The 131,977-nt window shown below is 35.6% G+C and overlaps 6 protein-coding genes and 2 long non-coding RNA genes across 8 annotated transcripts; 7 read left to right on the forward strand and 1 right to left on the reverse strand.

Moving 5' to 3' along the window:
* The first annotated feature begins 17,527 nt into the window (after nucleotides 1–17,527).
* LOC135157099 (tolloid-like protein 2) lies at nucleotides 17,528–18,583 on the forward strand. Its single transcript, XM_064111608.1, has 2 exons — nucleotides 17,528–17,918; nucleotides 18,564–18,583. Exons 1-2 carry the CDS (start codon nucleotides 17,528–17,530, stop codon nucleotides 18,581–18,583), a joined length of 411 nt encoding a protein of 136 aa, XP_063967678.1.
* A 9,145-nt stretch (nucleotides 18,584–27,728) lies between these two features.
* Nucleotides 27,729–30,386, forward strand: LOC135157020 (uncharacterized). Its single transcript, XR_010296101.1, has 3 exons — nucleotides 27,729–27,813; nucleotides 29,057–29,201; nucleotides 30,102–30,386. It is a non-coding gene; the product is annotated as an uncharacterized LOC135157020 (long non-coding RNA).
* Nucleotides 30,387–31,358: 972 nt separating this feature from the next.
* On the forward strand, nucleotides 31,359–63,644 carry LOC135157100 (uncharacterized). Its single transcript, XM_064111609.1, has 21 exons — nucleotides 31,359–31,491; nucleotides 32,198–32,385; nucleotides 32,777–32,969; nucleotides 33,547–33,957; nucleotides 34,476–34,688; nucleotides 35,141–35,225; nucleotides 36,195–36,358; nucleotides 37,008–37,046; nucleotides 37,619–37,744; nucleotides 38,394–38,501; nucleotides 43,959–44,075; nucleotides 44,796–44,915; nucleotides 46,044–46,196; nucleotides 46,752–46,868; nucleotides 49,338–49,457; nucleotides 57,086–57,110; nucleotides 59,233–59,355; nucleotides 59,874–59,945; nucleotides 60,926–60,997; nucleotides 61,514–61,585; nucleotides 63,560–63,644. The coding sequence occupies exons 2-21, from the start codon at nucleotides 32,347–32,349 to the stop codon at nucleotides 63,642–63,644; spliced, it is 2,454 nt and encodes an 817-aa protein (XP_063967679.1). The 5' UTR covers nucleotides 31,359–31,491; nucleotides 32,198–32,346.
* Nucleotides 63,645–64,200: 556 nt separating this feature from the next.
* LOC135157061 (G-protein coupled receptor GRL101-like) lies at nucleotides 64,201–69,269 on the forward strand. Its single transcript, XM_064111527.1, has 4 exons — nucleotides 64,201–65,098; nucleotides 65,801–65,939; nucleotides 66,518–66,741; nucleotides 67,453–69,269. The coding sequence occupies exons 1-4, from the start codon at nucleotides 64,292–64,294 to the stop codon at nucleotides 67,606–67,608; spliced, it is 1,326 nt and encodes a 441-aa protein (XP_063967597.1). The 5' UTR covers nucleotides 64,201–64,291; the 3' UTR covers nucleotides 67,609–69,269.
* Nucleotides 69,270–91,436: 22,167 nt separating this feature from the next.
* Nucleotides 91,437–96,419, forward strand: LOC135157101 (cubilin-like). The gene is made up of 5 exons (XM_064111610.1): nucleotides 91,437–91,827; nucleotides 93,000–93,177; nucleotides 94,295–94,485; nucleotides 94,923–95,270; nucleotides 96,136–96,419. Exons 1-5 carry the CDS (start codon nucleotides 91,437–91,439, stop codon nucleotides 96,417–96,419), a joined length of 1,392 nt encoding a protein of 463 aa, XP_063967680.1.
* Nucleotides 96,420–103,958: 7,539 nt separating this feature from the next.
* Nucleotides 103,959–107,503, reverse strand: LOC129258263 (uncharacterized). Its single transcript, XR_010296114.1, has 3 exons — nucleotides 107,415–107,503; nucleotides 104,918–105,021; nucleotides 103,959–104,343 (listed from the first exon to the last, which is right to left on the reverse strand). It is a non-coding gene; the product is annotated as an uncharacterized LOC129258263 (long non-coding RNA).
* Nucleotides 107,504–110,122: 2,619 nt separating this feature from the next.
* LOC135157102 (tolloid-like protein 1) lies at nucleotides 110,123–116,850 on the forward strand. Its single transcript, XM_064111611.1, has 8 exons — nucleotides 110,123–110,242; nucleotides 111,488–111,632; nucleotides 112,513–112,811; nucleotides 113,471–113,609; nucleotides 114,315–114,502; nucleotides 114,897–115,089; nucleotides 115,668–116,078; nucleotides 116,597–116,850. The coding sequence occupies exons 1-8, from the start codon at nucleotides 110,123–110,125 to the stop codon at nucleotides 116,848–116,850; spliced, it is 1,749 nt and encodes a 582-aa protein (XP_063967681.1).
* A 416-nt stretch (nucleotides 116,851–117,266) lies between these two features.
* On the forward strand, nucleotides 117,267–120,703 carry LOC129283461 (low-density lipoprotein receptor-like). The gene is made up of 5 exons (XM_064111035.1): nucleotides 117,267–117,347; nucleotides 118,354–118,517; nucleotides 119,117–119,155; nucleotides 119,746–119,871; nucleotides 120,522–120,703. Exons 1-5 carry the CDS (start codon nucleotides 117,316–117,318, stop codon nucleotides 120,659–120,661), a joined length of 501 nt encoding a protein of 166 aa, XP_063967105.1. The 5' UTR covers nucleotides 117,267–117,315; the 3' UTR covers nucleotides 120,662–120,703.
* The last annotated feature ends 11,274 nt before the right edge of the window (nucleotides 120,704–131,977 follow it).

Raw genomic sequence — 131,977 nt, forward strand, 5'->3', positions numbered from 1 at the left:
AATAACACACCCAGCACCCTTAAGAAAATGTTTCCCAGGGCCATGTTGTCCACGCCCATGTTTGGTCTCCCCTCACCTCATTTGGTCTATCCCATTTCGTCTACAACCAATTCGTGATCTAACAATTTGTTCAAATTGCCATTTAACGTTTAACTCATTTACCATTATCACTTACCATTAAATTTTGTCTACTCAGGCTATAACAAGTCTAATATTTACACCACAACATCTCTACTGGAAAGAACACAGTGTGTTCACATAGTGGACTGTGTGAAAATATTATTCACACTGTTAAAATGCTCAAATTCAACAGTGTGAAGATATTTCCATACTGTGGGCACTTCGGCAGTGTGACTGCATGTTAACAGCGTGGTAACATGGACGACGATGTGAATAGTTATTCACACTTTTAAAATGCTCAAATTTCACAGTGTGAGTGTGATTTCACATTGTGTTCCACACTGTGAACACACTGTGGCACACACTGAAGGACACTTATTTTTTGTTCAGTACACTCTAAATGCAAACGCGCTAATCTGGTCCTTATATCACACTCCTCTCAGAGTGAGACGAGGGGCCGGTCGTTTTGGAGTGGGATTTACATCTTTTGAGAGTGAATTTACCTCTTTTTGGAGTGAAAATATCTAAAGATATACACTGTTCACTCCGGGAGGAGCTATAATGCACTCTCAAAAAATGCAAATCCCACTCCAAAATGACTAGTCCCTCGTCTCACTCTGAGAGGAGTGTAATTAGGGACCAGATTAGCTATTTTACATTTAGAGTGAAGGGACGATTAGATGAACTGTTATAAATCAAATGTTATTTAAAGGTCAAGTCCACCCCAGGAAAATGCTGACTTAAATAAAAGTGCTGAAAATTCGGAAAATCGGATGTAAAATAAGAAAGTTATGACATTTCAAAGTTTCGCTTATTTTTCACAAAACAGTGATATGCACGACTAGGTAAGTCAGTCGATGATGTCCATCACTCACTATTTTTTTTTTTTTTTATTGTTTGAATTATACAATATTTCATTTTTTTTTAGATTTGACAATAAGGACCAACTTGACTGATCGAACCATAGAGTATTAAACAATACTAATTCCACATGTTCAGGGAGGAATTAATCGTTGTATCACTTGACAATGAGGAGAAATTAGAATATTTCATATAATAAAATACAAAAGAAATAGTGAGTGGATGACGTCATATTCTCCTCATTTGCATTCCAGCCAGGATGTGCATATAACTGTTTTGTGAAATTAAACGAACATTTAAAATGTCATAACTTTCGTATTTTACATCCGATTTTGATGAAATTTTCAGTGTTATGCTTGTTGGATTTTTATCTTTTTATTCAAATCAACTTATTGTTGGGGTGGACTTGTCCTTTAAAAGGGGAGCAAAAATAATTACGAGACGAAGGGGAGATCGAACCATCTTGGCAATAGACAGATGGATATTAATACCACTTGTGGCCCTGACTCATATACCACATTGTGGTCACACTGTGGGACATAGTGCGTAACCATCGTGACACTGTTTAATTTGACCACTCTAACAGCGTGATTAACATATTCACATACTGGTAGTCCATTTTGTAAACGCACTGTGAACACTCAAACTATATGTTAATCCACAGTGTGGAGGTGTCATCACACTGTGAATCTGATCATTTAAACTGTGTGAATCGCAACTTCACTTAGTCCGCTATTTGAACGGTTTATTTCCAGGTGGTCTAATGCCAATTCGTCCAATGAACAACTCGTCTACTATCATCAGGTCTACTATCCGCATGGTCTAATTGCCATTTTGTCCACTCACCATTTCGTCTAATAACCAGTTTGTCCAATATCCAATTAGTCCATATACCATTCGGTCTAATTGGACTGAGTGTTAATTGTGCGAAATGACTAAAATAAAATGGGTTTTAGACCAACTGATTATGAGACGAAATGGTCATAGACGAACTGGTGATTAGACGAAGTGATAATTGGACCAAATGGCTGTTAGACGAAATGTTGATGGACGGAATGGCCTTAGACTAATTAAATGAAGGTAGACCATGTGGTGAGTGGACGAGTTGGCAGTAGACGAATCGGCAATTTGCTATTTGAACACACCGTGAACGTTCACACTTATAGAAGTATCCACAGTTTGGAATTGTTTCCACACTGTCACATTTGAGCATTTTAACAGTGTAAATCACAATAGTCCACTATGTATACACACTGTGGACACACTGTGACATTGTCTTCTTTCCAGTAGGTCAGCAAGTAGTGTAAGGGAGACCAAACGGAATTATACATGCAGGATGATGAAAAAATTGAATTACTAAACCAGATGGCATCCAGTGTGCTAAAAAGTTTATAAACCCCACCAGAAAAATGCACTTCACACGGAGGGTTGAATGTAGACAACAACGCTACAATGTCCGGCGAAAACATGGCAGAATTTGAACACCTTTACAAATGTTCCTTTCCTGGTGGGGTAACGGGGTTCACTAACTTTTTAGCACCACTTAAGATACAGTTAAGAAATTCAGATTCAGAAATGTCGAATTTCGACTTAATTTGAGAATTGCAAAGCTACTTTTGAAACAGTTTCAACCTGTGGCCATTTTTCATCTGATGTGAAAGACCCTCAGTTACAATTTAAAATGTGCAATTTCTTAATTTCTTTCTTCATGGTTTTGAAGTGTCATGTTCATTCAAACTTAAATAAATACCTCACAAAATTTGCATCAAATAGTTTGCAACTAGACACTCTTTCTTAATGAAATGAATAATGATATACTATTCGTAAACTATTTGAAAATGTCTGGCCCATCACGCCACTGATTCTAATACCACGATGGTAGTTTACAGATGAAGCAACTCGCACGGGTGAATGTGCATCTCACGTCGTTCCAACCATCACTTCGCGTGCTCACTATCTCACTGCAGTCTTCGCGCCCAATATTATCAGACTGGCCCGGGATCCAATTGGTGTATCCAACGTCCATGCCGTCTACCCAAACATGGCTGCCATCTAACGTGGCATCGTAAAGTCCAATCCACATGTACCTGCTTCCCTGTGAGAGAGAGGGTAAGAAAGGGCAGAAGAAAGATGAACAACTACGTACCCACTACACTAAGAAAAATAGGTTCAACTTGGCACCTTTAAGGGTGCATACCAGAATGATGTCACAGTGGGAGCACGTTTAAGCTAGGCGCTAGTGCAACTTTGTATACCTTTCTGGAGAGGTACAACTTTGCACCAATCTGAAAATTGTGCAAATTAGCACCTATATGGTGCAGAATTGCACCCCGAAGGTGCGGTCGCGAGTGAAAGGTGCAACTATATGCTCGGTCTGCACCAGTGCATCTTTTCCCGCTAAGTTGAACCTTTCTTGCACCCCGGGGGGGGGGGGGCAGTCAAATGTGTTGCTGTACACACGCGGTCTTGCACCCGTTTTTCTTAGTGTGTTAGGGTGTTGGATCCTCTTAATTTACAACGTAGGCCTATGTACACACTGTAAAAAGTGAAGTGCTAATTTAGCACTTACAGTGCTTGTATAGTGACTGCACCACGAGTGCTGATTTACTAATTCAAACTTTTGACAGTGCAGGATGTATTTACCCAGGATAATTTTTACCTATTAATACTTAATTGAATACAAAAAAAAAATAATTTGATAACTGAAAGTGGAAAAGCGAGATGAAATAGCTGGTTTGGAATACTACATAATAGAAAATGGAAGAGAGAGAGAGAGAGAGGTAACAAATTTTACTAATGGTCTATCAATCAAGTCCATTGCAGTCCTGACTCTAAATCATTGAAATATATACAGTAGGTCCCAAAAATGGGATATGATTCAAAAGTTGATAACTAATTCTCAGATTATATCTTGGTGCAAGATTATATCTCAGTGCAAAAATTTTAAAGAAAATTAATGTTTAATTGTGACAGTTAAGTGTCATTCTATGTTTATCTTCATGTAGTATTTTTTATACTATAAGTGTTTTTTACTACACTGACATTTTTACTTACCATGAGATTTTGTGTTTTATGATCATTGTTATTGGCGTTGTGTTTCACTATGTTTTAGTGATCCAGCCTCGCATGTTTTTTCTAAACCTTCGTGGAAAACCACAATTTTTTGTAATATTTCAATGTTTTATTGCGATGTTACCTTGTATAATGCTTGTCATCTTATTTGCGATATTAAATTTGAATTAAAATGAACTGAATTGAGAGAGAGAGGGGAGGAGAGAGTGAGATTGACCATAATATGTGCGCACGCGTATGTGTGTGTGGGTTGGTGGGCGTGTATGTGGTGCCCTTAGAGGTGTATGTGTGTGTGTGTGGAATTATGGAAAACTCAATTGTGCCCCCCCCCCTTTGAGGAGTGATTTCAACAACCCCACTGAAAAAAAAAATCGTTCCCAGGTGCTCTCCGGCATCCTGAACATATAGGGCCTCTTTATCATCATGTTAGAAATCGAATTAACGCTATTCTTACACTCAAGGACATTCTTTTACATAAAGATCGAGGTACTGTTTATTATGTTTTGCATTTCACATGCAGCTTGCATTATACAAGTAGCTTATGTCAGGAATTTAAAAGTAGACTTTGCTTTGTCGATGAGCAGTAGATGACTTTGATTTAAAATGAAATGTACGAAAAGTCATATCGCTCATTCTGTACTCAAAATAAAACAGCAACAGTGTGAATTACAGACCTGGGAATTGTGAAGTTCATATTTTGCACATTGTACGGATATATGCCTATAATGCAGCAGTGCCAGTGGACAAGATTAGGCTGCACTGACATCTATGTAGTTAATTAAAGGTAAAAAAATATATTGATCAATAATAGCAGGCCGCATCCTTCTGTTGCGTCAATGTCATGGCCATGAATATGACGCAAATATTGTATTAAAAAAAAAACGCAAACAACTTTCACTGGAAAAAATGGGGTGACATGATTCAGTTGGTGTTTCTAGAGACCATACCACGATGTATTAAAAATTACACCCTAGAAATTGAACATACATGTAACATCACAGGGTGTAAATGTAACAACCAAAGGTGTTGCTAAAATAAATATCTCTGGTGTTCACAAACACTGTATAAATTTAACACTGGAGTCAAATAACTGATGATGATGTTGATGATGATGGTGATGATAAAGACGATACTACTACTACTACTGCTACAGCTCGATCCTGCTACTACTACTACCACTACTATTACTACTTCTACTACTACTACTACTACTACTACTACTACTACTACTACTACTATTAGGCCTATACTACTACTACTACTACCATGAAAGTGCCGCATGGCAACTGCACCAGTCGATAACAATATCCCATTCACACATACATGTAACAATATTTTTATCAACCTGACTTGTAACGTTAACCAGAATTAAACTCAGATAATTGATCGGCAAAGAACTGTAAAAAAAATCATATGGAGCGAGTGAATACGATTTGAATTTCCATGGTCTTTTTATGAAGAAAAAAAAAATCATTAATTGATATATGTACGAGTGTAGTTATTAGTAACAGGAGAGTCTGCGCATGCGTCAAACGCCTCTAAGCGTGTATAAGAGGAAGATATTTTTTCTCTCAACTTTCTCGGAATTACAAATTCATTTCTGGATTCGACGGTGAAATGTACCTGCCACTGGCCTCGGAGTAGCAACGAGTATCATTCCGTTATTTTTTATTTTGCAAATTTCTGCATGATCATTGTTTAGAATGTAAGAAATTCCTCTTGACATTAATCGTCAGCTCGGATCCACGATGTCTCTTCTTTTTCGAATATCCACTTTCATCTTCATATCTGCATTATCTCCGTATAATGTTTTTTGCAGTATTAGTGAGTATATCCCTTTTTATGACAAAAATATCCGAATCAGTTTATTTAACCTATCCGTTATATGAATGTAAGAATTTAAAATTTGAGAATCGTCACCTACAAAATGTATAGAGATGCTATGTAGAATTGAATTTTCGTCTCTTCTGTCCAAAGCGTACAGGGAATAATTTCCCCTATTCAAAAAGTCTTTAATCTATCAGCGTATATTTGGAAACATGATATTTTGTGTTGGTATTTAAATATTTATTAATAACCATGATAATTTGATTGCATTACATTTAGTGTGAGATAAGATAAATTAAGCATACTTGAATATATAGTGATAAATTTGAAAACTTCTTCCATTATGTAAGCTTCGCCCCCAATGATTGGTGAAAATCATACTTCAAAATTGCCTCATTTTAATGTTTGTCAGTAGCTGCATGATGTCCCAAATGCGGATGGTTAGTAAATAAATAAAACACCTCGGCATTTAGAAGGAGGCCTGGTAAAAATTGCAGATGCAAAAGTGGCAGAGGCAAACATGGCTGCATTAAAAAAAAGGCAGAGGCAAAAATGGCAGAGACAAATATGGCTGATCTTTAAAAGGCAGAGTCAAATACATTTTGGCAGAGGTAAAACTGGCAGAGGTGAAAATGGCAGACCTTACACTCACATACAAACAAATTTTCATGGCAAACTCTTGAGTACATGTATAATAGGTAAATCCCTAGAAAAATAGGGTACCTAAATATTTTTGTTTGAAAAATAAAATAAATAATATGAAGGAATCTTTTATGTCTGAGTGCCTGGACATGCCGGAGGGTTCATATCATTTGAATTATAGATATAAAGTTACCCCTGCCGTGTTGACACTGAACATTTTCAAGTAAAATTAGAAAATCTGCGGAGCTATTATACCATGGTAAAAATGCTTCATGTTCAAAATGCCTCATTATTTTCTTATAATAGTTTAACTTATTTACTATAGATTTTTCAGGATTTGTAAGGAAAGCTCACCTGGAAAAGAAAAATCAGAAGCAGGCAGTACCTTTCTATGGGGACAAAGTAGCTCCTAAGTGAGTTCGTAAGAAAGCAAACAAAACTAACAGCTGTTTTGCCATTAAAAAAACATATCTTGACTTCTTTATGTTTTCATTTTTTAATTTATTGGTTATATGGAAAAATAATAAGTAATGTTGAAGAGGTAGAAAATCGGGACACATGTCGATGGCAGTCGCTTTAATTCGCATTAGAATAAATAAACTGCTTCAGATCCTGGTCGATAATCAAATCTTAGGAAATCGGAATAATCGCACATTATTTTCATCCACCTGCTCGATAATATTGGAAAAAGAGGACAAAATAGATTCTCATATCCCATTCGATAAAATACAATGCGCCATTCATGTTGTTCTACACAGCCCGTCTATTGTTAAAATTGAAGAAAGGGATAGTCTAATTATTATTCTGCTCAGGGAAGTTGGGCGATTGTAAGCCGCCACATCACATCGTTATCGATATCCGTTTGACTCATCAAAACTATATAAAACGAGCCTTTACTTTTTTATTTTTAAACAATTGGAATATTCAAAGCCCATACTGCTTTGTTGGGCGATTATTTTTTTTCTCACTTCCCCATCAATATCATAGCATGTTAATTACATAGTGATAAAGGCTGCCATGTATCATTATAGCAATAATTATACTATAATCAAAATTGCTTCTAGCAGATAAGCATGTATATGAAATTCACAATTAAGTCATTACAACACTACACCCGGTGTCCTGTTTTACGTAACAGTATGAGTTGTTATCTACGGAAGATATGAAAATACCAATAGCTCAGTTATGGTTAATATTACTTTGGATTCGTCCAATTGATAAAAAGCAAAACAAAAAAATAATAATGGTGTTAAAATCATTTGACAGATAGTTACATGGTGTATAGAATATTAATACATAGTTATACATATTATACTTATTTCTTTGGTAATGTCATATTGTACACATTGTACATTCATTTGTATTGATTTGTATGGTTATCCTTATATATGTGTAATGATTTCCTATGTTGATAAATGAAGTTTAGTCGAGATGGAAATAATTCAAACTTGGAATTTGAATAGTTGTAAGATGACATTTGTGTCAAAATTCCTACAATAAGGGGCAGGGGCATTTCTGAAGAAAAAAAATAAAACGAAGAATAAGGAAGAGAAGAGGAAGAAGGAGGTGGAGGACAGAGAGAAGAAGAAGAGAATAATAATAATATATTGAAGAAGACAAGAAGAAAAGGAAGAACAAGAAAAAGAGGAAACAATAATAAGAAGTAGTAACAGTAGAATTAGGAGGTGAAGGAGCAGAAGAAGAAAAAAAAAGAAGAAGAAGAAGAAATATGAATAAATTAAGAAGAAGAAACTGAAAATAAAAATAATTTGAATGAAATTACTTTCAAAACATGTAATTTTAAAGGAAGACTTCCTTCATCAAGTTTGGCAAAAATACTTTGCCACCGAAGCAAAATAATGCATTTAATATACCAAATAAAAACGAATATGTGTGTAAAATTAATAAAAAGTGAGACCGAGTTCCATCCGAGTACTTAAAAAAAATGCTTGCCCGAAAAACTGAATATTACGGGGAATAAATTTCTGAACACCGCAATTGATAGATGGCATCAATATCGTAGGCCTTGAAATCATACGAACACAGGCATGTAAACTAATAAATCATTACATGACTATGCACTGTGTGAAAATCAAGGGCGGAAATCTCACCCCAAATGTAGGGGGGACCAGAGGTGGAAAATTTGGAAAGTAAAAAAAAAAGGTTATCACCCCAAATGTAAGGTCATTTCGACTAAAATAAATTTGACAAGCAAAAAAAAAAGGTTACCACCCCAGGTCATCTCGTCCAAAATACATGTTTTATTTTAATTTTGAATGATGAATTTCTTTCCGTCATAAAAGACCAAAAATAGTAGGGGACATTTGATATTGTGCCCCCTACTATTTTGGGTAAGGGGGCGCGTCTCCCCGGTTCCCCTGGGATTTCCGCCCATGGTGAACATAAATAAGGTTATTAGAACACGGCAATTACATATCTTGTCTGTGTATTGAGAAGCATTCCAATATCTATGTCAGTTCAGATACTACATAAATTGGCCTTTCACACAGTTAAACGACCACTCTCTAAAGCACACCGCACACGCACTTACACACTTTTCTCCAACATTTTTGAAAAGTTGATAAAGAGGATATCGGCCGATGATTACCAAGTTCGAGTTTATCACCTTTTGTATTAAAGGTATAATTGTGCTAATTTCATAGTGTTGGGAAATTTACCATGCGTCAATGACATATTAAATATGTGGACCAGTGGCTATACAATAAATGGAATGATGGATTTCAATATAACATTATTAATTCCATCATAGCCAAAACTTTTTTTGTTTTCTAAATCAATTACAAAATCAATGACTTCTTGCTTGTTCGTAGAAGGAGGGAGATGGAGTTAGGATTGAAAGGGCCTAAAAAATCGATATAGCTTTTCGTAGATGGAGGAATATTTTGAGCAAGATTGTCGCCAATCGAGCAAAAGTAGTTATTGAAAATGTTTGCTATATCGTTGGAGTCTTCGACAATTTCATCATTAAATCTAACTTTCTGTACCTCAGATACTTTACTACTCATATTCATCGCTTGTTTGATTTAATACTTTCCAAGTATTTTGCATGTCGTGTTTAAATATTTTCAAACGGTTAACAAAAAGGTTTTTCTTTTTTTCTAAGCGAATAATTCTAGTCAATGAATTTATACAAGATGTATATTTTACTTTCAATGTCTCTTGTAACTCAGTCACAGTTCCTCTATGGCGGCCGTATGGCGAATCGAAAACAGCCGTTTTATTCATTTTTATTTAAACCACCGATATGCAGCTGGTACAAAAAAAATAAATGTTAAAACGGCTGTTTCGACTCGCCGTATGGCCACCGTAGGGGAAATGTGACTAAGGTATTGCTTTGTATTTATAAAATAGATAATTCTTTCGATTAATCGAGCGTTAAATAGACTTGGAGATCCACGGGAGCTTGGGATTTTTTCATGAATTCTTTTAAAGTTTTTGTTTCGGCATATTAATGTCTAACTTATTGTTTAAAATGTATCAAAGGTGTCATATGCGCTATCGGCGTCTTCATTATTATTTGGATGACCAATCAGTATTATCAAGGTTAATTCCAATTCGCGTCAAACTCTCAGCATTGACCTTCTATTTATAATTTAAGAAAGAAAAATTGTTATTAGTATGTAGATTGACCCAGCGTCAACGGGTAATTAATTGCAATGGATAATGATCAGTAGTGTCTGAAAGTATGATATATTTATCAGAATGTGGAATAACATTTTAAAAAAATATTGTCAATTGAGGTAGCAGATTGACTAGTAACACGCGTTGGTTTAAAACAACTGGCAAGCAAGAGGCAGATAAAATTAAATAGATTGGACAAATACTGTAAGGATTCTTGCACGTTTGTGCTGGGAGATCTGTAAACAATACCAGCAATTATATTCTCATGACCAACAAGCATGATTTCAATAAAGAGATATTCGACAACATTGTTATGAAGGAAATTTCGTCTAAAATGTTTAAGTTTAAAGATTCGTTGATATAAAAAGCCACTCTACCACCCGATCTATCTTGCCTGTATTTTGTTGATGAATTATATTCTCCTGACCAACAAGCATGATTTCAATAAAGAGGTATTCGACAACATTGTTATGAAGGAAATTTCGTCTAAAATGTTTAAGTTTAAAGATTCGTTGATATAAAAAACCACTCTACCACCCGATCTATCTTGCTTGTATTTTGTTGATGAACTCATAATCATATCGAACGGGTAGGTTAGAATCATGATAATTAAGCCAAGTTTCCGTGAGGCCGATCAAAGAGAAAGGGTTAGACATGGGGGTATCTATAAGTGAAAGAAAGTCATCAAAATGCCTATTTAATTTTCTGATATTCAAATTATGAATGGAAAATGCATTGTTTTGAAAATATTTCGAAATATTAGAAAGTTGGTTAATAATAATATAGTTGGTAATGCTACGTCAACCAAAATCAAATTCCAAATTTGCGGATGAAATGTTTTTGGTATTCGTGATCAGATTATAATTTGCCGAGGTTTGAGATGTATGATCACTATAAATATGTGTATGTAAGAAAAAAAAATTGTCGTCACTAAGCCCTTGGAATGGTAAGGACTGCCTATTGCATGAGTTAGACAAAATCATTTTCTCATCGTTGAAATTGGCGATGAAGAGAAAACCGAAAAGGGGTAGAACTTGCGCGACCAAGAAGATATGATAGGAGAAGAAGGAAAATATGGTATCTAGATGCTTATTCAGAGAGAGAGAGAGAGAGAGAGAGAGAGAGAGGGGGGGGGTATGGAAACCAAACAAGAATAAAAGGTGATTGAGAATATAAAAAACTGAATGGAGAAAAATGACACATGATGATGAAAGAAAAGGATAAGAAAAAGAATCTCTACTGGCGTAAATAACTTAAAGCAATCGAGTCGAGATGCAGGTATGTCATTGAGCATAAATCACCACTTGGGCTAAGAATAACATAGGTATTTAGGGAAATTCGGATAAGAAGAAACAACATTCATGAAGAAATCGAATTCAGAGTCAATGTTATTAGGAATATATTAGCATATGCGAGTATTACAATCGAATGTTGAATTGCTGAGTAAAATTCCAGACTCTTTCAAAAGCAAGCATGTACAACGACATCAAAGGCGTCTTTATACACCAAAAAATAATAATACCAAATCGAATTTGCATTTGCTAAGAATACATGTCGACGGGTGATGTAATGAAAAAACATAGACAAATAAAACCGTCCATGATTTAAGTTCAATTGATTTAAACAACTTCAACAAGTTTGACTTTAGGCCTGTATTAAATGAACCACCCTTGCAATGTATTCAAGTTTATGCAAATTTGGCTAATGGCAATAAGTAAGCAATTATATATATATATATATATATATATATATATATATACATCCCCAAAAATGCATTACAGGCATAGCTATAGAATCCACATCATGGGCAGCGGGTGCCGAATTACCGACAAATAAAATAAAATCACCCGACCTAGCAACAGCCATTAAACACAACCAAGAGATGAATATAGTGAATTATCAAAACATGTCGATCAGACATTCTAATAAAAGATCTTCAAGGTGTATGTTAAAAAAGAGAGATCGAAATTTGAAAATATACATGAAAAAGGAAGAACTCCACTTTCCCTAAAATTATGAATACAAGACATTTTATTGTGGTGCGTTTAGTACAACAATATCAGACATACATGTATACCGAAACATTGCCAATTAATAAACTATAATGTAAACATAAAATGTATGATCGATGAAATGAAGTAGGGACATCCCAAGGTGACCAGGAACACTCCCTTACAAAGGTCAAGTCCACTCCAGAAAAATGTTGATTTGAATAGAGAAAAATCAAACTAGCATAACGCTGAAAATTTCTTAAAAATCGGATGAAAAATAATGAAGTTTCGCTTATTCTAAAGTTTCGCTTATTTTTCACAAAACAGTGGTATGAACAACTTATAGACATGCAAATGAGACAGATGATGATGTCACTCACTATTTCTTATGTTTTTATTGTTTGAATTATACAATATTTCATTTTTTACTAATTTGACAATAAGAACCAACTTGACTGAACCAAATAATATTAAACAATGCTAATGCCACATGTTCAGGGAGGAATTGGTCGTTTTTTTACTTGATAATAAAGAGAAAATTAGAATATTTCATGTTTCATACAATAAGAAAAAAGAAATAGTGAGTGGATGACGTCATCAGTCTCTTCACCTGTTTACCAACCAGGATGTGCATATTACTGTTTTGTGAAACTGAGCGAAACTTTAAAATGTCATAATTTTCTTATTTTACATCCGATTTTGATGAAATTATCAGTGTTATGTTTGTTGGATTTTTCTCTCTTTATGTAAATCAACTATTTGTCGGGGTGGACTTGTCCTTAAAAGGCATTGGATTATAGGTTATTATATACTTTATGAACAAGTATAAGCCTACATGAATGTATTTAACAGAGATCATGATAAACCTTCATGAAGCGCGGTCATAATTTGTCATCCAAAAATGGTTTAAATACATATCTACTCATGATACTATTGGTCATCTAAAAAAAATGTTAAGATCAAATACAGTTATTTTTTTTTTTTAGTGAAATGAGAAAAGATTTTGAAGCAAGTTGAAGTAAGTGAAAAATTAAATATCTGGAGCAAATTTGTGTCACAGTGTAGAAAAATACACAAACCTGTTCTGCACTGAAAGTGGGAAAGTGATGTCAATTATCGAGAAACGTTGTCATGTTAATAATAAAACATGTCAAACCATGTATACATTACGTCTATCATTGCTCACCCAAGGAAAACATATCCATACTAATATCAGCAAAAAGCTTACACAACAAAACTGTATCCAAGCATTTTTTTTTGTCTAATCATTAATTAATTAATTAATTAATATAATGTGTAACCTTGAATATCTAAGCTCGTATCTATAGACAGGTATATAGATTGCTCTCAAAACATACCAATTATCATATAGCATGTCTAATCAATCTATATTGGTCGCCTAAGGAGGAAAAAAACATATCCGCGTGACTTCTCTTGATGACCCAAGAGATTATCTATCTATTTACGTGTGTTATTGTTCATGATCACCAAAGAAAAACATGCGAACTAATATGCTTTTTAGAATCTGCACCAACCAGCATAAAGTTCATTTACATGGACCTATCGCATGTTAAAACATGCGTTACGACGAGAACATGACCATAATGTCTGTAATCATGTGTATTACGGAAGATCCAATAAAAATATATTCGTGACCAATGACATTTTATACCTTGATAAAATAGGAATTGAAAGGAAATTTTGGAAGAAATAAACGTGAGAGCTGGGCATATATTTTTTCCCAAACGTGTTAAATACATGGATATAGCAAATTATTCAATGCACATTGTCCTACACTAAAATGAGAGAGTGCAGCTAAAATGTTTTTTGTAGACAAAGACAAACTAAATTTTATTTGAAAACCAGTTCAGCTTAAAAGAACAATGGCATTACTTTAGATTGCATTTGCGAAGGTAAAAAATTGGATCGAGGGAATGCGCATTATTCTGTCACATTCATAAGTCAAGAATTAAGGCTAATGAAATAACGGAGTGATCTATTCAGTGCTCTCTTGCTGGTTTGTAGATGGATTGACCCCATCTATGCGAATCCTCGTAGAAAGCTGCTTTTCTTTTCTTATCTTGTACGCGATTGACGCCAGACGGCCACGTTCTCGTTTCATTTCTGGGGGGAAATCCATGCGAATCGTAATGCGATCGTAACGATTGGTAGGTACGTATACTTGCGGCGGTTAAAGATTCTGTTGAGGTTGTTGCAGGGCTTGTTGACCAGGTTGGTGATCGGTATCCGCAGGCACTGTAGGGCGTTTGCTGTGGTTTTTTTTAAGGATTCCAGCAGGCGATTACGATCTCCCATGAAGGCAAACTGTACTATAATCGGGCGTGGCGGAGGCGTTGTCCCAACGGACTTGCCTTGCTTAGAGCCTGGGAGGCGAATAGGCGTTGATGCAAATAGTTTGATAATATTTATAGTCGGAAAATATAAATCATCACATGACTAAATCAGTGTGCTTTATATTCAGTTTTTATTTTGTTTCATTTCATTTCCAATACGTAATATAACTTCAACAAATAAAGTAATGAAATAATATATTACATGGGTAGATTTCTTTACATTTTTTGTCTTGTAAGTTTTTTTTTTTTTTTTATATTTCGTTTTTTAGACATAGATTTATAAAGCGAATGGTCAACTGCCTGTTTCTCTTGTAACAGTGCTCTTAAGAAATATGAAATCCTGAGTATTGTTTCGGACAGACCCATATCAATTTGTGATAACTTGTACATCCACTTTTCTTTTTACACATTACTTGCCCTTTCGCCTCCAATCCAGCTTTGCCTTAATTTTTCATGCAAACTCAAAAGTCGGGGAAAGGGTTATTTATATAAAGCGTAAAAATAAAAAGAGAGTGTTTAAATCAATGAAAGACAAATAGCAAAGTATGCAGGGAAACTTGGTCTACAGATCAATCCAGTTCGCTGATATAAGGTAGAAAATCGACGAAAAGAAAAATCTGTTTTTCTGTAGGAGGGCAGAGGACAAACACAATTTCCACTGTGAAGAAATCGGTGGACACGTCCCACTGGGAACTGCAGACCAGCACGGGATGAGCGAGTCTTATGCCTTGGTTCGGGCATTTCCACTCTTTCCTCGAGAGAGAACGGGCCGGCTGATTAAGAATTCTGAAAACTTATCTAATATTCATTGAAAATGTAACTAGTAAACAAGGAAAACTGGCAAAATTCGCCTGTCTGTTTCTGGCCCCCAAACGCAATTTACTTCGGGAGGAAGAAACGACTAAAAAGGATTTCGGCAGCTTCTCCAACCTGAAAACTGAATAGAAGATAATTCAATGTAAATTGTCTAAAGCAATATAGTTTCAATGGAAAAAAATGAATACTGATGGATGTCTATAAATGTTTCTTGAAGCCTTCAAGATATTAAAGTACTTTACCGCTTCTTCTCCATTGACCAATGCTTCACAAAATAACTTAGAGAAAGTAAATACGCAAGGCATACAATAAATCTTGAAATAATATTGTAAAAAGTCATCAAATAATAGTTATACAAAATAAGTTAATAATTTTGTGAAATAGCAAATCCATTAAATTCATTTAATATTCGTCGGCGATTCCCCGTCGTGTTATATCCTGTCATTCAATATTACGAAAAATTCTTCAAAGAAACTTTAACTATTACATTATCAAACTATTTGAAAAAGAACTAATGCCCAAGAAATGAAAGGAATGACGCACAAAATGTTACAAGGAAAAAAAAAATGGACGCTTTCATCTTTCTTTCTCATACAGATAAATGACTTGTTTTTATAAAAAAAAAAGAAATTTCGCGAAAATGTAAAAATCTTGGGAACACAAATAGTAGTATTTCTGCAGCCATTATTATCCTGACGTGATCCAAAAAGCTAGTTACCAAAAGTGACTCTGAATGACAGCCTTCATTTTCTTCTCACAGACGAAGGCCTAATGAGGATGGTGTTGTGAGGCAAAAAGAAAAAATCAAAGTCAAAATATCTCTTATGTCAAGTCAATACGTGAGTCAAGCGTAAGACATCCTATTCACGCAAACTCTTCTTTTATGCCTGCCAGGAAGGAAGAAGCAGTAATAAGCAAATTTTTATATTCTATCCTTTTTTTCTGGTTTAATCATTAATTTTATGTTTTCATATTTTACTAGAATATTAATTTGCTATTGGACGTTTCTATCTAAAATATCTGTATACTTTCATTGTTGAAGTAGACTTATGTTTTCATTAAATATTTCACTGTTTGTGTTTATATATTATGTTTTTACTCTGCAAATCTTTCTCAATTCAGCCACTGGCTGCGATGAAATGATAATAAAACCTTCAATTTAATTCAATTCAGGAATTCAATATGCATATTCAAACCTTTTCAATTTGGTTAGATTTCACATCATTATAATATTGTAATACAACCATCCAGCGTATTTTGCCTGAAAGAAAAAAAAAAGAAACACATACAAAATACCTTACTCAACCTTTATTCTGCATTTTAAAAACTGGTATCAAACACGTCGTATTTCTTATAGATTTCAAAGACGCCAAAGGTTGTACCGTATACAATAATACTTAATTTAATCGGGTCATCATTTTTGCAGACATCGAGACTTAAACCTCAATATGCCGGTATTTTTTCAATTCCGGAATGAATTTTGAAAGAAAACAGTTGTCTATCTGGCAACAATGGGAGCAATCAATGGGTTACTTAACCCAAAGTAAAGCGTGAACTGCTGTAAATCTTATTACAGACAGGAGGGAAATTGCCGTATTGGCGCCGCCTTGAACCCTAGCCTAATACGTTTTATATTGATTTCTTGGCGTAGTTCATACAAAAAAGTACCATAGGAATAAAATGAATGAGATTCAATTTCATATTTCGTCTTTCGACGATCAATTTCATATATCTTCATATTTTCAAAGTTCTGCGAATTGCATAATAGGAAAGATCAGTAAATAGACACATTTCAATTAGTGTATTCCCTAGCCAATTATTGGTTGAAAGCCGAAACTAAATCGGCATCTCATCTAATAAATGTCAGAAAAAGTGAACTACATAATTGATGTTCTTGGGGGACAATTTAATAAAGCTATAAATGTATAATGATTTTCCCCTTTTTGTGTTTTACTTGTAGATTCACATTAATTTGTTTTATTTTGAGATCGTGTAATTGTATGTACATGCAATTGATTTCTATGTATGCACGGGAGTTCTGAATAGGGGCCATTGACTGAAGTACGTACGTACATATACGTACTACAGACCAAGACACACATTATTTTGTAAATTTCTTCATTATTTACCTTTACTTGGCTACGACTGCTGCAACAGGCAAATCTGTTACCTACAAATATTTCAATACAGATAAAACAATCAATGCACAGCTCATGCCATTTTAATGTCTTTACGTTTGTCTCAGGTAAAAGAATCGTGGACATCGATGTGCCAGTCAACGGGTCTGTGAACATCACATCCCCAGACTACCCAGACAACTATACCACAAACATCCGTCTAACATGGATGATCAGCGTTGCAGAGGGCCAAAGCGTAGTCTTGTTTTTCAGCCATTTTGACCTGGAACCAGCCTACGACTACATCAAGATCGGTTTCGGAAATGTTTCAGGACTCGAAGAGACTCGGTTGATCACAGTCTCTGGGGTTTCACTTCCGTCGGATATCAATACCCGGCATCGGACAGCATGGGTGGAATTTGTATCCGATTCCGCTTTCGGTTTTTCCGGATTCTCAATTGAAGTTACTGGCAAAGGTATTTTGAAAAAAATATAACATTAACTATACAGGAATAACTGTCTTTTTTTTGGCAGATTTATTTAACAATTTCTTACTTTCCCTGTGTAGGCCCTAGCCGACATAGTTCAGCGGAACTAACAATTTTATAGACTAAAGCTTTTGGTCTAAAAATTAACCTTCTATTCTAACCATAAAAAACAATTGCTTTATAAAATTATAATTTTGCTGTTTCAGCACTCGTGAAATGCATGTTCCGGTAGATTGCGACTGAAACAACTGAGAAATTATAATTAGGGTTTACAAACCTGGATCGGCTGAATAACCTTCAAAATCGTGTAAAATCATTGTGCTTTCGATTGACTTCCATTTCCAAGAAGAACGATCATGAAAATTATGTACGATGAACGAAACACAACGGTAGTTTGATCAGCGGGCAGGACGTCAAGGAGAAATTATTCCAACCTGTCCGATTTTTTTAAGTTACCATAGAAATTCATCACACCTATGCCTGCGAATCCGCTAGAAAGTACACATTCATCATTGTCATATCATTCTTCAATGGCTTCCGAGATTTCATGAAACACACTGACTTTTTTTTTCATTTGGATAATGTGCGGGGGCTTTCTAACTGACCCATTCTTCATCTTATCTTTTCCCTCAGCATGTTCTGACCATTCTTAAGTCACACTTTATTCGAATGAATATCTTATTTTGTTTGCCGTCCTGACCAACTGCGTTTGGTGAATATTGCATTCCACTTTCGTGGCTTTTCATAATGTTATGTTTTAATACTATAATTCACCTTTATAAATCCTAACAAAGACTTTCATTGATATGAATGTGTAGTGGGTCGGATGAAACGGAGGTTGGGAGATTTAATCAACGGTTCTGAGCTGTAAGGAATAGCTTATATAGCTAGAAAATATCATTTATAATTTATTCAGAATATTAGGAATCTTCCTTTGATTGGTGAAGAGTAGGTAAATCACGTGATGGAACATAGTGTCACCCATTAATCTGAGAAGTGTACAACTTTATTCAACTTACCTTTTTGTTGGGATAGACTTGACCTTTTATCTATTTCCCATTTCTATTTCTCCTTTACTATACACTCGACAATGTTTTAACCAATTGGAACTGAAACATGACCTTTTCTCCATTTTCATCTCTTCTAGTGGAGATGGTAGATTTTCTTCCCGAAGAAATACGGAATCAAACAGATGGACGTTTGTTTTTACAATCACCCAACTACCCAGACAATTATTTACCCAATACTCTGGTTTCCTATGTCATCGAAGCGCCAGAAGATTATTACATTCTCGTCCGTGTGTTGACACTTGATACTCAAAGGGGGTAAGTATTTTATATATTACAGGAATAGGAATAGATGAGATAAAATTTATTTAATCATAATAATAAAAGTCGGATTCATAAAGCGCCTTTGTCTGAGGATACAAAGTGCTGCTATTATTACCCAGACTTTAGCTGCGTTGCCTATACATGTATAGGCGCTCAAGTATTCGAGGAATTCCTTCCTACCGCGGGTACTCATTCACATCACCTAGGCTGAGTGCAGCATAATGTCTTGCTGAAGGAAATCACTCCATGGCTGGGAATCGAACCCACGTCCCTCAGACGAAAAGACGAGAGTCATAACCACTAGACCACGACGTCCCAACATTCAGTATTTGGAACTTTCAATACCCATGTAACTGGACATTGTGATGTTCTTTAAATTTTATTTCGGCATTGCTGAAATCAGCGATTGTGTCGAAACCTACATCGTACACAAATATCAACCAATTCAAAGTTAATTACTTATATTCCGCTTTCCCTTCTTACAGATAGTTATTATTCTTAGAATACTCAAAATTACGGAGTCACAAATGGGAGAGTGTACATTGATCTTAAGGAACTAATCATGACTAGTTGACGAAAGAGTTGCAATTAAATACAACTCCGAAATTCAATCACAATTTGATTTCTGATCAATCAAAGCTCGCATATGAGACTTGTATCTGATTTCTTTAGTTGTGTCTAAACCATACCGTTTATCCATTGGGTTCATAGTTAGCCTATAGGCCTATATTAATATGATAGTCAATGACAGGACTATTTGACCTTCTAACTACAATTTGATATATACAATATTTGATTTTAGTGTACTGTTAGGTGTTATTTGGTGACTTCGGAATGTTAAGTAATGGCACACACCTGAAACATGACCTCAAGTCACCAAACGTCAATAACTTGAGGTGATATTAATGTTAATTAATGTAAATGAATATAAGAATTGCGCCTATTTATGTTTTATACTCTTAATTCATAATCCCAAAGCAACTTCTTTTCGCCTCGTATGAATGCTTTTTGTTGTTCTAAAATATAATCAGTTAATGGCACAAACGTCTTTGAATTTAAATATCTATTCAGCATTCTGTAATAATATTGCTTTTCGATTAAAATTATGAAGGTTCGACATCCTATACATTGGCGAGGGGAAGGAGGTAGGTCGACGGGATACGATCCGGGAGACGCTGACCGGAGATAAACGACACATAACAGCTTACCATGAGTCTGAAACAAGATGGCTCTGGATATTGTTTGTCAGTGACTACACCAATGTTCTCTCGGGATACACCATGCAGATATCATTCGTCACACGTAATTAGTTGTCTTTGTTTATATTGTGTATAATTTCCTATGTATAATGATATGTTGATATTCTAGGCCTCTGATTGGATAAAGCGCAGGCGTGCGCATGCCTGCTGGGCGAAATTTTTATCGTATACAATGTATGAACGCAGTGATCGCACATGTTTTGAATGCCTGGTACATGTATTCATTTCCCATTTTTGTTCTGTTTAGTAACTGTGCTTAGTTATTCAAAATTGCAAAGTGCAATGGAATAAAATGCATATAGCATTTACATTTATTTGAATGCAGGATATAAGAGCAATGTCGATTAATTGCCTTGCTCACGGACTTTCAAAATTAATGTCTAGTCAGACGGTATCATAATGGTACTTCGATATTTTCCAATCATGACAAACTGTGTTTTCTTTTTATAGCTAATTATCGATTATCACTGGACGAACCGATGCTCTTTCATCCTCCCATTGTTTACACATCCACCTGGAGATTTTTCTTATCAGCCAACTGGACCTTCGAGGGACCCAAGGACTCCGTCTTCAGAATTCGATTCATTGACATGAACTTCCACGTGGGGCTGCAGTACTTTGTGGTTGAAATCGGCTTGAATTTCTTCGATCTGGAGGCCTTCAGGTTCTCAATAAGCGGCCACGAAGAGCCCCTGGACATGATATCAGATTCCCACCGAATGACTATTATAGTTGCTAGTTATACCGATGCGGTGAACGGTAGTATTTTGGCTGAGGTCACGGCTATTCCTAAACCTGGTAATATATATATTTTTCAATTCAAATGGAAATGGACAGAACATTACTACTTCTACTACTACTACTACTACTATTACTACTACTAATATACAACTATACTACTAGGTTATATTTAGAATACATTATTCAATTCAAAGATAATTACTGTAATTACCTTCCGTTATTCAGTTTCAAATTATGACTCATATCAACGATTTTTCTTAAATTTTACCAGCTCTAATACATGTATTTATGTGAACTATTATAAATTATCTATGAATATATATATAATATCATACATATATCAATTATGATTTTATGAAACTTTGTAAACACTTGTTTTTCAGCCATTGGCTGTCGCATGTGTATTGTTGTTACTGAAATAAATAAACCATGAATATACTACTACTACTACTACTACTACTACTACTACTACTACTACTACTACTAAAACTGCTACTAATAGTAGTAGCAGTAGTAGTAGTACTAGTAGTAATGACATTTTTATATAATAACGACCTGTAAAGGCTTTTGCTACGCCTCACGGACATAATATTAACATATAAATCTGAAACTGTGGAAATAGGTTAATTCTAACCTTAAACGTCAACAACATTAATTAATTATGGATGACCAATCTACAAGAAATGAATAGCTTGGTTAAAACCTTTGCCTTAAGTGGGTTTTGAAGAGTTTACGGTTATTGTTTCTATTCTCGTATGTTTCATAAAAATGTTGATTAAACGTATATATTAATGCAGGATTCGTATTATTGCTATTTCAGAGAACATTGCTCCCCTCTTCGTACCGGCCGAAGAATCGGTGATCCTCACCTCCTCGCATTACCCTCATTCGTACCCTAACAACTATCAACAAGTCTGGCACGTTGCAGCTCCAAAGGGCTACGTCATCCGCAACCGCTTTCTGGATTGTGATATGCCTTATGACAACGATGGCCTTTCAGTGGGAATTGGTCTTTTTTACTATCAAGGTAATGGCAATAACATAGGCCCGTATTCTGAACTCGGGTGTAAATTCTGTGGTTCAACTACGAAGAGGCAATTGTGACATAAATCTCTAGAGCAGTAGGTGTACATGTTGAATTGTTAGCTCATCAGATACCTTAATATCTAATACCTGTCAGACCTGTAGGGAATATTAACTGAAATGATATGTACTTTCTTCTCCATTAATACACGAGGAAAGAGCACAATTAACATAATAATGATATTGATGATAATAATAATGATTATAATAATAACGTGTTATCTTATATTTTTCCTTGTCCTGTCATACCCGGCGAATGGAATCAGTAAATCAACCACCCAATTAACCCATTAAGAGAATTGCGGAAGGGGTCTCTTGTGATTGATAATAAAAAAAAATAAATAATGAACGTTAGATTCAGGTAGAAATGCCAATTAAAAAAATTCAAGCGATTCATGAGAGTGTATGGTGTGGCAGATTGATATTACTTTAATGAAGGTATATGTTTATAATAATTGTCGATCTACATAATATACTTATATGTTCCATTTTTTAAAATCATTGTTGAGGATAAATTTAAGTGTCTTTTATCTCATTTAATATTCCTTTTCACATATTACTTTAAAACATGATATATCTTGTGTCTTTTTTAATTGAATATACTAGCATCATGTAATAAACATTCACTTTACTACTCCACATTATAACGCTTTTGATAGGTATAAAACCATCAGAGAAAAGCCTGAATATCTAGGCGCCACGGGATGGAGATGCCCTTTGATACCGAATCTGATACCAATAATGTAAAATGCTTTGACTTGATCATACATGGATGTAATACAATTTATTAGCAAAAGATGTTTTTTAATCACTATTTGATAGCACGTTGCCTGGGAACATATTTAGCTTTTTTTAACATTGGTACAGAATCAATAAATTACTGACATACCAAAGTGTAAGGCCATATTGATATGATAGCATTATTTTTTTTCATTTATCATCTGCAACAAACAAACAAAATAATAATACTAAAAAAAATTACAGATTATAACCAAATATATTGATGGGGAGCACCGAGCGTTGCACCCTTTTTATTCATTAGGGATCAGAAAGATGAATAAATAGTTTTATTGTAATGGATCGCGTGTTTAACATAGATTTAAAGAATAGATCACAGATTGAGGTCTAATTAAAAAGAATTGAAGTACAAACCTTTTATCAGACCAATCACGTTAAGTTACTTTTCCTTCCTGTCTTTCCCACCGAATTTCAAATGCTCACTTTAATTAGTAAGGAGTGGTCTGGCACCCTATAGAATTTATTATATCCTACATAGATTGAATCTTGTATAGTGATTGGTTCAAGTAGCATCATGTGACCGAATATATTTCAACTATGATGTTGCGTGACGTCAGACCTCGATATATTTTTCGCTATACCAATATTCTGACGTCACTATTTCAGAAAACGGGATATTTAGCTAAACTCTCGGGCGCACCGGCCAGCGAGCTCTCTCTCCCGGGCAAGTCCCGAGATGCGTCGGCGCAGGCACTCATCTGCGTTCCGCTGAGCGCGGTGGCTCGGAGAAAAGTAGGTAATTCAAGGCAAGTAACCGGACTTTGCAAGCTAAGCGCATAGATTTTGGTTATAAATTATTAAAAGTATGATATTAAACAAATATATCAGGCGTTTAATTCGAAAGCATAGTGGGAATTATTAATCCTCGGTTGGACTGGCAAAACTACGAAATTTCCCTCGGGGCTTCGCCCCTCGGGAAAAATAGTAATTGCCAGACCAACCTCGGATAAATAATTCCACTATACTTTCTCAAAGCCTGATATATTTGTTTACTATATATGTCTGATGGCACTTGCATGGATGAGTGAGTATGTGGGTGTATGTGTGTACGGGTGTATGTAAGTTTGTGTGGGGTGTACATAGGGGTGTATTCATAGGTTGTGCGTTTCTGCAAGCGCGTGTGTGTGATTTGAATACCTCTGGATGCTAATGAAATATATGGGATGTATATTATATCCTTTGCTACATGATTGTTTATGCACCCCTTTGTATACCATAATACTTCTACATCTACCGAAGATCCATATCAATTTATCATAGAGGAGGTGTGCGGGTGTGTGCTAGGGTGTGTGTGCGTGTAAAGATTTTGAGTGTGTGTGTGTGTTTTAAGAACCTTTTCAAGTGTGTGAAAGGGATGCTTTTGTGTGGGGGAGGATGTGTGTGTATGTGTGAGAGAGAGATATATATATAGAGGATGTTTGTGTATGTGCATTAAAAACCTTTTTTATTATAATGAATAATATGGTTTTTATACATCTATTAGTGCACATCCGTTCTCAATCCACATATCTCGCACAAACGTGCATTTATATACCATACTACTTCTATTAAAGATCCATGTCATTTTCCAATAATGTTTGTGAGCAGCGGGTGGGATGTGTGTGTGTGTGTGTGTGTGCGTTTGTACCTTCAATCTCTTTGATGTTAATAACTAAACATTCATAAATCCCCTGGAACCTATCCGTTAGCATGTGAGCCCTTGTACACCATACTACTTCTACATCTAACACAAATCCTCTCATTTAAAAAAAAAAAGTATTTGTGTGTCTGTAAGTGTGGGGTGGTTATGTGTGTGTGTGTTGCCGTGCTTCCGGATGCTAATTAAATATATGTATTTATACATTCCTTAGTACACGTACATATCCAATTTCAACTCATTAAAATGCACACACGTAAACATGCATATGATATACTACCTTTAATACATTTACCATAGATCCCTGCCATTTTACATTAGTGTTTGTGTGTGTATGTACGTTGGGTACTTGTGCTCGTTGATGCTAACGAATAATAAGCAAAAGTAATAGTATCCCCTCTTTTCAAGGTCACGGTTTCAATCATGTAAAGACAATACTTATCTCGCTAGATGTCACCTCTTTGTTTCTGAAGGTGGTACCGGTTTAGGAGGATGGAGTGGTCGAACTTCATCAGGTACTCTTCCAGTCTTTACGAGTACCATCAATGCCATGTATGTGACCTTCGGAACCGATCCAAGTGATTCGGGACGAGGGTTTAAGATGGAACTGACAGCTATAACAAGTAAGTACTACACACATGAACCCAAAGTTTAAGTACAAGTCTAAGTCACGGTTCAATAAGGCTATGATGACTTTATATAAAAGTAAGTATAAATATAGATACGAATATAAATATAAGTACATGTACAAGTTCAAGTATGATTTAAGCGAGAATATTAAGCATAATGCGTTTAGTAGTATTTTAGGATTAAGGTTTAGGTTTATTGTATAATTCAGATAAGATTTAATGTATTAGTTATTGAATATATTTTGTAAAGCGCATAGAGAGTCTTCTGACTATTATGCGCTATATAAATTTCAAATATTATTATTATTATTATTTTAGGAATAAGTACATGTATAGATAAAAGTTAAAACCCATGTATAAACACGTATAAAAATAAGGGGGAAAATATGATTAAAATTTATAGATAATACACTCTAAAAACATTGGGTAAAAATGCTCCATGAGGGTGATTATGTGTCCAACCAACATTAGGCATTTATTTTGGGTATTTTTATTAATCCAGTGTGATGAAAATTTTGCACATTCTTAAGTAATTGCTGCTTATTTTAACCTTACTGGGCAATATGCTTCCCGCATTGGGTAAAATACTGCCCCAAATTGGTTGGACTGGTTAATTCAAACTATTTTCAATTCAACTGTGGAAAAAGAATTGTCCATAAAATTAGAATATACATTTTTCTCTTTTTTCCCCTTTTCAAAAAAAAATAAATAAAGAACCAATTATTTTGGAAGAGCCCGACGTCTACACGTTGACCTCTCCAAACTACCCCATGCCGTATGAGAACAACGCCTTCATCCTCTGGCATATAACGGTTCCTTCGGGTTTTGGCGTTCTTCTCCGTTTCATCGAGTTCGACCTCGTCGACGAGGGCGACATCCTCGTCGTAGGTAATGGGGCATTTCCCAACGACACAGACAGTGTCGTCCAGGCGATCAACGGTCGTGCCGTACCGTCCGATTTCACGGTCTGGTCTGAGAGAGCATGGATTCGGTTTACCACTGATGGGAATGGAATCGCAGATGGATTTAAGCTTGAGCTGCGAACCGCCCTGGGAGATGGTGAGTACGGCGTCATCAGCAAAATAATAAAGAATTTTGAAAATTAAATTTTTAATCTACCTTATATAGACACTTCTAATTTTCTGTCAGGCGCCTGTTGCATGAGATTTGGCGGAATTAAAGGCAAAAGAACATAGAAATCAGAATGCTCAAATCAGGTTTTGGTAGGACATGAAATGAAGTTAGGAGGTAAAAGTGTTTGGGTGAAAATGTTTTCCATTCTGTTGTCCTGCTTGAGCCCGAATGCGTTTTTTTTATGTTACGGAAAATTTACTAAATATCATTTTTCTTCTTCTTCTTTTTGTTATTCTTCTTTTTCTTCTTCCTCTTCTTCTTCTTTTCTTTTTTCTTCTCCTTTTTTTTTTCTTCTTTTTCTTTTTCTTCCTCTTTTTTTTTTCTTCTTCTTCTTTCGGGTCACTACCTAAGTCCTGCCCATGCAGTGGAGGGTACAAGATCTAGCTTTGGGGTTGGAAATATTGCATTGCTCTGGGAGGAGAGGGCAGACCAAGAAGTGTTGCACCGTCTGGTCCTCGTACATACCGTACATTATGGCACGCTCTTATCGATTCTTTAATTGAATTTCTTTTAAAATCACTTTGATGAAACCAAATCTCGTCAGCATTCGCAAACATATTGCCTTAATCATGTTAAAACAGGACATTGTCTGATACCCATGGGTCTTGAAGGTGGTTGGATTGATGATTCTAGTCTAACTGCGTCATCTCAGAAAGACAACCAACATGGTCCTAGCCAAGCTAGGTTACATGGACTGACATCTTGGATACCTGACCCTGATAAAAGCGATTCGATACTCCAGGTATGCACCTTTGTCTAAAACCTAAATGATTCATGAAACATTTAAGTTAAGAATGAAGATTAAGCAAGTAGATGAGATTGTATATTACTCTATATTTCGAGGTTAAGAGTTCGTTTCCAATCGTCGCTTATATAGTTCTCACCGGATAAAGAGGTCAGAGTAAATCGGGGTCATCATAATAGTATGCATTGTGATTCTTTAAAAATAGTACCTATCGCTATCCCCAGGAAAGACGAAAATTAATTTCCAAATTAAAATTATTTAATAAAATTTTAAAATACATAATCAAAACAAAAAAAGGCTAATATTTCCATCTAATCGATATCTGTATTCTTCATCTTTAAAATCCACCATCATTTAAAAACACAGGTGTATAAGTCTATTGTTTATCTCTTGCGTTTCGTACTTGCATGCAGGTAACATTTGGCCAAGCATCCTACATCACAGGGCTTCTTATCCAGGGTGGACCGGAGAGCCAGGGAACTTGGATCTCATCTCTCATTGTCGGATTCGATGACCTAACCGAAATCGTAATATACATATATATATATATATATATTTTTTTTTTTTTCCAATTAATTTTCCTTCATTTCTGCGTAATGCATACATGTTGTCTATCCTTTTTTGTAATTGCGTAACGCGGAATGCCCGGTATGGTCTCTCTGAGTAAATGTGGGGGTGGATTCGAAAGAAGTGAAAAAGAAATATTCAGCCATAGTAAAACACCAGTACAAATATATCGATATCTGAACAAAAAAGTTTATTGAACCTCAGGAAACGATGCAACCAAAACAAATTAATAACTTTGTCCTATATTCAATTGCTTATTTTATAAATAGAAACAAATGAGTTGATTTATTAAAATCCCACAATAGTTACAGGGAAGACACCTCTTTTCAATGATTATACACATTATGTGGCGTTCATGCTAACAACATACGACCTTCGTTGTCAGTTAATATGATTATGGAATATACGCGCCCCACGTACGTCAATATTCTCTAGGATTTTCATTTATACATTCAGCCCTTCGCTAATACAGAGTTCTCTTCAATCCATGTCAGAAAAGCTAACAATGTTTCCGATACAGATTTTATCATGATTATTGTTCATTTCTATATTTTACTGTTTAAATGATGTGCAATGGTTATTCAATGTTATTAATCGTTTTATTCCATAATTTTCTATGACTATAAACTAGATTGTATGTTGTGCGTTTGCTTGTGAGAATAAAGAAAATCATGCGGGGAGAAGGGGGGGGGGGTGGCAAGCTTCTCCTTTTCAATATTTTAGTTACCTCTCTCTCATCAGTTGCAATCACAATGACGTAAGGGAAAACACCGACAAATATTTCTAAAAGTATGGAGTATTGGAAATTATAAAGAACTCCTTTTCAATTTTTTAGTTACCTCTCTTTCATCTTTTGCAATCATAATGTCGTAAGGGAAAACACCGACAAATATTTCGTAAGGTATTGAGTATTGCAAATTATAAAGAGTCAAACTGTTTTTGTATTCTTAGTGGGAGTAATACTCTGCTTTACTCGATATTTCTAAAGAAATATGACCATCCCTGTCTTTTCCGTGAAATCTCCCACTGTCAGATTTGTCCTCGAATTTTCACTACGATTCTTTGGCTTTAATGATTGTGCAAAAGTGCGTGCAATATTCCTCCATTTATAGTCCTATTCATCAATAACCATTGTGTCGACCGATTATGCTTAATAATATTTTAATGGTACATTAATGATAAAATCTTGAATTAACTCCTCAGAGACGTCAAAAGGAGTGGAATCCGAGAGACATTTCAATGGTTCTATTTAATCGTCCTCGTTTAAGTGAATACTTAAGAATTCAACCTGTCTCAAAGAGCCCAGAACTGATCTCTCTTCGCTTGGAAGTACTTGGTTGCAAGAATGGTAAATGAAGTTTAATTATCAATACTGCTTTTTGCGATTAATGACACCAACCCACTTTCTTCACAATGACTTGAAAAATGATTTTCAATTCATTGATGTGTTCTTATGAAATATTTTGTTAATCTGTTCAGAAACCAAACATTCATGAAGCACATAGGACATTTTATTGAGTCATCAAGCAATGTATTAGATTGCATATTTCATAGGCATTTCATTAAAAGTTCTTGAAATAAGTTAAATGTGCCATCATGAAGGAAGAGCTTTGGTGTGGATTAAAAATACAATCTCACAAAAAAAGAGAAATCTACTTCATGCAGAAGAGTAATGTTCAAGTAAATAAAAAAAAAAAAATAACAGACTTCAAAATCTTAGTGAGTAGAGTCACCGTTACTAGTTTTAAAACAAATTATACAGCATGTACAATGTGATATAAATACTGCTTCGGAATTCAATAAAAAAAAACTAGACTGATAAAGAAACGAAAAATTTCAGAAATTGCTTTATTTTAAAAGAATAAATATTTGGGGCAAAATAATTATTTTCAAAGTTCCGATGATTCAAGTAAAGAAACTGCAGGCTGTCATACACGAGTCAATTACATAATCATTTCGCTGTAATTCTGACTACTCTATTTCACTCATCTCTTTAATTATGTTTATCAAGAAAAAAAAATCGCTAAATATTAAGTATTTCACAAGAACATCTTTGACTTTCAAATATATGTTTCAAAGTGCAAAAATGGAAGCACATCTAACCATTTCTAATAAAGTTCTCAACAGCGATATTTTTGTTTTAGATATGAGATTCTATTTATGTTTAACATGAATGATTATATACAATTTGACATATACCATGTTTATTGACGATGGAATTGCGAACAATATTGTGAAATCTTTACAGACTGCCATTTTGATTTGGGCGTGTCATCTGGACACCTACCATCCTCCAATATCCGGGTCCCATACCGTTTCAACCAATCAGGAGTTCAGAGCGACGACGTCAGAATGAAACCATCCAATCACTACCCGCCAAATGAATGGCTAGGTCAATTACCCGAGGACGATGAAAACTTTATCGAAGTGATTTTCCAAGAAGACGTTTTGGTCCGTAACGCTATTATCCAACAGTGCAATGGATCTAGAATCATATTATTCAGTGTTGATGCTTTCCAAGGCAATGTCACAATTTCGGCCGATTTTGTAAGTTTAAGATTATTTTTGTTCATTGTATCGCCAAAAACCTGTTTTTCAATGATTCTGGTGATTCATTCAAATCAGTTTTATTGTTATACCTCGTTCCTACTTTCGCGACTCGCCCCACGATTGAAACGGTGATCTTAATCGTCGTGATCCTATCAGATCGTATCAGATCAGTGGTGGCAATTGTACTGATCGCAGAAAAAATTGAATGGTTCAAAAATTCTCAGGATCAGCTATGGAAGGCGAATCGTGGCACTCGTAACGGCTCGCACGACAGTGTGAACGAGGTATATAATACAATACAACAGGCAAAAGGAATTTCAGGTCTATTTCATACAATTTCTCTAAATCTACAAGCTTCATTCTTAAAATATTTTTTCTTAAAAGTTCAAGCTTAAGAATGGCCGTATCAAATTAATGAAATGACACCATCCAGCTTGAACATCTAGCGTTCTGTATACGTGAAATCAGCTTAAAACATGAATAATTCAGTAGTGCTAAGGACCTGTTGTTCAAAAGGAAAGACTCAACAAAAGAATGCGTAATCGAAATGTCCCTTAGATCTTTTGCTATTTTCCCTTTCACAAGTTTCCTTTATCAAATGAAGGAAAGACTCAACAAAAGAATGCGTAATCGAAATGTCTCTTAGATCTTTTGCTATTTTCCCTTTCACAATTTTCCTTTTATCAAATGACCATTCAAAAGCCCCCCCCCCCAAAAAAAAAAAAGAGAGAAAAATATACCAGCAGAATACCATCTTATGAAAACCCCGAACATTCCAAAGATATTAATCACAAATTTTAACATTCATTTTACAAAATACTACATTTGTAATCCCTAATGTTCCTTAAGCCTAATAAGAAAGGAAATGTCTTCTCCCTCCAATTCATTAGATTTTTTTAACATTTAAAACAAAACGTCCACTCAATATCTCACCTTTTTTTTACCCTAGGATATTTCGGACTGTTTTTCTTCAGCCTGTAAAGTCTCGACAAGATGGACTGAAAGTGCCGACCAATATAAGATCATCCCAACGAGATGGGAAGGGGAAATATGCTTTCGATTTGAACTTCTCGGATGTACTAGCGTAGGTAAGCTTGTTACCTGGGACCCGTTACATAAGGAGTAATAACGGTTTCAAAAATGCAATTTGTATTTTTATTGCTCGAAATTAATTCTGAAATAGAAAAAAACATCTTGAAATTCTTTCCCATTGGTACAGCTACTGTGGTAAAAGGGGCTCCGCAGCCCCGTCCGCAGCCAATCAAGACCGGTTTTTCTACGGTATATGGAAGTCGTTATGGCAAAGTTGCAATGGCTGTAACTCTTTATAAAAACGGACCAATGAATTAAGTGTTCTTTTCATCACCTAATTAGGAGGGTAATATTTTTGTCAGGGGTTGTATGATAAGATTTAATGAATGAAAGATTTGATTTATCAATGGCTATGTACCAGGTGATTTATTCATTTTATTATATTTAATGCTTACATAGTTATCCTGGTTATCGTTCCATTATTAATGGAAATAATACTATCCAGAAGTTTCCTAGTTTACCTCGATATACTTACCATGTTCACTTTGCAATCTTTCCCCTTGATTGATTTATAGGGATATATGTGCTTTGTCATGAAGGGCGATTGACAATATATTTTCTATGTTCTTGAATCCTTCGTGTGTCGTGGAAGTGAAAGCCTCCTATTCTGTATTTACGTACGTGTAATTTATTTCTTATTCTATATTCCTATTTTAATCGGACACGAAACAACATTTCGTATCAATTGATTAATATTTGCAGACTGTTCCACCTCGTATTGTAATCTTGGTAATCATGGCAAAGGGAGCTGTTCGTCGGGTTCCCTCTCGAAGAGTGCTCAGGAATTCACTGGAAATCTCTCCATATCACTTCCTCCTCGCGCACAGTGCCAGGCCAATATCACCGCACCAATGGATGCCTATGTCTCTTTCATCTTTGATGGCTTTGACGTAAGTACCAATCGAATGAATTATGCCATGCATGCATTTGGTATAAGGCGGGAAAATGAATCCATAAACGAGTTCACATCATGGACTTGTTGCGCTGTTCAGGATGCAAATGAAAGTGATAGAGTACTCCAGAGTGCCCCCTGCCTCCTAACATAGTTTGACGACCCCAGCCTTTCAAGAATGTTTGGACTGTTGGTTTTTGAAACGTTGATAATGACTTTTTATGACTTGTTTTAGTTTTAGTTGTCAGACGAGATTTTCCAGTTCCGGCACTGCTGCAAAGTTTAGAAAAACTATAATACATGTATGGACAGTATATCAACAAACCAAATAAATTTTAATTGATTTTTTTTAATAACAAGTTAATTGTGATTATTTATGGTATCTCTAGAACGTGAAAGATATCAATAAAATCTCAGACGGGGTTCTGATATTACATGACCCGGAAACACAATCAAAGACAAACTTTGACCTCGCCCAGGTTCCTCCGGTTGACATTTCCACCTCGTCTCATCTCAACCTGAAAATTCTATCAGGTCTCTTGACCGCTACATCAGATGTCATTGCTTCTTTTGGGTATGTAGGTAAGTTTGTAATGCTACGGATATTTTTTTCACTCTAATCAATTGTTGCCATATATAAGTCAAAAATAAACATTCCAAAGGCGCGGAATCATCAAAACAAATGAAGTCTGTGTGAAACTGTCAAACAGAGAGTCGTTAAGTTCTGGGGAGCGTTTCATCAACATTTATGTCTGATAAATTGTCAGATCTGACATCTTTCCTAGATTTTGTTTGGCTGAGAGGCACTTTTACTATGGTAACTGTCGGATAAAGCAGGAATTGTCGGATGGAACGTCCGACAATTCCTTTCATGAAACGCTTCCCTGAAGTGCTCCAGATTGTTAAAGTTAGTTTTGCAAAGAGATCATAGGCGAGAGTTTTATAGTCTAGACGAGATGCAGTATGCCCCTTAAAATTAGTTATAAGCGAAAACTATTGGATTATTTCAAGATTACTTTTGGGGCAAAATAATTTGGACATAATAATGATGGCATACATCAATTTGAATATGGAAAGTCATTAAAAGGTGTGGTCTCTTTTTTAGACGATCAGGGTCGTCAGAACTCACTCCCTTGGTCCTATGCTCTTTATCTTGCAGATAAACCAGGCTGCAAGGGAAAAGAAACTGACACTGTCCACTCATGCACAGAGAGCACTGGTCTTTTCTTCTCACCAAACTACTTCGACCTGTACCCTCCAAACCTCGACCGTTCCTGGGAGATCAGTACTCGGCCTTGGTCTCAAATCATCCTCCGTTTTATCGAATTCGTCGTCGCTTCCCTCGATGAGCGGTGCCAAGAGGATTTTGTGGTTGTCACTGACGTATCGAATTCGGCAATCATCGGGCGCTTCTGCAGTCAGGCACCTCCGTCGGGCGACTACATGTCTTCTTTAAACAGGATGCGTCTTTCTTTTCACTCTGATGGCATTGAAGGTGGCGCGGGATTCTTGGCAGAATATGATACAGGGCATCTGATACCTGATGTGTTCTCGGCATCTAATTTTACCAGTAAGTACTAAATGCATTCATGGTATGAAATGTAGGTATACGTTATGTGTTAATTGTCTTAATGAAACAAATGTAATGTAACCACAGTTAAAGACTTACAAACTTTATGAATAGATGTGTCATCCTAAAAAAGGAAAACAATGTGTTTTCAGCAAAAGTCTTTTAACAAGTTCTTCAATCTTTCTTTGGAAAAAAAGTTGTGTATCCTTAACACATCAAATAGTGTTCGTCCATAGACGAGAGAGTCCAATAAAAGTTACAGGTGTGTATTTATTTATGGCTGACAACATTGCTCTACTTATATTGTGCATGTTGTAGGATTTCAGAAAACATTTCAACCAAACGTTCCGACACAATATCTGGACCAATTATAGCCGAGGCAAACTAAAGCATGCTTGTGTAAGACTAGCCTAGATTTCGGCGTAACATCGTCTACTAGGTACCAGTGACAATTACAAGGTAATGTTAACATGACGTGGTTGATATTGAGTTCTCATTTTTTACGATTATAATATCAGATGAAACTTGTCAGACGGGTTGGGACTACTTCCGGCGATCCTGCTATAAGCTCTTTGTCAGCTCTGTCGTCATAACATGGAACGAGGCAGAGGCAGAATGTGAAACCATAGAGGACGCACACTTGATCAGTATTCACGATAAGGATGAGATGACGATGCTGCACTATATGATCTCAACTCAATGGCAGACTGTAGATACAAAGACGTACATAGGCAAGTTTGATTATTTCTGAAAAATACCAATCTGGGCTAACAGTCCACGTTTCCACAGAACGTGTTAGTCAATTTTGTTGTGACCTTGAATTATATCAAGTTTTCTGTTTCGTAAAAAGTGACCATTACAGTAACTTCCATTTTGGCGACTACCATTGTTATGGGGCCCAGACATGCCAGTAGTAATTCAAGAATAAGGTTTCCATGTTTCTCACTTTTATCTCACAATACCTAGGGATTTCGCAAGTTATTTTTAGTTCTCTAAACCATTTCTGCTTATACTAAACAATAGCCCTCAAAAGGGTATCATTATACATATTGGATATCTTACTGGTTTGAATTGGTACGAAAAGAGTTATGCTGTGCCATACGATAGACTAATAATAAACACACATTTTAACCAACAGTCTTGCTTATAATCACACTTTCTTCTGTATTAATCTTTGACACAGGCCTCGGACATAGGGACCAAAGAGGAGTATTCAAATGGACTGATGAAACACCCATGTCTTATACTAATTGGTATATTCCCCAATAGTAAGTTCTTATCATAAATTGAACGCTCATGAAGTAAAATAATTACCAGATATAAGCACTGTTTCATTATTTGGACCATTATTGTACACACATGCACGCACACACGCGGTATAGTGCAAAAACACCAACACACCTATACATATACGCAATAAACAAATAAATATCTATTTACCAAAGAAATTGATTTTTTTTTCATTCGGCAGTAAATGTCATTATGTTTAAATTTCACATAGTTTTAATGCTGACATTTATTATAACTTATTTGTTTCAATACGGTTAAAAAAACAGCCGACATGGCTGTTTTTCAGCAAGTCCTTATTAAAAAGATTCACAATAATATATAAAAACAATAAAACATATTTATACCTTTATGAATAATGATAATATTTCATTACACGCAAACATATACATATATCCACACACACACACATTGCCTCCCACGCAATATACACACACATAAAATACAGCGTATCAATGTGCTTAAAACACCATGCATGGAAAATACGTTTGATATGCCTCTGATAAGTGAAGACAGATTTAATTAGATTTAAGTACTTAAGTACTTATGTATCATGTGTGAGGGTGTGGGTGAGTGGGTGGATGTGGTTGTGAGCGTATTTTTATTGTGATGTAACATGTTCAAGCACGTGATCTTGTCACGTTTTTCATATTTTAGGGGACCGTTTAGCAAGATTTTTAACTTCCATTTTAGTCTCCAATTTCATCATCAGATTACATCTTAATTGTTTCATGTTACTTTGTAAAAATACTTGAATTGAACTGAACTTAAACTGAACATGCGATCCAAAAGTTAATCACGCGGTTAGACATAGTTTGCTCTAGTAATCAGTCAAGAGTCAAGACAAAGGTTTCCTCACCTTTCTGTGTTGTCTTTCGCCGAGTTGAGTGGAAGAAATACACAATTTGTAGACAAATTACCCAATCTTATGACATTTTTACTATATGAAGCAATGGAGAAGGAGAAAAACAACCAGACGGCGGAATGTTAGAAGCATGTACAATGCTAGTCTTTGATCCAGCCACATCGACGGATCTTTCGACAGATCTTTGGCATGATGTTGCCTGTGCTTCTCCTGAAACGAGGCAGTTTGTTTGCAAAACCCAAGCTACAGGTAGGTTTTGCTTTTTGTTGGTTAAGCAATATGAAATTAAATACCATGTCGCCGTATCGATTATAACAATGTATTAGTTATAACAAACTCTTTGTGTAATTATTATCCTTTTCATATTGGAAAGGATGCACAAGATGAAAATATTTCATATATTTATGTATATTGGTAATAACATTGTTTTGTGAGAAGTGATATTTGTTTGATAAAGTCAATGGCGACAATAGTCAAATTTGACTAATCGCCACTCAAACCAACACAACAAGAAGATTATTCTTTTCAGTTATTACTTAACTTCAAGTATTGCTCAAGCGGTGATAATTTGTTACCATATTGATACTTTTCATATGAATTAGAAAAACACAGTTATATTTTCAGGAAGATCCCACATAGCTGTAGGCATATTTTTATTTGTTTTATCGAATTTCCATGTATGTTTTTAAAAATTGGCAATCTGAATAAAAAAAAAAAAACTTAGTCATCGAAATAAAAGATTGAATGCATAAAACGCATGCGGCGCTGCATGGGGGCAGGAATGATAGCTCCTATGTTTTTTTCTTTGAATAATATTCCACTTCTAACTTCATACTCCATACTCAACACTTGCTTCTCAATTCAATTCATCCATTTCTGTTTGTATTCATTTCTAAAGGTTCGCAGTGGAATTTAACAGTTCATATCTACAAGCCAGGTAAACTGATGTTTTGAGCACGATAATATCTAAATTACGTTGTATTATCGTCTATAATAGATCATATCGGAAAAGGAATTGTGCGTTTGTATAAAATTTGACTAGAAATGTTGAATTTTTGCATTATTGGTTAAAGCATCTTTCGGATAAAGTTATGAAACGCAATTTGGACAGAATTCATCTTAAAAAGTAGCACATTTTGAAAAAGACGGGTTTTTTCAATAAAAACACCAAATTCAATGGTTTTAGTCGTGTCATTATTTTCGTTGATCGTAGAAGAAAATGGTGTAAAATTTACCATTTCACTTTGTATGGGACACCCGATCAACCCTTTAGTTTATCCTGAACATGTGATATCCCTTGTGATATACATCTTCTTATACTTCTCTGTTGATATTGTTATTGAGGTTTATGTTTCTTTTTTCCCCTCTGTCTTATAATACCCATTTATTTTCATAAGCAATTACATGATACATTTCTAGATCCAAATATCTACATTTTTCTACCACCCTACGGTATCTAAAACACTCAAGAAATATTTAAAATGTTCATTACATCTTTCTGATACTCAGATTCTATTGGACAATGCGATCCCGGACTATTCCATTGTAGCTCAGGGGAGTGCATACGTGACGTCTTTATATGTGATGGTGCCAAAGATTGCAAAGACTTCAGCGACGAAAATGACTGCTTTGCAGGTATGACTGGTTTGGTCATTTCAATCATTTTATCAAATCAGATTAAAAAACATATCAAGATCTTGAAACGGTTGCAGAAAAACTGATGGACAATGTAACCTCTGATGGTTTCAGTTACGTGGTCCGAGGTATTTGCTGATGCCGCACAAACAAAGTAGTGAAATAATGCAGAATTGATAGAGGGTAAAAACATTGGCGAGTGAGCAAAAAAGATATAGACATTAAGAAAATAAATTATGTAATATATTTTTTTCATAGATTTGATTTAAATTGCTCTCTTGATGAGAGTGAACTTGTAATCTAGCAACAATAAATGACCAAAAGCGGTCGGATCCTAATGCAAATTCAATGAAAACTATATTATAATAGACACTCAAAATAGATTAGTTAATAAATTATGCATTTTCTTTTATCTATTTCACATTAGTTGTGATAAAAAAACACGAAAATTACAATTATTTATTCGTATATTTAAAAAACGTGTTTGGCGGATAAAGTCATATTTTACACACTACCTAAAAACGAGATGAAATCAGGATATTGATGACGGTAACAGCGAATGGCTGAAATATAAAGTTCTTGGACAACTGTTCAGAATTGAATATTAATGTTATTATTTCGCATATTTCTTCCATTCGTCTATAACCAGGTTGCGATGAAAACCAATATGAATGTAACGATGAGTCATGTATATCGATTTCGTTTGTCTGTGACACCATTTCTGATTGTAAGGATAATTCGGATGAAATTAATTGCGGTAAGTACACTTCTACTTTTACAGTCAAAGGAGATGAAAATTGAAATCGTCACTTTTATTGTCATCATAATTGTGAGAATTGATTGTCAATATTTTGTGATACCATTAACCATTCTACCATTAACATAAAGACATTAAAAACTTGTCACTTCTCTCTGTTTAAGTTACTTCTTTATGTTTGTTAAAGTAAAAGCAAACTGTACTTCTAACGGATATATATATTGGCAAAAAGAAGCTGCTGAAAACTGCTTATCTAATAAAAGAGAGCCAAAGGAGTAAATTAGAAAGTCAAAAGGGGCCTAAGCTTTTGATCCTAGCAGAATCTTCGTCGGAGGCAAAATGACAAACATATAAAGTGGAACAACCATAATATAGACCACAGACAAGCTACAGCAACACTAGAAACAAGGAGACAAAAGGGGCATTAGTGAGTAGAGAAGACCAATCAGGTTGGTGAAGGGGATGAAAGAAAAGGAGTAGGCAGACACAAAGGGAAGTTAGCGTAAGTAAGGCCAATGAAAGACCTCAAGCCAAGAGGGATTAAGATAATGAGGCAGGCAACATCAAACAGGATCTGGAACAAAACAGTGATAGAGGGTATGAGGAAGAGATGAATAACAAGATAATTAGTGAGAGGTGGGTCAAACAGGTTACAAAGAAAGGCATAATAAACTGGTCCATAAGAGTGGGGAAAAAGGAAAAGAATGGGGAACAACTGATAATGTGCAAAAGACATGTAAGTATATATGATAAAGCATTAAACAAACTAAGAGAAGGTAAGTGTAAATATGTATCTATAAATAATATGTATATCATTATATCCAAAAAAGAAATGTATATGAAAAAATATATAAATATACATATGGTGTAACTGATATTGTAATCCGCTAGGTGTGAGGGGGAAAAAACATAAGACTATATAGTAGGAAAAAAAAAGTCTGTATATGTGAAAAAGAGGAAGCAAATTGCCCAAAAAGGTAAAAGCAAATATAGAAGCTGAGGTTGTATGAGAGAGGGGGTGTATTATGAAGAAACCATAGTATACATGTAAATAAGCAAAATGATAATTTGGTAAATGTAAAAGAGGTGAGTGGAGAAAAAAAATTATATAATATAAAATATATAATAATTATTATATTGCCTGAATAAGGAAGGAAAAATTGGAGCTGAGCTTGTATGAGATTTGGGAGGAAAGTACAGGAAGAAACTATAATGTAACTATTCAAAAGAGCTTAGGGGAAAAATTATATGTATATATAAATTAAAAGTGGATAGGAAAGAATAATCAGTCGTTCCCCTCTTAGATGTTCAGGCCATGAGGTTGGGTGGTGGGAAGTCGTCTCATCCAGAACTTCTCTCTGCTAGTACGGACTGAGTCAGGACGGGTACCTAAAGATTCGATGCACTGTAGCATCATGTCAGTGATGGAGTGGTTGGGGAGGTTAAAATGGCGGCCAACTGGAGTGTCCAGCTTTGCTGTGTTGACGGTGGATCTGTGCCCGTAAAATCGTTTCTTGAGTGTGGTCTTGGTTTCCCCTATGTATTGTACCCTACAAACTCTGCAAGTGATGAGATATACAACATTAGTGGTAGTGCATGTGATGTTGCCCTTGATTTGGTGAGACAGGCTGGTAGAGTTGCTGGTGAAAGTGTCGCCCTCGTGAATGTGTATTTCACATATGATGCACCTGTTGCTGGTGCATTTGAAGGTGCCATGCTGTATGGGAGAAGAATGGTTAGTGAGGAAGGGCACTTCAGCACGAACAATGAGGTCCCTGAGATTCGGTGGGCGTCGGTATGCTAGAAGGGGAGTATCGGGAACGGCCTGTTGGAGACGATCAGAAGTGTTTTAAATGTGGTGGTTATCACACAGGATTTTGCGGAGAGGGGGTAGATTGGGATGGAAGGTGGTCACAAGCAGTATTCTGTCGGTAGTCTCCTTGTCACTTTTTTGTTTGAGAACTTCAGATCTGGGGAGAGAACGAACTTTGTTAATTGCCAGTTGGACTGCCCTGGCCCCGTGGCCCCTGGCACAGAGATGTTTCTGCAAATTCCTGGCATGGAAGGAAAAATCAGGGTCCTCGGAGCAGATACGGCGAAGTCTGAGGGCTTGACTGTAAGCGATGCCGGTTTTGCAGTGACGGGGGTGGCAGCTGGATGAGTGGAGGTACTGGTGGGTATCTGAGGGTTTAGTGTATAGGGTAGTGGTGATACCGTTAGGCTTTTTCTGGACTGTGACATCAAGGAAGTGGGTTTCCTGTTGGGAGAAATCAGAAGTGAATATGATGGTCCTGTGGAAGGAATTGATGTGGTCAATGAATGTATGGAGGCTATCTTCCTCCCTGGTCCAGATGAAGAAAATATCGTCTATGTAACGCCACCAAATCCATGGGCGACAGGGGGCTGAATCTAACATCTGCTGTTCCAGCTTGGTCATGAAGAGACAGGCGAATGAAGGAGCCATCCGGGTGCCCATTGCTGTACCGAATATCTGTAGGTAGCGCTTGCCCATGAATGTGAAGTTTTTTTTTGTTAGTACATGAGACATCAGAGATTTGATATCGGATATGGGGGGACTGGAATAGCCACTGGCGGCCAAGGCTTCACGTGATGCATGGATACCTTCGTCGTGGGGAATGCTGGTGTACAGTGAAGAAACATCGAAAGTGCCGATGATCGCAGTCTCGGGTATCTGGTCCTTGATGTCATTTAGTTTCCTGAGAAAGTCTGGAGTGTCGTGGATGTAAGAGGGTGCACGTGAGACAAGGAGTTTAATGTGGTAATCAACAAAAAGGGAGATGTTCTCTGTTGGGGAACCATTTCCTGAGAGGATGGGTCGACCGGGGTTGCCAGGTTTGTGGATCTTGGGGCGGAGATAGAAGCGGGCAGATTTAGCATTAGTAGGGGAAAGAAATTTGTGGGCCTTCTCGGAGAGATGCTTGTGTTCTTTCATGTCATTCAGTGTCGATTGGATCTGTAGGGAGAAATTACAAGTAGGGTCAGAATCGAGGAGTGCATAGTGAGATCTATTATTGAGATGTTTCATGGCTTCATCGATGTACCGCTGGCGGTCCATAACGACGACGGCTGATCCTTTGTCTGCACGCTTGATGATGATGTCGGACCTGTTTTTGAGTGATGAGAGAGCCTGGCGTTCTACTCGAGGAAGGTTGTCATGTGCTCTGGTTTCGAGGGTATCTGTGGAGCAAACTTGGGATGAGACAGCTTGAATGTAAGTTTCAAGGGAAGGAACTCTATTCTTGGGTGGAGTCCATGTGCTTTTCCGGTAGAAGGGCTCGGGATCAGAAGGGGGTTCATCTAAAAAGAACTCTTTGAGACGTATCCTGCGATAGAATGTAGAGAGGTCTTGGCTGAGAGCTATCTGTTCAACTTCTGGTGGCGTTGGGCAAAACTTGAGACCTTTAGAGAGAAGAGAGGTTTCTGCTTGGGAGAGAGGGGAGGATGAGAGATTAACAACCAAATGGGGGGATGCATCATTGTCGTTGGTATGTCGTCTAAGTCTGTTCGACCGTTTTCGCTTCTTTGTGAGGTTGCCTATTTTCTTGTTCCTGCGTTCAGTGAGGAGAGACCTGTGTTTAGAGAGATCAGATTCAATTTCATCATACTGAAGCCACTGGGTTTCGGTACAGCAAGAACGTAGTACGTCTTCCAGGCTACTGGTGTCAGCTGAAAAAGAATCAAGAGAAGCAATACACTGTTCAGAGAGGATGTTAATTAGTCGAACTGAAGCTCCATGTAAGGTCTGGTTCCATCGTTTGCGAAGTTCAGGTGTGAGCGTACCGAGACCAGGAGTGCAATGAAGTTGGAGGCCTGTGGGTATAATGCGATTGAGGGAATAAATCTATAATTGTCTTGGTGAAAAGAGGTCTTGAGGGCCCTCAGCTTGATCTTCCTGAGCTGGTGAAAAAAAGATAGATGGTTAGTCATGGTATAAAAGAGACCTAGAATAAAAAAAGTGTAAACCAAAGAAAATGGATATTCATAACAAATCAAAATATAAAGAATGAGAAAAGTCAAGTAGATTTGAACTGGACCTAAAACAGAATGATAATAAGAATACACAGAGTTAATTAGATCAAGCTGAAAGAGACCTAGAATAAAAAAAGTGTAAAACAAAGAAAAGAAAGAAAGAAAAGAAAATGGATATTCAAAACAAATCAAAATATAAAGAATGAGAAAAGTCAAGTAGATTTGAACTGGACCTAAAACAGAATGATAATAAGAATACACAAAGTCAATTAAATCAAGCTGAAAGAGACCTAGAATTAAAAAAAAGGTGTAAAACAAAGAAAATTGATATTATTATTTGATTTATGTTTAATCATATATCACAGTTGTGTAGACGTTGCAAGGGAACTTTTGTTTCATTGACGAACGACGGATTCAAGAACATAGAAAATGTATTATCAAATTGCCTTCATGACAAAGCACAACCAAGAGGTCTTTGTCGAACATTGGTAAATTAATACAGCAGTTTCGTCCTAGACTCTGGACTAATGATAATATCTGCAATTTTCCGTCAGCTACGAAACTTAGGACAAAGCTGCTGTTCCTGTTCGATGAAGGCCTCCCAGCTGTCTTTGTCATTTGACGCGCATCATCAATATGTTCTTAAATCCGTTGCAGTTGCAAAAACTTCCCATTTTTATGGTAACTTTACCGTCCAATCTTATAAAAGGGGGTTCTTAGAGGGTTCTACACTCTTGTCTTGTATTGGAAAGCTTCACATGTTCCCTAAAACAGCGCATCTCAACCAATGGACCGCGAAGCTGTATCAGGTGGGTCGCAACAAGCTCCAGAAGGAGAAAAAATAGGGGAAAACTATAGTATATTTCACAGAATTGTCCGAACATGTTATGCTCGATCGGTCTACGTGGGTCAAACAAATCAAACTTTGATGAGAACCTCAGGTGTGTGCATATTGTGTATGTAGTTAATTGTCGCCCATTTACCGGTCATTTGCGAATGCATATTAGTTCTCAATCTGTTTGTTTCGAATGTGCTTCACATTTTTTGTTCAAATTTCACGAAACATTTTTTCAACAAAATGGACGTTTTCTTCAAATTTTGGTAGGTGGGCCTCGACAAAAATCTGAGAGTCAAAGTGGCCCTCGATTGAAAAAAAAAAGGTTGAGAAGCGCTGGCTGCCCTAAAAGGGTCTCAATGACTTTAAATAGCCACTTTTGACCGTTTTCATGTTCTTTATAAGACCATTTAAATTTCTTGAACACATTAAGAACCTTTTTGACAACCCGTTTGCTCGAGAGTTCCAAATACGCGACAAAAACGTTCAAATTAACACCTTTTTTTATAAGAGTGTACCACATTGTCAACCTTCATGTAACGGAGCACTGAAATAAAAGCTAAATAAAACTGGATAAAGGAATTATTTCATTGCTAACGCGATAGGTTAATGTTGATTCGTACCTTATCCAGTGTATCCGCGGTGTTCGGAGTCGGAGTTTACATGTGACAGCGGTCAATGCATAGACTCTCTCCAGAGATGTGATTTTATTCCTCATTGCTACGACTCTTCGGATGAGGTTGAATGTGGTAAGTAACTTTGAGAAACATGTTTTAAGTAGATTAACAGGGGGCCGTTTCATGAAGCTGTTCGTAAGTTAAGAGCAACTTTAAGAACGACTGGTGAACCAACGCGCTAAACCATCGCCAATTCAATATACCATTTCCCACAAGAAAAGATCACCAGTCGTTCTTAAAGTCGTTCTTAACTTACGAACGGCTCTATGAAACACCCACCTGGTTCGATTTCCTTGTCCTATCCAGAAAGTAAACTTGACTTTAACTATGAAAAGCAAGGAGCGCCATTATCTGTTATCAAGAGGGGGAATACTAGTGTTTATTTAGAAGAAAAATAAGCATTGAAGGCGATCGAAATAAAATATTTCATTTAAGTGTTTATTCCATAGATTTTCTTCTATAAACTGAAAACCCCCAAATAATTGTATTTCTCATTTCCAGTCTTATATACAATAGGCCTACCACTTTCTAAAATATTTATCATGCCTGTCCCCCCACAATTTTTAAAACAGAGAGATCTCATTTTCTTTCTCTATGTGTGTGTGTGTGGGTGTGTGCGTGTGTTGTCGCTGTTTCTGTATATTTTAATGCTCCTCGTAGCTATTTGTATTTCCATGTACTTACCAAATAGTTAACTTATAAGGCATTTTTCTTGTCGTTTTTTAAACAATTTTGTTCATTGTTCCTTTTAGAAAACTTGACCAATTTGTGATTATTATTATTTGGCAATAGTTCTGGAGCTATCATCGTCAGCATTCCAATGTTTTGATGGGTCTTTGTTTCCAAGCAAAGTTAACTGTGATGGAATGGTCGATTGCATCGGCAAAACAATAGAGGATGAAGATCGATGTGGTAAGATGGCGCAGATCAGAATTTGGCTAATTATTCGAATATTTTTATGAAGGCAGCTTTGAATCAATTTCCTGCAAAATTGATTTCCAACAGATTTCCCGAAATAAAACAAAATTGTAAATTCTATCTTTCTGCAAGGATAGCTATGATTTCAATATATATAAATATATATATATAAATGTGTAAAGTTATACATGTACAACAACTTTGGCAACTCTTTTATTTAAATATTGTAAAGAAATGGATGAAGAGAACAATGGTAGGCGTAGCTTAAATCAAGGTTCCCCAGAGCTATCTACCCTTTGGAAAAATTGGTGATGCCGAAAAATGTCTCTGCCGGGAATCGAACCCGGGCCCCCAGCTTTGAACGCTGGTGCCTTAACCACTAGACCACAGAGACGGGTTAGTGGCTAGGGCGACCCCGATCCGATTGACCGTCAGATAGACAGATTTTCGACACTATACCAATTATAATTTCCTTTGTCGGGTGAAGGTGGGTTTCGAACAAAGACAAGCCGCCATGCTTCAGCTGGATCAAAGCTATTGCTTTGATACAGTACACGTATGGGAGAACGTATACAAATGTGTAAAGTTATACATGTACAACAGCTTTGGCTACTCTTTTATTTAAATATTGTAAAGAAATGGATGAAGAGAACAATGGTAGGCGTAGCTTAAATCAAGGTTCCCCAGAGCTATCTACCCTTTGGAAAAATTGGTGATGCCGAAAAAATGTATCTGCCGGGAATCGAACCCGGGCCCCCAGCTTTGAACACCGTTGCCTTATATATATATATATATATATATATATATATATATATAATTGTTATTGTGTTCTTGTAATTCATTCCAAATAGTGTTCATTGAACTAATTTTGTCATCGCGATGATAGTAATATTCCATAAGGATTATAAGCCGCAGGATTTGGTTTGAAATATCTAGGATTACATTAACTGAGTCACAGAGAGAGATAGAGAACAAGAGATCATTGAGCAATACATCATGGCAATGCGTGATCAACTTATTCATGTTAATGAACAGGTTTCGAAGCTTTTGCACGCATTTTAGGTGAAAGATGTCGCTGAATATTCCGTATACTTTCCTCCTTATTCTTTTTATTAAATGTAGGTTACCTCAATCATGATTTTGCTTGTGACTATGAGACTGAACTTACTTGTGATAATGGCGCATGCGCACCACTGGCCTCTATCTGTATGTATGAACTCGATGAAGTTGGTTTCCTCAATAGCTGCCGTGACGTCACAAATTTGAAAGAATGTGGTAAGAAATTCGATTTTTCAGGAGGGGGGGGGGGGTGGCGGGGAGAGACTAAATGCGAAATTTGAGATTTTTTTACTCAGTATTTTGAGAATTCCTTGCAGCTTTTCCGGAAACTCTCCGTTTTCCATATTAACTTAATGTTAACATTGGTTTAATAATAAATGAATAATGAATACATGTTCATCGCTTTTTCGTGGATTCTTTAATTATAAGATTGTCTCAATCATCATTTATTTTTGCTCCTTTTCTATTCTTGTTTTATCGCTACTCTAGCAATAAAACAAAGCTGCGAATCCGTAGCTTCAAAGTAATAAATAACTAAATAAGGCAACATGTGTTTGAGAGCACGCGAATTTGTTCCATTAAAGATAATGCAAGTAACGTTAGGGAGAATGCTTTATAACATCTCAGCCTATTGTTCGAATTCCCCTTAGCAAATAATCCTTTCGCTCTAACAAAATGTCGTAACGGGTAAACCTATTCATATTAGTGGAATCAGTCCTATCGTCATGATCGTAAGAAAAAAATGTTTATGTATGTTTTTTTATATCCTAGAGAATCACACTTGTCCATCTTGGACAATGAAGTGTCCAGACTCTTACTGTATTCCTCTAAGATACCGATGTGATGGGAAGTTGGATTGCCCAACAGGGTCTGATGAACAAGATTGTGGTATGACCTTCTTAATTATTGTTGCCATTGTAAATTTCTATTATTATCATCATTACTTTTATCATTATTATTATTATTATGTTTGATTTCATAAAATTTATTTTGTTATAATAATAATGACAATAATGATATATTACTACCGTTATTATTATAATTATCATTATTATTATTATTATTATTATTACTAGCAGAGCCCATGGAAATTCCACGGGTTTTGGGGGTGTGATTAAGTTAAATAGAATTTGTTGTAGATCGACAGGTGTACATTCAAGATATGGAAAGAAATAAACATTTGAATTTTTAAAGAGAACATTTTAGAAGGGTGCGAAATTTATTATATTGTGCCAAAATTAATTGGCGAAAATCGCCCGGTGCGAAAGTGCATTTCAGTTGTGACAGAATGCCAAAATCTCATTTCACGTTCAATTTAAATTCTACACATGATTCAAATCCAAGTTTAAAAAGTATTTGGTTTTGGAGGATTTACATTAACCCTTTTATATGATTGATTAAAGGTAATAGTGAGAAAGTAAAATGTGATCAAGAGTTTAGGATTTTGGTTAATAAAAGAAATACAGATAAGAGAATTAAATGCTATTGAAGTTGGACGAATATGATATTTAGTTAAAGTTTAAAAAATATTGCCCCTCATTTTAACTATAAAAAGGAAAGTTTAAAAATAATTGGTTTTGGAGGATTTACATTAACCCTTTTTAGTTCAACGTATTTCATTGCATTAGCTGATATTCATTTTATCGCCCCCGCCTGTTATTTTTGTTATTTTTTTTTACTGTTTTTTATTTATATTGGTCCCAAAAAGTAAAGAAGGAAGAAAACATTTAAAAATACGCAAGTTTATTTTTTTTCATTTATTTTTTTTGTCCCCTTTATCACTAAAAAAAAGGATTAAAGAAAGAAAATAATAAGGAAGTATAATGGAAAGGAAGGACGAACGAAAAGAAAGAAGAAGTGAAAGGTAAAGAAAGGATAAATAAAAGGGAAAAAAGAACAAAGTGAAAGGAGTCAAAGGGAAAAAAATGTAAAATAAAAAGAAAAAGAAAAAGTATAAAAGCAATGGGGAAAAAACAAAGAAGCCGTAGTTGCGATATGGACTGAAGTTAGCGATCATAATGATGTGAACCTGCCGCGCGGACACACAGGCGGCTCGGCGCAAACTGTCCCATCCTTCGCGAGGCAGGTTCACATTATTATGATCGCTAACTTTAGTCCATTTCGCAACTACGGCGAAGGCGAAGTCCAACTGAGAATTCAAACGAAGGCTGAAATTGAGGTTATGGATTGATTAGACATTTGGGAATAAAATTATTATATTGTGCCAAAATTAATCGGCGAAAATCGCCCGGTGCAAAAGTGCATTTCAGTTGTGACAGAATGCCAAAATCTCATTTCATGTTCACTTTAAATTCTACACATGATTCAAATCAAAGATCTCGCCATGTTTTTTGTTTAGCGAGTGTCATACTGACACACAGTTTACTCTACGGAGCGGTAGATATATTCTTATACGTACCGCTCTCGTCAACTGTACATTTCTGTGTAAATTCACGGAAGTTGACTCCTTTATAAATGCACATTGAATAACTGATGCAGTCAATGCAATCTTACCTTACTTTTTACGTCTTCTTACTTCTTGCTTTGTACACGTTACTTCTTGTTAAGCACTGTTCACATCAGTAAACACGTACATGAAACTCCTCTTTTTCACGATCGAAAGAGCCAACAAATCTCCGGTTCTACCCACGCCAATACCGAAATCATATCACGTATACCCGGCCGCTGGCCGCGTGGCTGACCAATCAGAACGCGGCGTTCGGAGCGAGGCGACCCACGTGACGCGTCTGTCGTCTGTAATGGTTGAATGTCGGGATACAACACGCAAGTCTACGGCGATTTTTGGTGGAAGAATCGGACGACGCTTCGTCGTGCGATGTCGTGATGGGCTGCGAGTGCGGCGAGTCCGTGAAGAGTGAAAGGCCCGACACGCGGTGCGATTTTGAAGGCCGGGCGCGGCGGATCCTGGGAAGAGATACGGTTCAACCGATCACCCCCCCCCCCTTCGGGCTAATAGTAAAGTAAAGACTGCCATCCAGATCGCCAAGGAAGGAAATAGCAATATAGTTTAATCGCCTTCTTTTTGTTAAGCCTACCATATCTATTTTTCATCGGGTTATTTCAAATGGAACCAGAATTTCTTAGGGCAGGGGCCTCTATTTTTTCTATTATAACCCCCCCCCCCTTCACAAAATTTGTGACTTTCCCGTCGGTTTTTTTTCAGGGGGAGGGAAGGGCGTAGATAATCACTGCTGTCACACTCCATCCCTTGACGGGAGGGGGGGGGGCAGAAAATTACATATTTATTCCCTTTCTTCCTCCATGGATGCACCAATGCTCCTTCCTCCTAAGAATTTGAATATGCTTAGTTTTTAATATTGTCTTATTTCGCATTAGATACTTATGAATGTCCACCTGGTTCTTACCGTTGCCATGGTAGCACAGTTTGTATCAGTCCTGATCATGTATGTGATGACGTAATACACTGTCCTGGTCATGATGATGAAATATTCTGTGGTAAGTAGATAAAATATTTCATTTTTCATTCCTATATTTGAATTAACCTCACATAAGTACATACCAAAATTTATGTAGAGTATGTAGTGTTTAGGTTCAAGTTTTACCTTAATGACAAAATGGGATCATTGCAGTGCAACCATAGAGGAGAGGATTCGCTTAAAATTCGCTTCATATACTAATAGGCATAATAATCAATTCAATTCAATTCAATTCATTTATTAACCATATAAAAATATTTAAATACAATGTAAAATAACATAATACATGTATATAAATGCATAAATGTGACAAAACATACAAAAAATAAATATACAACAAATAAATATAATTTATACATTCATGTAAAAGAAAAATCAACATATGGTAAGAGGCAACCAAAAAGATTAAAATCTTGTTAGACAGTTGCCCCTTTACAGGTATTCAAATAATCATTAATAATCATAACGTAATCATTATATATTCATACATCAAACACAGAATCACCCACACCCAACACACATCCATGACCCATTGCACTCAAACAAAGGAGAGAGAGAGAGAAAGGGAGGAGGAGGGTACATGTATGTTTAGAAAAGGGAAAGGGAATCAAGATGAATAACCACTAATTAATTGTCTTTTAAGTAAAATTTTAAATGAGGAGGCAGTTGAACAAGAACGAATTATAGGATCTACCTTGTTATAAATTCTAGGTCCTGCATGTTTAAAAGAATTATGAATTTGATTATTAGAGGTCAGTGGAAGATGAAAATGAGAAGCTGAACGAGTATTATACTGGTGAAAATCATTATTATAATTGAAAAAATTCATTATGTTTACAGGTGCCATTTCCTGTTTAATATAATACATAAAAACTGCAACTTTAAATTCATAAATATGATAAATATTTAGTGTTTTTAATTCAAAGAAGAGGGGGGCAGATGATGCATAATAGGAAGATTTAGTACAGATACGTAAGGCTTTTTTCTGCAATTTATGAAAGGGTTCTAATTGATTTTTTCCTATGTTTCCCCAAGTAATATTACAATAATAGACAAAAGGAAGTACAAGTGAGTTGTACAACATAGATAATTGTTTTTCGGGTAAAATATAACGTAATTTACTGATGATACCAACATTCTTGGAAATCTTATTAAGTAAATTCATGCGATGGTCTCGAAAAGAAAGTTGATCATCCAGTAAAACTCCAAGGAATTTTACTGACTTTGAAACGTTCAAATATAAATTATTCATTTTTACTTTGACTTTGTGGTGAGGAGACTTAATATTTGATTTGGAGAAATACAAAATACATGTTTTATCATAATTGATTGCCAACTTATTGGAATCAAACCAGTCGATAAGTTTGCGGAGTTCTTCACTTGTCTTACCATGCTTACGCTGGAGTATATCAAAATCTTGGTGTGAAGAGACAATGTTGGTATCATCAGCAAACAAAATGAAATGGAAAAATGATGAAACATTACATATATCATTGACATATAACATAAAAAGCAGGGGGCCGAAGACGGACCCCTGCGGAATTCCGCATTCCACATTTGAAAAAGATGAGTTATTATTATTAAAGGTTGTGTATTGTTTCCTATTCAATAAATAACTATGAAACCACTGAAGGGCTACACCACGAATTCCAAAGTATGGCAATTTATATAAAATAATGTTATGGTCAATCAAGTCAAATGCTTTTGACAAATCAAGAAAGATACCGAATGAATATAAATTATTATGAATATTAGGTAATAGGATATCATGCAATTCAATCAAAGCATGTTCACAAGAATGATTAGACCTGAAACCATATTGAGCATTGGTTAATAAATAATTCTTACATATATGATTAATTATACGATTGTACATAATTTTTTCTAGTATTTTTTAAAAACAGGGCAATAAGGTAATTGGTCTATAATTAGAGAAAAGGTGCTTGTCACCTTTCTAGTATATTGGGACTATTTTACAAATTTTCATATTATTTGGCACAGAGCCAGTGCACATAGATAAATTAACAATATGGACTAAAGGAAAAACAATTGAGTGAATGATATTCTTTATAAGATGCATGTTTACACCATCAAATCCTGTACTTTTTGAATTTTTCATTTTTTTAACAATGTTAATAATTTATGTTTCACATGTTGGATACACAAAAATTGAGTTATTACAATATCTATTGAGGTAAGAACTGAAATGACTTTTCGGTGATTGATCTAGTTTAGACTGTGCAAAAGAAGCAATACTTGAAAAATAGTTGTTGAATTCTTCAGCAATATCACTATCACTTTCTATTTTAACATCATTTTTCATAAAATATGTGGGAAATCTGTCTTGTTTAGTTCTCCCTATTAAGTCATTAATAATTTGCCAAACTTTTGAAAGATTATTTTTATTTATTTGTAATAAGTCATAATAGTAGTTTTTGCGAGCATTTTTCAATACACCATTCAGTACATTCCTGTACTTTTTAAATTTGTTAAAAGATTTATCACTCTGTGTTTTGCAGTATGCTTTGTAAAGCCTGTTCTTTTTATTGATACATTTTAATAAAGAGAAAGTGATCCATGATTTTCTTGGTGAAGATTTCTTTTTACAATCATTCCTTGAACATGCATTACAAACAATATTATTAAGCTTATTTACAAAATGATCATAAGCATGGTCAACATTGTCAAATAAAGTAAAATCAGACCAATCTTGATGAGTTAACTTTTTTTTATAGCATCAATAATAGCAGAATTAAAACATATTCTTTCTCTATCAACATCTGTATTTCTCTTCTCTTTCAGAGTATTATAAGTAATAGAAAAAATTGGCAAGTGATCGGTTGTGTCATTATAAAATATACCTGAATTTATACTTTTACTGCAGACATTTGTAAATATATTATCTATAAGTGTTGTTGGTGATTTACTTATACGTGTAGGTTTATCAATCAATGGTCAAAAAGATCTATTATATAAAATATTTACAAAGTCATTGACTTGATTCACAATTGAATAATTTAATAGGTTGATATTGAAATCCCCCATTATATAAATGTCTTTACTTTCTTTCCCTAGCTTATGTAAACAAGAATCAATTTCACAATTAAAGTCGTCAACACTAGAGTGGGGATCTCTATATATAACAGCAACAATGATATTTCTTTTGTTTTGCATACAAATTTCAAGAAAGAGTGATTCACAAATTGCATTTGATAAACATAGGTCTTTTCTTACAGACACATTGAAATAATTTTTTTATAAACATTGCAACACCACCACCTCTACATTTCATCCTATCACTATGAAAAAAAGTGTAACCTTATAAATTAAATAATGAAACAGGGGTATTGTTGTGAATCCATGTTTCACTAAATCCATATACACCGAATTTTTGGTCTAATTGACAGATAAAATCATGAATAGAATCAAAATTGTTATACAGACTACGTGAGTTGAAGTGCAGTAAGTTAAACATGTTACTGTCTTGAAACTCTGGGTCTGCATTAAATTCATTTGGCAACCAATATTTATTACAGACATCAAATAGATTAGAGTTCCTATCAGGATCAATGTCATTAATAACATCATCATGGTCATCATATATGGAATCATCTTGAAGTAATTGGTTAGGTAAAGAATGGAAAACTTGATCAGGTTTAAACAAATTATTCAACTCTAAGTTAGAGAGAGATGAAAAGGGAAAATTGAAGTCATGCATCATCAACAGGCACACACACCACCAACAGACACACAATGAAAACAGGGATATTAATCAGCACACATGTAAACAAGAAATAAACAAAATACAATGTGTTAAAAATAATCGTAATTATTATTATCATTTAATATCATCCTTCCACTGTTGATATTTATATCACTATCATGAGAAAAATTAGTAGTGGCTTAAGAAGTGGAAGTGGTATTAGTTGTAGTAGTAGTAGTAGTAGTAGTAATAGTAGTAGTAGTAGTAGTAGTAGTAGTAGTAGTAGTAGTACAGTGCCAGGCCGCAGGAAACGTCACGCCCGAGCACGCAAATACCCTAGGGGGCTTTCGCGTCTAACCGAGGGTATTCAAGGGGAGCAGACTAGGGCGTTTAGCCGCGCCCGCAGTTTCCTGCGTGCTCTATAATATTGGCCGTGCCCGCACTTATCCTAGGGAAACCCTTGGATACGTACCATGCATTATGTTTATATGTGCATGTACTTTGGTTATCTCGTGATAGACCATTATGTTTTTAAACTAGCGTGATCGGAATCTATTGTAGATTAATTTTTTTTATTTTAGATGTTATTTGTTTTCTTTTCTTTCATTTTTTAAGTTACGTTTTCCCTTTTTAATTATTTTCCCTTGTTCCTTCTTTCCATTTCTTCCTTCTTTGCTTCCTTCCTGTTTTCTTCTGTCTTTATTTCTTTCAAATAATGAAGGAATTCTTTTTCTTTCTTTCTCTTTTCCTCCATTTTTCTTACTTTTCTATTTTCTCTCCTTATGTTTTTTCTTTCACACATTTATTCATCTTCCCTTCCTTTATTTTAATTCTTTCTTTCTTTATTCATTTCAAGTAATGACGGAAACCGTTATCTGTCTTTTATTCTTTCTTTCATCCTTTTATTCAAACTTTTTTCCTTTTAATTTTTCCTTATTTTTTCTTTCCTCTCAATTCATTTCTTGTTTCCTCATTTTTTTCTCTTTTCTTTTTTCCGCTCACCCTCCCTTCCCCTTTCTTAATATATTACGTTAACAAGTCTAACATTGTGTAGCTTTTTTGTTTATTTTTTGGCCTGGCTCGGTCGATCCGATGGTACATAGTGCTTTGTCGATTGTCCCGTATTTAATTTTGTGAAATCTGGTCACCCTGGCTGGAACATCGAATTTATTATTTTTCATTTACCGCAATGAATCTAATCAATTAATTTAATTTGATGCATTAGGTAAACTTTTTTTCTTACGCCTTACGTGGGAGACATACATGTATCATACAAACTTGTTTTAAAAAATAGGACACAATTGTGATTTAATGTCATGGAGATCAATTCTCTATCTTTTGGGATAAGTTTTTTTTTCCATACGTACCCATTCCTCTCCCTTCAGCGTGAACTATACACATAATCCCATCTCCTTATGAACAGTGTAAGAACTAGAAAACATTTGAAACATTCTTCCTTGAGTTTTAACGGGGTGCACAGGGTGGAATTAGGAAAGAAGAAAGAAAGGCATATCAACAACAACAAAAAAAGAAAGAATTAAAATAGATAAAAGACATTAATAAGCAGACTTGATTTTTTTGGTACATCAAAATTGACAAGTTATTAACAGAGTGAATGTTAACAAACATTAATGACAAACTTAAAATAAAACAGAATTATGAATATCAAGGGCATTTGCAAATTCTCATTATGTTAAAACAAACGTGCGGTCAATATTGGGATCGTCAATTCGTTGACATGGTTGATAAAACCCTAATAAAGGGAATGAAAGGTACGTTGAAAACGAATACTAGTATGACCAAGATCATACAAAGTAGACGTGCAAAAAGCGAACACCAGCAAAACTGGTTGTGCTCATCGATTTGTTATTTGGTTCTTTTGTTATTGTCAACAGTCTGGTAGAGTCTTGCTCCCCACCCACACCTTTTATCTCCTTTGATCACATCCGCTTCCCAATTTATGACAGGATGTTCATAAAAATGGGGGGGGGGGAATAATTTGTTGATGCGTTAGCAACAATAAATGAGGATATTCTTTTCATTTCGGTTCAAATCGGGTCTCTAAAACCCTCACCCTATAAAAGTATAAATTTACCTCAATGTAACAGATGGAACAGATTTATCTTTTTGATAAAACATCTGATCACATTACCTGCTCTCTATTGCGGTTTTTAAGTTACATTGGTAGATATTCGAATTGGGAAGAGATGAAAGTGGTGGAAATAATAAAAGAGAAGCATGAAGAGGGGTTCCAGCTTCATGATGAGAACAACGCATATATTTCGCGCAATTTTATACAAAATTATAGATGGGATTAAAACGAATAATAATATCCCTGATACACCTACATGATGATAATAACACGAATAATTGACGTCGAAGTAAATATTAAACTATCATATTTACGAACTGCAGTTTTATATTGATAGATTAGTCGGACATCAATTAAAGTTATAAACATTTTTTTTTCAGTAAAGCAAAATTTTTCTTTGAAATATATTTTGTTATATGAATTGGAAATGATAATACCAAGTCACAACTTGGTATAATACAGAATTCAGCGTTATATGGCAGCTAAAAATAATAATACATGATATTTGTAAAGCGCACTTTCCATCTTGATTGGATGCTCAATGCGCTTCAGAGCAAAGCAACAAAAGCTATTTACATAATGTAACTATTTAATTTTTTAAGCACATTTAGCTTCAATGTTTAAACACATACCCAAGTAAAAGTATGTTTTCGAAAGCTACTATGACGTGGTGTGTGGAATGGGTACTTAACGAGTTAATTATTACTTGCCGACAAAGCAAGAATGGAGCTATACAAACCATTCTTTTCTTTTGTTAAGAGTTTTGGTGGGCGCTCACGCAAACGCTAACTATCAAACCTAACAATTCTTTTCGGGGAACAAAGGAGTTAGTCAAGCCAAGTTAGAGAATGAAAGCCCCGTCCCGGTTCACCTCTATATAGTCGAAAATCCTTTTAATCATCACGCGTGAGCATTACTGAGTAAAACAAGTTTCATAATTAAGTACTGCAGAACTATAAGGTATCCATATTACCATGAAACAATAAGCCCCCTCTTTTTTCTCTTTCTCCCCTTTCCCCTTCTTTTCTTCGCTCCCTTCTCCTTCTCTCACTTTTTCTATTTTCCTTCTCATTTTTTTCCATCCCTTCCTTTTTGCCTTTTTCTTTCATTTTTCTTTCTTCTTTCTTGAATGAGCGGATGTTAATTCGGGACACGTTTTTAATTGATGCAACGAGAGCAGGAAATTGTGAGCATGGTGAGAGAAAATAATTACAAGATTGAGCGCAAGAATGTTCAATACTTGTCATCAGCGTAAAAATGGGCAGATGCGAATTACTAAAGTATTTTCTGACATGAAAAACTGGACAATTTCCCAAATTTTTCTTCCCGCTTTCTCTCTTTTCCTCTACTTTTTCTAAAGTCCCACTTCTTTTATCCCCTGTACTTCTTACCTTTTCTTGCACCCTTCCTTCTCTTCCCTCCTCCGCTTTTTTTACTCCATTTTATTATGTCTCCCTTCTTCATTTTATTTAATTTTCCCCTCCTTATCCTTCTCTCTTTATCATTCTGTCCTTCTTCCTTTTCTTCCTTTGTCTCTTCTTCTCCCCTTCGATTTTCAATCTATTTTCCTTTTCTCCTTTTCCCTCTTTTCTTTCTGTCTCACCTTCCCTTTTTTCATCCCCTCTGTTTTCTTCTCCATTTCACCTTTTCCTTATATTTCTTTTCTTTTCCCCCTCTCCTTCTTTCTTCTCTTCGCACCCCCCCCCTCTATTTTCTCTTTCTCCCCCTTTCCCCTTCTCTCACTTTTTCTATTTCTCTTATCTCTTTCGTTCTCGTCTTCAATCCATCCCTTCCTTTTCGCATTTTCTTTCATTTTTGCTTTCTTCTTCTCCCTTTTATCTGCATCTCGTAGATCTGCGCCTGAAGGGCATTTCAGGGTATATAAAAAAGGATGACCATGCAGGAAAAGAAGAGAAAATAGTTCTAGGACGACCTCCGGAATGTAGGGTCAACATCGACAAATACCTGCTCCTTTGTCAGAAACTCATTTACGATCACGACTAACCATGTCAGTGAATGAAATAACGGACACCACGGGAAGAATATTCATAGGAAAGGACCAATTAAGCTGGTGCCAGTGTGTAATCGAACACAATAAGTCATTCGGTGAAAAGCCTAAAATCCCAGTTATCAACCCAAAACTTTGTAATTTTCATAACAGATTTTATCTACGATAAATGATCGAAAACTTATGCTTGATATGAGATAAAAATCACATGAAGTCTTGAACGAATGTGTCAAATCAGACCTCATCTTTCGACCAAGAATGCACGGCCGAACATCCTAGGGAAACACCCTAAGATAGACGCGGGCGCTCCCCTAGGACACTCATGTCCTAGGGGAGCGGACGCGGGCGTCTTCCCTCGTCCGCTCCCCTCAAATGTCCACTACGGGCTACCGCGTTCGCCCTAGGGAGCACTGTGACGTTTCCCGCGGCCGGCACTTTATAGTAGTAGAACTAGTGGTAGCTGTAGTGGGAATTGAAAAAGTAGAAGTAGTAGTAGAAGTAGAACTAGTAGTAGTAGTAGTAGTAGTAGTAGTAGTAATAGTAGTAATAATAGTAGTAGAAGAAGAAGTAATGTTATACCCATTTCGTGTATTTAAGTTATTGATTTTGAACAAAGAATTCTTTACCCTTTTTTCCATATCACATAGCTGGATGCTCCGAAGGATGCTCATGTACCGGTCTTTCCTTTACCTGTCACGTCGGAACATTACAATTTACATCCCTTCCGAGGAACCTCCGCAAACTGTAAAGAGCTATTTTCAACGAACGTAGAGGGTGTCAAAGTGGTGTTGCTGCCCTCTACGTTAATTGGCTATTATTCTAATATTTTACAATGCTACAGTCATACTAATTACCAACAAAACCAAATTGAAATCGACCAATGTTACAACATTGGAAATAACATTAAGGCTTTGGTCGGTGTGAGGTTTGTCTTGCCGTGTGTGACTGTTTTACTTTGGTATAGAATGTACACTCTAAAAAACCAATCAGTCAAAAATGACTAGTCAATAGGGTCAGCTGGGTACATTGGCGGCGGAGGCCAAAAATTTTAGGGGGGACCACAAAAAAAAGTTATCAACCAAAAATTTTAGGGGGGACGCAGAAAAAAAAATTGACAAGCAAAAAAAAAAAAAAAAAAAGGTTATCAACAAAAAATTTAGGGGGGACCTTCCCCCACCTAAAATTTAGGGGGGGGGACATGTCCCTCCCGCTTCCGCCGCCTATGGCTGGGTACAACTGTTATTCTATAGTCATATCTGACTATTTTCTAGTTGTATTTTACTAGAACAATTATTTCTGACTAGAATATAGGTCAGAAATGTGACGACATATTAGTTGCACCTAGCTGACTACTGGTCTAGTCAATTTGATTGATTTGTTTTAAGAATGAGATACAGTAAAACTTTTCTATTAAGGCCACCCAGTTAAGGAAAAAAAGAAAAAGGTGCCCCTTTATAATGGACCTTTACAGACAGGTTTTATTACACATAATCATTTCAGAGGGTAGTAATTGTCAGTGCCCACTAAAAACCGGTCCACTTTAGACAGGTGGCTGCAGAGGTTTGATTGTACGTGTAAAAGGGGCAATTTTTATTTTATTTTATGGTTTTGAGTATACCGTCACTAGTTAACACGGTGGAATCTCTTTTAAAATGTCTACACACACGTTGTTTTATTCACAATCAATTAATTAGTACCTGCAAGTCACTACCAGCATCTAACAAAACATTTATAACTTCTTTATATTTAGGCTAATTTTGATATTACTTTTCGAACAAAATTCCTGTGTTTCATCTTTTTGAAAGGTGTTCTTACGAATCAAAATGTGAGTATTAGAATAATTATTATCTATCGATAAACAGTCATTTTACCTCAACCTATTATTCTTACGCTGTGCTTGCCATTTTAGACATAATTATATTGCAACCCTTTTTCCAAAAGTTCTTGTTTATTCACCTTTCTTTTATTTACATAATTTTGAACTCATGTAGGTCGCTTGGTTGTGTAAATGAAATCGCATGTGTAAGTGGAGATAAAATGGTTGCCTCGGAAATGAATACAACCGATGAACGCACTACAATCGTACCATCTTCGTTACCGTTCCTTATTGAACTGTAAGTTGATCAACAGTTCTAACTAATATCAATACGGAATGCAACTTGGGATCATACTCCTACTTTATCTAATAGTACTACTACTTGCGTATAAATGGGGACTGAGGGAACTGGACCCACAAAAGTTCCACGACCAGGAATAGACGAAATGAAAGCCGGGCAAAGGATAAGGGATGAACTTTAATATTAATATTCAAACATTACGTCAGAATCTATTAAAATATTTTTTTTTTGAAAGCCAGATATTTTGCTCGCCCGCTATTTATACTCGCTTCGCCTTCCCAAAATATTTACATCTCCCGAGGGAGTTCCTACTTCCTTTAAATTGTAAAATACATTTAAACGTCAAATTGTAACACAACGCGACCAGTGTATTTGCTTGCAATATCATTAATCAGATTGAAATACTTTGTCAATTTCTGCGAATAAAGAGAATCATTCATGCCAATTAAATTTTTCAGGATCTATTTTTCACAATGTTTTACTAAAGTTCTTCCTTTCCTATTGTCCTTATACAGATCTCTTAAAAATTCAAGAATTTCAGATATTGCAAAAGGATCATTTTCAGAAAGTTCAAACGTCTTGTATTTGTAAGTATGCCAACTACTATATGGGCATTCATGTTACAAGTCAGATCTTGCCACTTGATATTGGCGCTTTATAATCATTAGTATGAATGAAAATATTCATTAAAAAAAATAAAATCTAGTGGATCTCACTTGTTTCGGTCTCTCAACAGAGTGATTGAATGAGTTACTTTACATTTATGATTATTGATTTGCTGCATAGTGTTCACTCTTTGTTTATACTTATTTTTCAATTCCTTATTGCATTTCCATTAAACATAAAATAAAGTAAAGAAAGTAAGTAAATCACATACAAATTAAAGGACTTACTTTTTTTTAGAAAAGGCATGCAGTATAACCAAAAGTTTATGGAAATATTCCTTCGAAACAGAGATACCAGATATCGTTCGATTTTTGTGAAAATAAACAATAGGGAGTTTTCGCTTCCAAGATGCAAGAAAACAGTAAATGCATACAAAATGCACGTCAACTGACAGCTGGGAGGTCTTTGTGAATGGTGAACTGAAACAGCAGATTCGTATTGTTGCTAAAAAAAAATTCCAAATATGCCGCTCTCATTTACCGATTTCCGACAAAAACATCTTGGTTGTTAATTGTCAGCATGTAGGCTGTTCACGAATCCGCCGTTCACCGTGGAAGCTAAAAACTACTTAATGTCTAGCTACTGATTGATAATAATTCCAACAACTCAGAAACCTTACAACAACCAACCTTTTCGTTTGAAATCAACCAAACCAAATATCCATCCAACTTAATGGATTTTACTCGAAGCTACTGATATAAATTTGGTGTACTTAATTCCATGCAAGTAAAATTTCTATAATAATTTTTTTTAGGTAACCAAGTCAAATTTCAACCATGATACATGTACTTCATTTAACGATACCAACATCAAATGTTAGTCAAAATTATTTGTTATCGATATCCCCGGAATAAAACATTTAATTTTAATTTACTTTGATTCTGTTTTTATTTATTGTCAGGGATCTTGCTTTTAATAACATTCATGCATTACACCTCGGCGTATTTGGAGGATTACAACGATTAGTTACTCTGTAAGTTTCCTTCAATCTTACTTCAAATCATACTTGATTGTCTGCCAAATCATGCTAGTGATTGTGTATGTATTTTTGAATTTTATTATACTTTATCATGCGAATTTATAAACCTAAGATTTCCAGCTATATACTTAATATTGCGTAAAATCCAAATGATGTCACTGTTAAACTCTGATCCATAATACTATCCCATTACTCAAACAGCAAGGAAAACATTGCAACAAATTTTATTAAATATATGCCATCTTTATCCGGGCAAGTCTCATTTTGATATGTAATTTTTATTTCCAAAAAGGTGGTAATTCCTTTTTTGGTGAAACCTGAAGTTCACGCGTTAACATGACTTTAGACAAGTAATCATCACATAAGAACGAATACGACGGCCGGCTCTGTATTAGTTTCCATATTAAAAAATCAAAGACATCTTAAATAAATTATTGTAAAAATTATACATCAAATTTTCTTTTTAATAACAGATTTTAATTGAATTCTCCATTTTTTTTTTTTTTTCAGGAATCTTTCTAACAACCCTTTGCAGATGATTGAAATGGGAACCTTTGATAATCTTTCAACCCTTCTAGAGTTGTAAGCATTTTTTATCACACAATGTAGAAGTAAGGAAGATTGCCTAAATATGTTATGGTGACTTGAATGTACGTGAGAGAGTGTGTGCGAGGGTATGCATGGGTGTGTGTATGGTGGTGGGACATGAGGCTGGTTCTTTAAGCTTGATAAGGAAAAGATCTTGGTCATATCATTTGGATTGTAATTCAAGTGTTGACCATTTGTGTGTGTATGTGTGTTTGTGTGTCAGAGAGTGAGAACGTGTGGGTGCCTATTTGTGTGGGTGTGTGTGTGCGTTGTATGCGTGTATGTGCGGAAGGGAGGGGTGGGTGTCAATTTACCAGTTTTTTAAAGAGATGAGGTGTCACTGTATTGATTTTGAACGTGTGTGTGTGTGTGAGAGTGGACGCACGTGTGTGCGTGGGAACCATGACAAATGCCTACTTTAAAATCTTAATTTATAAATTTATTTGTTCTTCATATTTGCATGTAGGCAAAATGATTTATGTACAAGAAATGTTTGTAAAAGTCCAACTGCAAAGAAAGGTCGGGTATTTGTCCTAATTGTTTTAATTATTATTAGGCCTTCTCTTCCCTCGGAGACTGTGTCCTTAACTTTCAAGATTAATATCACTGATTTTCGTTTTTGCTGTCGGCATGAAAATTGTTTAAAAAGTAATTTATGTTTCAATTTGCGAATCAAATAACACATTTAAGAAGGGCATGTGCATTTTTTTAGGGGGTATTCAGAAATTATGTAAATATTCATATATTTGAATATTCACGAACCTGATAAAAATAATGAAATAATAATGGAAAGTTGCCACCACAAGTATAACCTACTTCTTTGCTAGAGGTATGGGGAAAATCTATATAAACTTAAACGACGCATGGCGCGTTTTCCTTTGACAAGAAATGTATTCAAACTGTGTTGTACTCGACCAACGTTAGGTGAGTGGGTTCCTCACAGGTTTAATTCCTTGAATGCACTGAGCGCTGCTGATATTATTGGCAGCTCGAGCTAAAACGGGGTATCAATATTTACCGAATTGTATGTTACAAGATAAGAAATTAATATTTCTAGATCTACTCACCAACACCCGTTCCGGATATGATCCAAAATAAGAACTTGTTTTTACAAATTTAGAAAAGGCTCGTTGAAAGTTCGGAGCAAATATCCTCCGTATAACCGAGCGAAGGGGTCGGTGAGGGTGCGACGGATCGCGACAAGAGCTCTAGTTGAACCGCGGATGATGCCGGTTATCACTGCGAATGTGAAGTCCAAAGTTATTGCACAAATCACATCAATAAGATAAAACTTGTATCGTTGTTTCGTCCGCGAAAAAGAACAAAATGAAGATTATCTATGGTATACAGTAAACAAATAAAGTGGTCCACAGGGAGGCCCCCAGACGTTAAATCCAAAGTAGAAACGTAAAGGTGTAAATCCAAATATATATAAGAAATCCGAGTAAATCCAAAGGTGGTTCAAGTATAACCACGAGGTTGGGCGACTTTCTCCTATGTGCGACTACGAAGTTGACTCCTCGAGATCACAGGAAGACATGAGGCTGAAACATTTTCTAGTGTAAATGTTCTAGATCAAGCAACGCCTTGTAATAAAATGATTGGTTAAACAAAAGTTTGCTAACCACAAACCAAAGCTGCCATTCGTCAGTAGCTTGTAAACAAAACCTTGATTAGTTGTTCAGAAAATCGACAAGGCGTGAAAGCTTTGGAATGCGCGTACATGTAAATTACCACAAAGCAGGAAATGTCTGTACGCTTGAAAATATGCGAACACGTTAAAGATGAATGCACATTACAAAAATGTAATTCTGCGCGATATATGAAAACTGCGAAGTTCCTACAAAATTGGTTTTGTGCATCTGGCAAAATGCGCTATATAAATAAAATTAAAATATTAATGGTTTTTTAAGCTCATAACCCTATGAATAAGTTTTTAAATAATTATGTTGATTTTCTTCTTTTCAGGGATATTCGAAGCACGTTAATATTTGAAGCAGATGACGCCAGTTTGAGTGCGTTCTCTGGCTTACACAACATAGAGACGCTGTAAGTCTAAACACTTTAACATAAGCCAATGCATGCATATATGACACATTATTAATACAAAATGGAATAAAATGTATTGAAAGTAGGAATGCAGCAGGTAGTCCCAGATGATCTATTCAGTTTAAGAAAAAATATGCGAATTGGAGTTAAATTGTTAGATATTCTTTCTGTCCTAGTTTGGATGGAAACTCATCCCAAAGTTCAATTGGTAGTCTCCTTTGTGATCACGCCAAATATTTTCTAGCCTATGCAGAAAAAAAGACGGGAAGCCAAGTGGAATTTGACGTACTATTACTTTGACAGGGAAAAATGCTTTAATGGGAGGCTGAAATGGAACAACTAGAAATGTTAGGGGTGAAAGATGTTTAAATATATTTTATGAGGCTCAAACAATATAAACATTTGTCAGTTTGATCGCATTATTTGGTTTTAAATCTTATGCATGCATTGTGTTGTTACTTGACTTTCGACTTTCAAACAAAAATCCAGAGAACAGATGAATATTGTTAATATGAAGTTGAAAAATGCAATGGATATTTTTGTAACTTACGCAGGTATGCTGACAAATATCTTCTGTGCTGCCTGGCTGGATTAGGGGATTCCCCCAACTGCAATGCACCACGTGACCAGTTTTCATCTTGCGAAGATCTCATGGCGAACAACATCCTTCGAATCTTCATCTGGATTCTCGGAACCAGTGCTTTCATTGGCAACATCCTCGTCATTGGCTACAGACTGGTCAATTCCGGATGGGGGCGATATACGACAGTTCAATCCAGTCTGATCACGAACCTAGCCGTCTCGGACTTCTTGATGGGTCTGTACATGATTACCATAGCGTCAGCCGATGTCTACTACCATGGCGAATATGCTGCCCATGCTGATGACTGGCAGAGTAGTGTCCTCTGCAAGCTTGCTGGAATCACTTCCGTTGTTTCCAGCGAGGCTTCGGTGTTTCTGATCATGGTCATCAGCGTGGATAGGTGTTTTCACGTGGTGCTGCCTTTCAAACCCGAATTCCACCTTTCGGTCCGCGGTACCCGGGTGGTCGGACTGGTTATCTGGGTAACTGCAGCCTTTCTCGGTATTCTCCCAACTCTTATCCCGTCTTTCGTCGAGGGTCAGTTCTATGGTCAATCCGGCGTCTGTCTGGCTTTGCCGTTGACTGTGGATCGTCCTGCAGGATGGCATTACTCCATCTCCTTGTTCATCGGTCTCAACTTTGCCGCGTTCCTGGTGACTCTCATAAGTTACATAGCCATCTATTGCACATTCCAGCTGTCGAAGCAGCGTATAGCCGGGATGAAGAACACGTCAAAGGAGGATATGCGATTGGCTGAAAACCTAAAGTTGGCATCTAAGATGGCGCTGGTTGTTGGTACAGATCTGGTCTGTTGGTTACCGATCATCATCATGGGCTTGATGTCCGCGAGTGGAACTTTGACCATTTCTGCGCAGGTGAGTAGACCTTAGTTCTGGGCCCTGTTTCACAAAACTAGTTATGAAATATTTGCAATAACAGTTAAAAGCTACTGAAATCCTTCAATCTGATTGGCTGATTATAAATTTGTTATAGAAATTGTGCATTTGTTATTATAATAAGTATTTTTTAAACGGAACCCTGATCAGATCATCAGAGGCAAATAACATAACGGAAATGAACGTTATCGTCAATACATAAAAAATAGGTAGACCTATCTATTGACAAGGGGTGTATGCAAGAGTGTTATTCAGTATGACAGTGTTTTAACTGATTGGGGTATATTTACTTTACATGTATATGCAAGAGTATTATTCAATATGACAATCTTTTAACTGATTGGTGTACATAGACTTTTCAGGTGTATGCAATAGTGTTATTCAGTTTTACATTCTTTGAACTGATTGGTGTATATTTACTTGACAGGCATAATATTGTTATTGAGTATGTCAGTCTTTTAGATGATTGGAGTATGCTTACTTTTCAGGTATACGCGGGAGATTAACTAGTATTCAATACGACAGTCTTTTACTGATAGGTGGAAAATTGCAAGCGTTATTCAATATGGCAGTCTTTTATCCATTTGGTGTAAATATATATATATATATATATTCAGGTATATGCGAAAGTGTTATTAAAGATTACACTCTTTTAAACTGATTGGTGTATCTGCTTTACAGGTATATGCATGGACAGCAGTGTTCGTGCTCCCAGTCAATTCATCCCTCAATCCATACCTCTACACCCTCGCATCAATACGCCAAAGGAGACGTAAGTCCGCGGCTAGTCGAAGTATGAAATATGAAGACAAGACCATGGGTAAGTACGACCCCCCACTCTCTCTCTCTGTCTTTCTCTCTTCCCCTCTCTCTTTCTCTTTCTCTCTACAGACGTTCACTTATTACCATTGGGGAGTTTTCGCAACCACGACGCAATAGAAAATCTATTGTCAAAAAGCCTCTCATGACAAAGCCGTTTTTGTCGAAATCAGTGCATCAAAACAGCAGTTTCCTCCGAGATTCTGTACAAATGACAAAGTTGCAATTTCTCGTCAGCTCCGAAACTTACAATGATTGGCTATCACCTATTTCTTGACAAACACCTCTCAGCTGTTCATTGTGTTTTGACAGGCATTTTCAATAGATTTTCTGTGTTGTAGAATCCGTCTCCGTCGAAATTGCGAAAACTCACTATTCTTCCTTTAGCCTTATGCTAAAGTAGGCCTACGTCACACGGACGAACTGGACTCCTAACCGACCAAAGCTGTTACGTTATTTCGATTGGCATAATCTTTCGGTTTAGATTCGGTTTCTTTGGTGCGACTGTTCAGCCAGTTCTCATCCAGGATTTGCTCTCACACTTAATACTATATTCAATGGTTCATCGCTCTTTTACAGAAGGTAGTATCTTTGACGACACCACAATCATATCTGCATTCACGTCCTTGCCCGACCCTTCACCAGAACGGCTTGGGGAATGGATGAAACTTAACAGACGCCCTCTCGGACGCTTAGAAGCCAATGCAATTCAACGTGACGTCACAAAAGCAGTGGAAAGATTGAAGGAATCGGGGCTGTGGAATGACGTCACACTCAACATGAACCGAATTGCAGTCCAAACAGTCAGTTATATTTTAATTATTTCTTATTCATTTTCCCCCAATTTATTAATTTCTGTACATGTTACAGTGAGGTATTATCACTCGATGACTAATATTTGTTGTATTTTCATTTCGAAATGAAAATTCCACACAATTTATCTTTTGGCTGCTATGAGCTTTTTTAAAAAAAAAAAAATCATTTTCAAATCAAATGAATAGGGCCTGTCGGGAACTGGCTGAAAATCTCCACGGGTAATTTTAAGATAAATAAATACTAGGAATATACCAATTTATGCATTTTGAAAAATTTCATTGATGTGCACAAAATCTGCACATTTTTAGAAATGAAATGTTTAGAATTATTCAAACTTACATTGATTTTTACATTAATAAATCTTTATAAATCTGGTCGTGCTATGCACCCCTTTTCTCTTTTTTTCGTCAATCAATGCTAAAGATCAAGTAACTGATTTAACGGGGGATTCATGTTTATTTTGTAAAGATAATTCGCAGAACACATCAATGTGTTTTTTTTCTTTTTGTACACCAGAATTACAACAGCTTCACCTCTTGGTCCCGGTATCAAGACTCGACAAAAAGATCAGTAGTAATAATGAAAGTTATTCACTCGTATTCTATTACAAAGAAAAAAGTATATATATTTCATTCTTGTTAACCAAGTATAAATTTGATTTTGATTTTTAAAAATATCGTTTTTACCCCTTTCCTTAGGATAGTGGTGGAAAAATCGTACACGCCTTTATTGTGCTCGACTCACCTTTGACCTTTCTTGAATCACGTGATGATGATCAGGTGACCAACTTGAGCAATGACGAAAACACCGACATCGTCCTCAATATGATTGCGCGGGTAAATACACCAAAATGAAATTGAATACGATTATGTATATGAAAAAAAATATCATAATTTTGAAGAGATTCTTTCCTATATTCAGTCGCTGCAACTTGGTGAAGATTCAAATTTCATTTGTAACATGTGTGTAAGATTTTATTTCACTTTGCCTCAAACAAATCAATGTAGAAATGAGAAAAAAAAAATACTTGTAACTAAGTGAATATGTAATCAACTGAAAATGAAAGAAAGAAACAACAAATTTCTAAGTAGATGTGCTGCAAATTTATTCCATTGTGTTAAAAATTCAATTTAAATAAATATTTAGGAAGACATGATTTATTTATTTTAATCTAGTCATCTATTTTGCACTGTACTATTTCTATGGAATCGATAATGCATCAGGGTCACCTTAATATTTCATGACAATGTATTGAAACATAAAATTGAAAAAGGTCATTCTGGAACGATAGTTTGGTTTATTTTCAGTATGATCCATTAAGCATATACTTATTATGACCAAGGGTTTTTACATAAAACCCGAGAGAATATTTAACAAAGGAAATAATTATTTAAGAAAAAAATGGGTTTTGAATGAGTATTTTGAGAGCTCCCCGGTGATTTCGCAATTGCAAGGGGGTGGATTCAAGAACACAGTGAATATATTAAAAATGCCCTTCAAATGACAAAGAACAGCTGGGAGGTCTTTGTCGAAAATCGGTGAACCGGAACAGCAGTTTCGTTTCTGAGCTGACGAAAAATTGCAACTATGCCGTTTGTCCAGAATCTAGGAATGAATTTCTGTGTAGATTCATCAATTTTCGACAAAGACTTCTTGGTTGTTCATTATCATGAAGGGCGTTCGACAATAGATTTTCTTTGTTCTTGAATCCAACGTGCATCGTGGAAGCGTAAACACCTTAGGATATGAAAGAGCGACGAACAGTTATTTCAAGAAAGATGTTAAATGATTGGTAATGCTAACAATTTGGCATTTTAGTGAACAGACCCGATTGTGAAAATTCTAATTTTGTTTTTTTGCCGCACAACATGTAGAGATAAATCAATCAAAAAGATATTAATGGTAGTCAAAATGGTATGATGTGGTTTATTTTTACAGTAAATATGAATCGTGATGTAGATAAAAATCACTTTAGATTAAGTATAGACTCGATATTACACCTTGCACAAAGATCTTAAAGCGTAATATTGAACTAATCTAAGTTTACTATAATCATGTAAATGAATATTTGAGATTCTTGTACATTCTTTGGGTCATCGATTAATCTTTGATTTAATTTAATTTTTCATTATGGCAAAGGGTTACTGGTAAACCCAACTATAATATTAAGCCAACAAAAATAATGACATATAAAATGGCCAAAGTACGCTTCGAATCAAACCACAGAATAAAGTGAAGATAGAGGATATTAGAATTTCAGGATATGTTTCCTTTATACCATAGACTGTAAAACAAAAAGACAGACTTACTTCATTCGCCTAAAGAACATTGAGATTGGATAGAAAGTCATCAACTATAGGTTTTGAGAGGATTATTGTATAATTATTGTTATTTAACAAAAAAAAGAGACATTTTAATTATTTCTGCTCTAAATAAGAGAATGTGAACTAATTATCAAACTTTAGGGCCGCTACTGCACTGTGCAATAAGTCTGTATTAAATACCAATAAAATGTAAGCAAATACTTTGCATTCATTATTGTGTGTTTTCCCTCTGTTTCCTTGTTTGGGGCGCTGCAAGAAACTTGCGATCAGTTGCAAGTTTACTTGAAATTAATTGCGAACTGCCTCTCGAAACAAGCAGTGTAATCTGATTTGCTACCGTTACAATTGATTGCAAATATTTCCTTGCGACACCCCCCCCCCCCCCTTAGACTGTTCATGTGTTTTTATTTTAGAAAAATGAATTAATACCTGATCGAAACCTTGTCTACTATATGGCGATGTTCACCAGGGCCATTGGAACGATATTTTACTGGGGGTGCTGATGTAAAAAAAAAAAAAAAAAAAGGTTTCACTACAGAATGAAGGTCAAATTGGACACGAGAAATTTGAAAAAAAAAGAAACAAAACAAACATTAAAAAATGTTCTATTACAAAATGAAGGTCATTTTGGTTACAGTTTTCCACTTTTTTACACATCTTTGAGAATATCTGGCGGTGTTGCCGATCGAGAATAACACACAGCACCCCTAAGAAAATTTTGGGGGGTGCTTAAGCACCCATGCTTCTCAGGGCCATGTTGTCCACGCCCATATTTGGTCTCCCCTCGCCTTATGAGGTCTATCCCATTTCGTCTACAACCAATTCGTGAACTAACAATTTGTTCAAATTGCCATTTAACGTTTAACTCATTTACCATTAAATTTTGTCTACTCGGGCTATAACAAGTCTAATATTTACACCACAATATCTCTACTGGAAAGAACACAGTGTGTTCACATAGTGGACTGTGTGAAAATATTATTCACACTGTTAAAATGCTCAAATTCAACAGTGTGAAGATATTTCCATACTGTGGACACTTCGACAGTGTGAATGCATGCTAATAGCGTGTTCACATGGACGACGATGTGAATAGTTATTCACACTTTTAAAATGCTCAAATTTAACAGTGTGAGTGTGATTTCATATTGTGTTCCACACTGTGAACACACTGTGGCACACACTGTAGGACACCATGTTTTTTTCCAGTACACTCTAAATGCAAAAGCGCTAATCCAGTCCCTAATGACACTCCTCTCAGAGTGTGACGATGGGCCGGTCGTTTTGGATTGGGATTTACATCTTTTGAGAGTGCATTTACCTCTTTTTGGAGTGAAAATGTCCAAAGATATACACTTTTCACTCCAGGAGGAGCTCTAAAGCACTCTCAAAAGATGTAAGTCCCACTCCAAAATGACTAGTCCCTCGTCTCACTCTAAAGGAGTGTAATTAGGGACCATATTAGCTCTTTTACATTTAGAGTGAAGGGACGATTAGATGAACTGTAATAAATCAAATGTTATTTAAAGGTCAAGACCGCCCCAGGAAAATGCTGACTTGAATAAATAGAAAAAAATCAAATTAGCATAGTGCTGAAAATTTCATCAAAATCGGATGTAAAATAAGAAAGTGATGACATTTTAAAGTTTCGCTTATTTTTCACAAAACAGTGATATGCACAACGAGGTGAGTCAGTCGATGATGTCCATCACTCACTATTTATTTTGTTTTTTATTGTTTGAATTATACAATATTTCATTTTTTTTTATAGATTTGACAATAAGAACCAACTTGACTGATCGAACCATAGAGTATTAAACAATACTAATTCCACATGTTCAGGGAGGAATTAATCGTTGTATCACTTGACCATGAGGAGAAAATCAAAATATTTCATATAATAAAATACAATAGGAATAGTGACTGAGTGATGTCATCAGTTCCCTCATTTGCATACCAACCGAGATGTGCGGCATATAACTGTTTTTTAAATGAAGAGAAACTTTAAAATGTCATAACTTTCTTATTTTACATCCGATTTTGATGAAGTATTTTCAGCGTAATTTATGTTTGAGTTCTCTATTTATTAAAATCAACCTTTTTCTGGGGTGGACTGGACCTTTAAGATTTGAGAGGTATAAGGCCGTTCATTGGATAGAAGAGATTTCGCAAGCGCACGCAAGCTTTGTTACACTTAAATACAAGTAAAAAATATGGTATAACTCGAAAAAAATATCAACATCATTTCGCATTTGTAAACACCAGATGAAGGCGGAGAGTGCAGTGCAATTTTTATAACAATAATGGTGACGTCTATGAAGTATAAGACATGTCTTATAAATGATCAATAGTATAGTTTTGCATCATCATGATTCATCTGTCGGACCTGGCGCCCTCCTTTTGCTGCCCCGTTCATATCCAAATTATATTATAAAAACGATAAAAATGAGTTCAATATTTTTTTTCAACATTTTGGGAAAACAAAAGAAAAAACATTTTCAAGAATGTTTAACTAAAATATTTTGAGAACATATTTTCATAACTTTTATAGAACCTTTATTGCTATTATCAATAAATTTTACCAAAGTTTTAAGATAGTATTTTTTATATATATTTACCGTAATTATATAGAGATATTATAGTAAAATGTTATTTTGTTTCTTAAAATTATGATATCATAAAAACATCAAAATATTAATGTTTGTTGTACAATTCATTAGTACATGTACTTCAGGAAAACATAAGAAAACCTTTTTTTTCAAAAATGTTAAGTTATTAAAAAAATATATATATTATCATAATTTTGTGGGAAAGTTTGTTATTGTCACACCCATGGCATGATAATTATTCGTTTCTTAAAGGACAAGTCCACCCCATAAAAAGTTGATTTGAATAAAAAGAGAAAAAACCCAACAAGAATAATACTGAAAAATTAAATCAAAATCAGATGCAAAATAAGAAAGTTATGACATTTTTAAGTCTCGCTTTATAATTTTCACACAACAGTTATATTCATATCCTGGACAAGTATGCAAATGAGGGGACTGATGACATCCCTCACTATTTCTTTTGTATTTTATTATATTAAATATTGAATATTCCAATTTTATCCCTGTTGTCATGTGAAACAAAGTTTTGTTCCTCCCTGAACATGTGGTATTACCTTTGTTTTAACAATTTATGGTTCAATCAATTCGGTCCTTATTGTCAAATCTGTAAAAATTGAAATACATTTTATAATTCAAACAATATCATACAAAAAATGGTGAGTGAGGGACATCAACTCTCTCATTTGCATGTCCGAGTCGTGCATATAACTGTTTTGTGAAAAATAATGGAAACTTCGTAACTTTTTAATTTTACTTCAGATTTTGATGATATTTTCACCGTTGTGCTTGTTAGAGTTTGTCGCTATTTATAAAAATCAACAATTTTCTGGGGTGGACTTGTCCTTTAAAAATGATATCATAAAAATGTCAAAATAAGGATGTTTCTGATTCATTTTTCAAACATTTTTTTTAAACATTGGAAAAGCATTTCTAAAAATAAGTTTTGTTAAAATATTTGAGAAGCATAATTATAATCATGACATTTCGAGAATGATGTTTTATGTTATTGTCATATTCTACCAACATATATTTTTTTTTCACATAATGTATAACATTATAAAAACGATGATAGTAAAATGAATTTATTTCTTAAATGATCAGATGATGTTATATCATAAATATGTATTAAAACAATATATTTTCTCTCTTTTTTTAGTGAAAATACTATAAAGCAGTTTCAGTTATGACATTCTAAGAACGTTTGATGTCATTGATATGATACTAGTATTACAACCTTTTAAAACTAGCACATCGATGATGTGGAGCTCATCCAGCATCTCGCAACGATATTTAACACAATTTTAATTTCAGCCCAGTTGACGTCACTGTAGTGAATTATATTGGTGACATAAATTGAGGATATAGAATTGAAATTGATGAAGAAATTACATAGAAGCTTTTTTGTGATCTATGAATAAATTTTATATAAATTAGCACAAATAATTTTCTAGTCAAAATTTCTAAACTCTGTGTAGAACATTGGTGAACCTCATGTAGCTCTCAGATGGAACAAAAATAATCAACAAATAAATAAGTTATTTTTGTGAGTTTTGAAAATATATAAATAAATTAGCATATTTAATGAATTTTCAAAATTCTGTGTTGAAATTTTGTATCACCACCTAAATCGATCATATAAAGCAAAGAAAATTAAAATTGATCAACAAATGATTTACAGGTTTGGTGAACCTCATGCAGATCTACCAGATGGAAAAAAAAATCAAAATCGGTCAACAAATAAGAAGACGCATTTCCTGTTGATTTATGAATAAATTTTGCATAAATTAGCATAAATAATTTTCTACTGAAAATGTCAAAATTCTGTGTAGAAGTTTGGTGAACCTCATGAAGTTCTCCCACAAGGAAGAAAAAAAATCAAAATCGGTCAACAATTAAGAAGAAGAAGCATTTTATGTGAATGTTTAAAAATACGCATAAATTAGCATAAATTTTTTTCTGGTCAAAATTTCAAAATTATGTGTAGAAATTTGGTGTACCTCATGAAGTGCTACCAAAAGGAAGCCGAAATAGGTCAAAAAATAACGAAGGAGAAGCATTTTTTTGTGAATTTTGAAAAATGCGCATAAATTAGCATATTTAATGAGTTTCAAAATTCTGTGTAGAAGGTTTGAATCCCCCAGCTAATGCTTTCATATTAAAAGCCAAACAGAATTGAAATCAGACTTGAAATGACGAAGAGGCAGCATTTTGAAATTCAGTCAACAAATAAAGAAGAGGCATTTTCTGTGATTTATGAATTTCGCATAAATTAGCATAAATAATTTTCTACTCCGGCCAAATTTCAAAATTTTGTGTAGAAGTTTGGTGACCTTCATGAAGCTCTACCAGATGGAAGCAAACAATTCAAAATCGGTCAACTAATAAAGAAGAAGCATTTTTTGTGAATTTTGAAAAAATGCGCATAAATTAGCATATTTAATGAGTTTCAAAATTCTATGTAGAAGTTTTGAATCCCCTACCTAGTGCTATCATATAAAGCAAACAGAATTGAAATCGGACTTGAAATGGCAAAGAAGAAGCATTTTGAAATTGTGGACGGACGCCACGCCACGGCATAAGCTCATCTAGCCCTCCGGGCCGGATGAGTTAAAATAGATCCAAATAACTTTATCAAAATGTCAGCAAAATACAAAAAAAAATGTTAAAATTATACTACTAAAAATAAGAATGTTTCTAATACATTTTTAAATATTTTTGGAAATTTTATTTCAAAAATGTTTTGTTGAACGGTTGATGTTATTGTCATGATATTCTTACAACATTTTTAAAATGTCTATTTTACATCAAATGTATAACCTTACAAAAATGTTAGTAGTATTATCAAGTTTCTGAAAGAAAATTAAATTCATATCATCATAAAACATTGAAAAACATGTTAATGATACTTAACGCTTTTGAAAAATATTAGGAAAACATTTTTTTTTCAAAAACGTTAAGTCAAAATGATACATAAACATATAGTTTCATAACATTTATTATCACATCCAATGTACGTACATGTATAAAACATTATAAAATTGTATATCTGTTTTGTTTCTCAACAATTCATGTTAAAATTATCAGGATGTTTCTAATATATTTTTTAAAGTTAACATTTTGGAAAACACTTGAAAACATTTTTCAAGAATGCTTTGTTAAGATGTTGTAAAACCATATTTCATATCGATCATTTCATTTCAAGTATTCTAACAACATTTTTAAAATGCTATTTTTACATCCAATTCATGTACATTGTAGATGTCAATAAAATGTTATTGTGTTCCTATCAAAATGTTAATTCAATATGCAAAAACGGCAAAATTATCATGTAATATATTTAAGAATATCATAACATTATCAAAAGTGTTTTGTCGAAATATTTTGAAAACAAACATTCATGACATTTTTATCATCATCATGGTTATAACATCGAACGTTTGAAAAAAAAAATATTCACATTAATTATGTAACATTATAAAAACGTTAGAAAAATATTATTTGTGTCTTAAGAATGTTTTTTTCATCAACTATGAGTAAAGATCTATGTAACATTTATGAAAATATATCTGCTTGGCATCATAATATTAACGTTTATTTCATGTTTAACATCAGGGGAATATTGTTTCATTAATGTTATACAAATGTTCTTAAAAATTTCTTTTGAAAGCATTTCTAGGATCTTTCATGGATGTTATTATAGTTAGCTGGGTATGGTCATGGATGTCCATTATGGAATACACTGCAAACACATGCATAACAAGCCATGTCCAAACCATGGAGCTATACAGTGCGTCCCACAAAAAACGAAACCGAGATTTATCGATGATTTATCATAACTTAATCACATATACAATAGACAAATGACCTACCATTTTAAAGCTTAGAATCTCCTCTTTCATCTGGTATTACTTAGATAATTTCTCATTCACGCATGAGTGAGCAAAAACAATTTGAATAAAGGATACCAAAAACTCATTTGGCGGGCCGTATCTGGGTTTTTAAAAAGAAAACCACATGACTAAAAAGTTCAATATCTGCTCTTTAATTTGATACCTCAATTACAGAAAATGGTCAAGAAATAACAAAGTTCTGGTTATTTGAAATAAGGCTTGAATTTCAATGATTTCATAAAATGAAGAGGTTTTACAGCCTAGCGTTCAAACTCTCTCGACATTCCGTTTTGTTGACGATCAGCCATGCATTAAGTATTTTGTTACCGTGCGATAGCTTCTGTGGGAAACCAGTGAAAACACGTTTATTTAATGAAATTATGGAAATACAAGCATTGTTTCGAGGGATCATAACTTTTTTACTTCGTAACCATTTTCTGTGATTAAGGTATCAAATAAAAGGGCAGATATTGAACATTTCAGTCATGTGATTTTCTCTTTGAAATTCAGATACCCCCCGCCAAATGAGTTTTTGGTATCCTTTCTTCAAACTGTTTTTGCTCACGCATGCGTGAATGAGGAATTATCTAAGTAATATCAGATGAAAGAGGAGATTCTAAGCTTTACATTGGTAGGTCATTTGTCTATTTTATTTATGATTAAGTTATGATAAATCATCGCTAAATCTCGGTTTCGTTTTTTCTGGGACGCACTGTATATAGCTCCATATACAAAAACCACTGACTGCCCCTTATCATGGAGGTCAGGAGGTCATTTCGTGGAAGCAACAGGGTCCTGGTTTTCGTAGTCTAGTCTTATAAACTGTAATACTTATTCCACGGATGAAATCATTGGGTAAGAGAAAAAACATTTCAATAGAACAAAATGTGAATATCAAATTATCAAGATGGTATATGTCTATTCTGTAGAACATCGGTCACATCTGTGTATTTTCATCGTCCTTGGGGCCCGTTGGGGGTAAACTTGTATTTGAGTGGAGGCAAGAGTTTAAGAGTTTGGTACAAGAGACTAGTCGTACCTGTAGGTCACTGGTCTGGTTTCCCCTGACCCTCCGCTGCCCATTGACCACGATGGGGGTGGGGGCCAGGATCTGTTGATCGCTGCCTGAGCCAGAGATGTTTACCAGCTGTTGCCTCCTTGTGACTGGTGTAGTCTACTTATTCAAACTTTGATACTTGGTTCATGGGTGGAATCATTTGGCGAGAGAGGAAGGTGCTGAATATATATTTTTAAGTGCATGAACACGGAGCCTTATGTTTACAGTGTAAAAAACAACAACACAACTTTGCATTTTTCACCCTGTTTGAGGAGAAGTTGTTTTGAGTAAAAATGTGTCTTGTTTGGTGTGTGAGACTAGGGCACCTGACCCCCTACCGTGTAACTTGTTTGATTGATGCCTAGCTTTTCTGGTACAGCAAAGTTTTGTACTGGACCTTGTTGGGGAGGGAAGATGAGTGGATTGGCGCTGATTAGAGATTGGGAGACATGTGCCCTCTATGTTAGCTTTGGGAAAGGGCACTTCCAAACAACAAGGTCCAATCTGGACTATTATCAGGCTGGCCCGGGATCCAATTGGTGTATCCAACGTCCGTGCCGTCTACCCAAACATGGCTGCCATCTAACGTGGCATCGTGAGTCCAATCCACATGTACCTGCTTCCCTGTGAGAGAGAGGGTAAGAAAGGGCAGAAGAAAGATGAACAACTACGTACCCATTACACTAGGAAAAATAGGTTCAACTTGGCACCTTTAAAGGTGCAGACCAGAATGATGTCACAATGGGAGCACGTTTAAGCTAGGCGGTAGGTGCAACTTTGTATACCTTTCTGGAGAGATGCAACTTTGCACCAATCTGAAAATTGTGCAAATTAGCACCTATATGGTGCAGAATTGCACCCCGAAGATGCGGTCGCGAGTGAAAAGTGCAAATATAATTATGTTCGGTCTGCACCAGTGCACCTTTCCCCGCTAAGTTGAACCTTTCTTGCACACCAGGGGGGGGGGGGGCAGTCAAATGTATTGCTGTACGCACGAAGTCTTGCACCCGCTTTTCTCAGTGTGTTAGGGTGTTGGATCCTCTTAATTTACAATGTAGGCCTATGTACACACTGTAAAAAGTGAAGTGCTAATTTAGCACTTACAGTGCTTGTATAGTGACTGCACCACGAGTGCTGATTTTCTAGTTCAAATTTTTGACAGTGCAGGATGTATTTACACAGGAGAATTTTTACCTATTAATAATTAATTGAATACTTAATTGAATACAACAAAAAAATCGTTTGATAACTGAAAGTGGAAAAGCGAGATGAAATAGCTGGTTTGGAATACAACAAAATATAAAATGGAAGAGAGAGAGAGAGGTAACAAATTTTAGTAATGGTCTATCAAGTCCATTGCAGTCCTGACTCTAAATCATTGAAATATATACAGTAGGTCCCAAAAATGGGATATGATTCAAAAGTTGATAACTAATTCTCAGATTATATCTTGGTTATAAACCAGTGCAAAAATGTGTCATTCTATGTTTATCGTTATGTAGTATTTTTTATACTATAAGTGTTTTTTTACTACACTGACATTTTTACTTACCATGAGATTTAGTGTTTTATGATCATTGTTATTGGTGTTGTGTTTCACTATGTTTTGGTGATCCAGCCTGGCATGTTTTTTTTCTAAACCTTCGTGGAAAACCACACTTTTTTGTAATATTTCAATGTTTTATTGCGATGTTACCTTGTATAATGCTTGTCATCTTATTTGCGAAATTGAATTTGAATTAAAATGAACTGAATTGTGAGAGAGAGGGGGGGGGGGAGAGAGTGAGATTGACCATAATATGTGCGCACGCGTGTGTGTGTGTGTGTGTGTGCGTGGGTTGGTGGGCGTGTATGTGGTGCCCTTAGAGGTGTATGTGTGTGTGTGTGTAATTATGGAAAACTCAATTGTGCCCCCCCCCCCCTTTGAGGAGAGATTTCAACACCCCCACTGAAAAAAAAATCGTTCCCAGGTCCCTGCTGTGCCCCCCCCCCCCCTCTCCCTGGATCCACCAGTGCTCTCCGGCATCCTGAACGTATAGGGCCTCTTTATCATCATGTTAGAAATCGGATTAACGCTATTCTTACACTCAAGGACATTCTTTTACATAAAGATCGAGGTATTGTTCATTATGTTTTGCATTTTACATGCAGCTTGCATTATACAAGTAGCTTATGTCAGGAATTTAAAAGTAGACTTTGCTTTGTCGATGAGCAGTAGATGACTTTGATTTCAAATGAAATGTACGAATAGTCATATCGCTCATTCTGTACTCAAAATAAAACAGCAACAACGTGAATTATAGACCTGGGAATTGTAAAGTTCATATTTTGCACATTGTACGGATATATGCCTATAATGCAGCAGTGCCAGTGGACAAGATTAGGCTGCACTGACATCTATGTAGTTAGTTCAAGGTTAAAAAATATATTGATCAATAAAAGCAGGCCGCATCCTTCTATTGCGTCAATGTCATGACCATGAATATGACGCAAATATTGTATAAAAAAAAAAAACACAAACAACTTTCACTGGAAAAAATGGGGTGACATGATTCAGTTGGTGTTTCTAGAGACCATACCACGATGTATTAAAAATTACACCCTAGAGATTGAACATAACATCACAGAGTGTAAAAGTAAAAACCAAAGTTGTTGCTAAAATATATATATCTGGTGTTCACAAACACTGGATAAATTTAACACTGGAGTCAAATAACTGATGATGATGTTGATGATGGTGGTGACTATAAAGACGACACTACTACTACTACTGCTGCAGCTCGATCCTGCTACTACTACTACCACTACTATTACTACTTCTACTACTACTACTACTACTACTACCACTACTACTACTATTAGGCCTATACTACTACTACTATTACTATACCATGAAAGTGCCGCTTGGCAACTGCACCAGTCCATTCACACATACATGTACAAATATTTTTATCAACCTGACTTGTAACGTTAACCAGAAGTAAACTCAGATAATTGATCGGCAAAGAACTGTAAAAAATCATATGGAGCGAGTGAATATGGTTGGACTTTCCATGGTCATTTTATGAAGAAAAAAAAATTCATTAATTGATATATGTACGAGTGTAGTTATTAGTAACAGGAGAGTCTGCGCATGCGTCAAACGCCTCTAAGCGTGTATAAGAGGAAGATATTTTTTCTCTCAACTTTTTCGGAATTACAAATTCATTTCTGGATTCGACGGTGAAATGTACCTGCCACTGGCCTCGGAGTAGCAACGAATATCATTCCGTTATTTTTTATTTTGCAAATTTCTGCATGATAATTGTTTAGAATGTAAAAAATTCCTCTTGACATTAATCGTCAGCTCGGATACACGATGTCTCTTCTTTTTCGAATATCCACTTTCATCTTCATATCTGCATTATCTCCGTATAATGGTTTTTGCAGTATTAGTGAGTATATCCCTTTTTATGACAAAAATATCAGAATCAGTTTATTTAACCTATCCGTTATATGAATGTAAGAATTTAAAATTTGAGAATCGTCACCTACAAAATGTATAGAGATGCTATGTAGAATTGAATTTTCGTCTCTTCTGTCCAAAGCGTTCAGGGAATAATTTCCCCTATTCAAAAAGTCTTTAATCTATCAGCGTATATTTGGAAACATGATATTTTGTGGTGGTATTTACATATTTATTAATAACCATGATAATTTTGATTGCAATACATTTAGTGTGAGATAAGATAAATTAAGCATACTTGAATATATAGTGATAAATATGAAAACGTCTTCCATTATGTAAGCTTCGCCCCCAATGATTGGTGAAAATCATACTTCAAAATTGCCTCATTTTAATGTTTGTCAGTAGCTGCAGGGTGTCCCAAATGAGGATAGTTAGTAAATAAATAAAACACCTCGGCATTTAGAAGGAGGCCTGGTAAAAATTGCAGATGCAAAAGTGGCAGAGGCAAACATGGCTGCATTAAAAAAAAGGCAGAGGCAAAAATGGCAGAGACAAATATGGCTGATCTTTAAAAGGCAGATTCAAATACATTTTGGCAGAGGTGAAACTGGCAGAGGTGAAAATGGCAGACCTTACACTCACATGCAAACAAATTTTCATGGCAAACCCTTGAGTACATGTATAATAGGTAAATCCCTAGAAAAATAGGGTACCTGAATATTTTTGTTTGAAAAATAAAATAAATAATATGAAGGAATCTTTTATGTCTGAGTGCCTGGACATGCCGGAGGGGTTCATATCATTTGAATTATAGATATAAAGTTACCCCTGCCGTGTTGACACTGAACATTTTCAAGTAATATTAGAAAATCTGTGGAGCTACTATACCATGTTAAAAATGCTTTATGTTCAAAATGCCTCATTATCTTATTATAATAGTTTAACTTATTTACAATAGATTTTTCAGGATTTGTAAGGAAAGCTCACCTGGAAAAGAAAAATCAGAAGCAGGCAGTACCTTTCTATGGGGACAAAGTAGCTCCTAAGTGAGTTCGTAAGAAAGCAAACAAAACGAACAGCTGTTTTGCCATTAAAAAAACACATGTTGACTTCTTTATGTTTTCATTTTTTTATTTATTGGTTATATGGAAAAATAATAAATAATGTTGAAGAGGTAGAAAATCGGGACACATGTCGATGGCAGTCGCTTTAATTCGCATTAGAATAAATAAACTGCTTCAGATCCTGGTCGATAATCAAATCTTGGGAAATCTGTATAATCACGCATTATTTTCGCCCACCTGCTCGAAGATAATGGGAAAAGTGGACAAAATATATTTTCATATCCCATTCGATTAATTACCATGCGCCATTCATGTTGTTCTATACAGCACGTCTATTGTGAAAATTGAAAAGAGAGTGATAATCTAATTATTATTCTGCTCAGGGAAGTAGAGCGATTGTAAGCCGCCATATCACATCGTCATCGATATCGGTTTGACTCATCAAAACTATTTACAAGCCGTTACTTTTTTTTTAACAATCGGAATATTCAAAGACCATACTGCTTTGTTAAGCGGTTATTTTTGTTTCTCACATCCCCATCAATATAATATGCACGTTAATTACAAAGTGATAAATATTGCCATATACTATTATAGCAACAATTAAAATAGCTTCTAGCAGATAAACATGTATATGAAATTTGCAATTGAGTCATTACAACCCCAATCGGTGCCCTGTCTTATACGTAACAGTATATGAGTTGTTATCTACGGAAAATATGAAAATACCAATAGCTCAGTTATGGTTAATGTTACTTTGGATTCGTCCAATTGATAAAAAGCAGAAAAAATAATAATAGTGTTAAAAATCATTTGACAGATAGTTACATGGTGTATATAATATTAATACATAGTTATACATATTATACTTATTTCTTTGGTAATATCATATTGTACACATTGTACATTCATTTGTATTGATTTGTATGGTTATCCTTATATCTGTGTAATGATTTACTATGTTGATAAATGGAGCTTAGTCGAGATGGAAATAATTCAAACTTGGAATTTGAATAGTTGTAAGATGACATTTGTGTCAAAATTCCTACAATAAGGGGCAGGGGCATTTCTGAAAAAAAGAAGAATACGAAGAATAAGGAAGAGAAGAGGAAAAAGGAGGTGGAGGACGAAGAGAAGAAGAAGAGAATAATAATAAAATATAGAAGAAGACAAGAAGAACAAGAAAAAGAGGAAACAATAATAAGAAGTAGTAGCAGTAGAATGAGGAGGAGAAGGAGCAGAAGAAGAAAAAAAGAAGAAGAAGAAGAAATAGAAATAAATTAAGAAGAAGAAACTCAAAATAAAAATAATTTGAATGAAATTACTTTCAAAACATGTAATTTTAAAGGAATACTTCCTTCATCAAGTTTGGCAAAAATACCTTGCCACCGAAGCAAAATCATGCATTTAATATACCCAAATAATGACGAATATGTGTGTAAAATTAATAAAAAGTGAGACCGAGTTCCATCCGAGTACTTAAAAAAAATGCTTGCTTGAAAAACTGAATATTACGGGGAATAAATTTCTGAACATCGCAATTGATAGATGGCATCAATATTGTAGGCCTTGAAATCATACCAACACAGGCATGTAAACTAATAAATCATTACATGACTATGCACTGTGTGAAAATCAAGGGCGGAAATCTCACCCCAAATGTAGGGGGCACCAGAGGGTGGAAAATTTGGAAAGTAAAAAAAAAGGTTATCACCCCAGGTCATCTCGTCCAAAATGCATGTTTTATTTTGATTTTTTCCGTCATAAAAGACCAAAAATAGTAGGGGACATTTGATATTGTGCCCCCTACTATTTTGGGTAGGGGGGCGCGTCTCCCCGTCTCCCCTGGGATTTCCGCCCATGTGAACATAAATAAGGTTATTAGAACACGGCAATTACATATCTTGTCTGTGTGTTGAGAAGCATTACAATATCAATGTCAGTTCAGATACCACATAAATTGGCCTTTCACACAGTTAAACGACCACTCTCTAAAGCACACCGCACACGCACTTGCACACTTTTTCCAACCCACACACTCATACGTAATTATGAACTAAAATGCCTCAGGCACACCAAAGAAGTCAACTACAAACCGACCAATGATATCCCATTGGAAATAACGTAATAACTATGATCGGTCTTGGGTTGGTTTCGTTGGTGTCACTGAAGCCCGGGAACGAGGCCCGAGACTGAAGCATGATAGGTGTGAATGACAAAAGCTTGGTCTGGTTTTCAAATACATTAAGTAATCGAAATGATTGAAATGAATTACATTGCCCGTGAGATGCGATTTGCACCAATGAAATTAAATACCACTTATCGAAAAGGTCGAGAAATTATGTTCCAGTGCCTTTTTGATGAACAATTCATGTATGAATTGGAAAGCACATAATTATATCTGACGGAAGAGGAACATGATTATTTTCAAGGCGGCTCCTTTGTATAAAGAATGGGGCTCCATTATACTGCCATACTTTGGCAAAAGGAAGCAAGTTACAAAAGTATTTTTTGTAAATGTATGTTCGTCATAGGCTTCAATGCAATTTAACAGCATATTTTCTTCAATAACTTTCCATAAAATGATAATTTCTTCCCCAAATTTTGCGTGAATGCAACATACGAAGGGTGTTTCAGAAACAACAATAACTCAAATTTGACTGATGTGTCACTTTCTTCCTTTTGCCAAAGTTGGGCAGTATAATTATAATTACAGTTCTGGTGGGATAGCACTCGGTGTTGCCGCACATAATGTGTATTATCATGATTATAATATGAATGTGGTGTTTATGATGTTTTTCACCACTTCATCGTTGTTATCTACATTTAACAGAATTTCGATCGGAGATAAATACACCACCTTCTTCTTCTTCTCCATTTTCAGAATAGAATAATTATAGCAAATTAAATTTTTGAAAATCGCACTAGAGTCAAAACCAGTTCCGGTGCTTTAGAATGGTAAACAGTAAGGAGGAGACTTCATTAAACTATATTACCAAAAATATTACCAATAGAGAGAAAACAACCACAACATACACTGTTAAAAATAATTTAAGCAAAGCTGTTTACTATTTGTATCGGACAGTAGTTATTAAAACATTTTAAACAATTGTTTAAAATCTTAAACAACAACGTTTAAATTCAAATATTCAATTATCAATAATTTAAGTATGGGTGTTTAATATTTTGAACACTTGTTTAAAATGTTTAAACAACTACTGTGTGTTTAACATAGTAAACAGCGTTGTTTAAATTATTTAGGACATGGACAGCACAATCTATCTAGAGATAGGGATGGTGTGCATGTGGAGGAAATGAAATTTGTTGATGTATATAGTCTACACAGAAAGAATAAAGATGACGCGCAAAGCATTTTGATCACAAAATAATAAAACAAATGTAGTTGAGAAGCGGTGACGAAAGTGATTTGCAGTGTTTTCACAAACAAGCAAAAGGAGTTGAGTTTTGTACGGAAGCAAAATGATTTGTTTTTCAAATTTATCTTAAAGTTCGTAGGGAAGGGGAGTTTTTGAAATCGTTGGTCAACGTATTCCAGAATCAAGGGTCTTCAAAAATAAAAGTGTTTTGTGCGGAAAATGTTCTCAAAAGAGGTAGATGAAATTCATCTGATTGTCTGGTTGGATATTTATGAACTGTACGGTTTTTTGTATCGTGAAACATGGAGGGTAAAGTACCAGAATGATATCTAAACATAAATTCACCAAGTTGAACTAAAAATAGATCTTTTATTTTTAAGATGTCATGTTCAAAGAATAGGGGGTCAGAATGGGCGTGTATAGGTCTTTGCAAATGATACGAATAACTCTCTCTTTCATGTCTTTTGTAGTAATAAAACTCTTTTTATGAATGTTTGATGTAAGCTGCCCCAAGCAAGAAGGCCGTAGTTCAAATGGTCAAAAAAGGGATGAATGAAAAAAGTATGAAAAAAGATAATTGTGGTAGATGTGATTTACGTTTGTTGATTATACCGATATTGCGAGAAATTATTTTACAAATATTTTCAATGTGTAATTTCCAGGAAAGTTTAATGTCTGCTAAAACACAGAGAAATTTGGTATGAGAGACTTGTTTTAAAGGGGTGTTGTCAAAGAAAATATTACTGGGTAATGAGACGAGGGAGTTAATTATATAATATTGACTGGTCTTGAGGGGAACATCAAATATATTGCCAGCAAAAGAATCATATTGGCCCGAGTCTTTAGACGAGGGCAATATGGGTCTTTTAAGGGCAATATATTTGATGATCCCCGAAAGAAGGGCAGTCAATATTTTTATTATCATCCAAATCAGATATCTAGAGCAAAAATCGTGATAACAGTGATATCTTTTAAGAATAGAGTTCTGTTGTGTCATGATAATATCAGTGTCTAGGCTCTGCACTTTACCATTATGACGTACTTGCAAGCGCCCAGATCCAGCGTTGTCTTTATTATGACGTAGATCGTTGGTGCGCGGAACATTATGAAGTGTATCACTTCATTCGCATCCTCAAAGGCCCGGATGTGAGACCAGGGAAAATACAAAGGTATATTTTGCGTCGTCTCTGCATGCAAAGTCAATACACGCATTGAGACCGAGGAAAATACAAACAATATACCTATCCCTTCCTGATAATAATAAAATATATAATTCGTCTTCAGAAGATTCAGTGATAATTTATTTACCATTATCCACTGTATGTTCAGTAACTCTGCATTAATAAAATTACCAAGAACATTGGGATTATTGTCTGAAAAAAGGTAATAAATTTGTATCATCTGCAAATGTAATAAATGACAGAGATTTAGCAGACCTGTGAAAATCGTTTACATAAGGATTAAACAATAATGGGCTTAACAGGCTTCCTTCTGGGATACCACGTAATACATCTTTAAAATCAGATGCTTGTTCATTTAATTTATACAAGTACATATTGTTTTCTGTTAGAAAAATAACTCCTGAACCACTCCAAGGCCTTTCCACGAACACCAATATTGGAGAGCTTATGAAATAAAATGTTATGATTAATCGTGTCAAAGGCCTTGCAGAAGTCCAGGAATATGCCTAAGGTGTGGGAGGACGAGTCAATGAAATTGGCAACTTTCTCAATAAAATATATTAAAGCTTGAACAGTACAATGCTTATCTCTAAAACCAAACTAGAAGTTAAAAACGAAATCGTATTTTTTCGGAAAAAATCATTCTGGTAAAAATTAATTTCTCCAACATTTTAGAAAATGTTGAAAAAGAGGATATCGGCCGATAATTACCAAGTTCGAGTTTATCACCTTTTTGGTATAATTGTGCTAATTTCATAGTGTTGGGAAATTTACCATGCGTCAATAACATATTCAATATGTGGACCAGTGGCTCTACAATAAATGGAATGATGGATTTCAATATAACATTATTAATTCCATCATAGCCAAAACTTTTTTTGTTTTCTAAATCAGTTACAAAATCAATGACCTCTTACTTGTTCGTAGGAAGGAGGGAGATGGAGTTAGGATTGAAAGGGCCTAAAAAATCGGTATAGCTTTTCGTAGATGGAGGAATATTTTGAGCAAGATTGTCGCCAATCGAGCAAAAATAATTATTGAAAATGTTTGCTATATCGTTGGAGTCTTCGACAATTTCATCATTAAATCTAACTTTCTGTACCTCAGATATTTTACTACTCATATTCATCGCTTGTTTGATTTAATACTTTCCAAGTATTTTGCATGTCGTGTTTAAATATTTCCAAACGGTTAACAAAAATGTTTTTCTTTTTTCTAAGCTAATAATCCTAGTCAATGAATTTATACAAGATGTATTTTTTACTTTCATTGTCTCTTATAACTCAGTCACAGCTCCTCTATGGCGGCCGTATGGCGAATCGAAAACAGCCGTTTTATTCATTTTTATTTAAACCACCGATATGCAGCTGGTACAAAAAAAATAATGTTAAAACGGCTGTTTCGACTCGCCGTATGGCCACCGTAGGGGAAAGGTGACTAAAGGGGCTTTCACAATCGCTCGTGCGATCGTTTGCTATCATTTGGTCACAATATATGTTGCACACAATCGCAACGGTTGTATGCAGTCGCACCACCAATTGTGAAAGGGGCTTAAGGTATTGCTTTGTATTTATAAAATAGATAATTCTTTCGATTAATCAAGCGTAAAATAGACTGGAGATCCACGGGAGCTTGGGATTTTTTTATTAATTCTTTTAAAGCTTTTGTTTCGGCATATTAATGTCTAACTTATTGTTTAAAATGTATAAAAGGTGTCATATGCGCTATCGGCGTCTTCATTATTATTTGGATGACCAAAGATTATTCTCAAGGTTAATTCCAATTTGCGCCAAACTCTCAGCATTGACCTTCTATTTATAATTTAAGGAAGACAATTGTTATTAGTATGTAGATTGACCCAGCGCCAACGGGTAATTAATTGCAATGGATAATGATCAGTAATGTCCGAAAGTATGATATATTTATCAGAATGTGGAATAACATGTTTTAAAAATATTGTCATTAGAGGTAGCAGATTCATTAGTAAACGCGTTGGGTTATAACAAGTGGCAAGCAAGAGGCAGATAAAATTCAAAAAATTCTTGAGAAAATTGTTATGTTCATGGTCCATGTGTATCTTTTTGTTATACCAATCACATCTAGATACATGTATTGTCAGTGGTATACATAAAACAACGTTGATATGGTAAATCGGCATGACAATATCCACCTGTAGCAATGTATTTAGGACGATGCATTATATATACTCTATTATTCTGGGTCCTTATTTTTCATCAGAAATCGTGCCCAGTTCAGTTGTCATCGAAAACTAGACGAAAAAAAAATGAATTTAGATATGGAACAGGATGACATTGAGAAATAAATTAAGCGATCTCTGTTATCTTAAAGCCAATTCTAGCAAATATATTAATGATTATTTCTATAAAAAAATCAACATATTTATGGTGGTCATGATGGTCAAGATGACCCACATAGTGACCACATAGTTCCTTGGCTATATGCAAGTATGTCACTTATTGTAAAAGTTTCAGAAAAATTAGATCATTTGAAGTACCTTTCCTGTTTCAGAAAAAGGTAAATTATCTTGTACTTAGCATAGCCTTTAACTTGTCCGGTACACACTAAGAAATAGGGGTGCAAGAAAGGTGCAACTTAGCGGGAAAAGATACAGAGCGACTATTCGAGCATAGTTGCACCTTTCACTCGCCACCGCGCCTGCCCAAGCCCGCAGCGGGTGGTTAGGGTGCAAGTTTGGACCTCGCGTATAGTCTAGGTTCCTGTCATACTTCATCCTTATCAAAATGCTCTCAAAGTTGAACCTGCTTGGCAATGAAAACAAATACCTTTTCTTGTATGTGTGTGTGTGTGTGTGTGAATGTGCGTCTTGTATACGTGTAATGACAATAAAACTATATTTCTACTGGCGCCATTGCTCCTGAATAGTGTCGTATATAGTTAGAAATAAATCACTCTGAAAAAGTTTGTTTTAATATATATTGTTTTAGATATAGAAATGTAAAGCAAATGGTCAACTTCCTGCTTCTCTCGTAACAGTGTTCTTTAGAAATATGAAATCCTGGGTATTGTTTCGGACAGACCCACAGATCACTTTGTAAAAGGTTGCACATCCTGTTTGCTTTTTAAACATTTTTTGCCCTTTCGTTTCCAATCCAGCTTTTTTCAAGCAAAAACTTAAAAGTCAGGGAAAGGGTTATATAAAGCGTAAGAATGAAATGATAGTTTTTAAATCAATGAAAGGCAAATAGCAGTGATGCAGGGAAACTAGGTCTAAAATTAATCCAGTTCGCTGATATGAGGTCGAAAATTGACGAAAAGAAAAATCTGTTTTTTCTGTAGAAGGAGGGAGGAAGACAAACACAATTTCCACTGCGAAGAAATTGGTGAACAAGTCTAACTTGGAACTGAAGACCAGCACGGGATGAGCGAGTCATTGCCTTGGTTCGGGCCTTTTCCACTCTTTCCTCGAGAGAGGACGGGCCGGCTGATTAAGAATTCTGAAAACTTATGAAATATTCATTAAAAATGTAGAACTAGTAAACAGGGAAAACTGGCGAAATTCGCCGGTCTGTTTCTGGCCCCCAGAAGCAATTTACTTCGGGAGAAAGAAACGACTAAGAAGATGTCGACAGCTTCTCCAACCAGTTCAGGTTAATGTAGAAAATAAAATGAAAATTGAATAGAAGATAACTTGATGTGAAATGTCTAAAGCAATATAGTTTCAATGGAAAAAATGAATACTGATTGATGTCTATAAATATTTCTTGAAGCCTTTAAAATATTGCTTGATAAAAAATGTAAAGTACTTCACCGCTTCTTCTCCATTGACCAATGCTTCACAAAAGAACTTAGAGAAAGTAAATACGCAAGGCATACAATAAATCTTGAAATAATATTGTAAATAGTCATCAAATAATAGTTATAAAAAATAAGTTAATAATTTTGTGAAATAGCAAATCCATTACATTAATTAAATTTTCGTCGGCGATTCCCCGTCTTGTTATATCCTGTCATCAAATATTCAAAAAAACTTTAACAATTACATTATCAAACTATTTGAAAAAGAACTGATGCCCAAGAAATGAAAGGAATGACGCACAAAATGTTACAAGGAAAAAATGAAAACGAACGCTTTCATCTTTTTTTCTCATTCAGATAAATTACTTGTTTTTATTTTGAAAAAGAAATCTCGCGGAAATGTAAAATCTTGGGAACACAAATAATGATATTTCTGCAGCCATTATTATTCTGACGTGATCCAAAAAGCTAGTTACCAAAGGTGACTCTAAATGACAGCCTTCATTTTCTTCTCACAGACGAAGGCCTAATGAGGATGGTGTTGTGAGGCAAAAAAAAATCAAAATCAAAATATCTCTTATGTCAAGTCAATACGTGAGTCAAGCGTAAGAAATCCTATTCACGCAAACTCTTCTTTCATGTCTGCCAGGAAGGAAGAAGCAGTAATAAGCAAATTTTTATATTCTATCCTTTTTTCTGGTTTAATCATTAATTTTATGTTTTCATATTTTATTAAAATATTAATTTGTTATTGGACGTTTCTATTTAAAATATCTGTATACTTCCATTGTTGAAGTAGACTTATGTTTGCATTAAATATTTCACTGTTTGTGTTTATATATTATGTTTTTTTCTCAATTCAGCCACTGGCTGCGATGAAATGATAATAATAATTCAATTCAATTCAAGAATTCAGTATGCATATTCCAACCTTTTCAATTTGGTTAGATTTCACATCACGTCCGAATCGATATTGTAATACAACCATCCAGCGTATTTTGCCTGAAAGAAAAAAAAGAAACACATACAAAATACCTTACTCAACCTTTATTCTGCATTTTAAAACTGGTATCAAACACATCGTATTTCTTATAGATCTCAAAGACGCCAAAGGTTGTACCGTATACAATAATACTTAATTGAATGGGGTCATCATTTTTGCAGATATCGAGACTTAAACCTCAATGCCGGTATTTTTTCAACTCCGGAATGAATTTTGAAAGAAAACAGTTGTCTATCTGGTAACAATGGGAGCAATCAATGGGTTACTTAACCCAAAGTAAAGCGTGAACTGCTGTAAAGGTTTATATACGCCAAATCTTATTACAGATAGGAGGGAAATTACAGTATTGGCGCCGCCTTGAACCCTAGCCGAATACGTTTTATATTGATTTCTTGGCGTAGTTCATACAAAAAAGTACCATAGAAATAAAATGATGAGATTCAATTGCGTATTTCGTCTTTCGACGATCAATTTCATATATCTTCATATTTTCAAAGTTCTGCGAATTGCATAATAGGATAGATCAGTAAATAGATACTTTTCAATTAGCGTATTCCCTAGCCAATTATTAGTTGAAAGCCGAAACTAAATCGGCATCTCATCTAATAAATGTCAGAAAAAGTGAACTCCATAATATTCTTGTTCTTGGGGGACAATTTAATAAAGCTATAAATGTATAATGATTTTCCCCTTTTTGTGTTTTACTTGTAAATCCACATTAATTTGTTTTATTTTGAGATCTTGTAATTGTATGTACAAGCAATTGATTTCTATGTATGCACGGGAGTTCTGAATAGGGGCCCTTGGCTGAAGTACGTACGTACATATACCTACTACAGACCAAGACACACATTATTTTGTAAATTTCTTCATTATTTACCTTTACTTGGCTACGACTGCTGCAACAGGCAAATCTGTTACCTACAAATATTCAATACAGATAAAACAAACAATGCACAGCTCATGCCATTTTAATGTCTTTACGTTTGTCTCAGGTAAAAGAATCGTGGACATCGATGTGCCAGTCAACGGGTCTGTGAACATCACATCCCCAGACTACCCAGACAACTATACCACAAACATCCGTCTAACATGGCTGATCAGCGTTGCAGAGGGCCAAAGTGTAGTCTTGGTTTTCAGCCATTTTGACCTGGAACCAGCCTACGACTACATCAAGATCGGTTTCGGAAATGTTTCAGGACTCGAAGAGACTCGGTTGATCACAGTCTCTGGGGTTTCACTTCCGTCGGATATCAATACCCGGCATCGGACAGCATGGGTGGAATTTGTATCCGATTCCGCTTTCGGTTTTTCCGGATTCTCAATTGAAATCACTGGCAAAGGTATTTTGAAAAAAATATAACATCAACTATACAGGAATAACCGTTTTTTTTGGCAGATTTATTTAACAATTTCTTACTTCCCCATGCAGTGTAGGCCCTAGCCAACTTAGTTCAGCGGAACTAACAATTTTATAGACTAAAGCTTTTGGTATAAAAATTAACCTTCTATTCTAACCATAAAAAACAATTGCTATATAAAATTATAATTTTGCTGTTTCAGCACTCGTGAAATGCATGTTCCGGTAGATTGCGACTGAAAAAACTGAGAAATTATAATTAGGGTTTACAAACCTGGATCGGCTGAATAACCTTCAAAATCGTGTGAAATTTTTGGGCTTTCGATTGACTTTCATTTCCAAAAAGAACGATCATGAAAATTATGTACGATGGCCGAAATACAACGGTTGTTTGATCAGCGGGCAGGACGTCAAGGAGAAATTATTCCAACCTGTCCGAATTTTGTATTAAGTTACCATAGAAATTCATTACACCTATGCCTGCGAATCCGCTAGAAAGTACACATTCAATATTATTTCTAGATATCATTCTTCAATGGCTTCCGAGATTTCATGAAACCCACTGACTTTTTTTTCATTTGGATAATGTGCGGGGGCTTTCTAACCGACCGAATCTTCATATTATCTTTTCCCTCAGCATGTTCTGACCATTCTTAAGTCACACTTTATTCAAATGAATATCTTATTTTGTTTGCCGTCCTGAGCAACTGCGTTTGGTGAATATTGCATCCCACCTTGATTCGTGGCTTTTCATAATGTTATGTTTCAATACTATAATTCACCTTTATAAATCCTAACAAAGACTTTCATTGATAGGAATGTGTGGTGGATCGGATGGCACGGAGGTTGGGAGATTTAATCAACGGTTATGAGCTGTAAGGAATAGCTTATATAGCTAGAAAATATCATTTCGAATTTATTCCGAATATTAGGAATCTTCCTTTGATTGGTGAAGAGTATGTAAATCACGTGATGGAACATAGTGTCACCCATTAATCTGAGAAGTGTACAACTTTATTCAACTTACCTTTTTGTTGGGATTGACTTGACCTTTTATCTATTTCCCATTTCTATTTCTCCTTTCCTATACACTCGACAATGTTTTAACCAATTGGAACTGAAACATGACCTTTTCTCCATTTTCATCTCTTCTAGTGGAGATGGTAGATTTTCTTCCCGAAGAAATACGGAATCAAACAGATGGACGTTTGTTTTTACAATCACCCAACTACCCAGACAATTATTTACCCAATACTCTGATTTCCTATGTCATCGAAGCGCCAGAAGATTATTACATTCTCGTCCGTGTGTTGACACTTGATACTCAAAGGGGGTAAGTATTTTATATTATATAGGAATAGGAATAGACGATATAAAATTTATTTAATCATAATAATAAAAGTCGCATTCATAAAGCGCCTTTGTCTGAGGATACAAAGTGCTGCTATTATTACCCAGACTTTCGCTGCGTTGCCTATACATGTATAGGTGCTCAAGTATTCGAGGAATTCCTTCCTACTGCGGGTACTCATTCACATCACCTAGGCTGAGTGCAGCATAATGTCTTGCTAAAGGAAATCACTCCATGGCTGGGAATCGAACCCACGTCCCTCAGACTAAAAGACGAGAGTCATAACCACTAGAACACGACGTCCCAACATTCAGTATTTGGTACTTTAAATACCCATGTAACTGGACATGGTGATGTACTTTAAATTTTATTTCGGCATTGCTGAAATCAGCGATTGTGTCGAAACCTACATCGTACACAAATATCAACCAATTCAAAGTTGATTACTTATATTCCGCTTTCCCTTCTTACAGATAGTTATGATTCTTAAAATACTCAAAATTACGGAGTCACAAATGGGAGAGTAAACATTGATCTTAAAAAACTAATCATGACTAGTTAACGAAAGAGTTGCAATTAAATACAACTCCAAAATTCAATCGCAATTTGATTTTTGATCAATCAAAGCTCGCATGTGAGACTTGTATCTCATTTCTTTAGTTGTGTCTAAACCATACCGTTTATCCATTGGATTCATAGTTAGCCTATAGGCCTATATTAATATGATAGTCAATGACAGGCCTATTTGACCTTCTAACTACAATTTGATGTACACAATATTTGATTTTAGTGTACTGTTAGGTGTTATTTGGTGACTTCGGAATGTTAAGTAATGGCACACACCTGAAACATGACCTCAAGTCACCAAACGTCAATAACTTGAGGTGATATTAATGTTAGATAATGTAAATGAATATAAGAAATGCGCCTATTTATGTTTTATACTCTTAATTCATAATCCCAAAGCAACTTCTTTTCGCCTCGTATGAATGTTTTTTGTAATTCTGATATATCATCAGTTAATGGCACAAACGTCTTTGAATTAAAATATCTATTCAGCATTCTGTAATAATATTGCTTTTCGATTAAAATTATGAAGGTTCGACATCCTATACATTGGCGAGGGGAAGGAGGTAGGTCAACGGGATACGATCCGGGAGACGCTGACCGGAGATAAACGACACATAACAGCTTACCATGAGTCTGAAACAAGATGGCTCTGGATATTGTTTGTCAGTGACTACACCAATGTTCTGTCGGGATACACCATGCAGATATCATTCGTCACACGTAATTAGTTGTCTCTGTTTATCTTGTGTATAATTTCCTATGTATAGTGATATGTTGATATTCTAGGCCTCTGATTGGATAAAGCGCAGGCGTGTGCATGCCTGCTGGGCGAAATTTTTATCGCCCGTTTAACAGCGCGCAAATATATGCGCGTATACAATGTATGAACGCAGTGATCGCACATGTATTGAATGCCTGGTACATGTATTCATTTCCCATTTTTTTTATGTTTAGTAACTGTGCTTAGTTATTCAAAATCGCAAAGTACAATGGAATAAAATGCATATAGCATTTACATTTATTTGAGTGCAGTAAATAAGAGCAATGTCGATTAAATGCCTTGCTCACGGACTTTCAAAATTAATGTGTAGTCAGACGGTATCATAATGGTACTTCGATATTTTCCAATCATGACAAACTGTGTTTTCTTTTTATAGCTAATTATCGATTATCACTGGACGAACCGATGCTCTTTCATCCTCCCATTGTTTACACATCCACCTGGAGATTTTTCTTATCAGCCAACTGGACCTTCGAGGGACCCAAGGACTCCGTCTTCAGAATTCGATTCATAGACATGAACTTCCACGTGGGACTGCAGTACTTCGTGGTTGGAATCGGCCTGGATTTCTTTGATCTGGAGGCCTGGAGGTTCGGAATAAGCGGCCACGAAGAGCCCCTGGACATGATATCAGATTCCCACCGAATGACTATTCTAGTTGCTAGTTATACCGATGCGGTGAACGGTAGTATTTTGGCTGAGGTCACGGCTATTCCTAAACCTGGTAATATATATATATTTTTCAATTCAAATGGAAATGGACAATACATTACTACTCCTCTACTACTACTACTACTACTATTACTACTTTTCTTATATACAACTATACTACTAGTTTATATTTAGAATACATTATTCAATTCAAAGATAATAACTGTAATTACCTTCCGTTATTCAGTTTCAAATTATGACTCATATTAACGATTTTTCTTAAATCTTACCAGCTCTAATACATGTATTTTTGTGAACTATTATAAATTATCTATGAATATATATATAATATCGCTGATATATATATATATATAATGTCGCTGATGAGCCTTAGGGTGAAAAAGTCTGTACGACTAGCTTAGTTAAGCAATCCAACCAATAAATTATTTAAATATAATATCATACATATATGAATTATGATTTTATGAAACTTTGTAAACACTTGTTTTTCAGCCATTGGCTGTCGCATGTGTATTGTTGTTACTGAAATAAATAAACAATGAATATACTACTACTACTACTACTACTACTACTAAAACTGCTACTAATAGTAGTAGTAGTAGTAGTAATAATAGTAGTAATAATAGTAGTAGTACTAGTAGTAATGACATTTTTATATAATAACGACCTGTAAAGGCTATCGCTACGCCTCACGGACATAATATTAACATATAAATCTGAAACTGTGGAAAAAGGTTAATTCTACCCTTAAACGTCAACAACATGACCAATCTACAAGAAATTAATAGCTTGGTTAAAACCTCTGCCTTAAGTGGGTTTTGAAGAGTTTATGGTTATTGTTTCTATTCTCGTATGTTTGATAAAAATGTTGCTTAAACGTAAATATTAATGCAGGATTCGTATTATTGCTATTTCAGAGAACATTGCTCCCCTCTTCGTACCGGCCGAAGAATCAGTGATCCTCACCTCCTCGCATTACCCTCATTCGTACCCTAACAACTATCAACAAGTCTGGCACGTTGCAGCTCCAAAGGGCTACGTCATCCGCAACCGCTTTCTGGATTTTGATATGCCTTATGACAACGATGGCCTTTCAGTGGGAAATGGTCTTTTTTACTATCAAGGTAATGGCAATAACATAGGACCGTATTCTGAACTCGGGTGTAAATTTTGTGGTTCAACTACGGAAAGCCAATTGTGACATAAATCTTTATAGAGCAGTAGGTGTACATGTTAGCTCATCAGATACCTTAATATCTAATACCTGTCAGGCCTGTAGGGAATATTAACTGAAATGATATGTAGTTTCTTCTCCATTAATACACGATGAAAGAGCACAGTTAACATAATAATAATATTGATGATAATAATAATGATTATAATAATAACGTGTTATCTTAAATTTTTCCTTGTCCTGTCATACCCGGCGAATGAAATCAATAAATCAACCACCCAATTAACCCATCAAGAGAATGGCGGAAGGGGTCTCTTGTGATTGATAATATAAAAAAATACATAATGAACGTTAGATTCAGGTAGAAATGCCAATTTGAAAAATGTAAGTGATTCATGAGAGTGTGTGGTGTGGCAGATCGATATTACTTTAATGAAGGTATCTGTTTATGATAATTATCGATCTACATAATATACTTATATGTTCAATTTTTTTAAAATCATTGTTGAGGAGAAATTTAAGTGTCTTTTATCTCATTTAATATTCCTTTTCATATATTACTTTAAAACATGATATATCTTGTGTCTTTTTTAATTGAATATACTAGCATCATTTGTAATAAACATTCACTATACTACTCCACATTATAACGCTTTTGATAGGTATGAAACCATCAGAGAAAAGCCTAATTATCTAGGCGCCGCGGGATGGAGATGCCCTTTGATACCGAATCTGATACCAATGATCTAAAATGCTTTAACTTGATCATAGATGGATGTAATACAATTTATTAGCAAAAGTTGTTTTTAATCACTATTTGATAGCACGCTGCCTGGGAGCATATTTAGCTTTTTTTAACATTGGTACAGAATCAATAAATTACTGACATACCAAAGTGCAAGGCCATATTGATATGAGAGCATTATTTTTTTCATTTATCATCTGCAACAAACAAACACAATAATAATACTAAAAAAATAAACAGATTATAACCAAATATATTGATGGGGAGCACCGAGCGTTGCACCCTTTTTATTCATTAGGGATCAAAAAGATGAATAAATAGTTTTATTGTAATGGATCGCGTGTTTAACATAGATTTAAAGAATATATCACAGATTGAGGTCTAATTAAAAAGAATTGAAGTACAAACCCTTTATCAGACCAATCACGTTAAGTTACTTTTCCTTCCTGTCTTTCCCACCGAATTTCAAATGCTCACTTTAATAGTAAGGGGTGGTCTGGCACCCTATAGAATTTATTATATCCTACATAGATTGAATCTTGTATAGTGATTGGTTCAAGTAGCATCATGTGACCGAATATATTTCAACTCTGATGTTTATATATATTTTTCGCTATACCAATATTCTCACGTCACTATTTCAGAAAACGGGATATTTAGCTAAACTCTCGGGCGCACAAGGCCAGCGAGCTCTCTCTCCCGGGCAAGTCCCGGGATGCGTCGGCGCAGGCACTCATCTGCGTTCCGCTGAGCGCGGTGGCTCGGAGAAAAGTAGGTAATTCAAGGCAAGTAACCGGACTTTGCAAGCTAAGCGCATAGATTTTGGTTATAAATTATTAAAAGTAGGATATAAAACAAATATATCAGGCGTTTAATTCGAAAGCATAGTGGGAATTATTAATCCTCGGTTGGACTGGCAAAACTACGATATTTCCCTCGGGGCTTCGCCCCTCGGGAAAAAAAATAATTGCCAGACCAACCTCGGATAAATAATTTCACTATACTTTCTCAAATCCTGATATATTTGTTTACTATATATGTCTGATGGCACTTGCATGGGTGAGTGAGTATGTGGGTGTGTGTATGTAAGTGTGTGTGGGTGTACATAGGGGTGTATTCATAGGTTGTGCGTGTCTGCAAGCGCGCGTGTGTGTGATTTAAATACCTCTGGATTCTAATGAAATATATGTGATGTATATTATATCCTTTGCTACATGATTGTTTATGCACCCCTTTGTATACCATAATACTTCTACATCTACCGAAGATCCATATCAATTTATCATAGAGGAGGTGTGCGGGTATGTGCGAGGGTGTGTGTGCGTGTAAAGATTTTGAGTGTGTGTGTGTGTGTTTTAAGAACCTTTTCAAGTGTGTGGAAGGGATGCTTGTGTGTGGGGGAGGGTGTGTGTGTGTGTGAGAGAGAGAGAGAGAGAGAGAGAGAGAGGATGTTTGTGTATGTGCATTAAAAACCTTTTTTATTATAATAAATAATATGGTTTTTATACATCTATTAGTGCACATCCGTTCTCAATCCACATATCTCGCACAAACGTGTATTTATATACCATACTACTTCTATTGAAGATCCATGTCATTTTACAATAATGTTTGTGAGCAGCGGATGGGATGTGTGTGTGTGTGTGTGTGTGTGTGTGTGTGCGTTTGTACCTTCAATCTCTTTGATGTTAATAACTAAGCATTCATAAATCCCCTGGTACCTATCCGTTAGCATGTGAGCCCTTGTACACCATACTACTTCTACATCTAACACAAATCCTCTCATTTTGAAAAAAGTATTTGTGTGTCTGTAAGTGTGGGGTGGTTATGTGTGTGTGTGTTGCCGTGCTTTCCGGATGCTAATGAAATATAAGGCATTTATACATTCCTTATAGTACATGTACATATCCAATTTCAACTCATTAAAATGCACACAGGTAAACATGCATATGATATACTACCTTTGATACATTTACCATAGATCACTGCCATTTTACATTAGTGTTTGTGTGTGTATGTACGTTGGGTACTTGTCCTCGTTGATGCTAACGAATAATAAGCAAAAGTAATAGTATCCCCTCTTTTTAAGGTCACGGTTTCAATCATGTTAAGACAATACTTATCTCGCTAGATGTCACCTCTTTGTTTCTGAAGGTGGTACCGGTTTAGGAGGATGGAGTGGTCGAACTTCATCAGATACTCATCCAGTCTTTACGAGTACCACCAATGCCATGTATGTGTTCTTCGGAACCGATCCAAGTGATTCGGGACGAGGGTTTAAGATGGAACTGACAGCTATAACAAGTAAGTACTACACAAATGAACCCAAAGTTTAAGTACAAGTCTAAGTCACGGTAAAAAAAAAAGGCTATGATGACTTAATATAAAAGTAAGTATAAGTATAAATACGAATATAAATATAAGTACATGTACAAGTCCAAGTATGATTTCAGCGAGAATATTAAGCATAATGCGTTTAGTACTATTTTAGGATTAAGGTTTAGGTTTATTGTATAATTCAGATAAGATTTAATGTATTAGTTATTGAATATATTTTGTAAAGCGCATAGAGAGTCTTCTGACTATTATGCGCTATATAAATTTCAAATATTATTATTATTATTATTTTAGGAATAAGTACATGTATAGATAAAAGTTAAAACCCATGTATAAACACGTATAAACATAAGGGGGAAATATGATTAAAATCTTTTGATAATACACTCTAAAAACATTGGGTAAAAATGCTCCATGAGGTTAATTGTGTCCAACCAACATTAGGCATTTATTTTGGGTATTTTTATTAATCCAGTGTGATGAAAATTTTGCGCATTCTTAAGTAATTGCTGCTTATGTTAACCTTACTGGGCAATATGCTTCCCGCATTGGGTAAAATACTGCCCCAAATTGGTTGGACTGGTTAATTCAAATTATTTTCAATTCAACTGTGGAAAAAGAATTGTCCATAAAATTATATTATAAATTTTTCTATTTTTTCCCCTTTTCTCAAAAAAAAATAAAGAACCAATTATTTTGGAAGAGCCCGACGTCTACACGTTGACCTCTCCAAACTACCCCATGCCGTATGAGAAAAACGCCTTCATCCTCTGGCATATAACGGTTCCTTCGGGTTTTGGCGTACTTCTCCATTTCATCGAGTTCGACCTCGTCGACGAGGGCGACATTCTCGTCGTAGGTAATGGGGCATTTCCCAACGACACAGACAGTGTCGTCCAGGCGATCAACGGTCGTGCCGTACCGTCCGATTTCACGGTCTGGTCGGAGAGAGCATGGATTCGGTTTACCACTGATAGGAATGGAATCGCAGATGGATTTAAGCTTGAGCTACGAACCGCCCTGGGAGATGGTGAGTACGGCGTCATCAGCAAAATAATAAAGAATTTTGATAATTCAATTTTTAATATACCTTATATAGACACTTCTAATTTTCTGTCAGGCGCCTGTTGCATGAGATTTGGCGGAATTAAAGGCAAAAGAACATAGAAATCAGAATACTCAAATCAAGTTTTGGTAGGACATGAGATGAAGTTAGGAGGTGAAAGTGTTTGGGTTAAAATGTTTTCCATTCTGTTGTCCTGCTTGAGCCCGAATGCGTTTCTTATGTTACGGAAAATTTACTAAATATAATTTTTCTTCTTCTTCTTCTTCTTTTTGTTATTCTTCTTCTTTCTTTTTCTCGTTTTCTTCTTCTTCTTCTTTTCTTTTTTCTTCTCCTTTTTTTCTTCTTCTTTTTCTTTTTCTTCTTCTTCTTTTTTTTTTCTTCTTCTTCTTCTTTCGGGTCACTACACAAGTCCTGCCCATGCAGTGGAGGGTACAAGATCTAGCTTTGGGGTTGGAAATATTGCATTGCTCTGGGAGGAGAGGGCAGACCAAGAAGTGTTGCACCGTCTGGTCCTCGTACATACCGTACATTATGGCACGCTCTTATCGATTCTTTAATTGAATTTCTTTTAAAATCACTTTGATGCAACCAAATCTTGTCAGCATTCGCAAACATATTGCCTCAATCATGTTAAAACAGGACATTGTCTGATACCCATGGGTCTTGAAGGTGGTTGGATTGATGATTCTAGTCTAACTGCGTCATCTCAGAAAGACAACCAACATGGTCCTAGCCAAGCTAGGTTACATGGACTGACATCTTGGATACCTGACCCTGATAAAAGCGATTCGATACTCCAGGTATGCACCTTTCTCTAAAACCTAAATGATTCATGAAACATTTAAGTTAAGAATGAAGATTAAGCAAGTAGATGAGATTGTATATTACTCTATTTTTCGAGGTTAAGAGTTCGTTTCCAATCGTCGCTTATATAGTTCTCACCGGATAAAGAGGTCAGAGTAAATCGGGGTCATCATAATAGTATGCATTGTGATTCTTTACAAATAGTTCTCCCCGTACCAATCGCTATCCCCAGGAAAGACGAAAATTAATTTCCAAATTAAAATTATTTAATTGAAACCATAATAACGATTAGTCAAAACATTTTCATTATGAATGGAAATCGCTATTCATGGAAATGCTCATCATTTCTTATTACATGAAGGTACACACGTTTAAGTCCTTTTTGTGAGGGGGGCGGAGTGGTTGTAAAAAATTTCTGATAAACATTTGAAAAAGATAACTGTGGTGAAAATACACTGTACACAAACGGAAATATAACTCTGCTAAATCATGTACGTCATTTAATCGTTTAATATTAAACACATTGGCCCGTATTCTGATAGCGTGGTTTAACTTAACCCTAGTCTAAGTGTGGTAATAAACTGTCATATTTAAACCTAGGTTTAAGTTTCGTATTCCGATAGCAAGGTTTAAGTGTGGTAATAAATCCTCAAAAAGTTAAACTCGCGCAGGGGGTAGTTTAAGCCTGGTTTAAATCCAACAAATCATGGCCAACAATTTTTTAGAATTTATGTCTATATTGCATTTCGAGCTACTTCCTCAGTTTTTAACCGATTCTCATGAAATTTGGAACACACATTGGTCTCAACGTAAGGAGGTGTAAGATTTTTTTTTCCTTTTTCGGAAATTGTGTTGCCATGGTAACAATTCTCAAGAAAGTTGGCTCACACATTGGTTTTGAGGTAAAGATGTGCAAGACACATTTGTGCATGTGTCGGAAATTGTGTTGCCATGGTAACGGTATATTATGGAAAAAATTATGTATAAATATTGCTATTCCAACTACTTTCTCAGTTTTTAACCAATTCTCTTGAAATTTGGCACAGACATTAGTCTTAATGTGAAGATGTGCTAAACATATTTTATTCCTATAAAAAAAAATTGTGTTGCCATGGTAACAACATATTAAATAACAAAAATTAGGTGAAAACCTTGTGGTTTTAACTACTTTATAATTTTTAAACCATTTCTCATGATATTTGGCACAGACATAAGTCTTGAGGTAAAGATGTGCAAGACACATTTTTGCATGTGTCGAAAACTGTGTTTCCATGGTAACTGTATATTATGGCAAAAATTATATAAGAATCTTGCAGTTCCAACTTCTCCCTCAGTTCTTAACCAATTCTCATGAAATGTGGCACAGACATTAGTCTTGATGTGAAGATGTGCAAACGCGTATTTTATGACAATATAAAAAAAATGTGTTGCCATGGTAACAAATCAAATAACAAAAATTAGATGAAAATCTTGTAATTTGAACTACTTTATCAGTTTCCAACTGGTCAATTCTCTCAAAGAATTGGCACATACATTAATGTTGAAGTAAAGATGTCTAATGGGGTGTTGCAAGAAACTTGCGATTGAACGCAAATCGAACGCAACTCCCAAAATTGAGCGTAAGTCCTCCGATTAAACGCAAATCTGCAATTGAACGCAAGTTACGTTCAATCCTGTTGCAAGAAGAAGTTGCGTTTGATCAATTGAACGTAGATCAAGCGCAAGCTTTGCGATTGATTGCAAATCGAACGTAACTTATGTGAGATTTTGGAGGACGCGCAAAATTTGCGTTCGATTTACGTTCAATTGATTGTCCATATGCTTGTGTACTAAAAATTCTGCAAAAATTTTTTTTTTGTATTTTGTTTTGAAAACTTGTGTAAATTATGCCATTTTCAATTTTCCATGGGTTTTTTTCAAGAAAAACTTGAAATAATGTTATTTTCAATCTTTATAGGCCTCTTCAGCAATTATGCCATTATTTTCACACAATTTCAGTACATTCTCTCCTAATATCATTTTAAAGTGTGTCAATCACCAAAAATATTCTGCTCTTGTTATCAGAGGTCATGGAATATTCAAATTGTGATTTCTGAAATAATTTGTATGAAGAAATGTTGAAGAAATAATAACTCTCCATAGGCACAAAAGCCACTCTTTATTAAAACACTTCATGCACTGGCAAATGCTTATAAATATATCTGAGGGTTTGCAGTAAATACAACTCAGAATTTATTTTGCAAGAGCACTAAATTGCTTAAATGCTTTCATTCATACATATCATAATGAATAACATGCCCAATTAAGTTATTTTAGTTTGATTTTCAAATAAAACATACATTTCAGGAGATTGCTACACTTCAAAATCTGAAGCTCTCTTTAATCATAAGATTGCATCGTAGATATATATCACACTTGCATACAGGGATGAGGTCGAGGCTGATTCTTCCGAGTCATGAGGCAGCTTGAGAGAACTTCCCATAGATTCTGTACAGTGACTCGGACCAAGGCCAGCAAAATGTTGCCTCGAGGTCAGCATTGACTACATCCCTGCTTGGACTTGAAAAGATCCATTGATCTGTGCACAAACAAAGAACACTGCTCAAGACATTCATTATTGATGGACCTTTTATTTTTATTTTTCAATGTTTCTTGCTCCCGAGGAATTACTTCTGAGATTCAGTTATATGAAATAAAATTTCATATCATCTACATCAAGTGTTTCACCACAGAATGTCTTGTTTGAAATTGACGTATCATGCAGAAGACCACAGTCCTTAAGGTTGGCATGAAGAATCCATAGAAGTCCAGTCAGGAAAGCCACAAGCGTCTCTGCTTGAAGGAACAAATCTGGTTTCCAGAAGCAGTCTAATTTGAGATGAATTTGGAGAGCTTCATGGAGTGAAGATTTTAAACAAGCAACGCCCTCATTCTGAAGTCCACTCTAAATGATCTTACTACAGACAGGAGCAGCTCTGAATTCAGTTCTGATAATCAACCTGTCCATAAAAAAAAAATAATATAGGAAATAATGCAAGCCCATAACTATACATACATGTAGCTTGAGTTAGTTCAAATTTTGTCCTTTCAGTGCAAAAACGCCCTTAGCAAAACATTTTTGTGCACCCCATTGGTGCAGAAATGCCCCTATGCCTGCTGGTAAGGGCGTTGTTTGCACCGACATGATGATATGATAGAGGGAAAGTGGCTTACTCCCGAGACCATAGTAATTGGCAATTTGCCATGATGTAATCTAAAAAAGTGTGAACTGATTGTTTTTCCCCAAATAAATGAATCATGGAAATTAAAATATGCAATAAATTAAATCAATGAAAGCAAAATACACACTTTCATACAGTACACCTTGGATGAGCACAACAACCGCCCCCTCCCCTCCCCCCCCCCCCATCAATGGGATGTCTTCATTGCTGAGAAGTCCAGTCAAGATAGAGATTTGTGTTTGCCTTTTTTTCATTTTGCATTATCCTTTGGTCAATGTGTACAGATTTCACCCCCATCCGCATTACAATCATGGTGAATTATTAATAATAATACAGTTTACATGTAACCTACCATTCAAGAGTTGATAAAATGAATCAATCAGCTGGTTGCAAGAACACACATGGTAGCAGACACAGTTATGGTGGTTCGGTTTATTCCAGACTTCCTTGTCATAACTGTAGTAAGCAATTAAAAGCAAAAAGCAAAGAGATAAAACATGTTCATGAAATTAATATACAAGTTAAGCTCAGTTGCCAGTGTGTTAATCATTATAGTAGTCCCAGGGTGTTTTGATTAAAGTCACTTCTGTCCTGGGGAGGGGTACTATGGTTCCTCAGCTATGGGCGGCGCAATAAAAAAATTATGAATCATACCTTTTGCTTTAATTTACTAAAAAAAGCTTGTAATAGAATGCTAAACTTTGGTGTACATATTCCTTTCTAGAGCATTCCTAACAACTTTACTTTAAAAAATCTGGTATAAAAAAAAATCCTTTCATGTTTTTTTTTAAATATTTTTTCTTAACTTCTTAAATGTATTTTTTTTTTGTTATTTTCAAGACAAAGTTCATCAGTGACATTAAATTACTATTGTCAATAAAAAAAATTACCCAATTAACTTTTTACATGTAATCATGTTTTTGTCTGACATGTACTTAAACAAACACAATGTTGCAAAATTTCCTGACCCTGTACCTGGGAATTGCAAATTTGGTCTCAAAAGTTGCGCGAGACTTGAAAGTAAAACGCCAGTCAGTGGTGCGGTAATAAAATTTTGAGTGGCAGATTTATTCTGAAAAATGTGAAGGGGGACCATATGCCCCCCCCCCCCCCCGAGTATTGTGCTTGATGTAAAAGGATGTAAAAAAAAAATCATGATTATGCATTCAATATTAATAAAATGATAATGATGCACCATATGAGACACCCTTTTACTGTAAGCACCTGGAAAAGCATTGTAATCATCCATTAAACAATTTAAAGTGGAAAAAAAATCTGTCATCTATATAGCACCTCATGTGCTTGCATAAAAATCAAGTTAAGACTAGAGTCAGTTAAATAGTAGCCCGGGGGGGGGGGGGGGACTCACAAAATAATGCATATGGGGATGTGCCGCTGGAATGGGTCGCCTTTTTGGAAGAAATCCCTAAACATGGGGTATGATTTTATGCTGGAAAATCCCTAAACATGGCCCAATTTTTAGATACTGGCCTTAAACATGGGTCCATATTCTACTCTTGTCTTTGGTGCAAATACAAAATTACCTTACATTTTGGGCGATAACTTTTTTCTTTTTTTTTTGCTTGTCAAGTTTTCCAGGCGAAAATGTGCCCCCCCCCCCTTGTGGAAATCCTGGATCCGCCCCTGTAATTAATCCCTAATAATGGGTACCTTTTTAGCCGAAATGACCTGTAAATATGGGTACGGGTTTCAAACCTTCAGCCGCACACCTTTGTCCAAACCAAATCTAAGTACCTTCCCCCCGGCATAGTAGACCTACATATTGAATCTAAAAAATATATTTATTTAGGCTTACATGTAGGCCCTATATCTTTTTATATTTATATGTGATGGATATTAAAAATGTGACTCATACGGCACATCATTACAAATCAACGACACAAATAGACTGTCCTTGCAAAGAACCTCTTGTGCAATCTGCCCGTAAGAAATTTTAAAAAGAGCCCCGGGCGGGCGACTCCCTGTTCAATGTTAAAACTTCCCAAAGAATGTGGCAGATGTGGCCAATAGGTTTAATAGCCCAATAACATCTTTAAAAATAATTAATAATATAGGCCTACATGTAGACCCCCTATACCTTTGTTGTTGTTTTTTGGCCTGGCGAAAAATGTGGAGAACCCCCCCCCCCCCTCCAAAAAATTAAAAATAAAGGAATAAATAAATAAAATAATATTTAAATAAATCTAAACAATTCCCCCAAAGTCAAGAGCAAAATTTTCATTCTATCCCAGGCCAGGCAAAGGAAAGTCATAAAAAGGGAGGTTAGACAGACTCTTAAAAAAAGAGAGACTAATGGAGAGGATCTAATAATGGAAGTCTTTGATTTAAAGCCTAACGTTAGATTAAAAATCCTTTAAGTTAAAAACAAAAAATTGCTTTCTGTCGAGTGTTTCTCAAAAGTTGTGGCCATTCGACTGCATTGAATCCATTTACTGGATGGTTATTAGCCGTTGAAACTTATATAACTTAAAAATCATTTCAAATATGAACAATAATAATCTTTTAAGGTCATTTTCGATGTTTCATACATAATTAGAGCCTACAAATTTACTTGCTTCAGGGTGATTTTTAACAGCACTGCACCGGGAATGTCCTGCCGTGTTGTTGGTACAACAGTGCATTACCGACACAAAAAGTCAAGTGTGGGACTGGGTTTAAACTGTGTGGTAAAAAAAAATTTGAAGGTGAAATTTCGACTGGCGATAAAGATACATTTTCACATTTTACAAAATAATTTTTTCCCTGGCATAGCTCTAAAACATATAAGTTCTCTGAAAACATACATAATGGAGAAAGAAAGCAGTGAAAAATGAATATTTTCTACTTACTCTCTTCCACAATCACGATTATTGCAAGGATTATTTTGCTTCATCAGCTAGTCTTGTGCTGCAGACCCTGTTTACAGCTGCAAATCGTCTGCAAATCAGCTGCAACTTGCGTTCAATCGCAAGCCTTTTTCTTGCAACGCAAATTGGCGATTGATTGCTAGTTGCAGTCGATCGGGATCGGCTGCAAAGTTGCAGTCGATTTGCAATCAATTGCAACGTAACTTTCTTGCAACACCCCATTAGACATATGTTTGCCTGTATCAGATATCGTGTTGCCATGGTAACAACATATTGTATAACGAAATTAAGGTGAAAATCTTGTAGTTCGAACTCCTTCATCTTTTTTTCAACCAATGCTCATGAAAGTTGGCACACAGATTAGTCTCGAATAGAAGATGTGCAAGACAGAGTTTTGTCTGTATCAGAAATCGTGTTACCATGGTAACAACATATTATATAATAAAATTAGGTAAAAATCTTGGGGTTTGAACTCCTTCATTAATTTTCAACCAATTTTTATAAAATTTGGCTCATCTTGTGGATTGGACTACTTCATTTAATGACATAGGCCTATGCTCATGAAATTTAGAACACATAGGTTTTGAGCTAAAATAATCTGCAAGACACATATTCTCATTCATCAAAATATGTGTTTGTATGGTAACTACACACGCCAAAATAAGATTAAGACAATGGTCAATGCCAATTTTTGTTTGGCTACATAGTGAACTACATGTAGCTGTAGGCTTAGTTCTAGTTTTAAGGGGGGTGCTAGACCTCTAGATCTCGAACTACAGTCCATAGCTCTAGATCTAGATCCTTTAGTCCTAGAAATAATCTAACGTTTGATGCCTAGCCTACTTCCTTTTCAGGCCTATAACGTTAGATGAGTAGATTTAACTGTTAGACTAGCCTACATTTACTATTTTTAGATCTAGAATCTACATTTAGATAGGGCCTAGAGTCTACAAGTCTCTATATCTAGACATATAAAATGAAGACCTAGATCTAGATAGGGTCCAACTTTTTAGTCTATGTTATTTAGTCTAGATCTAGGCCTACGTTAGAGATTCTAGATCAAACAACGGGCTAGATCAGACAGTCCTAACGTTAGGGCTACCGGCTAGGCTAGAAAGTAGAAATAGATACTAGAAGAAAAAAATACAGCACAGACTAGGCCTAACGTTAGGCCGCCGAGATCTAAATTCTTACATAAATCTAGGCCCTGGCCAAGTCTAGACTGAGCTGTTGCTTGTTGGTATAAACGGTCTAGGCCTGTTTTCTAGTCCTGAAAACCTAAACAAGTTCCAAAAATGTTTACATAAAATAAAAACTCCTCCAAACAAACAGATGGACCTAAAACAGATCTAATCATCTAGATCTAGATGTCTAGGACTAATTCAAATAACTTTAGGCCTACTTGGCAAGCAATGAATAGCAATAGTCAGATATAACACTAGCTGTAAATGTTACTGTTAGACAGAAATAACCGTTGTTTCTGGGGATTTATTTAAATATTTCTGACATTTTAATGTCATATCACATTGCCTTGGTGAGACTAGAGAGGCCAACGTACTACGTAGATCTCTAACGTTAGACTGTTAGTTCAGCGGAACAACCACAATACAGAGACTGAAGCTTTTTGTCTAAGTCAGATCTATAGTACTAGACCTAGATCTATCCCTGTCGTAAGTAAGGCTAAGCCAGTCTAAGTCCTGAATGTTGTTCTATACCTAGACCAATACTAATGTAGCTTCAGTATCGGTTGCTCCACTAGACTACGGTCTACGTTTAGCTTCAGCCTTTAGTTTCAGGAAAGTAAAAAAGTCAAAACAATGTTCGATTCTCCTCCAAACAGACGGATATTAGTTGTACTAGATCTTGGGCCTAGGCTAGATATAGGCCTGTTAGATTATAGTCTCAAAAGTTACAAAAGTGTTCCCTTACTTAAAATTATAATAAAGATGTCTACTTCTTAAGTTATTGTTTTAGATCTAGACTAGAGTCTAGATTCTAAAAGTAAAGTGGGTGAGGGGAATCTATTCAATTTAAATTTTGACAAACAATACATGAAAAGCAACGAATGGGACTGATACACAAAAACACTGCAAGTCACTCGGTTTGGGATTGAAATGCTTTGGTAATTAACAAAACTATACATAATCTGAATAAAAAATTCTTACCATATATGGGTGATGAATGCTTTCCTTTTACTGAAATAGTTGTAATTAGTTTCCATAAAATCCAATTTTTTTAGAAAAAACAACTTTAGTAACATTTTTTTCAACTTTGTTGCAGTCACCCCTGCAGCAGTAATTTACCCTAAGGGTGCTAGTCTTGGTACTGGTCAAGAGAGGGTCATTATTTCCAAAAAGAATTTTGAACCCGGGTTTAACCCAAGTTTAGTTAAACCTGGCTATCAGAATACCAAAATAATTAAACTATACTTAGACCAGAGGTGAGGTTTAGTTAAACCAGGGTTAACTTTAGACTAGGGTTAAATTAAACCTGCTATCAGAATACGGGCCAATGAGAGAGAGAGATAGATGCCAAAGCATGAAAGAAAATTTTAAAATACATAATCAAGACAAAAAAGGCTAATATTTCCATTGAATCGATATCTGTATTCTTCATCTTTAAAATCCACCATCATTTAAAAACACAGGTGTATAAGTCTATTGTTTATATATCTTGCGTTTCGTACTTGCATGCAGGTAACATTTGGCCAAGCATCCTACATCACAGGGCTTCTTATCCAGGGTGGACCGGAGAGCCAGGGAACTTGGATCTCATCTCTCATTGTCGGATTCGATGACCTAACCGAAATCGTAAAATACATACATATATATATATATTTTTTTCAATTAATTTTCCTTCATTTTGGCGTAATGCATACATGTTGTCTATCCTTTTTTGCAATTGCGTTTCGCGAGCTGCCCGGTATGGTCTATGTGAGTGAATGTGGGGGTGGATTCGAAAGAAGTGAAAAAGAAATATATTCAGCCATAGTAAAACACCAGTACAAATATTTCGATATCTGAACAAAAAAGTTTGTTGAACCTCAGGAAACGATGCAACCAAAACAAATTAATAACTTTGTCCTATATTCAATTGCTTATTTTATAAATAGAAACAAATGAGATGATTTATTAAAATCCCACAATAGTTACAGGGAAGACACCTCTTTTCAATGATTATACACATTATGTGGCGTTCATGCTAACAACATACAACCTTCGTTGTCAGTTAATATGATTATGGAATATACGCGTCCCACGTACGTACGTACGTCAATATTCTCTAGGATTTTCATTTATACATTCAGCCCTTCGCTAATACGGAGTTCTCTTCAATCCATGTCAGAAAAGCTAATAATGTTTCCGATGCAGATTTTATCATGATTATTGTTCATTTCTATATTTGACTGTTTAAATGATGTGCAATGGTTATTCAATGTTATTAATAGTTTTATTCCATATTTTTTCTATGACTATAAACTAGATTTTATGTTGTGGGTTTGCTTGTGAGAATAAAGAAAATCATGCGGGGAGGGGGGGGGGTGGCAAGCTTCTCCTTTACAATATTTTAGTTACCTCTCTCTCATCTTTTGCAATCATAATGACGTAAGGGAAAACACCGACAAATATTTGTAAAAGTATGGAGTATTGGAAATTATAAAGAACTTCTCCTTTTCAATATTTTAGTTACCTCGCTCTCATCTTTTGCAATCATAATGTCGTAGGGGAAAACACCGACAAATATTTCGTAAGGTATTGAGTAGTGCAAATTATAAAGAGTCAAACTGTTTTTTTATTCTTAGTGGGAGTAAAACTCTGCTTTATTTGATATTTCTAAAGAAATATGACCATCCCTGCCTTTTCCGTGAAATCTCCCACTGTCAGATTTGTCCTCGAATTTTCACTACGATTCTTTGGCTTTAATGATTGTGCAAAAGTGCGTGCAATATTCCTCCATGTATAGACCTATTCTCCTAATAACCATTGTGTCGACCAATTATGCTTAATAATATTTTAATGGCACATTAATGATAAAATCTTGAATTAACTCCTCAGAGACGTCAAAAGGAGTGGGATCCGAGAGACATTTCAATGGTTCTATTTAATCGTCCTCGTTTAAGTGAATACTTAAGAATTCAACCTGTCTCAAAGAGCGCAGAACTGATCTCTATTCGCTTGGAAGTACTTGGTTGCAAGAATGGTAAATGAAGTTTAATTATCAATACTGCTTTTTGCGATTAATGACACCAACCGAGTTTCTTCCAAATGACTTGAAAAATGATTTTCAATTCATTGATGCGTTCTTATGAAATATTTTGTTAATCTGTTTAGAAACCAAACATTCATGAAGCACATAAGACATTTTATTGAGTCATCAAGCGATGTATTAGATTGCATATTTCATAGGCATTTCATTAAAAGTTCTTAAAATAAGTTAAATGTGCCATCATGAAGGAAGAGCTTTGGTGTGGATTAAAAATACAATCTCACAATAAAAGAGAAAATTTACTTTATGCAGAAGAGTAATGTTCAAGTAAATAAAATCTAACAGATTTCAAAATCTTAGTGAGTAGAGTCATCGTTATTAGTTTTAAAACAAATTATACAGCATGTACAATGTGATATAAATACTGCTTTGGAATTCAATAAAAAAAACTAGACTGATAAAGAAACGAAAAATTTCAGAAATTGCTTTATTTTCAAATAATAAATATTTGGGGCAAAATAATTATTTTCAAAGTTCCGATGATTCAAGTAAAGAAACTGCAGGCTGACATACACAAGTCAATTACATAATCATTTCGCTGTAAGTCTGACTACTCTATTTCACTCATCTCTTTAATTATGTTTATCAAGAAAAAAAAATCGCTAAATATTTAAGTATTTAACAAGAACATCTCTGACTTTCAAATATATGTTTCAAACTGCAAAAATGGAAGCACATCTAACCATTTCTAATAAAACTCTCAACAGCGATACTTTTGTTTTTGATATGAGATTCTATTATGATTATATACAATTTGACATATACCATGTTTATTGACGATGGAATTGCGAACAATATTGTGAAATCTTTACAGACTGCCATTTTGATTTGGGCGTGTCATCTGGACACCTACCATCCTCCAATATCCGGGTCCCATACCATTTCAACCAATCAGGAGTTCAGAGCGACGACGTCAGAATGAAACCATCCAATCATTACCCGCCAAATGAATGGCTAGGTCAATTACCCGAGGACGATGAAAACTTTATCGAAGTGATTTTCCAAGAAGACGTTTTGGTCCGTAACGCTATTATCCAACAGTGCAATGGATCTAGAATCATATTATTCAGTGTTGATGCTTTCCAAGGCAATGTCACAATTTCGGCCGATTTTGTAAGTTTAAGATAATTTTTTTTCATTGTATCGCCAAAAACATGTTTTGCAATGATCCCTGTGATTCATTCAAATCAGTTTTATTGTTATACCTCGTTCCTACTTTCGCGACTCGCCCCACGATTGAAACGGTGATCTTAATCGTCGTGATCCTATCAGATCGTATCAGATCAGTGGTGGCAATTGTACTGATCGCAGAAAAAATTGAATGGTTCCAAAATTCTCAGGATCAGCTATGGAAGGCGAATCGTGGCACTCGTAACGGCTCGCACAACAGTGTGAACGAGGTATATAATACAATACAACAGGCAAAAGGAATTTCAGGTCTATTTCATACAAATTCTCTAAATCTACAAGCTTCATTCTTAAAATATTTTTTCTTAAAAGTTCAAGCTTAAGAATGGCCGTATCAAATTAGTGAAATGACACCATCCAGCTTAAACTTCTAGCGTTCTGTATACGTGAAATCAGCTTAAAACATGAATAATTCAGTAGTGCTGAGGACCTGTTGTTCAAAAGGAAAGACTCAAGAAAAGAATGCGTAATCGAAATGTGCCTTAGATCTTTTGCTATTTTCCCTTTCACAAGTTTCCTTGATTTGATTTTTCTAACATTTGAAACAAAACGTCCACTCAATATCTCACCTTTTTTAACCCTAGGATATTTCGGACTGTTTTTCTTCAGCCTGTAAAGTCTCGACAAGATGGACTGAAAGTGCCGACCAATATAAGATCATCCCAACGAGATGGGAAGGGGATTTATGCTTTCGATTTGAACTTCTCGGATGTACTAGCGTAGGTAAGCTTGTTACCTGGGACCCGTTACATAAGGAGTAACAACGGTTTCAAAAATGCAATTTGTATTTTTATTGCTCGAAATGAATTCTGAAATAGAAAAAAAAATCTTGAAATTCTTTCCCATTGGTACAGCTACTGTGGTAAAAGGGGCTCCGCAGCTCCATCCGCAGCCAATCAAGACCGGTTTTTCTACGGTATATGGAGTCGTTATGGCAAAGTTGCAATGGCTGTAACTCTTTATAAAAACGGACCAATGAATAAAGTGTTATTTTCATCACCTAATCAGGAGGGTAATATTTTTGTCAGGGGTTGTGTGATAAGATTTCATGAATGAAAGATTTGATTTATCAATGGCTATGTACCAGGTCATTTATTCATTTTATTATCTTTAATGCTAACATAGTTATCCTGGTTATCGTTCCATTATTATTGGAAATAATACTATCCAGAAGTTTCCTAGTTTACCTCGATATACTTACCATGTTTTTTTTGCAATCTTTCCCCTTGATTGATTTATAGGGATATGTGTGCTTTGTCATGAAGGGCGATTGACAATAGATTTTCTATGTTCTTGAATCCTTCGTGTGTCGTGGAAGTGAAAGCCTCCTATTCTGTATTTACGTACGTGTAATTTAATTATTATTGTATATTCCTATTTTAATCGGACACGAAACAACATTTCGTATCAATTGATTAATATTTGCAGACTGTTCCACCTCGTATTGTAATCTTGGTAATCATGGCAAAGGGAGCTGTTCGTCGGGTTCCCTCTCGAAGAGTGCTCAGGAATTCACTGGAAATCTCTCCATATCACTTCCTCCTCGCGCACAGTGCCAGGCCAATATCACCGCACCAATGGATGCCTATGTCTCTTTCATCTTTGATGGCTTTGACGTAAGTACCAATCGAATGAATTATGTCATGCATGCATTTGGTGTAAGGCGGGAAAATGAATCCATTCACGAGTTCCCATCATGGCCTTGTTGCGCTGTTGAGGATGCAAATGAAAGTGATAGTTTACTCCAGAGTGCCCCCTGCCTCCTAACAGAGTTTGACGACCCCCCAGCCTTTCAAGAATGTTTGGACTGTTGATTTTTGAAACGTTGATGATGACTTTTTATGACTTGTTTTAGTTTTAGTTGTCAGACGAGATTTTCCAGTTGCGCCACTGCTGCAAAGTTTAGAAAATATATAATACATGTATGGACAGTATATCAACAAACCAAATAAATTTGCATTGATTTTTTTTAAATAACAAGTTAATTGTGATTATTTATGGTATCTCTAGGACGTGAAAGATATCAAGAAAATCTCAGACGGGGTTCTGATATTACATGACCCGGAAACACAATCAAAGACAAACTTTGACCTCGCCCAGGTTCCTCCGGTTGACATTTCCACCTCGTCTCATCTCAACCTGAAAATTCTATCAGGTCTCTTGACCGCTACATCAGATGTCATTGCTTCTTTTGGATATGTAGGTAAGTTTGTAATGCTAAGGATATTTCTTTCACTCTAATCAATTGTTGCCGTATATAAGTTAAAATAAACATTCCAAAGGCGCGGAATCATCAAAACAAATGAAGTCTGTGTGAAACTGTCAAACAGAGAGTCGTTAAGTTCTGGGGAGCAATTCATCAACATTTCTGTCTGATAGATTGTCAGATCTGACATCTTTCCTAGATTATGTTTGGCTGAGAGGCACTTTTACTATAGTAACTGTCGGATAAAGCAGGAATTGTCGGATGGAACGTCCGACAATTCCTTTCATGAAACGCTTCCCTGAAGTGCTCCAGATTGTTAAAGTTAGTTTTGCGAAGAGATCATAGGCGAGAGTTGTATAGTCTAGACGAGATGCAGTATGCCCCTTGAAATTAGTTATAAGCGAAAACTATTGGACCATTTCAAGATTACTTTTGGGGCAAAATAATTTGGACATAATAATGACGGCATACATCAATTTGAATATGGGAAGTCATTGAAAGGTGTGGTCTAATTTTTTGACGATCAGGGTCGTCAAAACTCACTCCCTTGGTCGTATATGCTCTTTATCTTCCAGATAAACCAGGCTGCAAGGGAAAAGAAACTGACACTGTCCACTCATGCACAGAGAGCACTGGTCTTTTCTTCTCACCAAACTACTTCGACCTTTACCCTCCAAACCTCGACCGTTCCTGGGAGATCAGTACCCGGCCTTGGTCCCAAATCATCCTCCGTTTCATCGAATTCGACGTCGCTTCGCTCGATGAGCGGTGCCAAGAGGACTTTGTGGTTGTCACTGACGTATCGAATTCGGCAATCATCGGGCGCTTCTGCAGTCAGGCACCTCCGTCGGGCGACTACATGTCTTCTTTAAACAGGATGCGTCTTTATTTTCACTCTGATGGCATTGAAGGTGGCGCGGGATTCTTGGCAGAATATGATACAGGGCATCTGATACCTGATGTGTTCTCGGCATCTAATTTTACCAGTAAGTACTAAATGCATTCATGGTATGAAATGTAGGTATATGTTATGTGTTAATTGTCTTGATGAAACAAATGTAATGTAACCACAGTTAAAGACTTACAAACTTTATGAATAGATGTGTCATCCTAAAAAAGGAAAACAATGTGTTTTCAGCAGAAGTCTTTTAACAAGTTCTTCAATCTTTCTGTGGTAAAAAAGTTGTGTATCCTTAACACATCAAATAGTGTTCGTCCATAGACGAGAGAGTCCAATAAAAGTTACAGGTGTATATTTATTTATGGCTGACAACATGGCTCTGCTTATATTGTGCATGTTGTAGGATTTCAGAAAACATTTCAACCAAACGTTTCGACACAATATCTGGACCAATTATAGCCGAGGCAAACTGAAGCATGCTTGAGTAAGACTAGCCTAGATTTCGGCGTAACATCGTCTACTAGGGACCAGTGATAATTACAAGGTAATGTTAACATGACGTGGTTGATATTGAGTTCTCATTTTTTACGATTATAATCTTAGATGAATCTTGTCAGACGGGTTGGGACTACTTCCGGCGATCCTGCTATAGGCTCTTTGTCAGCTCTGACGTCATAACATGGAACGAGGCAGAGGCAGAATGTGAAACCGTAGAGGACGCACACTTGATCAGTATTCACGATAAGGATGAGATGACGATGCTGCACTATATGATCTCAACTCAGTGGCAGACTGCAGATACAAAGACGTACATAGGCAAGTTTGATTATTTCAGAAAAGATACCAATCTGGGCTAACAGTCCACGTTTCCACAAAACATGTTAGTCAATTTTTTGGTGACCTTGAATAATATCAAGTTTTCTGTTTCGTAAAAAGTGACCATTACAGTAACTTCCATTGTGGCGACTACCATTGTTATGGGGCCCAGACATGCCAGTAGTAATTCAAGAATAAGGTTTCCATGTTTCTCACTTTTATCTCACAATACCTAGGGATTTCGCAAGTTATTTTCAGTTCTGTAAACCATTTCTGCTTATACTAAACAATAGCCCTCAAAAGGGTATTATTATACATATTGTATATCTTACTGGTTCGAATTGGTACGAAAAGAGTTATGCTGTGCCATACGATAGATTAATAATAAACACACATTTTAACCAACAGTCTTGCTTATAATCACACTTTCTTCTTTATTAATCTTTGACACAGGCCTCGGACATAGGGACCAAAGAGGGGTATTCAAATGGACTGATGAAACACCCATGTCTTATACTGATTGGTATATTCCCCAATAGTAAGTTCTTATCATAAATTGAACGCTCATGAAGTAAAATAATTACCAGATATAAGCACTTTTTCATTATTTGGACCTTTATTGTACACACATGCACGCACACACGCGGTATAGTGCAAACACACCCACACACCTATACATATACGCAATAAATGAAATAAATTTCTATTTACCTAAGAAATTGATTTTTTTTATTCGGCAGTATTGTCCTTATGTTTTAGTTTCACATAGTAATAATGCTGACATTTATTATAACTTATTTGTTTCTATACGGTTAGAAAAAACTTGCTATCAGCCGACAAGGCTGTTTTTCAGCAAGTCCTTAAAAAAAAAGATTCACAATAATATATCAAAACAATAAAACATATTTATCCCTTTAAAAATAATGATAATATTTCATTACACGCAAATATATACATGTATCCACATACACACACATTGCCTCCCATACAATATTCACACACATAAAATACAGCATATCAATGTGCTTAAAACACCAAGGGAAATACGTTTGATATGCCTCTGATAAGTGAAGACAGATTTAATGAGATTTAAGTACTTAAGTACTTATGTATCATATGTGAGGGTGTGGGTGAGTGGGTGGATGTGATTGTGAGCGTGCGGATGTGGTTGTGAGCGTATTTTTATTGTAATGTAACATGTTCAAGCACGTGATCTTTGTCATGTTTTTCATATTTTAGGGGACAGTTTAGCAAGATTTTTAACTTCCATTTTAGTCTCCAATTTCATCATCAGATTACATCTTAATTGTTACTTTGTATATATACTTATGACTTTATGATCGAAATAAATTGAATTGAACTGAACTTAAACTGAACATGTGATCCAAAAGTTAATCACGTGGTTAGACATAGCTTGCTCTATAGTAATCAGTCAAGACAAAGGTTTCCTTACCTTTCTGTGTTCTCTTTCGCCGAGTTGAGTGGAAGAAATACACAATTTGTAGACAAATTACCCAATCTGTTGATATTTTTACTTTATAAAGCAATGAAGAAGGAGAAAAACAACCAGACGGCGGAATGTTAGAAGCATGTACAATGCTAGTCTTTGATCCAGTTACATCGACGGATCTTTCGACAGATCTTTGGCATGATGTTGCCTGTGCTTCTCCTGAAACGAGGCAGTTTGTTTGCAAAACCCAAGCTACAGGTAGGTATTGCTTTTTGTTGGTTAAGCAATATGAAATAAAATACCATGTCACCTTATTATCCTTTTCATATTGAAAGGATGCACAAGATAAAAATATTCCATATATTTATGTATATTGGTAATAACATTATTATATGAGAAGTTATATTTTTTAGATAAATTCAATGGCGACAATAGTCAAATTTTACTAATCGCCACTCAAACCAACACAACAAGAAGATTATTCTTTTCAGTTATTACTTAACTTCAAGTATTGCTCAAGCGGTGATAATTTGTTACCATATTGATACTTGTCATATGAATTAGAAAAACACAGTTATTTTTTCAGGAAGATCCCACATAGCTGTAGGCATATTTTTATTTGTTTTATCGAATTTCCATGTATGCTTATAAATATTGGGAATCTGAATTAAAAAAAAAACTTAGTCATGGAAATAAAAGATTGAATGCATAAAACGCATGCGGTGCTGCATGGGGGCAGGAATGATCGCTCCTATGTTTTTTCTTTGAATAATAATCCACTTCTAACTTCATACTCCATACTCAACACTTGCTTCTCAATTCAATTCATCCATTTCTGTTTGTTTTCATTTCTAAAGGTTCGCAGTGGAATTCAACAGTTCATATCTACAAGCCAGGTAAACTGATGTTTCGAGCATAATAATATCTAAATTACGTTGTATTATCGTCTATAATAGATATACGTTTAGTACATTATCATATCGGAAAAGAAATTGTGCGTTTTTATAAAATTTGACTAGAAATGTTGAATTTTTGCATTATTGGTTAAAGCATCTTTTGGATAAAGTTATGAAACGCCATTTGGACAGAATTCATCTTAAAAAGTGGCACATTTCGAAAACGACGGGTTTTTCAATAAAAACACAAAATTCAATGGTTTTAGTGGTGTCATTATTTTCGTTGATCGTAGAAGAAAATGGTGTAAAATTTACCATTTCACTTTTTATGGGACACCCGATCAACCCTTTAGTTTATCCTGAGAATGTGATATCCCTTGTGATATACATCTTCTTATACTTCTCGGTTGATATTGTTATTGAGGTTTCTGTTTCCTTTTTTCCCCTTTGTCTTATAATACCCATTTATTTTCATAAGCAATTACATGATACATTTCTAGATCCAAATATCTACATTTTTCTACCACCCTACGGGATCTTAAACACTCAAGAAATATTTAAAATGTTCATTACATCTTTCTGATACTCAGATTTTATTGGACAATGCGATCCCGGACTATTCCATTGTAGCTCAGGGGAATGCATACGTGACGTCTTTGTATGTGATGGTGCCAAAGATTGCAAAGACTTCAGCGACGAAAATGACTGCTTTGCAGGTATGAGTGGTTTGGTCATTTCAATCATTTTATTAAATCAGATAAAAAAATATCAAGATCTTAAAACGGTTGCAGAAAAACTGATGGACAATGAAACCTCTGATGGTTTCAGTTACGTGGTCCGAGGTATTTGCTGATGCCGCACAAACAAAGTAGTGAAATAATGCAGAATTGATCGAGGGTAAAAACATTAGCGAGTGAGCAAAAAAGATATAGACATTAAGAAAATGAATTATGTAATATATTTTTTTTATAGATTTGATTTAAATTGCTCTCTTGATGAGAGTGAACTTGTAATCTAGCAACAATTAATGATCAAAAGCGGTCGGATCCTCTTGCAAATTCAATGAAAACTATATATTATAATAGATACTCAAAATAGATTAGCTAATAAATTATGCATTTTCTTCTATCTATTTCACATTAGTTGTGATAAAAAACACGAAAATTACAATTATTTATTCGTTTTTTAAAAATTCGTTTTGGCGGATAAAAGTCATATTTTACACACTACCTAAAAAACGAGATTAAATCAGGATATTGATGACGGTAACAGCGAATGGCTGAAATATAAAGTTCTTGGACAACTGTTTTAGAATTGAATATTAATGTTATTATTTCGCATATTTCTTCCATTCGTCTATAACCAGGTTGCGATGAAAACCAATATGAATGTCACGATGAGTTATGTATATCGATTTCGTTTGTCTGTGACACCATTTCTGATTGTGATGATAATTCGGATGAAATTAACTGCGGTAAGTACACTTCTAATTTTGCAGTCAAATGAGATGAAAATTGAAATCGTCACTTTTATTGTCATCATAATTGTTGTGAGAATTGATTGTGAACATTTTGTGATACCATTAACCATTCTACCATTAACATATAGTCCGGGGGCTGGGGGAGTTTATTCAGCTGATCGGGTACATAAGGTTTGATGGTCCCAACATCTTTGCATGATATCAGTGGTCAAGAAAATATGTTGCTGCCGGATCATATCCTGTACAGAAGGCCCAGAGGACCCAATTTTTGTCGGCCTTCTCGCATTTTTAATGAAAATCAATTATTTTCATATTTTCGCACAAACAAATGAAAAATATTAAATAAATGTGCATTTAACAATGATTTAGATAGTATAAATCGATTGCAGTCGTTTTCTGGACAGTCCGGTTAATATTTTTTGATAAATATAAGAATTTTTAGGGAAAAATTTGCATATGCATTAATATCTTTCTGTTTTGTCATTAATATCAACAATAAATGAAAAAATGTAAGCATTCTACACGAAAGAGGATATATTAACGAGAACATTGGTATGCTTCATGACAGTATTAATGTCTTAACTTGGTTAGATATAGGGAAAATACCCCCAAATGTATTCCCCGAATTTGCGATAAAATGACACCAAAAAAGCAACCTCCGTCACTACTCACACTAGTGATACCGACTACAATGCGCAAGCTGGCTTGCCTTTCAAAAGAGTACAGTAGACTCAATCGGTCTTGCCTCGCCTTTCTTGGTGTGACTAGCACGCATAAATGCATGTAATTAGCGTCGCGTTTATAGAAAAGTGTATATTACATATATGGGTATGAGGGCAAAAGACGTTTTTTACATATTAAAGCAACTTTTAGGTTAATGAAACCTCTTGGAAAAGTTAGAGGAGGCATTACTCTGCATGTCGCAAGCAATTACATTCGGGCACCTTAACACATAGTCCCGCAAGAGCCTGCCGAAAGTACCCCTAAGCTTATCCGAAGCTTGACTATTAAAATATCTTGCCTTTTGGAGCCCTCAATATGGCAAAATGATGCTTCGGATAGGTAAAAATCAAAATTTATTTTCTTGAAATCACTTAGAGACGGAAGAGTAGGCTTTTCTCTATCAGCTAAATTAAAGAACTGAATGCATATCAAAGCCTACCCTCTCAGGGGACTGCCCCAAGTCACCCAGCCCCTTTTTCGTATTTTGCCCATTTCTTGCAAAATTCGACATTTTGGAGCCACATTGATGAAAAAGGTGATTTTACTATGTAGTGGAGCCACTTTTATTGTTTTAAACCACTTGGAGACAAAAGAGTAGACACTCCTCTATCTGCTACATATAAAGAATTGCTGGAAAATCGAAGCCACCCCCGTCAGTGGGTTGCCGAAGACACCATCCCCTTTTTCCGTATTTTGCAAATTTATGGAAAAATCTGCAAATTTGGAGCCCCCACTGAGGCTAAAGGGTTTTTCTGCTAAAAAGCAATCCAGTTTCATTATCTTAAAACCACATGGAGACAAAAGAGTTGCCTTTCCTCTATCAGTTACATATAAAGAAGTGCTGGTACAGCAAAGCCTACCCCTGCCATGGGATCCTGAAATTACCCACCCCTTTTCTCTTAGATTACCTCTTTAATAGAAAATCTGCGAATTTGGAGCCCACATTGAGGCAAAAAGATGTTTCTCCTATATAGCAAACCACTTTCATTGCCTTAACACCACTTGGATAAAAAAGTAGTATTTTTTTAATCTGCTTCATACAACGAAGTGCTGGCACATCGAAGCCTACCCCCTCAGGGGGCGGCTGAAGTCACACAACCCCCAATTTCGCATTTTAACAATTTATAGGAAAATCTGTCAATTTGGAGCCCCAATTGAGGCAAAAAGGTGTTTCTGCTATACATCAATCCATTTCATTGCCTAAATCCACATGGAGACAAAAGAGTTGCCTTTCATCTATCTGCTACATTATAACGACGTGCTGGCACATCGAAGCCTTACCCCCTCAGGGCACGGCTAAAGTCACCCAATCCCTATTTTGTATATTGCCCATTTCTAGGAAAATTCGCCATTTTGGAGCCTCATTGAGACAAACTGCGTTTCTGCTTTGCAGGAAGTCACTTTTATTGTTTTGTAACTCATGGGAGACAAAAAGGTAGGATTTTCTCCATCAACTTAATTTAAAGACGTGCTCGCACACAGAAGCCTACCCCCGTCAGAGGCTGCCGAATCCCCCCACCCTTTTGCCTATTTTCCCACTTTATCAGTTTATTGAATAATTCGCAGTTTTTGACCCCCTCGTTCAGGAAAAATAGTATTCCTGCTATATAATGAAGCCAATTTAGTTTTTTTGAAGCAACTTAAAGATGAAAGAATAGGCTTCCTTATATCAGCTACATGCACAAAACGTGCTGGTGCATCGAAGTTACGCAATTCAGGGTCTGTTGAAGTCACCCCACCTTTTTGCCTATTTTCCCTCTTTATTGGAAAATTCGCATTGTTTAGCCCCATTGATGCAAAAAAGGGTATTTCTGCTATGAAGTAAAACCACTTTTATTATTTTAACTCCCCTGGGCTTGGGGATGAAAGAGTAGGCTTTTTAAATAAAGAAGGGCTGGCACATCGACGCCTACCCTCTTCAGGGGCTGCCGTAAATAAAGTCACCCCATCCTGTTTGTCCATTTTGTCTAATTATTAGAAATTTCGTAATTTGGAGTCACCATTGAGGCAAAGGGCGTTTCTGATATAATAGTAAAGCCATTTTATTTTTTGAACCACCTGGAAATGAAAAAGAAGGCTTTATATATAATATATCAGCTACATATAAAAAGGTTCTGGCACATCGACGCCTACCCTCTTCAGTGGCTTCAAATTGGCAGATTTTTCCATAAATTGGCAAAATACGGAAAGGGGGCGGAGGGAATTCAACAGGGGGACTGAGGGGGTAGGCTTTGATGTGCCAGCACTTCATTATTATGATAGCAGATAGAGACAATACTAGTTTTTGTATCCAAGTGGTTTTAAGACAATGAAAGCGGTTCGCTATATAGGAGAAACATCTTTTTGCCTCAATATGGGCTCAAAATTTGCAGATTTTCTAATAAAAAGGTAAAATACGGAAAAGAGGTGGGTGATTTCGGGAGCCCCTAACGGGTGTAGGCTTTGCTGTTCCAGCACTTCTTTATATGTAACTGATAAAGGAAATACATTTTCTTTTCTTAGCAGAAGTATCCGATTAGCATAACAATGCTTGCGTGAGGAGTGTCTGAATTCCTAAACGATTCGGAATTCACTGACCGAGTTCGACACAGCACAGTACGGACGTCTTATTTTCAACGCTTCTTCCACGTGTTAAACTCTATAGGCCTTATCGTAATAGATCTACGTTTGGATTCGATGTTAAATATAAAATAATGGCGAATCAAGAAATTAACCTCGGGTTATGCCACAAATTAAAGGCAGTTTCAGAAAATTTTACTCAATAATCTGGAGTCTCTTCGCCTTCTTGTAAGCAATGCTACAAAGGAAGCATTGGCTCGTTTAAAGATTGGGCTGGCTGTTTGATTATGTTGATTCTCGATACATTGCCCGGGTCAGCGGAGCTTCTACAACTAAAAAAGGGCGTCGGAGATGTCTTTCGAAAGGTAATAAGGTTCAATATGAATATAATTCTAGAGGCCAGGAGGAGTTGGATAAGAAATTTGCCTTATTAGAGTAAGGTAAGCAGCGGGCGCAGCCCTTGCTTTGCTGAAGTAAGGTATTGCAGATATAATTAAAAGGAAGAAACATATCAGAAAAGCAGATGAATCTGAAGCAGGTTAGTGAGATAAAGATGAATGAAAATTCCAAACTAGGCTATTGCTTTTGAAATTTATGAACGGTTGTACATAATAGATATGGCCTTATGTTGTTAATGGAAGCTGTTCGTTTTTCAGCGGAATTACTTTATGACTTAATTATGGGAGATTAATCAAATAAATATATAGAGATCATTTTTATATTTTAGGTTGGTCCGCATTGGATGAATACTGATGAGGGAGAAAAGAATGAGGCAAGCTCAGGCTTGTGTAAATAGAAAGCGTAAGTTATTTCGTTCAACAAACAAAGATTATATTGGGCAAGAATGTTGGAAATTTTCAAGGTTCTTCTACTACTTCCGACAACTTATTTCGTATACCCTTTGGGTCAAGAAATCGATATTCGCTTGGCAGTGTCGCCAACTTATATGTACAAAATAGTTGGCGCGGGTATGCAAGTTGCCTCAGACCACCGACGAACGTTTTGCCTGTGGTAGACATGGGCACTGGAGAAGTTGCCCAGGTATCAGGAAGCAAGATCCCAGCAAGATTCATCCTTCAGAGATAACAATGCTCAACAGAGTTAAATGATCCATTGATCATGGTCAAACTGAGCAAGGTAAATGTCAGTTTTGTTCTGTATTTGACGAAGTGTGGTATTTGAGAACTGAAGAGTAGAATGATCAGAAGGGCGTAGCAAAGGAATCTATTCTTGTTTCTACCTAGTCCATAATTATATGTTAAGAAAAGATGTGTTATTTTGGTTGAATTCCACCTCTTACTAATGAACCTAGACATAGATATGACACAGATCAAACAATCTGGAATATATTGACTACTCCTGGTCCGTCAGCGGGCCCTTCTAAATTAAGAAATATAGAAACAGAGCATTGTTGAATTTGTTTCGGTTGGGAAACATCGAGTAACGTTAGTGTTGATTCGACAAGATGTGCAGGGTAGGAGGAAGAATTTTATTTGAGAAATTATGAGTATGATCAATGAAATTCAGAACCTTTGGTTAAAGGTAGATTGAATGCTTCCTTACAATTTGGAAATCAACTGATGCATCTCAATTTGTTGTAGATGTCAATGAACATGGTTACAAATTACCTTACAATAAGATGATAAGTCAGCATTGACATCGATCCCGATTTCGTTTCTGAAGCCATTAACGAATTATTATTAAAAAGGGTTTGGTTGTTGAATCCACCACTACACCCCATGATGTTACCCCCTTTCAGATTCAATTCAGAGTTCAGATATAAAAAGAGACTGATTCTTGGTTAACGTTATGTCAACTAACACTTGTGGAAGAACACTATTATACTTGAAGACTGGAATGTAGTCATGTCTTATTTAAAACAGGGAGATTTTATGCTTTCCTTTGAACTTAAGCAAGGTTATCATCATTATTACATTTTTCAAGTGCATGAAAAATTGTAGGCTTTAGTTGGGATTTTGGTAGTGGTACAAGGTTTTTCTCCTTTTAGGTGTTGTCATTGGGTTGGCAACAGCTACCTTTGTTTTCATTACACGATTTAAGCCTATCGTTAATCATTGGCGTATAGAAATGGTATTTTCATTTTTTTTTGTATATAGATGATTGGGTCGTGCTGCTTCCTTTGATTCGTATGATACTATGGTCAAGACGGTGAAAAATGACTTACTTGAAGCAGGTTTGATACCAAATGTTGAGAAATATCTCAATGGACTCCTGTCCAGTGTTTGGATTGGTTAGGAATACCACGGGAAAGCAGAGTAGCTTATATAAAGATTACTGAAAGAAGGATGAAGGATCTTGAGTTATGTTCAGATTCATTTCAAGCAGAATTGCCTGAGGTTTCAGAACGAAAGATCGTAGTTATAGTTGGAAAGATACATTGTATCCAGTGTTTGGCACAGTTACTCAAATTAAAAACCAGATTTATGCATCACGAAATCATCCGGAGGGTACATTGGGATAGGACATAATGTGATCAATAGTGATGAATTAATATTCGTGTTCTTCTTCTGGAGAAGAATTTGCATATTCTTAACGTAAACATTATTTCTGCTTATTCAGTTCCACAGACTTTCATCTATTCTGATGCAAGTCCATCAGGCTGCGGGGCCTGGGTTTCTGAGTGCGCAGGCATGAAATGGGATGAGATTGGTTTGAGTTTGAAATGGTTAAAAACTCCACTTGGAGAGAACTCAAGTCAGTAAGTATGACACTGCAAACAGTTGTATCTCACATGAGACATAAAACTGTCAAGGTCCTCTGTGATAATAAAGGAGTAGGATCGATTGTAAATAAAGGAAGTATGATTGCAGAATTGCATGAGATGAGTTTACACATCTTTGAGTTGTGTAAAAGAAACAACATTAGTCTTCACGTTCATTGGGCTCCCAGAGAGGAGAACCGTTTTGCAGATGCATTAAGTCGCATGATAGATTTTGATGATTGGGGTGTGTCAGATGAATTTGTCGGATTTTTGGACAAAATCTGGGGCCCTCACACTGTGGACAGACTTGCGGACGATTTTAATTTCAAAATTAAGAAGTTCAATTCTAAATATTGGTGTCCCCTAATAGATCATGTTGATCCCTTCTCATGTGATTGGTCGGGCGAGAATAATTGGTTGGTTCCACCTATCGAATGTATAGCATGTATAGGGCAAGTACTTAAGCATCTGAAGGTTTTGTTCTGCTAGGGGGACTTTGGTTGTTCCCTTCTGGCCGTCTGCACCCTTCTGGCCGATTCTTTTCTCTGAACAAAGTGATTTTCGTTCCTTATTCTCTGAACACTTCAAAATTGATAATCCTCAAGGAATTTTCGTTCAAGGCAGAAATAATAATAAAAATAAAAAATAAAAAAAAAAATAAAAAAAACGGTTTGTGAGAGATGGCTGACATGAATGCTGGTATGTAATAAATCCATTTGATGGAGGTTAATTCAAAATTATACTGTTGGAATGCAACATGTAATTTTTACACGGCCGCATGGCAGATAGCTGCATAGCTAGGATCCACTTATGCTGCAGAGCAAAGAAGTGGTGATGGAAATTGGAGAATGTTATGATTATGTAAAAGGATAACCATCGTAAAGGTTGATAAGGAATTGATATGAGATTTCATTCTCAAATTAGTTATAATTTACTGGCGGCGGAGCTCAGAATGAAGAAATTGGTGATGATTGAAAACATTCAAAGTCTCAAAATTACAGAATTCTTGTGAATGAAATGTTTCAGAAAGTTTTTTGCAAGTGTTTTAAGGCAAAAATAAATATTTTCGCAAAGGAAATGAATCCCAAAGCTATTGTTTTGCTAAGCCTTCAAGACGATTGAAACGAATTATGATATGGAATTGTGATCTAATGAATTTCATACTGAAATTTTAGTGAAAATATAAAACCACCTGGTTTGAGGATAGCTGCATAGTTAATGTTTAATTTTGCTGTCATGGCTGTAAAACGTATTAGAAGTGATTAAATTTTGAGAATTTGATAAGAATGACTGAACTTGAGAATTTATCACAATTTGAATATATTGTGTTGAGATAAATATATACCAGCTTATAAGTTTTGTTTAATTTTTCTTAAATCCAGAAATTCTCTTCATGAAGGATATGATATAACTTTGAACAAGGTCTTGACAGCTTCGAGAGCTGATAACACTATGAGTAAATACAACAGAGCGTTGAATACCTGGAGAGATTAGTGTAAGCAAAATAAAGTAAATTCTGACACAGCAGAACCAGAAGATATTAGTCGCTATCTTATTCATTTGTATCAAAGAGAAGCTCCTTATTCGAGGATAGAATCGGCTTTTTACGCCATTAAGTGGCATTTTGACTGCAAGCCAAGGATGAATGTTAATCCCTGTGATCGCAAGTTCATACATATTGTTTTACAATGTTTAAAGAAATTACTAAACAAACCGATCGTTAAGAAAGAAGTTATAACCCCAGACATTTTGAAAGCAGTTGTTGAGAAGTATGGATCTTCAACGAGTCTATTAGATATTCGATTATGTGCTATGATTTTGATTTCCTACGCAGGCATTCTACGATTTGATGAAATGATACATATTCGTAAATGTGATTTAGACTTGTATTTGTCTCATGTGAATACTTTCATCATGAAAAGTAAAACCGATATTTACAGGCAAGGAGCATGGGTTCTTATAGGTGCTACAAATTCCCCACCTGCCCCGTATTAGCTTTGAGGAAATATTTGATTGCAGCGGGGCTTAACGATGCCTCTGATGAAGTATTTCTTTTTAGGCCTCTAAATTACTGTAAATCCAGTAATAGTTACAAGTTAAGACGTGGACAGTTGTCTTATACTAGATGTTTAGAATTATTGAGAGAGGCGTTGGCGAAAGTAGGGTTGAATCCAAAGAGTTTTGGCATGCATAGCCTCCGAAGTGGCGGAGCCACAGCAGCAGCGAACTTTGGTGTTCCAGACAGGTTGTTTAAGAAACATGGTAGGTGGAGGTCGGAGACTGCTAAGGATGGATATATTAAAGACAATATGAAGGATTGTCTTTCAATTTCTATGAATTTGGGGCTTTAGAATTATTTTTATACCGGGTAAATTAGCCTCAGCCTAGTATGATTATACGTATAACTTTGTTAAAGATGGATTGTAGGCGTTCGATGAGATTGTTGAATGAGACATGTATTATTATCATTATACATTTAAAGTTGGTTAAATTGAAATGATTGCGTCGTGTAACTCATTTTCTTGTTTACCCGTTCTTTGATTGACTGAGAGGGGGAGCTATAAGTTTAGCTTGTCTTGCCGTCGAAGCTTGGTGCTCCCCTCGAAACAGGTATGTTTTTTGGAAAGTATATAAATGTTTTCTATTTCAGGTGTTGATGTTGTTGCACTGGTTGTGCTTAAGGATAGTGAGGCGTGACTGAAAATAATTTATTCACGATTGAGAGTCGAATTAGGGAATAAATACATTTTCTTTTCTTAGCAGAAGTATCCGATTAGCATAACAATGCTTGCGTGAGGAGTGTCTGAATTCCTAAACGATTCGGAATTCACTGACCGAGTTCGACACAGCACAGTACGGACGTCTTATTCGGGATGGATATGTGGACGATTGACTGGATGCAAGAAGATAGAGCAAAGAGAATTCTGATGGATGAATAGGCCTTACAGCATGTACAGTACATTGATGAGTTCTTCGAGATCTGAACTCAGAGGGAGGCCTCAGTACATTCGTCAGTAAGTACCGTTCGTGCTGTCTTGCCGTCGAAGCTTGGTGCTCCCCTCGAAACAGGTATGTTTTTTGGAAAGTATATAAATGTTTTCTATTTCAGGTGTTGATGTTGTTGCACTGGTTGTGCTTAAGGATAGTGAGGCGTGACTGAAAATAATTTATTCACGATTGAGAGTCGAATTAGGGAATAAAGGCAACTCTTTCGTCTCCATGTGGTTTGAAGACAATGAAAATGAATTGCTATTTTAGCAGAAACACCCTTTAGCCTCAGTGGGGGCTCAAAGTTTCCAGATTTTCTAATAAAAAAGTAAAATACGGAAAAATGGTGGGGGATTTCAGGAGCCCTTGATGGGGGAAGGCTTTGGGGTGCGATCGCGTCTTCAAATGAAGCTGCATGATAGAGAAAATCCTACCTTTTCGTCTCCCAGGAATTACAAAGCAATGAAAGTGACTTTTCTGCAAAGCAGAAACGTCGTTTGTCATGTTTGCCTCAATGGGGCTCCAAAATGGCGAATTTTCCTAGAAATGGGCAAAATATGAAATAGGGGTTGGGTGACTTCAGCTGCCCCTTGAGGGGGTAGGCTTCAATGTGCCAGCACTTCGTTATAATGTAACAGATATAGAAAATAATACTTATTTGCATTCAAGTGGTTTTAAGACAATGAAAGTGGTTTGCTAGTTAGGAGAAACATCTTTGTGCCTCAATGTGGGCTCCAAATTCGCAGATTTTCTAATAAAAAGGTAAAATACGGAAAAGGGTTGGTTAATTTCGGGAGCCCTTGACGGGGGTAGGCTTTGATGTACCAGCATTTCTTTATTATGTAACTGAAAGAATAAACGCTACTCTTTTGTCCCCAAGTAGATTAAGGCAATGAAATGGATTGATATATAGCAGAAACACCTTTTTGCTTCAATGGGGGCTCCAAATGGACAGATTTTCCTATAAATTGTAAAAATGCGAAATAGGGGTTGGGTGACTTCAGCCGACCCCTGAGGGGGTAGGCTTCGAAGTGCCAGCACTACATGTACGTTATATGAAGCAGATAGAAAAAATACTATTTTTTTATCCAAGTGGTGTTAAGGCAATGAAAGTGGTTTGCTATATAGGAGACACAATTTTTTGCCTCAATGTGGGCTCCAAATTCGCAGATTTTCTATAAAAAGGTAATCTAAGAGAAAAGGGCTGGGTAATTTCAGGAGCCCCTGACAGGGGTAGGCTTTGCTGTACCAGCACTTCTTTATATGTAACTGATAGAGGAAAGGCAACTCTTTTGTCTCCATGTGGTTTTAAGACAATGAAAATGGATTGCTTTTTAGCAGAAACACCCTTTAGCCTCAGTGGGGGCTCCAAATTTGCAGATTTTTTCCATAAATTTGCAAAATACGGAAAAAGGGTATAGTGTCTTCGGCAACCCACTGACGGGGGTGGCTTCGATTTTCCAGCAATTCTTTATATGTAGCAGATAGAGGAGTGTCTACTCTTTTGTCTCCAAGTGGTTTAAAACTATTAAAGTGGCTCCACTACATAGTAGAACCACTTTTTTTCATCAATGTGGCTCCAAAATGTTGAATTTTCCAAGAAATGGGCAAAATACGAAAAAGGGGCTGGGTGACTTGGGGCAGCCCCCTGAGAGGGTAGGCTTTAATGTGCCCTCACTTCTTTAAATGAAGCTGATAGAGAAAAGCTTACTCTTCCGTCTCTAAGTGATTTCAAGAAAATAAATGTTGTTTTTTACCTATCCGAAGCATCATTTTGCCACATTGAGGGCTCCAAAAGGCAAGATATTTTAGTAGTCAAGCCTCGGATAAGGGTGGGGTACCTTCGACAGGCTCTTGCGGACAGGCTAATTGCTTGCGACATGCAGAGCAATGCCTCCTCTATCTTTTCCAAGAGGTTTCATTAACATAAAAGTTGCTTTAATATGTAAAAAACGCCTTTTGCCCTTATACCTATAATATACACTTTTCTAACACGACGCTAATTACATGCATTTGGGCGTGCTAGTCACACCAACAAAGGCGAGGCAAGACCGATTGGCCCGTATTCTGAAGTCTGGTTTAACTAAAACTCAGGTTTAAAGTTGTGGTTTAAGTATGGACAGCCAATTGTTACATAAATCACTAACAGTAGAGATATCATATTTCAGCTCATTTGGCTCTCAAATCATTCATAATTTTCTAGGAAGTATAGATGATTGTCTTCACCATCGATGAATCAGGAAAGAGCACAGTAAACATAAGAAACACACAACTTGATACAAATTTTTACACGTTTGGCTTCCCATAACTTTAGCACAGAGTTAGACCATGGTCTAAATTAAACCTGCCT

The sequence above is a fragment of the Lytechinus pictus genome, chromosome 16, assembly GCF_037042905.1.
Source record: "Lytechinus pictus isolate F3 Inbred chromosome 16, Lp3.0, whole genome shotgun sequence".
NCBI lineage: Eukaryota > Metazoa > Echinodermata > Echinoidea > Temnopleuroida > Toxopneustidae > Lytechinus > Lytechinus pictus.

Excerpts from the sequence above, each read along its gene's own strand:
- LOC135157100 (XM_064111609.1), top strand. The coding sequence starts at position 32,347 with ATGGATGCCTATGTCTCTTTCATCTTTGATGGCTTTGAC. Across the intron at positions 34,689-35,140 it reads AGATACAAAGACGTACATAG|GCCTCGGACATAGGGACCAA; the intron begins GCAAGTTTGATT and ends TCTTTGACACAG. Across the intron at positions 44,076-44,795 it reads TTCGGATGAGGTTGAATGTG|TTCTGGAGCTATCATCGTCA; the intron begins GTAAGTAACTTT and ends ATTTGGCAATAG.
- LOC135157099 (XM_064111608.1), top strand. The coding sequence starts at position 17,528 with ATGCACAGCTCATGCCATTTTAATGTCTTTACGTTTGTCTCAGGTAAA. Across the intron at positions 17,919-18,563 it reads AATTGAAGTTACTGGCAAAG|CATGTTCTGACCATTCTTAA; the intron begins GTATTTTGAAAA and ends CTTTTCCCTCAG.
- LOC135157101 (XM_064111610.1), top strand. The coding sequence starts at position 91,437 with ATGCACAGCTCATGCCATTTTAATGTCTTTACGTTTGTCTCAGGTAAA. Across the intron at positions 91,828-92,999 it reads AATTGAAATCACTGGCAAAG|TGGAGATGGTAGATTTTCTT; the intron begins GTATTTTGAAAA and ends CATCTCTTCTAG. Across the intron at positions 95,271-96,135 it reads CACGGCTATTCCTAAACCTG|AGAACATTGCTCCCCTCTTC; the intron begins GTAATATATATA and ends TTGCTATTTCAG.
- LOC135157102 (XM_064111611.1), top strand. The coding sequence starts at position 110,123 with ATGCAGGTAACATTTGGCCAAGCATCCTACATCACAGGGCTTCTTATC. Across the intron at positions 113,610-114,314 it reads TCTCGGATGTACTAGCGTAG|ACTGTTCCACCTCGTATTGT; the intron begins GTAAGCTTGTTA and ends TAATATTTGCAG. Across the intron at positions 116,079-116,596 it reads CTCGGCATCTAATTTTACCA|ATGAATCTTGTCAGACGGGT; the intron begins GTAAGTACTAAA and ends TTATAATCTTAG.
- LOC129283461 (XM_064111035.1), top strand. The coding sequence starts at position 117,316 with ATGTCTTATACTGATTGGTATATTCCCCAATA. Across the intron at positions 118,518-119,116 it reads TTGCAAAACCCAAGCTACAG|GTTCGCAGTGGAATTCAACA; the intron begins GTAGGTATTGCT and ends TCATTTCTAAAG. Across the intron at positions 119,872-120,521 it reads CGAAAATGACTGCTTTGCAG|GTTGCGATGAAAACCAATAT; the intron begins GTATGAGTGGTT and ends GTCTATAACCAG.
- LOC135157061 (XM_064111527.1), top strand. The coding sequence starts at position 64,292 with ATGGCGAACAACATCCTTCGAATCTTCATCTGGATTCTCGGAACCAGT. Across the intron at positions 65,099-65,800 it reads CTTTGACCATTTCTGCGCAG|GTATATGCATGGACAGCAGT; the intron begins GTGAGTAGACCT and ends TCTGCTTTACAG. Across the intron at positions 65,940-66,517 it reads ATATGAAGACAAGACCATGG|AAGGTAGTATCTTTGACGAC; the intron begins GTAAGTACGACC and ends GCTCTTTTACAG.